The 144179-nt window shown below is 42.4% G+C and overlaps 1 protein-coding gene across 1 annotated transcript; it reads right to left on the bottom strand.

Annotated features, from left to right (window-relative positions):
• Positions 1 to 39302: 39302 nt before the first annotated feature.
• Positions 39303 to 99194, bottom strand: ANKRD50 (ankyrin repeat domain containing 50). Its single transcript, XM_060246814.1, has 5 exons — positions 98957 to 99194; positions 95899 to 97167; positions 72936 to 73165; positions 44747 to 48297; positions 39303 to 42738 (listed from the first exon to the last, which is right to left on the bottom strand). Exons 2-4 carry the CDS (start codon positions 96375 to 96377, stop codon positions 44750 to 44752), a joined length of 4257 nt encoding a protein of 1418 aa, XP_060102797.1. The 5' UTR covers positions 96378 to 97167; positions 98957 to 99194; the 3' UTR covers positions 39303 to 42738; positions 44747 to 44749.
• Positions 99195 to 144179: the final 44985 nt, after the last annotated feature.

Below are 144179 nucleotides of genomic sequence, written 5' to 3'. Positions count from 1 at the left end.
TGAACTTAACCACTACTGAGAGCCAAACTGTCTCTCACCCAAACTTGTTAAGAGTATTTATAGTGCAGTCCTAATCACAGGATTTTTTTGTGGGCCCTAAAAAGGGCTGGATCCAAGTTTGGGGGGCCCTGGGCAGACAGTACCCCATCTGTCCACCACTAAGGCACCTCTCATGCCCTCCTTTCCAACTTCATACCCACATGCCACCCACATGCCCATGTGTCCTCCTCCTACTTGCAAATCCTCTCATTAACCATGCTCAGTTTCCTGCCTCACCTGCCATAGCCACCAGGAATTCCAGCCCTGTGCACCACCTGCATGCCCTTGCATAATGACTGGACATTTGGGAGCTTCGTGTAAGGTTTTGCCAGTTGCTGACCCAAACTATCCAAGCACATACGAATATGGTCAAGGTTTCTTGTAAATCAAATGCCTAGCAATGTTAAAAGGCTATTGCTGGGAATCGTTTGACTACAATCAATGGTGATTATTATAGGAAACAAAAAATGTGCACAAAAGTTAAGCTCCCCCCATTGTCCATTATAGTGCCCAGGCTTTGATGTAAATGCGAGACATCTTCCCTGGTTCTTCAAAGTTACAATGCATTCCCTCTGTTACTATTCTGTCATTGCCATAACTACCAGATAAGCCTGCTCCCCACAATAGCCACCCTTCACAGCTTAGGAAATTATGGTTAAAAGCAAGCATGCAAGGTAGACACTACAACACTTGTTTTGTGAATTTGTGAATACATGAAAAATATAAAATATTGTCAGGGAACCTGACATGCTCTCCGTCTCCTGAAAATCTACTTCACTCCTCTGGGTTTGCCAGGAAACTGTTTGTGAAAGTCCTAGATCCGTTTAGGTGCATTCATGTTGAACAGACCCACTCATTGTGGACCTCCAAGAAATGAGTCTATTTGACAAGGTAATACAGAACACCCCATTTAATTCATGAGTCCAATATATGTTCCACTTCATGTTGTGGGTGGTCACCAACCATTAATGGGGGCAGGACTGCAGACTGTGGGTATCATTGGTCTAGGATCATGTTTCAACAATATAAAATGAAAAATTGGATGCACATGCTTTAGATTCTTTGGTAAATCCACTCTCACAGTTACTTCATTTATCAATTTCACTACTTTAAACAGCCCTAGATATTTCCACCCAAGTTTTTGGTGGGTTTTATCCCTTTCAGGTTCTTAGTAAAGATGTACACTCAATTTTCCACTTTAATGTCCCAAGGAAGAGACCTCTGTCTGCTTGGGCTTTGTAGTCTTCTTTCACCTTTTCAGGAGTCTCTTTTATGGGTTCCCATTGGGCTTCCAGCTTAGACCACCATTCATTGAGTTCCCCAGGTGTTTCAGACTCCACGACACCCCTGAGCCCCTGGCAGTGGCTTCTGCTTGAATTCATGTGCAGTTTTGAAATGGGGAGGCCCTTATTGAGCTGTGGTAGCTATTATTGTAACAATATTCTGCAAATGGGAGAAGTTCAACCCAATTGTACTGCTGGAAATTCACATAACAACACAAAGATTGTTCAATAATTTGATTGGGCCTTTCTGATTGCCCATCTGTCTTGGGATGGTATGAAGCAGTTAAAGTGTGAAGCAGTTCCACAGGTCTCAAAAGACCCTGATGCCAGCTAGATTCACATTAAGGCAGCTGTAACAAAGTGAGATATGAATAAATATGGGTTTTAGATCACATAGAAAATCTCCACTGATTGAAAGAATTTCCAGCAGGACTTCCTCATGTGCTCCTTGCCCCCCAAATGGTGCCTGACATCCAGCTTCTGGGGAATAGGGGAGTTACAGTACTAGCATAAAGGGAACACTGGAGATCTGCAGCAGGAGGGGAAATCTGCAAACCCCACCCTTTTCTTTTAGTAAAAATTTTCTGCAAAACTAGTTTTTTCATTCAGTCTCACCCAAATTTCCTCCTTACTGAGGTTGATATCCCATACAATTTTTATACATGCAGGTTCCATGAAATACAGTTGTCAACCTCTGGGTAGGGCCTAGAGATCTGCAAATACACTTGATCTCCAGATTACAGAGATTAGTTCGCCTGGAGAGAATGGTTGCTTTGGAAGGTAGACTCTACTATGGCATAGTACCCTGCTGAGGTCCCTCCCCTTTCCAGGCTTCACCCCCAAATTCTCTAGGTATTTCCCATTCTAAAGCTAGTAAGATACCAATAATAGCCTTTTCGCTGGTTAAAGAGGGGCTGGGTTCAATCCATGGAATAAATCCATTAATTTATAAAGAGACCCAATAATCATTTTTAAAATTTTCTTACCACCCCACCAAACTCTCCATGTGCAAATAAAACAGATGATTCTATATGTTAGTACTATTTTCTTCCTGAGAGAAAATCAGCATGGCTTCTGAAAAGGAAATCCTGCCTAGCCTATCTTTTGGAGTTCTTTGATAATGGTGTCGATAATGGTGACCCAGTAGACACTGCATACTTGGACTGTCAAAGAGGTTTTGACAAGGTACCTCATCAAAGACTCCTGAGTAAGCTTACCATTTATGGGATAAGAGGATGGCTCATCTCATGGTATAAAAGGTAGTTAAACAACAGGAAGCAGATAGTAGAAATAAATGAAGTCCCCAAAGATTGTCATTGGAGCTGGTGCTATTTAATTTGTTTATAAATTATGTGGAACTGTGTGAGCACTGTGGTGGTCCAGTCTGCAGATGACATAAAATTGTTCAGGATGTTGAAAACCAAAGCTCTAGCATGGTCTCTAGGTTAAGAGGGCAACAACTTTATGTAGACATTAATGTGGACTGAACTTGCTAAGAACTAGAGAGAATAGATTTTAGGGTCATAGTTAGGGTGGCCAGACCGTCCTGGTCTCCCAGGAAAGTCCTGGTTCTGGCCCCCAATTCCCGGCTCCCGGGCTGGCTATACCGGGACCATTAGAGGTCCCGCTTTAGCCAGCCAGAGAGCCGGGGGCCGCGCGCTACGGGCGGGGAAGGCGGCGAGTGAGGGAGGGAGCATCCCTGCGCGTGCGCAGGGCCATTGTGGCAGGCTCTGCGCATGCGCGGGGACGCTCCCGTCCCTAACTCGCCGCCTTCCCCGCCCGCGCGCGGGGCCCTGCGGCGGTGGCGGAGGCTGGGGAAGCGGCGGGCCTCTTCTGCCACCCTGGAAGCAGGTAAGCAGGGCAGGCAGGGAGGGAGGGGGCCAAAAGCGGCGGGGGGGGGCGGCTGGCGGGAGGGGCCTTCCTTCCTTCCTTCCTTCCTTCCTTCCTTCCTTCCTTCCTTCCTTCCTTCCTTCCCTCCCTCCCTCCCTCCTTCCTTCCTTTCGTTCCTTCCTTGCTCCCTCCTCCCTTCCTTCCTTCCTCCTTCCTCCCTCCTCCTTCCTTCCTTCCTCCCCCTCCTCTCCTTCCTTTCTTCCTTTCTTCCCTCCTTCCCTCCCTCCCTCCTCCCTTCCTTCCCTCTCTCCCTCCTTCCTTCCTTCCTTTCTTCCTTCCTTCCCTCCTTCCTTCCCTCCCTCCCTCCTCCCTTCCTTCCCTCCCTCCCTCCTTCCTTCCTCCCTCCCTCCTCCCTTCCTTCCCTTCCCTCCCTTCCTTCCTCCTTCCTTCCTTCCTTCCCTCCTCTCCTTCCCTCCCTCCTTCCTTCCTTTCTTCCTTCCCTTCCTTTCTTCCTTCCCTCCTTCCCTCCCTCCCTCCTCCCTTCCTTCCCTCCCTCCCTCCTTCCTTTCTACCTTCCTTCCCTCCTTCCCTCCTCCCTTCCTTCCTTCCTTCCCTCCCTCCTTCCTCCCTCCCTCCCTCCTTCCTTCCTTCCTTCCTTTCTTCCTTCCCTCCTTCCCTCCCTTCCTTCCTTCCCTCCCTCCTTCCTTCCTTCCTTCCCTCCTTCCCTCCCTCTTCCCTTCCTTCCTTTCTTCGTTCCCTCCTTCCCTCCCTCCCTCCTCCCTTTCTTCCTTCCCTCCTTCCTTCCCTCCTTCCTTCCTTCCTTCCTTCCTTCCTTCCTTCCTTCCTTCCTTCCTTCCTTCCTTCCTTCCTTCCTTCCTTCCTTCCTTCCTTCCTTCCTTCCCTCCCTCCCTCCTTCCTTCCTTCCTTCCTTCCCTCCTTCCCTCCCTCCCTCCCTCCTCCCTTCCTTCCCTCCCTTCCTCCTTCCTCCCTCCCTCCCTCCCTCCTTCCTTCCTTCCTTCCTTCCCTCCCTCCCTCTGGCCACCCCGGAGTAGACAATACTGACTTTGGTGGACCCAAGCACTGATTCAGTGTAAGGGAGCTTTGTGTTTGTGACTGGACTAGACAATACTGACTTTGGTGGACCCAAGCACTGATTCAGTGTAAGGGAGCTTTGTGTTTGTGACTGGACTAGACAATACTGACTTTGGTGGACCCAAGCACTGATTCAGTGTAAGGGAGCTTTGTGTTTGTGATTGGACTAGACAATACTGACTTTGGTGGACCCAAGCACTGATTCAGTGTAAGGGAGCTTTGTGTTTGTGTCTTCTGGTGCAATTTTGTTCTCAGATCCTGTATTTACTTCATCAGTATATGGGATAAGGCACTTTCTCAACTGTGCTGCATAATGCAGCCTATTTATTTTGTCCTGTTTGCTCTGTTGGCTCTATCTGCGCCACCTTCATCACTTTCGGGGTGTGGATCCCCCAGTGGGGTGGTCTCCCGACTCCCTCCGCCGGCTGTTTCTGATAGCCCTGCGCCCCCTCTTTCATTTGATATGTGTCCCGTGCGGGTGCCACCCTCCCGCCGGGAGATGCCACAAAATGAGCCCCCTTGAGGGTTATGGCGGCAGGGCTTGGGGGAAGCGAGCTAGACTGCTGTTCTTTTGAGGGGTTATAGAGTGTTTCGAGCCCGTCCCTGTGGCATCAGTCCCATTGTTGTGGGGCCCAGGGGGCCGGCGCAGCGGCACGCTGAAGCAGCCTGTCGGTCACTTCCGGGTTCCTGTCCTGCATCTCGACCTGTGTTATTAGTGATATATCCGGCGGTGATATTTGGGGGATTTTTGGGGACGTCACAGGAAGTGCTGTGAAGTCACTTCCTGTTTTTGGCAGTGGCATTTGGGGGAAATGATGTCATTTGGGGGAAATGATGTCACAGGAAGTGATGTCACTTCCTGCTTCCAGCAGGTGGCGCGGGGGAAATGATGTCACAGGAAGTGATGTCACTTCCTGTTTCTGGCAGGTGGTGCGCGGGAAATGATGTCACAGGAAGTGATGACACTTCCTGTTTCCGACGGTGGCATGACATCACCGGAAGTGACGTCACTTCCTGTTTCCGGCGGAAGTGTTTCCGGAAGTGTTTCCGGCACCCCTACCTCCCCCCCCCAAAGGTGTCCCTGGCTGGCCTTCAGACATTATGGCCACCATAGTTGATAGCTTAATGAAAATGTCAGCCCAGTGTGTCACAGCAGTGAAAAAGGCAAGTTCTGTGCTGGGAGTTATCACAAAAGGGACAGAAAATATAACAGCTAATATTATAATATCCCTGCATAGATCTGTGGTATGGCCTCATTTGGAATACTGTATGCATTTCTAGTCACCATATCTCAAAAGAAGATTACTGAGCTGGAGAAAGTACAGGAAAGGGCAACCAAGTTTCTTATGGGGTTGGAGCACTTTCCCTATGAGGAAGGTTTTAAGAGTCTGGGACTTTTCATTATAGAAAAGAGATAACTAAGCGAGACGTGATAGAGGTTTATACAACTGTGCCCAGGATGGAGAAAATGAACATAGGACTTTCTCTCTCTCCCTCAAAAATAGTAGAACTCAAGGACATCCAATGAAACTGAAGGGCAGTAGATTCAGGATGAACAAGAGGAAATACTTTTTTACTCAATGAGTGATTAAAATGTGGAATTAACTGCCAGATGATGTAGTGATGGCCACATGAATAGATGGCTTTAAAAGTGGATTAGACAGATTCATGCAGAATAAGCTGTCAGCAGCTACCAGCCATAGTAACTAAAGGGAACCTCCACATTCAAACAAAGTAATCCTAAGAATACCCCTGTCAGGAAATAACATCAGGGAAGGCCTTGGTCCCTATGCATTGTATTGGTCCTCCAGAGACAGGATGCTGGATTGAGACAGGATGCTGGACTAGTTGAACTACTGACCTGATCCTGCAGGGTTCTGTTTATGTACGAATGGACAATACAAACGAATCAACAAGACCAAAAGAAAAAGAGGATGAACTGGAATAGTGCACAGAGATACTAATGAATATAAAGAGAAGCAAAAGTAAAAAACACCACCTGTCCCTAGAGCTTGTTTTAAAGAGGATCAGTACACAGGAGCTCTTTAAAAGATCATGCTCCAGCACTGATGATACTGAAATGCATCATTTGTGCATTTCTGTAACTTCACACAAGCTAAGAGTTAACCATTCAGGATAATATTACTAACATTCATTTTGGGAGACAGAGTAGGTAACATAAATTATTACTCTAGCAAATCTAAAGCTCAGAATGGATAATCTCCGAGAAAGAAAACGCGAAGCAGTCTTTATAGATAATGGTTTGAAGCACTTCTCTTACAGGGCAGCAGCAATGTACAATTCCTGCCAATTTATTCAGGGTGTGATAAATAAATAACATAAAACTTTAAATAACTATCAATTTTGACTTATCTAAAATAGATAACAGTGGGGGAACATAACAAGAAGGAAGGAAAGGAGAGATAAAGGTAACAAAGGGGATGAAGCAGGCAAATATATATGTACGCATACTTTAAAATTTCTTTACAACTTGGAATCAGAAGGAAAGATCTCATAGCAAAGACAGGAATTAAAAAGGGATTTAAAAGAAGAAAGATGGGAATATGCACGTGTTTAAAGAAGCAGCTGAATGAAAAGGGACCAAAAAAGAGAGAATGGAGTTATACTGATAAAGGATTACCTAGAAGTAGGAGGCAGAAAAGCAGAAGTCATGATAGGAAACTAGGTAGACCTCTGACTATTTACCAGCATTCACTGCTGGTGCTTCCAAGGCCAGAAGGCGGGGGGGGGGGAATGAAAATGGGGGCTCACACTTCTATTTATTTTATTTTATTTATATCCCACCCTCCCCGTCAAAGCATTACTGTCTTTGAATCACCCCAAAATCAATGTTTAAACTCCCAGGAACCTAAGTAAAACAAGAGGTATGGTGGGCAAAGCTATTGAGATCTGCATTTATAAATTTTTAGCTTACAAAAAACAAAAGCCAAGCCATTACGGGCACTGTCCATCAGGTATTTTCTTGCATGAATTGTTAAAATGACTAGGAGCTAGGGTTGCCAGGTCTGAGTCAGGAAATATCTGGGGACTTTGGGGATGGAGCCAGGAGGCTTTGGGAGTGGAGCCAGGAGAAAGATTGTAATAAGCATGATTGAACTCCAAAGGGAATTCGGCCATCACATTTAAAGGGACTGAACACCTTTCAAATGCTTTCCTCCAATCAGAAATAATGGAGGATAGGGGCATCTTCTTTTGGGGCTCATAGAATTGGACCCCCTAATCCAAACTTTTTGAAACTTGGTGGGTTTTTTGAGGAGAAGCACCAAGTGCTGTGCTGAAAATTTTGGTGTCTCTACCTCAGAAGACAGGCCCCCCCAGAGCCCCAAATACCCATGGATTGATTCTCCATTATACCCTAAGGGAATTGGTCTCCATAGGGTATAATGGAGTGCTAGCAGACATTTCTCTCCCCTTCCCGCTTTCTAATAACCTTGAAGTGGGAGGAAGGCCTCCAAACTGGGGGATCCTCTGCCTCCAACTGGGGATTAGCAACCCTACTAGACGCAGTATGTAAGAACATTTGTTTCAATGAGTCTGCAAAGGAGTCAGTGGTTATCCTAAAAATGTGTTCATATATAGTATTATTCGTGCTCACAGTCTAGCAATAAAATGGGATTGTTAATAGATTTATTATGATCAATCAAGGAAGGTCTTGGCCTATTTCCAGGGAATCCCATAATTTGCTAGCCACTAGTGCAGGGGCTGGAATAACCAAAGAGGGTCAGGGGACAAAATTAAAAGAATCGTGACTATCCTCCTGAAGGCTCATAGAATCAGGTGGGTTGGGTGACTTATATTCAGATAATAGTTGGATTGGGAAGAATTCTACAGGAAATATTTTTCTGAACTCCTGCCAGCCATTTGCAGCTCTATAATCAAATCCTTTCACTGATGCTTAGACTCTGAAGTGAATTTGCCTAGCTGTGAGGGCTTCAGAAACATGGAGCAATTGTGCATACGTGGCAAGTTTTTAAGAGTCATGTTGTTGTTCAGGAAACAGTCTCATTTATAGTTGCTTTTTTTTTTTTAGTAAAATGAAAATAAGGATTCCCCCCCACACACCAATTAAAATTTAAATAGGCTTCTAGGGGCAAGGTAACATTTCAGATCTTTAGTCAACAACAACAATAAGCCTTTATTGGCATAAAACAGATTTAGCAGTACAAATAACAAGTAATATAAAATCCTGGATAATAGAGTATGCAGGGGAGCTAATGTACATAAAATGAGTAAACTATATGTAATTTCAAGTTTAACAAAATTAAATGAATAAAACAAATAAGATATGGTCATTCCAGAGCCAGTCTCTGTCTGATTTCCATGGCCTGTTGAAGAAATTCGACAACCGTTAAGTTAACTCGGAGCAGGTGTCATTTAAAAGTCTGTAGACTTTGTATGAATCAGCACAGCTCAACATATCTGCTAAAATATCTTTCAAATATGTACGACGAATATCATCATAAAGGGGACAATTCAATAATACATGGGAGATAGTTTCGATACATTTGGGATTACAAAGACAATGTCTGGCAGAGTAATCAATCCTGTTAAATCTGCCAAATAAAATAGCAGATGGTAATGCATTGCTTCTCGTTAACGAGAAAGCACGCCGTTGTTGTGGTGCTCGCAGAGAGGAGAAATATGACGCTAATTTCCCTACAGAAAGAGGAAGTTCAAAATTCAGCGAGGAGCAAGTTTTGTTGGCCAGGCTATATAATGTTTGCATTTTGATATCCAAGATTCTAAGCTTAAGTTTCAAAATGCATCTTTTAGGGATAGCATAAAAAGTGAATCTATATCAATGCCCATAGACTTAATTCTCCTCTCAATAAATACTAACCAATTTGACATATTAGATTCTGAGAGCAGTTGATATAGAAGGCTCTCCGAATCAGAGTAGAAATGTAGCCGTAACCAATATTTAAATAACATTAGCCATGCTTGTGTTTCCACAAGATTCATCCCTGTTTCTAAACATAGAACTGCATATGGTACGCACTTCGGGAATCCCAGGATTTTCCATAGAAATTTTGATTGGACACCTTCAATGTTGTTGTCCAAGGCTGTGATCCAAACTGGGACCCCATATAAGAGCTGTGGTATCACTTTAGCCTGGGACAAACTGATTGCCTCTACTATAAAAGAAGCGCTGAATAGCTGCAACGTTAATATTGACTGACTTAATTATACAGTTACGGTGATTAGTCCAAAGTGAGTTATATTGGAAATGAATTCCTAAATATTTATAGTAAGTCAAAGTCGGGTAAGTCAAAGGCTGAGAGCGGCCTTTCTGGCGTTGGCTTCATGGTCAGGAACTCCATTGCTTCCAAACTCGAAAACTCGAAAACCTGCCAAAACTCGAAAACCTCCAAAACTCGAAAACTCGAAAACCTGCCAAAAGGTCACTCAGATCGCATCATGTCCATGCGCCTCCCACTTCAAAACAAGCAGCATGCAACACTCTTCAGTGTGTATGCCCCAACCCTTCAAGCAGATCCTGCAGAAAAGAACAAGTTCTATGCTGATCTACGCAACCTCGTATGGAAGACCCCTACAGAGGACAAGGTGATCATCCTTGGCGACTTCAATGCCAGAGTAGGTAAAGACTCGGAAGCCTGGAAAGGAGTACTTGGCAAACACGGCATTGGCAACTGCAATGATAACGGGCGCCTCCTGCTAGAATTCTGCACGGAGCACCAGCTCACCATCACCAACACTATCTTTCAGCAGAAGAACAGCCTGAAGACAACCTGGATGCACCCACGGTCCAAGCACTGGCACCTTATCGACTACATTCTGGTGCGCCAGAGAGACCTTCGAGATGTCTTACACACCCGAGTAATGCCCAGTGTGGAATGTCATACGGATCATCGTCTTGTATGCTGCAATCTCTGTCTTCACTTTAAACTCACACCCAGGAGAGGAGGTATCCCTCGGAGGAAGCTTCAGGTTGGCAGCCTTCAGTCAGCCGAAGTTAAAGCTGCCTTCCAGGCAAAACTCCAGTCAAGAATTGAGGACCCCAGTTGCCCCACAGACCCTTCTCCAGAAGCACTCTGGGAACACCTAAAAACTACCATCCTGTTGATCTCTGAAGAAGTCCTCGGGTTCTCCACAAGGAAAAACAAGGACTGGTTTGACGAGAACAATCAAGAGATCCAAGAATTACTAGCGAAAAAGAGATCTGCCTACCAAGCACATCTTGCTCAGCCCTCCTGTCCCGGGAAAAAAGCAATCTTTCGCGCTGCATGTAGCATCCTCCAGCGCAAGCTTCGAGACATTCAGAACGAGTGGTGGACCAAGCTTGCAGAGAGAACCCAGCTGTGTGCAGACACTGGTGATTTAAGAGGGTTCTACAAAGCCCTGAAGGCAGTATATGGCCCATCATATCAGGCTCAGAGTCCCTTGCAGATGGCCAAGTACTCCTCACAGACAAGGCATCCATACTGAATCGGTGGTCGGAGTATTTTCAGGCTCTCTTCAGTGCCAAACGCGTAGTTCAAGATTCAGCAATCCACCTCACCCCACTTCAACCAGTGAAAACAGAGTTGGATGAGATCCCCACCCTAGAAGAGACTGTTAAAGCCATCAAGCAACTGAAAAGTGGCAAGGCAGCGGGAGTTGATGGAATCCCACCAGAGATCTGGAAGCATGGGGGCACAGTACTACATAGCACACTTCACAAAGTACTTGTCACCTGCTGGGAACAAGGCAAACTACCACAGGACTTTCGCGATGCAATCATCATCACTCTACACAAGAACAAAGGAGAAAAGTCAGACTGCTCCAACTACCGGGGGATAACCCTGCTCTCCATCGCAGGCAAAATCCTTGCCAGAATACTCCTGAACAGACTGGTGCCCACCATTGCAGAAGAACTCCTCCCAGAGAGCCAGTGCGGCTTCAGAGCTAACAGGAGCACCACCGACATGGTATTTGTTCTCAGGCAACTCCAAGAGAAATGCAGGGAACAGAACAAGGGTCTATATGTGACTTTTGTCGACCTTACCAAAGCTTTCGATACCGTTAGCAGGAAAGGCCTGTGGCAAATCTTGGAACGTTTAGGATGTCCCCCAAGGTTCCTCAGCATGATCATCCAGCTACATGAAGACCAGCGAGGCCAAGTCAGACACTGCAACGACCTCTTGGAGCCCTTCCCAATAGGCACAGGTGTAAAGCAAGGCTGCGTTCTCGCGCCAACTCTCTTTACGATCTTCTTTAGCATGATGCTTCAAAGAGCCGCAGTAGATCTAGATGATGACGATGGTGTCTACATCCGCTATCGCACTGATGGCAGCCTGTTCAACCTGAGGCGACTAAAGGCTCACTCCAAGACAATGGAAAAACTCATCCGAGAGCTACTGTTTGCTGATGATGCTGCACTTGTCTCCCACTCGGTATCAGCTCTGCAGCATATGACATCCTGCTTTGCAGAGGCTGCCAAGCTATTCGGCCTAGAAGTTAGTCTGAAGAAGAAAGAAGTTCTCCACCAGCCTGCACCCCAGGAAGATTATCACCCTCCCTGCATCACTGTGGGTGAATCAGTTCTGAAGACAGTCCAGCAGTTCAGCTACCTAGGGTGCATCATCTCCTCAGATGCCAAGATCGACAAGGAGATTGACAACAGGCTGGCAAAGGCAAACCGTGCATTTGGCCGACTGCACAAAAGAGTGTGGAGCAACAAGCATCTGAAAAAAGGCACAAAGATCAATGTTTACAAAGCGGTTGTGATGACAACCCTCATCTACAGCTCCGAATCGTGGGTTTTATACCGTCATCACCTGCGACTCCTTGAGCGCTTTCATCAGCGCTGCCTTCGCACCATCCTCAACATCCACTGGAGTGACTTTGTGACCAACACTGAAGTCCTCAAGCGGGCGGAGGTTACAAGCATCGAAGCACTGCTGTTGAAGACGCAGCTGCGCTGGGCAGGGCATATTTCTAGGATGGAAAACCACCGCCTTCCCAAGATTGCTCTGTATGGCGAACTTTCCACCGGCCATCAAAATAGAGGGGCACCAAAGAAGAGGTACAAGGACTCCTTGAAGAAATCCCTTGGCACCTGTCGCATCAACCATCACCAGTGGTCTGACCTAGCCTCAGATCGCAAAGCATGGAGGCACACCATCCACCAGGCTGTCTCTTCCTTTAAGAACGCACGCATAGCTGGTCTTGAGGACAAAAGGAGATTGAGGAAGAATCGCACTGCTACAGCACCAACCCCAAATCAGACTTTTCCCTGCAGCCACTGTGGCCGGATCTGCCTGTCCCGCATTGGTCTTGTCAGCCACCAGCGAGCCTGCAGCAGACGGGGACTACTGCACCCTTCTTAAATCTTCGTTCGCGAAGTCAAGCCAAGAGAGAGAGAGAGAGAGATAGTATTTTACTTGTTCCATCTCTTTGCCACCTATTGACCATTTAATTGGTTTCCAAGATTTGGAAAATACAGCAATTTTAGATTTGTCATATGAACATATGAAGCTGCCTTATACTGAATCAGACCCCTGGTCCATCAAAGTCAGTATTGCCTTCTCAGACTGGCAGCGGCTCTCCAGGGTCTCAAGCTGAGGTTTGTCACACCTATTTGCCTGGACCCTTTTTTGGAGATGCCAGGGATTGAACCTGGGACCTTCTGCTTACCAAGCAGATGCTCTACCACTGAGCTACCGTCCCTCCCCTAGTTCAAAAGGAGCTTATTATTCGCTACCAGCCTTTAGAACCAACTCAAGAGATCATTTTCAAATAGGTTTGTCTATATTTGTGTCTCTTCTTTATAATTTTGTATGCATCCCCTTACAGGCTGGAAGCGCTATGGAACAAGCTATCAAGCTTGTTTATGGGAATCTTTCTGTGATTTTGGTAAACATATATATCCCTTCTTCCCTAGATAAATCGGCCCTTTTACATTATTGGGAACATCTGAATATAATTATGAATGAACTGGAAACCAAATTTCCCTCCACTGAAATAATAATAGCAGGGGATTTTAATGCAAGAGGTGGCAATGATGAAAAAATCTTTTTTAAGGCCCTTAACCTCAATTTAGATGCTACTTTACCACCTTTTTTTTCCTATAGGAGGCAAGCTAAAGATAGCTTTTCAAACTTGGCAGGCATTTGCTTTGCCAAATTCTGTATCCAACACAATAGGGTCTGGCTAAATGGCCTGGAAAGGTTTTCTCATTCTGGGGATTTTACATTCATTTCTAAGAAGGGTTGCAGCACAATTGATTACATTACTGTCCCTCCCTCACTAGAATCTTATATAAAAGATTTCTGCATAGGTGATCTCATTATCAGTGATCACCTTCCACTTATTTTGACCCTCCATGCAGAGTTTTCCCCTGACCTTTCCCTTAATCTCTCTCTACACTTGGTGGATTCTATGTTCTTACCTAAAATCTGCTGGAATAATCAGACAAAACGAGAAGCTCAGTTACTTTTAAACTCTCATTGCCTTTCTAATCTTAGAATTGTTTTAACTAATGCAACTAATCCTTCAGTGCTAATAACAGCCTATGATTCCCTAATATCTAACATTCTAAGTTCATTAAAAGCTAGACCTAAAAATGTAAAAAAGGAAAGAAACATGAAATCTCTGCAGCCCTGGTTTGATAAAGAATGTAGAGCCGTTAAAACTCTGTTGCGCAATACCTATAGATGCTACCGTGACTCTGGGGCTTTGTCCTTACCATCAGAGTACTTTGATCTTCAAAATCAGTTGTCTCAGGTTATCATAAACAAAAAGAATGACTATGCTAAGCTTCAATGGGAGGAGCTATTCCAGGCCGTAATCTTAAAGAACTCTAAAAAATTCTGGTCTATTGTATCAGGTGCCCATAGAGCTGATGCCCCTTCTATGTCTGCTATCTCACCCAATGTCTGGTACCAATATTTCTTTTCTATGTTCTCCCAAAGTACTTGATACACTTCTGGACCTTTTGAACTATCTCAGGTAGATCTTCCGGAGTGGCCCTCTGTGCCTTCCGATGAAGTTAAAGAACTAATTTTGCAATTGAAATTAGGTAAAGCAGCAGGCCCTGATGCTATTCCTTCTGAAATCCTAAAGTTAGATTCAGATTGGTGGGCTACTCCACTCGCATCCCTCTTTACAAGTATTGACAGAACAAGCATAATTCCTAAAGCCTGGCTCAACTCAATAGTGGTCCCAATTTATAAAAAAGGAGATCCTGCCATCCCAAATAATTACAGCCTGATTAGTCTCCTATCTACCATTGGCAAACTATATTCTAAACATCTGTTGAGTAAACTTGAACAATGGATGACATGAGAAAAAATTCTTGGTCCGGAACAAATGGGATTTTGTAAAGGCAAACTACTCTTGATCATTGTAATACCTTGTCTCATCTAATTTCCAAATATACTATTAGGAAAAAGATGAAATTGTATGTAGCCTTTTAAGACTTAAAGGGAGCATTTGATTCAATTGACAGGGACCTGCTTTGGGCTAAACTTGAACAAACAAGTATTGATAAAAGACTTCTCATGCTTATTAAAAAATGATATGCTTCTAACTTTTGTCAGATCAAATGCTCTTCATCAGGCAATCTTACGTCAAAAATCCCGTTAAACAAAGGGGTTAAACAAGGCTGTGTGTTGGCCCCTTTTCTGTTTAACCTCTTTCTTAATGACCTTGCTCCCTTTTTGTCAGATATCGATCATCATAGTCCTAAACTCGGTGCCAGACATGTTCCCTTACTTTTATATGCGGACGATACAGTTTTACTATCTTGTTCCAGAACTGAATTAAAACGCTTGCTTGCCCGTTGTATCACTTTCCTTAACTACAATAAGATCTTTAGTCTGATAATTGCACTGGCTAATAATCATTCTTTCTTGCTCTCATAGCTGAATAAGAGGAAGGAAATTCATCTGAATTCTCCAAACAAGTTTTACCAAATGAAGAGCCCACAGATAAATCCTATGCGGATTAAGGCCTTTATTAGGGTTGCAAGGTCTGTGTTGGAAAATACTTGCAGACTTTGGGGGTGGATCCAAGAGGGGGGTTGGGGAGAGTAGGGGAGGGTCCTCAATATGGTACAATGCCATAGAATCCCCCCTTCCAATCAGCTATTTCCAGGGGAAAAGTCGAAGATCTCCAGGCCCCACCTGGAGACTTGGCAGCCCTAGTTTATAAACCCATTGAGGCCTATGGGCTTAGATGATATCACTCTGCCAAGAACTGCAGCACCAATTTGTTTACTGTGGAGATTTACTTTTTATTCTTACTGTTTTTACAACCTAAGTCATAAACAGCAGATCCTCATCCCAAAGGTTTAAAATGTTATTAGTACAAAAAAAAGTTCCTATCAAAAACAACTTATTTAAAATACTCCATTAAGAACTATACAAGGAAAGGTGAAAGGAAATTAATTATAGCTGCAGCTTATCTCACAGTGACTGTGTCTGGTGAATTTTCTCAAGGAATGACATTTTAAATCCAGGACATTAGATAAAAAGAGAATAATTTGCCCTTATTCTTTAGACTTTCCACGTATACAGTTTTGTTTTCCCTAAGGACTCTGGCATGCTTTGTGCAAAGTGCTCTAGGAGTTAATTAAAGACAGTTGGATAAAACAGGCACTGTTTTTCAAAGCCTCATGTTAAAAAAAAACCCAAACCCAAACCATAAGTAATTTACCACAGGAAACCAGTCTATACTGCTGGGAATTCCATCTTAATCATTAACATGGCCTGTTTTAAAAGACACAGGGTAACGAGAAGTTTCTTCAGAGATATGTAGTTTTCATTGAGATAAAATTCTAGATAGCTGAAAGGCAGGAAGTCCAAAGACACAAAAATCTATGAGTAAGAATTTATCTAAGCCTTACTCATGTATAACTTAGTTTCTAAGTATACTTTTATGACTTCTATATAGCTAATAATAATGCATCACAGGTAACTTTTAATAGGTGACAATAAAAATGACTATCAATTTATAAGAATTTTGTATAGATGGACTTCTGTTTCTCCTACCTGGATGTTCCTATCCTAACTATTAAAAATACATCTGAACCTATGTTTTTGCCAATTAGTTTGCATTAAGATAGCTGTGCACAAGCTCTTTGACAACAAAATGTTATTGTCTGTACAGAGCAAAAAAGAAGGTTTAAATGTTTAAAATAAAACCAAAATATATACATTTTCTGTAATGATACATTCCATCTTGAATTATATTCTATTGCTATCTGGAGAATCCATATCAGCATTTGGGGATTAAAAGCATGTGCCAATGCCCATCTTATTCATCTTTAAATATTGTAATTAGGGTTTTCCCCCCTAATGATTACAATTACTTTAATTTCCTGTCTGAAAATGCAAAATGGAGGCTGAGGGAACATGAATTCCAACTGTCCTTCCCCAGGTTCAAAGTCCAACACTCCATTGCAGGAAGAGCCACTTAAATTGGAGAAGAAGGTTGCATCCACCACAGTCTTCACACAGATTTGGACATATTATACGTCATATTCCTACAGCCCATTATTCTGGTGGTACTGGTTCCCAAGTCCCAACTACATGTGAGCCAAAACGAAATGTGATGCTGAAAATCCAGTCTGGCTTCAGGCCCAAGTTTAGAACTGAGACAGCACTAATATCCCTGGTGAATGACCCTCACTTTCAGTTGGATATAAGTGAGTGTGCAGTGCTGATTTTATTGGACTTATCAGCAGTAGAGATGAGCTTAAACCAGGAAAATGTGATTCAGCTCAGTTGTGGTTCATGACATGCACCGTTCCTGAGGACTGGAAGGTAGCAAATGTCACCCCCATCTTTAAAAAGGGTTCCAGAGGAGATCCGGGAAGTCAGTAGAAACAGGCCAGTCAGTCTGACTTCAATACCGGGAAAGTTGGTAGAAACCATTATCAAGGACAGAATGAGTAGGCACATTGATGAACATGGGTTATTGAGGAAGACTCAGCATGGGTTCTGTAAGGGAAGATCTTGCCTCACTAACCTGTTACAGTTCTTTGAGGGGGTGAACAAACATGTGGACAAAGGAGATCCAATAGACGTTGTTTATTGAAAAGCTTTTGATAAAGTTCCTCATCAAAGGCTCCTTAGAAAGCTCGAGAGTCATGGAGTTAAAAGGACAGGTCCTCTTGTGGATAAAAAACTGGCTAATAAATGGGAAGCAGAGAGTGAGTATAAATGGGCAGTTTTGCAGTGGAGGACGGTAAGCAGTGGAGTGCCGCAGGGCTCAGTACTGGGTCCCATGCTCTTTAACTTGTTCATAAATGATTTGGAGTTGAGAGTAAGCAGTGAAGTGGCCAAGTTTGCAGATGACACTAAATTGTTCAGGGTGGTGAGACCCAGAGAGGATTGTGAGGCACTCCAAAGGGATCTGTTGAGGCTGGGTGAGTGGGTGTCAACGTGGCAGATGAGGTTCAATGTGGCCAAGTGCAAAGTAATGCACATTGGGGCCAAGAATCCCAGCTACAAATACAAATTGATGGGGTGTGAACTGGCAGAGACAAGAGAGAGAGATCTTGCGGTTGTGGTAGATAATTCACTGAAAATGTCAAGACAGTGTGCAATTGCAATAAAAAAGGCCAATGCCATGCTGGGAATTATTAGGAAGGGAACTGAAAACAAATCAGCCAGTATCATAATGCCCCTGTATAAATCGATGGTGCAGTCTCATTTGGAATAGTGTGTGCAATTCTGGTCACCGCATCTCAAAAAGGATATTATAGCATTGGGAAAAGTCCAGAAAAGGGCAACTAGAATGATTAAAGGGTTGGGCAACTTTCCCTATGAAGAAAGGTTAAAACGCTTGGGGCTCTTTAGCTTGGAGAAGCGTTGCCTGTGGGGTGACATGGTAGAGGTTTACAAGATAATAATAATAATAATAATAATAATAATAATAAATTTTATTTCTACCCCGCCCTCCCCGCAAAGCGGCTCAGGGCGGCTAACAGTAAGTAATATATTAACATAAATAGTAAAACATTAGATTAGCAATTAAAATTACACATATAAAAACCCGTTAATTCAGTTAAAATACTTAATTTACAATTACATTATATATATATCTGGCAGTAATAGCTGTTCTAGCGCTGATTCTGCCAGTTTAAATGGTGTTAAAGATGGCGGTTCTTCGTTCATTGCAACTCAGCAGTCCGTATCATTATAGGCGTATCTAAAAAGGGCAGTCTTGCAGGCCCTGCGGAACTGGTCGAGGTTCCGCAGGGCCCGCACCTCCTCCGGGAGCTGGTTCCACAGTGCAGGTGCCGCAACTGAAAAGGCTCGCACCCTGGTGCTTTGGAGCCTGGCCTCTCTCGGCCCAGGGATGGTCATTTTGTTTTTACTTGCTGACCTCAGTGCCCTCTGGGGTTCATACGGGGAGAGACGGTCCCTTAGTTAGGCAGGTCCTCGGCCATATAGGGCTTTAAAGGTAATAACCAACACTTTGTACTGGACTCGGTAGATAACTGGCAGCCAGTGCAGTCCACGCAGCCCCGGCTGTATGTGCTCCCATTTCGGGAGCCCCAGTAACAGCCTGGCCGCCGCATTCTGCACTAGCTGCAGCTTCCGAGTCCGGCACAGAGGTAGCCCCAAGTAGAGGGCATTACAGTAGTCCAATCTTGAGGTGACCGTTGCATGGATCACTGTTGCGAGGTCGCGGCGTTCCAGGAAGGGGGCCAACTGCCTTGCCCGCTTCAGATGAAAGAATGCTGACTTGGCAGTGGCTGCTATCTGGGCCTCCATTGATAATGAAGGCTCCAGTAAAACACCCAAACTCTTTACCTGGCGCACTGGTTCCAATAGTGCGCCGTCGAAGGTTGGGAGAGCTATTTCCCCTCCCTGGGCGCCGCGACCCACGCAAAGGACCTCTGTCTTCGCTGGGTTCAACTTCAACCCACTCAATCTAAGCCACGCCGCTACAGCCTGCAAGGCCCGATCCAGGTTCCCTGGGGCGGAGCCAGGCCGGCCGTCCATTAGTAGATAGAGCTGGGTGTCATCTGCATATTGATGGCAACCCAGCCCAAACCTCCGGACAATCTGGGCAAGGGGGCGCATATAAATGTTAAACAGCATTGGGGAGAGAACTGCTCCCTGAGGCACCCCACAATCAAGTGTGTGCCTCTGGGATCGCTCGCCCCCAATGGCCACCCTTTGTCCCCGATCGGAGAGGAAGGAGGAAAGCCACTGTAAGGCCAGCCCCCTAACCCCTATGTCGGCAAGGCGGCGCTTTAGTAACTGATGGTCGACTGTATCAAATGCCGCCGACAGGTCTGATAACATCAGTACCGCAGAGCCGCCCCGATCCAGATGCCGCTGGAGGTCATCCACCAAGGCGACCAGCACTGTCTCCGTCCCATGGCCCGGTCGGAACCCAGACTGGCACGGGTCAAGGACGCCAGATAATGCATGGGATGGAGAAAGTAGAGAAAGAAGTACTTTTCTCCCTTTCTCACAATACAAGAACTTGTGGGCATTCTATGAAATTGCTGAGCAGTCAGGTTAAAACGGATAAAAGGAAGTACTTCTTCACTCAAAGGGTGCTTAACATGTGGAATTCACTGCCACAGGAGGTGGTGGCTACAAGCATAGCCAGCTTCAAGAAGGGGTTAGATAAAAATATGGAGCAGAGGACCCTCAGTGGCTATTAGCCACAGTGTGTATATGTATATGTGTGTGTGTCTGTGTATATATATATATATATAATGCTTTTGGCTACTGTGTGACACAGAGTGTTGGACTGGATGGGCCATTGGCCTGATCCAACATGGCTTCTCTTATGTTCATAGGGCTATCACAAATGTCATAAACTGTCTCATGAGCTGGTTTGGTTTGTAAGGTTAGTAACATATACATGGTCAGGGATTTTTTTTTTTTTGTGCAGGAACATGCAGGAACGCAGTTCCAACTGGTTTGGCATCAGAGGTGTGGCCTATGCAAATGAGTTCCTGTTGGGCTTTTTCTTTTAAAAAGTTGTGTGAAACAATGGTGATGTCAGGGGGTGTGGCCTAATATGCAAATGAATTCTTCGCCCAAAGGGTGATTAACATGTGGAATTCACTGCCACAGGAGGTGGTGGCGGCCGCAAGTATAGCCACCTTCAAGAGGGGTTTAGATAAAAATATGCAGCACAGGTCCATCAGTGACTATTAGCCACAGTGTGTGTGTATATATAATTTTTTTTGCCACTGTGTGACACAGAGTGTTGGACTGGATGGGCCGTTGGCCTGATCCAACATGGCTTCTCTTATGTTCTTAATTCATGCTGGGTTTTTTTCTACAATAAAAGCCCTGTACATGATTAAATGTTTAGTTGCTAGCATAGAACTAGGGTTGCCAAGTCCCCCACAGCGGCCAGCAGAGGACTTTTTTCGCATGCACAGTATGCATGGCACAATGATGTCACCTGAAAGTGCCATATTGTGCTGGGCACATCATGCAGGGACATTTTAGGAATTCACTGGAAACTCTATGGTTTCACACAGGGACACTCTAGCAATTTGGGGGGGAAACTCCCCCCCCCCCAAATTGCTAGAGCAGTCCCATGTGAAACCATAGTTTCCCATGAATTCCTAGAGTGCTCACGTACAACATGCCCAATGCAATACGTCAGTTCTGGGTGCCGCACACACCATGCAGTGTTGCGACTCATGTGTGTCTGGGGGGGGGGGTCCCTCTGGCAGCCTCCTTCCTGCTGGTGGGTTGGGGCCTGCCAAAGCAGGGGATCCCCCGGTGGGAACTTGGCAGCCCTACATAGAACTCCACTGTTACATATAGCTTGCAGGGGCTACTTTCTATAGTTTGTTGATGATGGCTCTTTCTGTACTCATAACAGTGGTGCCAAACATTGAATGTATGTCAGAAAAGCATAAATAAACAATAAATGGGCCATAGCCAATTTGGGGCAATATACCTAGGCTTCCCAATCCCCAGGTCCCAGCGGGAGATCCCCCGGTTTTACAGGCTTTCCCCTGCCCCCAGTCAGCTGGCTGGCTGGGGAAGCCCTGCCCCCACAGTCACCATGCAGCTCCAGATCTTGGGCAGGTTTAAAAACCTGCAAACAGGTCTGTTTCAAAATGTGTGTGTGTCTCTCTGTACCTTTAAAGTTGAGCAGGAAGCACTTCATGGGAAGGGTCAGCAACACAGTCCCTCTGTTTGTTTTGCTTTTGTTTCAGAGCAACTAAGTGTGCGTGTTTGTGTGAGAGAAAGAGAGAGAGAGGGAGAGAGCAGCGTAGCCCTTGTTGTTTTCAGATGCTGTTGTGGAGGAATCAGACCCAGTAAGTGTGTGTGTGTGTGAGAGAGAGAAGGTTGCTAGTCCCTAGGTTTGGAGGCTCTGCCCCTCTGCTTAAGGGGCATCAGAAAGTGTGTGTGGGGGGGAATGCCTTCTGGGCAATTATTCCTTATGGTGAACTATTCCCATAGGGGATAATGGGGAATTGATCCAAGAGTATCGGAGGCTCTGGGGGGGGGGCTGTTTTTTGAGGTAGAGCCACCATATTTTCAGTATAGCATCTAGTGCCTCTCCCCAAAATACCCCCGAAGTTTCAAAACGATTGGACCAGGGGCTCCAATTCTATGAGCCCCAAAAGAAGATGCCCCTATCCTTCATTATTTCCTATTGAAGGAAGGCATTTTAAAAGGTGTGCTGTCCCTTTAAATGTGATGGCCAGAACTCCCTTGGAGTTCAATTATGTTTGTCACACCCTTTCTCCTGGCTCCACCCCAATGTCTCCTGGCTCCACCCCCAAAGTCTCCTGGCTCCACTCCCAAAGTCCCCAGATATTTCTTGAATTGGACTTGGCAACCCTATGCCTGGAGCAGCATCAAATACTTTGGCCACCAAATGAGAAAGGAGCACTCACTGGAGAAGATCCTGATGCCGGGAAAGATAGAAGGCAAAAGAAGAAGGGGATGGCAAAAGATGAGATGACTGGACAGCATTACTGATGTAACTAACACAAATTTGAGCAGACTTTGGAGGATGGTGGAAGACAAGAGGGCCTGGCGTGACTTTGTCCATGGGGTTGCAAAGAGTTGGACTCAACTGCGACTAAACAACAACAAAAAACTGGAGCATACTCCACAGGACTATCTTGAAAGTAAGTTAATTAGAAGAAAAGCTGTTGACATAGAGCAGAGAGAAAATTCTGAATTCTTTTTGTCACTGCACCCAAAAGCACCCTAAGAACATTTTCAGGCTGTGGCGTTCAAAGGGTGAATGCTTTTTAGATTTGTTGGTACATAACCAAACCCTGGACTCTTAGCATATGGCAAGGAATTACAAAGGATAAGTTAAGGAAAAAGTTAATATTTGGAGAAAAGGCCATCTGCCTTCTAATGGTGTCTAAGATGCAGCAGTTGTGGTCTGGTTGTTAAATTGGCTGCAGGAATCATTGCCGTTTTCTAGGCCCAAGTCATATTATACTTAAATAAACCTGATGAATTCTTTCATGTGTCTACAATCAGTTCCTTAGAGAACCTTCCTAAGTTTCCATTACAACACAAGTATGGCAAATGAACATAGGAAGCCATCTTCTGCGTGTATAACATGTAGGGAGAAGTGGAGGAAGGAAGAGTAGGTGAATGCTTTTCATTTCACAGTCTTGAGAAGCTTAGGAAGCTTAAGAATGCTCCAAAGGTCTTCCTCTAAATTGATCTTGGGGCGGCAGTGGAAGGGGGGGAAGATACTGCTTATCTTGTGTCTTTTTATCTCTGCAGAAGCTCATATAATTCTAATCCTGATAGCAGAGCCCTTTATCCAGAAAAAAGATGAAGGACTACAGTAAAGATCAGTAACTACAATCTGTTTTCAGATTGCTTTTAACACCCCAGCATACTTCAGTCATTGTGGAGCCAGTAGACAGAAATGTGGCAGCACAAATGATATGCCATGTACTTCTCTGTGTCATTTCTTGATCTATTTGTTGAGTTTAGTTACAGAAGCCATGCTGTTTAGTAGACTCGTCACAAAGTATACACAGCTGTAGGGACAATCCACACCCAGTGTAGGTGGACTGACTGAGAATGGTGCATCTGAAAAAAGGTGTTTTCTCTCTTCCACACACCCACCCACCATCTAGGTATGTGCAAGAGCAGGGGTGTCGAACTCATTTGTTATGAGGGCCGGATCTGACATAAACAAGACCTTGTCAGACCAGGCCAGGCCATGTCAGTCTGGGCCATGTGTGTACCTATTTAAGATTTGGTAGCAGAGATATAAGCTTTTTAAAGGACACAGGCAAACACAACTAAAGAGTTTTTTTTTTTTAAAAAACCCCTTAAAATAAAACATGCTTAAAACATTAGCACTTGTTGGTCTTAAAGATGCTTTCTTTGTATTTCTCCCATGGGATTCAGGAACTGAGCAAAGGAAGCTCTGGCTCTTTCCCTCCCTCTCGAAGGAACCAGGAGGGGGAGGAGCCTCAATCAACTGAGAAAATTGAGGTTTTGCTCTGTGTGATTGAGCAAGCCTTGTAAAGCAAGCTGAAATGCAAAAGGAAGCAAGAGTGAGGGAGAAGGAAGCAGACAAGAGCCAGTTGCTCAAGGGCCTGATAGGAGCTGCGAGTTTGACACCCCTGTGTAAGAGCTTGTTGATCAGGCAGAATGGGAGGACATCAGGGGGAGAGGGAGCTATATATGACACTGCCGTGTCCACATTCAGCTCACCCTTTCACTGTACTGGAAATACAACTCCTATTTGTGCTACAAGCAGAAGCCTCTTGCATTCGGAAAAGATAGAGGCCTGGATGGAGATATAGAAGACACATGTACAGCTCTGTTTCCCCCTAATGTCACATCATACGGTCTGCATATACGGAGGTTTTTATTATTATTTACTAGGAATAAGGCCCATTGTGAAGAAAAATACAATGGACTCTAGAAATTAGCTCTCGGCAAGTGCACCCCCACATTTGCTGTCTTCCCACCTACCCAAGTGAAGGCATTCACTCTCCCCCACCCTTGGTGTCTTTGCACCCTCACCCACCAACTCAACCCCCTCCTACTACTACGCTTCCACCCACATTTTCCTCTCAACTACCCCCACACCCTTGGCACTCCCCTACTCCCCCCACCCGAGACATTCACTTACCCTCCACCCTTGCTGTCTTCCTAGGGTTGCCAGGTCTGTGTTAAAAATACCTGGAGACTTTGAGAGTGGACCTTCCTTCCTTGTGGTTCTCAAACATCTGACATTTATTCTATGTGGCTCTTTATTCTAAGCAAGTTTGGCCACCCTTACCATAAAGTATGTGCCTCAAGACAGCAGTTTTCTGTAGGGAAACTGATCTGACTTCATCTTTCCATCTCCTCCCCCCTTCTTGCAGCCTCTACCTAGGAAAAGTGTAGTCTTTCTTCGCAGTGGAGACTAAAGCAGTTTACATTATTCTCCCCCCTTTTAAAATCTGCACAACAACCTTGTGAGGTAGGCATGCTGAAAGTCTGTTACTTGGTTGCCTAGCAACAGCCTCTGGCTAGTAGCTTTCCCAGTGACCTAATCCTCACCTGTCCTGGGATGAGGCTGAGGGGAGGAGGGAGAGAGGGGGTTACAGGAAAGAGGTGGCAGTCATTGCCTCTGAGGAAATGGTTCTGGAAGGCTTGCTGCCTTGCTGCCTAGTCATATTACAGCAGGGGTGGAAGATCCCTGACTATTTCAGTGGCCTTTAGAGGCTGTGTGTGCTGGGAGGCTGTCTGTATAGGCTGTTGTTTGGGCAGCAGAAGTCTGTTGCCAGCAGCAGCCACAATGCCTTTCATGAGGCCGCAGTAGAGCAGCAGCCTTAAGGTCAGTTAACAGAGAGGACAGAGAAAAGCAACAGAAATGTATGTCTCTGAGGTAAGACTGTTTTGGCAGTTCGTTCAACATCCCCAGGCCTGTAGGGGAGCCAGCCAGTGGCAGGCCAGAGATACTGACTGAGCCATGATGGGCAGTGGTTTATGTAGTGCATGGAATGCACCCCTGAGCCAATGAAAGAGCTCCATTTGGCCACCACAACACGGCTTTTATATATAAAAAAGATTCACACATACCCTACTTTTCTCCAACTCTGGGACATAGGATACAATTTTAGTACAAACAGACTAAACTGACCATTTAAAATAGGCATACAACTGCCACTGCCCTGAAAGGCACGCACCAGGACCAAATAAGGCAGCTCCTTGCCTGCCTCAACCACTATCTTGGACAGAACAGATGCAAATAACTATGAGGATCCTAAATATGTGTGTGCTGCACCAGCAGGGAAATTAATTGTGTCCATAACATGTAGAGTTCAGGAATGTTCTAATCCAGTATTAAAAGTGAATTGTTTAGCCTGTTGGCTAGTTACAAATTAGAAAAGAAAATCTCTCTTTGGTACTTAGGAAAGTACATTTTGTCTGTATTGTAGATCAAAACAATAGCAATGCAAAAGTGGATCCAATAAAGAACACACATGTAAGAAACGACTAAGCAAAATCTGCACTGTTTACCTGAAATTAGGTTCAGAGCTGAGAATACAACTCCCATTCGGGACAGTGTCTTAGCAAGGATTAATCACAAATTACAGTTTGAGTATCTCTTTTTATTGATGATTATGTTTTTCTCTAATTATAATCTGTTGTGATGTGAGATGGACAGCATGAAGTACAGGGATAACAGATTGAAGGCAGATTTTATCACTCTGGATAAAGAATACACAAAATTTATTTTGCTGCTAAAGCAACACAAATGCTTCTGCTGCTATTTTGAAATGTCAGAGAGAATTATATTCCACCTAAATACTACAAACTTTTAAGGACTCTAATGTATTCTTGTAAATACTTTTTAGCATTGTAATCCTTGCTATTTTAAAACAAACAAACAAAAAACAAGCAAGGGGTCCATAAGGATTAGCAGGGGGTATTTTACCTTTCCCTCTCCATTTCCTCTTTCCCTTAGACTGAGATTCCCTGTAGCCTCTCCCCTTTTCCTGCTTCCTTCTCTCCTTCCAACTCACCAGCCAACCTATCTTTATCTGCATCTCTGTCTTCAGCTTCCTCTTCCCAAGTAGCCTACATGAGGGAAACTATCACCCAGATGTGTCAAACATGCGGCCCAGGGGCCAAATCAGGCCCCCAAAGGACTGAGCAACTGGCTGTTGTCTACTTCCTTCTCCCTCTCTCTTGCTTTCACAGCTAACATCTATGTTCAAAGGCAATACTATAGGCCACAAGAGTTGCAAAATAAAGCATAATACAGATTTGTGTGACCCAACCCTAAGTAATTTCTGCTTAGAGCTACCTTCCTACTAGCTACCTTACTTACACCATGTGAAATGCTGTACTTTGCTGAAGTCTGTCTTTTTATTTCTGCAACAGCTGCTTACTATTCTAAGCAGTAATCAATAGTACTGCCCCGAGTTTGTTTTCAAGAAAAATAATCTCTGAGTTTACTGCAAACATATCTTTCAACAGATCTCTCAGCCAGGAAAGAAAGAGAACAAAAAAGGAAAGAACAATGTAACAGCATCCTTTTCTATCTTCACTTTCCTTCTCTCCTTAAGGATTATAAAATGTTTCCTTCAATGTGGTTAGATCTTTAAGAGTTAGGTACAACCTGCAAGGATTGCTTTCTGTTTGCTTACATCACCACTCTTGTGCATTAATTGGTCCCCATTTTGAAACATCAACCACTGCAGAAATACTGTTTTGCCATCACAAGCAACAGTTCTCTTTCTTCCAAAAGCAACACTTTGTATCGATACTCCATCAGCTGGATAAAATTCCACAAGGCACTTCAAATGACAAACTGTTTTTCCAGTTATTTGAACTGTAAGCATGTTTGGAGCCAGACTTGATTAACCTAAATATAATAGACCTAGCCAGCTTTTTCACTCAGTCTCACACTGCTGCCCCTGTCCCATGTGACTTTGGTTCATGCATCTTCAATGATTTCTTGGGACTTTACTTGGATATATGTAATATATTTTTAATCTTTGGTAATCTTGGAGCACATGAAAGCTTACATTCTGAATAAAACTTTGTTGGTCTTAAAGGTACACTTGACTCCTACTTTGTTAATATGTACACTGTAACGCTGATTTTAATTGTGCTTTCCATGATCCCCAGAATAAACTTTCTGAAGGTCAAAAGGAGATTCCCCCCTCCACCCATTTAATTGGTGGAATAGCTGGTTGGATAGAATCCAACAAACATGAATTTATGTTACTATCATCTCCTCTGCATTTTTAAAGCTACTGCCTTTGATGATATAAAAATATCTAATTAACATAAAACTAATTGTACTAAAGAGTTTAGCAAGTGAGAGAAGTGCAGCTCAAAACAAAGTTAAACTCTGATTGCCAGATGAACAATAAAAGTGCAGTGGGATGTAGTCACTAAAGTTTACAGATGGATAGTTTGCAGGTTGCTAATCAAGACCCAGCCTGAATCATACCTGTCATAACAAACACTTGCATTCCTTTTTCCAGTAACATTCTTCTTATGTTGATAGACTTTTACTTGTTTGCAAGTATTACACTTTTAAAACAGTGTGATTCTCTTAAGTTCCTCCTGTGAGATCATCAGGAAGTGAAACATCACAATAAATATTTTCTCTGTAATATAAAAATCAGTAATTCCTAACCAGCAATACACTGTAGTATAGAATAAATGTTAAAGACTGGTGATCTTTTTCCTGACTAACAAAATGAAAAAAAACCCAGTGCTATTCAAATCTAGTGACAAAGTTTGATTCCATTCACATATATAAAATTATATTCACAATGTTGTGATGCCCTTCCTCCAAAAAGCTCTGAGGGTCTGGGCATGGTTTTCCCATCCCCACCCTTCCAACAGTTGTAGGAGATAGATTAGACAGGGAGGTACTGTTTGGGCCAAGATTGCTGGGTAAACTTCATGACCAAGCAGGGTTTTGTTCTCTCAGACTCCCTAATCATTATGCTGCATGGTCAGTCAACAAGATTTTATGTACATGAACTTAAAGTTTGACACTAGATTTTAATAACATTGTAACAGTACATTTTGCAGTTTGATGTGTGTGTCTAGTCTACTTTTAGCCTTGTTTTAGTCTCATTTAAAGCAGTAGAGCATTTAAAGCATAAAACAATTTTATCAAATACTTAAATAATCATCATAGAGGCATTATACAATTTTATGCTATAGAAGAGGATATAACACCATAAAATGCAGTCAGCTAGAAGGCCTTCTAGAACAGGGGTGTCAAACATGTGGCCCGGGGGCCAAATCAGGCCTCTGGAGGGCTCCTGTCAGGCCTCTGACCAACTGACTGTCATCAGCTTCCTTCTCCCTATCTCTTGCTTCCTTCTGCATAACAGCTTGCTTCGCAAGGCTTGCTCAGTTGCACAGGATCTACAGAGCAAAACCTCTATTTCTCCATTGGCTGAGGCTCCTCCCTTGGAGAGGAAGAGGGGATAGCAGAGCTTGTTTTTCCAGTCTCTCTCAATCACACAACAGAGCTACTGAGCCAAGCCTCTCTTCCTTCCCCCTCCTGGTCCATTGGGGAAGGAAGGAAGGAAAGAGCCAGAGCTTCCTTTGGCCAGTTCCCTAGATCCCATGAGAGAGATACAAAGAAAGCACTTTTAATACCAACAAGTGCAAATGTTTTAAGTATGTTTTAAGTTTTTTTAAATGAATTGTGTTTGTTTGTGTCCTTTAGAAAGTTTATATCTCTGCTACCTAATCTTAAATAGGTATACACATGGCCTGGCCTGACATGGTCTCATTTATATCAGATCTGGCCCTCATAACAAATGAGTTTGACACCCTTGAAGAATATGGATGTCTTTATGTCTTTATTTATTTATTACTTTAGTTTTCTATCCTGCCCTCTTCGCAAGTGGACTCAGGGTGGCTAACAATTAGTTAAAAACACAATTTAAGGTTATAATTTTAAAACAATAACATTTAACAATTAAAATACATTAATGGTGCTACTTTGACTTTCTGTGGAAGGGCTGAAAGTTGGCATCAACCTCTCAACCTCACCTCTTAGGGAAGACATTTTCACAACAATTTTACAATAGTTGTTTTTATGATTTTTGTTTTATTAATATTAATATTATTAACTAATTTTTATGATAGTTTATTAATATTGTAATATTGTAATAATAATATTGTAAGCCACCCAGTTGTTTTAAATAAAAACAAATAAGTAACCTGGGGATTCCAGTTGAGATGGTCCCATAATGAGCCCACATATTCTACATCATACATATAAAGCAGGTTTCTGAAAAAAGTCTTCTTTCATCAGTCAGAGCTCAGCAAGTTGTTTGGGAGGAAGACATCCTTCAGGTTCTGTGGCCAAGCTATTAGTCTTTAAATGTCAAATTCAGCAACTTGAACTGAGCCCAGAAGCAAACTAGGAGCCAGTATAGCTGCAACAACATGTTTAATATGTTCATTGTGATGGGCTCCATTAAGGACTGTATCTATTCTATATTGTACCAGCTATAGTTTCTAAGACATTTTCAAGGGCATTCTCATGTTGCATGCATTACAGGTGTCTAATACGGATGGTACATAGAGATGTCAGCCTCCAGGTGGACCTGGGGGTCCCTTGGAATTATAGCTCATGGCTAGACTACTGGAATCAGTTGACTTGGAAAAAATGGATGCTTTAGATTGTGGACTCTGGCTGGTGGCCACGGTGAACCTGGCAACCCTAGTACCAACAGATGTATGATTGTAGGATGTGCTCTTTACAAGAAAAGTCCCACCTAGATCTTCTGCCACCTGTCTCTCCAAGTACAACAAAATATTCCACAGGTCCTCCAGATGGTGTATGTACTTTTCCAGATACAATGAAATTTCAGCTTATACTTTTATGCCTCTATCTATCTTTATTACTTTACTGTGTAGAGTGGTAGGATGTAGGCCAGTGGTTGCTTCCCTATGCATAGTAAGGACTTGACTGCACAATCTTTATATACATGTTCCCTCTTCAGATGTTAAACCAGACATGGATTCTGGAGGATAAACAGATGAGAGGGGCAGATTTAGCAGAGTAATCAGATAAATTTTGTCCATCTCAAACTCCCAATTATCTAAAGTTTCATTTCTCACTCTGATCTTTCTTCATACCAAATATAAAGGCAGTTAAGTAGGGTTTTTTTTTAAGAATACTTGATTATATAAACAAGTCTTTAATTTCTCTTCATTCATGCAATCTCTGACTCATTCTACAAACAAAGCACACGTCTGTTTTTCTACTTTTCCCAAATCCAAGTCTACAGAGTTCCAAACGGGATGATCAAATATGTATTCTTGAAAGATGCGAATTTCCTATCTTTGCAGAACTATCCTTGCCATTTGGTAATGCAATCCAGTCACATAGCCAGCCATAATATTTATTCCATATGAATTCAAAATCCTGCAAGTTAATTTAATACTAAGCCATTTTTCTACCACTTCTACTTTTAGCTATCAAGTTATGTATCTGTCATACAAAGCAATTTCTGTTTTTAATGAGCAACATTTCTAGAAAAGGCAGAAAATGAAATTCTTTTACTATGGAAAAGGCTGAATTTCAAGGCATCTCTGTTCTTTTTATGTTTTTTTTAAAAAGACCACCATAACTACAGAAAATTGGACGACCTATTTAATTTTCTCCTTCCTGTACATTACACCAAAGATATTTTAAGGACACACAAGGTTTTCCAATACATACTCTTCTTCTTTTACCTCGTCCCTGGAAAAATGATTGTACTTGTGTATGACTAATTTACAAGTCACCTCAATCAACAACATCAAAAATTAGATGCAGAGGACTCACCTCCCCAGAAGCAAAATTACCCCATCAGAAACAAGTTATTATTAGCACACTTGGTCTACCTCACAGCTATTAATTATATTATGTAACACATACCACACAACTGAAGTTTAAAAATTAATCCAAGCTGGAATAAAACCAAACACCACCTAAGACAACTCCCTATCCTTAAGTTGAATTCTTCATGGTATCAAACAGCATAATAACAGCAACCACTTGCAGAGGAGTTCAAAAATTTTACCAGCATGTCAGCCTATGAAGTTTTATGTTACAGTGTGATGGAAATGGTAGACTAGGGCAAACTAGAGCAAATGATAGACTATAACAAACTGCTCATCTGAATGGAACTGTAACATAACATAAGGAACAGACTAACTTCAAAATGTGAAGATAGTTTCAGAGGGTAGCCATGTTGTTCAGCACTAGTATAGCCAGGCCTCAGATTCAGCAGGAGCTCACAGGATCACAGCTCCTGAATCTTTCTGATGGTTCCCTATCTTCCTCCCCACCTACCTTGTCCATTGAATAGTAGGTGCAGCTGCATAACAATCCCTGGATTAGGAGAGCGGGCAGCCAGCCAGCCAGCCACCAGGGACTTTGCCATGCCCCTAGCAGCCATCATTAACTCCTGGAGAAGCCCATGCCACCCTTTCTCCACTTCTTATGTGATTTTGGGCAGCGAGTGGCTTGCTGGCCTTTTGACCCACACATGAATCTCTAGCCATTCCCACCACGCTTGACTGTAAGCAAGACACACTTGTCTTTGTACTCCTCACCAGGTTGCTGCCACACACACTTGACACCATCTGAACCAAGTAAGTTTATCTTAGTCTCATCAGACCACAGGACATGGTTCCAGAAATCCATGTCCTTAGTCTGCTTGTCTGCAGCAAACTGTTTGCGGGCTTTCTTGTGCATCATCTTTAGAAGAGGCTTCCTTCTGGGACAACAGCCCTGCAGATGGTTCACATGATGCCAGGTGTGTGTGGTGGCAACCAGGTGAGGAGTACAAAGACAAGTGTGTCTTGCCTACAGTCAAGCATGGTGGTGGGAATATCATGGTTTGGGGCTGCATGAGTACTGCCAGCACTGGGGAGCTACAGTTCATTGAGGGAACCATGAATGCCAACATGTACTGTGAGATACTGAAGCAGAGCATGATCCCCTCCCTTTGGAGACTGGGTCGCAGGGCAGTATTCCAACAGTATTCCAACATGATTACGACCCCAAACATACCTCCAAAACAACCACTGCCTTGCTAAAGAAGCTGAGGGTAAAGGTGATGGATTGGCCAAGCATGTCTCCAGACCTAAACCCTATTGAGCATCTGTGGGGCATCCTGAAATGGAAGGTGGAGGTGCACAAGGTCTCTACCATCCACCAGCTACGTGACATCATCATGGAGGAGTGGCAACCTGTGAAATTCTGGTGAACTCTATGCCCAAGAGGGTTAAGGCAGTCCTGGAAAATAATGGTGGCCACACAAAATATTGACACTTTGGGCCCTATTTGGACATTATCACTTAGGAGTGTACTCACTTTTATTGCCAGCAGTTTAGACATTAATGGCTGTGTGTTGCGTAATTTTGAGGGGACAGCACATTACACTGTTATACAAGCTGTAGACTCACTATTTTACATTGTAGCCAAGTGTCATTTCTTCAGTGTTGTCACATGAAAAGATATACTTAAATATTTACAAAATGTGAGGGGGTGTACTCACTTCTGTGACATACTGTATATATATACATACACGCACACACGCACACACACACATTTCCAGACCAAAAGCTGCCATCTTTAGCACAGTGACTTAAAAATCCTGCTTGAAATCAATGGCATCATGTTCCAATGTTTTCATCCAAATTTCTCAGTCAGAAGCAGAAAAAGGAATGACAGATTACTACCTTGAGTACTATGGCAGTTTGCCTGCAAAGCTCTGTCAACACATACTAGAATGTTATGAACTTGTGAAAATAAATTAGCTCAGTTTACAAACCCTTTAACACTTGCCATTCTCGAATGTCATTTGTCTTTGCCTAGATGGGGTGTATACAAATGTCATACTTGTGTTCTGTAGAAGCAAAACAAAAACAAAACTCCCTCCTTAGTTGACAAACAGATTTTGTAGCATCTTTCTCTTATTCTTGTATTTTTCAGAACAGTTTTACTTGTGCCTTGTACCTCACATGGTATGTACTTTTGCTTACCTTACCTACATATTTTACAGTCTTAGATAATGGCTGCTGTGTTACCAGGGTCCCCCTTCCTACTTGTGTGCTGTCTGTCCTAACTTCAATCATGGATAAATTCACCTTAGCTGCCATTTTAGGAGCTAGTAGCAATGCCTTGCTCTGGAGAAGGTGACATCAAGACTCTTCTCAGGCTATGCTAAGAAGTGGCTAAAAACTTGGGCAGGAGACTGATTCACTGATGGGAGCTCAAGCATGCCTACCAAATTGCCATAGTGGCTTGCAAAGCCAGGCACTCACTTAGGTCCATCAGCAAGGTAGTTTCAGAGGGCTGCATGTTGGTCTGCAATAGAACAGCTAGTTTCAAGTTCAATAGCACTTTAGAGACTGACAAGATTTTTGGGATATAATGTTCCAAGAGCCAAAACTCCCTTTTGTCAGATATATAATAAAGGGAGCTTTGACTCGTTAAACTTACACCCAGAAAATCTTGTTGGTCCCTGAGGTGCTACTGGACTTGAAAATCACTCAACTTGAGTACAAAATATATTTACAAGCAGTCAGGTAGGCATGGTTACTTTTACTGACCTTGCCAGAAGTCTTCTGACAACCTGCCTGTTATGTATGTGGACCCACAATATTATACTGCCTTAGGCTTAGGTGAAGACTCTGGTTTGCTAGTCCTTTCGTCCATCCTGCCTAAATGCAATCACCTCCACTTTTCTTTCCTTGGGACCTGGGACATTTCCTTGTCACAAAGGAACATCCCTTTGCTGCCTGACCTTCTATTTCCTCGGGATCTCTGGAAGCTCTGTCTAAAAACCCCTAACTCTCAGTTTCTGGATCATTAAATGAGATGTGCCCTACCAAGCTCCACTGACTAAGATAGGTAAACTTTTCCTATCTGTTCATTTCTTGTATCCTAAAAACTTTCATGTCTCTTTCATTAAATCAATTGATCTCTCTCCTCTTTATGGCTGTTCCCTGATGATGAATTCTCACTCAGCCAGAGGCCTAGCTCTCTTTCACGTTCTCTCCTGTCTCGTAACTCTTCCGAACACAATGATTTCACTGTTCACCTTTTCAATCCCTCTATCTACATATTACCCTCAATAAATTTTAAGCCTTACTTTTGAAAAGATCTGGTTGTTTCATGGTTACCGACAGGGCTTCTTTTTGAGCAGGAATGTACAATTATGCAGTTCCGGCTGGCTTGGTATCAGGGGGTGTGACCGAATATGCAAAGGAGTTCCTGCTGGGCTTTTTGTACACCCCCCCCCCCAGTTACTGGTACTTAGAGGCACTTTGAGCTTACTTCCGTATTATACAAGTAAATATTCCTAAATCACATGTTCTGTTCCCCCGACTGGCAACTGTGTCAGTTACCCAAGCTAGTCAGGCTATGGAAGTAAGAAGAGAGTTCCCATAACGCTGAATTTAATTCCTCCAAATTGGTTGCAGTTCTGCATGAATGTTCTGAACCTAGGGATCCCCATCTCCCAGTCTGAGTGGGGGATCCCCAACTTGGGGAGGACTACCCCACTGCTGGCCAACTGGGCAGTGGGGGAAATCCCACCCCAAAATAAGTTTTTTTGGGCCAAGATAAAACTGTCCTAGAGAGTTATATGCTGTCTTCTTCTAAGCATGTTATTTCCAGTTATTTTATCCTACCTTTCTTTAACAGAATGCAACGCTGGGGAATGCACGTTAAAATGCAAGAGCAGTGTGTGTGTGTGGGGGGGGGGAGGGACTATTTAACTCTTTCCTTCGAACTGGATTCATACATCCCCCCAACTGCTTCTATTTTTGCTAGGAAAAGTGTATGGGTGCCCATATTCCTCTTCCAGAAGGTCAAAGTAGGTTTGGAGTGGTACAACTGGAGGAGTTAAATAAGCCTCTTCATGGTGGTGGCCTTCCCATTTAAACTGCAACCTCTGCAGTTGTATTATGTTTAAGAAAAATCATTCAATCTCTAGGTGGAATGGTAGGGAGAAAAACTGAGGAGACTTTTGGCTGGAGTAGACTCAGAGGTTACTTGGGTTGTTGCAAAAAAAAAAAATCATATATTATAACGAGTAGAAAATGATTTTAAGATGATCATTTAGCCTGGGTTTTGTGGATACTAATGTGGCACTAAAACCTATGGGCTACATAAGTGGTATCATACAAGTAAGTTAAGCAAGTAATTTAAGAAAACTCAGGAGCAATAATAATGGAATCCTGCCCCATATGTCTTCTTTAAATGAAAAAGGTAGCAAAACATTGGCTCATTATTGCTTTCTGTTGTAATGATTGAGACATTAAAAATTGCTTGCAGGAAAAAATAGCCAGAATATCCATCATCTGTACTTTTCTCCATATATTATCAGAAGAATTTAATACAGCACCTTGCATGTCATCAGACACTTAACCAAAAGATGACAGAGAAGTCTGCAGAAAGACAACAATGAGAAAGCCTGAAACATCTATTCATATCATCTTTGATAATCAAAGTAAATAATAGCTGGAACCTTGGTTTATGCTCCCCTGAGCCAAGCAATGATGGGACTTCATTGGAAACATACACAAAATATAGAAGTCCTGAAAACTTCTGAATTATCAGTGAGATATGATGCATATTCATATGCACAATGTAGCTTATAATGTTTGTAAATAAAATAAAACAGGTGGAAACAGGTGAGGTGCCAGAGGATTGGAGGTGGGCAAATGTTGTCTCCATCTTCAAGGAGGGGTAAAAGGAAGATCCAGGTAACTACTGACCCATCAGCTTGACGTCTATACCTGGAAAAGTTTTAGAACAAAACATCAAACAGTCAGTTCTTTAACATTTAGAAAAGATGGCTGTGATTGCTAGGAGTCAACATGGGTTTCTCAAGAACTAGTCATGTCAGACTAACATTATCTCTCGCTCTTTTTTTAAAGTTACCACCTTGTTGGATCAGGGGAATGCTGTAGACATTGTTTATCTTGATTTCAGTAGGACTTTTGATAAGGTTCCACATACTGTCCTTGTTGATAAGTTGGTAAAATGTGGTTTGGATCCTGTTACATGGATCTGTAACTGGCTAACAGATTGTATCCAAAGAGTGCTTGTGAATGGTTCCTCATCCTCTTAGAGAGCAGTGACTAGTGGAATGCCTCAAGGATCTGTCCTGTGGCCTATTTTGTTCAGGAAAGGAAAAGGAAAGGTCCCCGGTGCAAGCACCAGTCATTTCTGACTCTGGGGTGACGTTGCTTTCACAACGTTTTCACAGCAGACTTTTTACGGGGTGGTTTGCCATTGCCTTCCCCAGTCATCTACACTTTTCCCTCAGCAAGCTGGGTACTCATTTTACTGACCTTGGAAAGATGGAAGGCTGAGTCAACCTTGAGCCGGTTACCTGAAAACCCAGCTTCCACCGGGGATCGAACTCAGGTCGTGAGCAGAGCTTAGGACTGCAGTACTGCAGCTTTAACACTCTGCACCATGGGGCTTTTTGTTCAACATCTTTATAAATGATTTGGATGAAGGAATAGAGGGAATGCTTATCAAATTTGCAGATGATACTAAATTGGGAGAGGTTGCAAATACAGTAGAAGACAGAAACAGGATACAGGATGATCTTGACAGCCTGGAAAACTGGGCTAAAAACAATAAAATAAATTTTAACAGGGATAGATGTAAAGTTCTGCATTTAGTTAGGAAAAATCCAATGCATCATTATAGGATGGGGGGAGACTTGCCTTGGCAGTAGCATGTAGAAAAAGGATCTAGGGGTTTTAGTGGACCATTCGCTGAACGTGAGTCAACAGTATGATGTGATGGCTAAAAAGGCAAATGCAATTTTGGGCTGTATCAACAGAAGTATAGTGTCCAGATCACATGGTGTGATGGTATCGCTTTACTCTGCTCTGGTAAGACCTCACCTGGAGTATTGTGGGACCACATTTTAAGGATATAGAAAAGCTGGAACAAGTCCAAAGGAGGCCAACAATGATGATGATGGGTCTGGAAGTCATGTCCTATGTGGAAAAGTTGAAGAAACTGGGTATGTTTATTTTGGAGAGGAGGCAGCTGAGAGGTGATATGATCACCATCTTCAAGTTGTTGAAGGGCTGTCATACAGAGGATGGTGTAGAATTGTTTTCTGTGGCCCCAGAAGGTAGGACTGGAATCAAAGGGTTGAAATTAAATCAAAAAGAGTTTGTGGCTCAACATTAGGAAGAACTTCCTGACAGAGTGGTTCCTCAGTAGAACAGGCTTCCTTGGAAAGCTCTCCTTCCTTGGAGGTTTTTAAACAGAGGCTAGATGGCCATCTGACAGCAGTGCTGATCCTGTGAACTTAGGGAGAAGTACTTGTGAATTTCCTGCATTGTGCAGGGGATTGGACTAGATGACCCTGGGGGTTCCCTTACAACTCCATGATTCTAAAAAAATTATACACAACTATATGTTAGAAGGATAAAGAAATTTGACTGTAACCACTGCAATGGTTATTGTTATTACATGTTAGATTGACTTGTAAGTCCTATACAGAATTTCTGTGAATCTTATCAAAAGTTTAAACAATCAGCCCCAAAGGAGAGTTTTTCAGGGTATATCATTTCAGGCACTGGGATTCCCTTCAGCACTAAAGGGAGCTATTCTGCATCCATGCCAAGATTACTACTGTTGTTTAGAGGTCCTTTCATTAAAAAGCATCATTTACTGGGCCATCTAGACCCAGTGCAAACAATGATACAAACTATCCTGAAGTATCTTCAAAAGATTATTTAAATAAACATCAGCCCAAACAACATGCAGTTCCTTGGCTCCAGTACAGGAATATATGGCCACAATCTAGCACAGAGTTATGTACAGCAAACACTGCCAAATGGGCTTAGAACAAGCCAAACAGTGAAGAGCCGAGACCACTCTCTGACATATGGACTAATGGTACAAGCCTCTTGCCAGCCAGTGTTTCAGTGCTTCTCTCCCACCATTAGGACATTCTTGTCTTTAAACACTGGCACATTTTCTTGTGAGGTACAGTTTCTGCCCTTTTACAGACTCAAAATATGAAACCACAGTGTAAGACCAATTCCTTGCTAACAGTTGCTCTGCCCTCGGGCTTCTGCTTTTGTCAGCTCATGAGATCCATTCCCCACGAGTTGCTGCATGGGTGAATTTTGATCTGCAGCTCCCTCCAATTTCCCTTACAGCTTCTAGTTCTCAAAAAAAAAAAAAACCCAAAAAACAAAAACAAAACCAAGATCCAGTTGCCATGAGGGAAACTGGAGGGAACCACAGATCAAAATGCACCCATACAGCATCTGGTGGAGAACTGATTGCTTGAGCCAGGAAAAGCAGAAGCCCAGGGGTGGAATCAGCTTAAGTACAACGAGAAACAGGGAAAACACTATGCACAGAGTCTTGATATACTCAAGTGATAAATCTTATTGTGCTTGTATTAATTCAATAAAACAATTATTTTATGTATTAGCTCGTTAAATCAATATTTAGTATTAGCATAGAATTCTACTAAAGTTCACCAAAGCAAATCCAAAATTCATATACAGAAGAAATCTTCTGCAAAGACATCACATGAATAACTGTTCCAGTGCAACAATGTGCATCCAGACTTTAAGTACATTCCAATTCTTCTTCCAAGTCGCAAATTCAAATTAATGCAGAGTATAAATTAGAACCAGTGCTTATAAATGTGTTATATATCAGCCATTACCAAATTCATAATTCATGTGGGCATGTCATGTTAATACAAACACAAGAAGATTTATTACTTGAGTTATTAAGACTGTGCAGAATGTTTTTCCTATTTCTTGTTGTACTTTCACAAACTCAGCAGATCTCACAAGGACATTGCAAGTTCTCCCCTCTCCTTTAATCTTACAGTGCATCAACATAATGCTATACACACACAGGTGTGCAAATGCATTGGAAATACATGAGGATTAGTACTAAGGAAAAAAGATGGGACAAGATGAAATGAAAACAATGTGCCCAAGTAGTGCTGGGTGTGGACATGCTCTAATTATCCAATAAATTTCAATCCAGTTCCTCAAATATATTTAGGAATGCTACTTCCAAAAACTGAGGGGGAGGAAACCAAAATGAAAACAGTTTTATGCTGAAAAGCAAATATATTTATTATGCACTTTCATATACATAGGAATTTTTGCTTAATATAATACAAGAAATAAAATAAAAATTTTACAATGTGAAATTCAATGTACATTACAGGCTATTTACAATCCAGTCCAGGAAAATGAAAAAAGGTCTTATTTGTGCACCACCAAGTTATTTGAAGAGTTCCAATGGAGGATGTCAAGCATCAACAGACATTTGCATAGCAGCGTAACTGACAAGAGAAAACTCTGGGTAAACAAATCAAAGCCATGTTCCAATACTGACCTTGACAAGGGGATAACTATACCATAACGTTGTAAGATTTGGATAGACAAAATTTGCTATTTACTTCCTTTTCAAGGCAGCTTTCTTGGCAAGAACATGGTATAGCTATTATCAAATTAGGATCCTTCCTTACTACCCTTGTGTGATTGCTTTGAAGAAGTTCAAGAAAAGATGAATGTAAAAGAGACAAGACATACAGAGAATTATGGAATGGTGAACGAGGATGACAGCTGATTGGCCCTGCCAAATCACGGTTTAGTAGAACTGAATCACACCCAACATGTCAGAATTTGGGGTGGGGGTGGGGTGGATCCAGAACTGTCATTATTCTAAGATTATTTTCAGAGAGTGGCAATTATTAAAAAGCAAACACTAAAGCAATGCGGGACAATCTCACACTCTTGTCAAAGGGATACTTTTAACAGAGAAAAAAGCATGCTATATTCCAAAGGATCTCTGTAAATGTGCAGGAACATTTAATTTTGATTCTGGAAGATATCAGCTGGAGTTTTGTTTAGCTGATTTCTGGGCATGGTGATGTTTAACCCCCGCTAGTTCATTTTAATTTCAGTATTATTCTGCGACATACAGCTTTCTTGTGAAAATGGCCAGAAGTTTTATCTTCTACTCACAAGGTACACAATGTAATTAAGCAATACAATTAAATAAATACAATCTCAGCAACAGCTGGAATCCAGAGAGGAAGACAACCTTTTGTGGTGTCTTTCTACAAATCATAGTATACACCTACTAAGAAAAGAAGAGCTGTATTCTTGTGTGGTGTTGCAAATGCCCAGTACTTGAGATTTGGACCAAGCCGGCAGTAACATTTTGGCACCCTTACTAAAGCCATTAACACCATTCTTGAACCTATCTGCAAGAGTACTCAAGTATTTAATTTACAAATCTCCTGAAAGATACAAGCAATTATCCTAGAATTACCAGTAAGTAGTAACATATCTGTTGTTATGTTAGACAAGGGAGATCTGGACTATTGCAGGAACTCAGATGTGCATATGTGGATACTGAAAGGCATTAAAACGTGATTTTGTGCAGACTTTCAGTGAAGGCATGCCATCCGGTGTGATGGCGAAAAGCAATTTTTGATCTATCAGCAGCATCCCCAAGCACCACCCCCCCTTCTACTCCTGGAAAAAAGGGGCAACTGTTCATTTGTACAGGAGCAATTAAAGAGCATCGCCTAGGGACACATTGGGAGATAAACTGTGTTCTTTCCCAGATGACTCCTGTCATATACATATATTATATGAAAACTTTTTCTATATACATCTATTCATTTCCAGCCACAGAAAATGTTTTATTTACATTTGAGATAGATACAACTGAGGCTTAATGGGTATGTAAAATCCAGTTTTACAATATTTTGAAAGAGCACATGAAACTGATTTATGTGAAGTCAGACTATAGGTCCTTTCAGACCAGCACTTTCAGACAGGCAGCAGCTCACAAGAGCGTCAGGGAAATTACTTCCTTAGTTTGCTGGGTCAGTGCACTCACTCCATGGCAGCTGAAGGGACACATCTACAATCTCCATCAGCCCAAAGAGCCACATTTACTTCCACCCCTCATAACTTGCATGTTCCTTCAGCAGTGGCTCTTTCAAGGTGGACGCCACCCACCCAACCACAAGGCCTTGCCCACTTTCCTGAAACATGGGGCAGGTACAACATTGGGGACCAATGCTCAGAAGAGTCATATGTGGCTCCTAAGCCAAAGTTAAACAAATAATTGAAAGACAGCAACCCTAAGGTCTACTCAGAAGCCAGTCCCATTATTTTCAATGAGGCTCACTGCCAAGAAGTTTTCTTAAGAGTTGCAGCCGATATGCTAGAGAATGAACTTGTAACCCTCTTCAAGCAAATCATGTGGTTCTGGCACTGGGGTAGGTGTTCTTTCCCAAACAAACCTGGGGCTAGGCAAGGTGCTGGCTGAAGAATGCCTGGAACAGGTGCTTGAGCACCTCCATTGTAAACAGGCTGAGAAGGGTTGAATGCAAATTAATCTCATTCAGTGGATAATATGAAAACCATCTGCAAGAACTAAGCACTGCTTCCTTATGGATATACTTCTACAATGAATGGTATGTGTAAATTGTACTATAGTCTTCCCTCCAATACTTACCAGACGTAAACACAAGTACTGCACTTTAGCCAACACTGTCACAAGATTCGCTTGAGAGAAAATTTTGAATTACACAGGAAACTGAATATACATGATGACATTGCAAATGCAGGTGCAGAGAGCAGCCCTGTTACAATAAATTCACAGGTTCAAAAACAGCATCAAGTGTGGGGTATATGTTTGCATTTGTGTGGAAAATAATGCCTGAACCAACTTCACTGCTACATGATCTGGCATTTATATCTTTGACTGCAGAAGTAGTTTTTGGCCTGCCAAAATGGCATTCATTGATGCTGTGTTGGCACTGCTATATCTGGCGATGCTTGAGAACCTCTGTGTGGATTTTTGACTATGTGAACCTGTCCCTAGTGTGCTGCAGCAAAAAAAGCTAAAAGTCCTGTGGAACCTCAAAACATAACTACTTCAGACCACAGCCACACTCTGTTGATAACAGAACAGAAAGAACTGAGTGCAGTGGTTGGCTTTGGTTCAATGGGACTTTAATAATGTCTTTTATTAAGAGTGGCTAGTCTTTAAGGTGGCACAGGACATTCCTCATCTTTTGATGGCATTCCACTTTCTTTTGCCACATGAACACAAAATAAATACAGAAAGCACTGCTTTTCAACATACAGTCCACTGCGGCATGTGTACACTGATCAAGCCTTCTTGAACAGGAAATTCAAAATTCCTAGCATTTAATTTTTTTCAGCTGTGTCAGAGAAGCATGTTGTTCTGCTACTAAGAAAGGGGGGGGGTGCTTATTCTGTGTATTAAGTACAAAATACACAAAATAAAGTTTCTGAAGCAGAAGAGGTTACATGGAGAAGGCAGCCTTAAACTTTTAGGCACATTACAGTAATCGAAGTAACCGTACTGCAGCGATCACATTTGTAATTTTCAAGGTGGTTTGACAAGCAAGACATGCTTTTAATCCTAGCCCAGTTGACAAATCATTGCAAGCAGAAGCTCTTCATTCTATTCATGGTGTTATGGAACTGCCCTAAAAAACCAAAACAAAATCAATTAAAATATTACATTATCACAAGACAACAACATACATGATGAAGCAGCTCATATAAGCACTAATAATAAAATAATGATCAGGGGTTTTTTGCATTTTTTTTCTTCAGGGACTGAACATGAAAAACAATCAGCTGGAACAAGAGATTAACATAGGGCTTTGTACAGGGTGATGCTTAAGAAAACTGGATCCCTGTACTGAACTCTCTCCTCCCTCCCCATCCATGACATGACATTGCAGTATGCATTTCCCATATGTCCATGTCCCATCAACACTTATCAATGGTGGAAGGACGGAAATACAGTTGATAAAGCAACAGATGTTAGTGGGCCTAAACATTACAAGCAAGATAATGCTGAAAAGACCTTGGTTCTTGAAAACAGTCACACACCTGATCACGAATCACTTTCATGCAGAGAGATGGTTGCAATTTGGAAGAAAATTCTGTATTTCCAGTTTATGGGGTACTGATTTTAGGGACAAATTTACAACTACCTTAACTAAACATAAACATAGTTTATTATGTTAAATAAATGAGATAACATTACATTTGCTTAAACACAGGTTGCTCTTTAAAAAATGTTTGTGTGTATAAATGCTCACAGCAGACTTAACCTACAAGCAATTATGGTACTCTCTCTCATGGAGGCTTTGATCTTTCTCTTTGATCAGCAGAAGCTGCTGTCTGTATAGCTTTAAAACAGTGTCTTGACCTACATCTGCCTCATTTTTTATTCAGGTCAAATGTCTTGTTTTCACCACACTCAGTAAATTCATTCTGATCAATTTTTTAGGGAAGTAATGTGAATAGCAGTTACAGCTTATAGGCCCTGGTTTATATATGCATTTATAATCATTTATTTCTAGGGAAATAAAAGCTTTCCACTGTTCACTGTTTGATCTTAACTAAAATAGGAACTTTTTAAAAAAGTCTGTGTGTACAGGGAAGTTCTGCTCAAAATAATGCATTTGGCTGACCTCCGTATTCAGCTTGGAAATTTCCTGGAATTACATCTGATCACCAAATGACAGAGATAAGTTTCCCTGGAGAAAATGACTGCTTTGGAAGGTGGACTCTATAGTGTTATACCCCACTGGGGTCACTCCTCTCCCCAAACTCCACTCTCCCCGAGCTCCACCCTAAAATTGCTAAACACTTGGGAGCTGTTGTTAAATTACACAGTTCTGAGGAAGACCGCTGCTCCAGAATAAGATGACCACTTGGATTCATCTTGAACTTACAAGGGACTTTTGGAAATTTTGGAACTCAATGTATATTGTGATAATACCTATTACTTGTAAGTGAATTGTCCATATAGATATCTGTATCTTGAATTTTAAAAATTACATTATATTGAATGAAATTTATCTTTATTGGCATCGTGTTTCTTCTACTACCAACTGCATGGCAACCTCAGTCTTCCTTGTTTGTCTCTATCCAAGTACTGATTATGGCCAAACCTTCTTCACTCCCAAGCTCTGACAAGCCAGGGCTAAGCTGGGCTATTCAGACTGTATTTAGATAAATTGAAACACGGAAGGCAAACAAGTAACTCATTTTCATCATCTGAAATATGCTTAAATATTTAGAAACAGTAGCAAGTAGTTTGCATTATGTTATTACAATTTTACTTTCAAAAGAAGATAATTATAAATATCCGGTTTAATGAACTTCTACAATTTCCAAAGTGGTCAAAGGTGATGTGACCGGCAAGTATCACACTGTTGCTGTGGTGGTGGGGACTGAGTATGTGTTAATTGATAGATGTTATACAGTGGCTCTGGAGGACAAGATACTGCACAGTCTATGTGGGTGTGGACTGATAGGTAAACAAAGAATTCAGCTGAACAGTCAGTATCAACCATGCCCCAACTTAATGCAGCTGTGCAATGTCTTCTATTAAGGACATTAGAGTCCCTTCCTCCTTTGTTTGTTGCTGAGCACTTGCACTCCCGTTCCTGCCCACCACACCTGAAAATGGCTCACCTTTTATAATGGTGTTTCCTTCTTATAGTTGAAGCTTGGATCATTCCCCTCAATTTGCAGTTTTAAGGCTTGTTTGAGGCTAAGCTCTGTCTCTGCAGAAGGGTAGCCTTCCAAAACCTCCTGGTGCCCCCGATCCTGTACTGTTCGTGGGACTGAAACTCTGCCAAGAAACACCTGATTGCTCTGAAGATGGTAGTTTGGATTTGTCATTATTCCATTTCTTTTCTTTTGTTCCCCACTTTGTTGATGGATCAGAAACTGCTGTTGTGATCGGCAGATTTCTTGCTGAGCAGGAGGGACCAAAATTTTGCACTGAGTGTCTGTAGGCATTGATTTAAGTGGCATACTGGCTCCATATTTGGCAACAGGTATCCGTTTATCGAACTGAGTCATTTCATATTCTAGGACTTTTGGTTGGGAAGCTGTGCTCTGTTTCACTTTTTTCCCTGCAGACCCAGATTTGCTGGAATTTTCTGTTTTCCCTGTTTTGTTTGGTTTTGTTGATTTCAAGCTGGGTTTCACTTGGCTCCATTCAAATTCACTATTTGGTGAACTATGATTCTGACTTAAGGAATGAGTAGTGGAAGAAGGTGAAACAATGGACTGCCTACTTCTACTGCGAGGCAATGAATGCTGCTGTATTTGTTCTGTAAAGGACATACTATGGAAACTATCAATAGGTACAGTCTGGGCAGTTGCGGTAGATGAGGTGGTGCGAAGAGAAGAGTTTTTTGAGCTTTTCAGGGAATTATTGGATAAAGAGGACTTCTGCCGATCAACTGTAGAATCAGGAGACTCAGAAGGAGAACTAAAAGCATGACCTGGCCCATTTGACAAGCCACGTAAAGCAGGCTGCATATCTCCTCCACCAGTGCTCCCTGAACTATTGGATTTAATTGTTAAGGATTGCATTTTTGAAGACACTGATTGCAAAGGTTTTTGCTCCATTGTATGGATTGGAGAAGGAGTGCAGCCATTTAGAGTAGAAGCACCATATTTTTCCAATAATTTAATTATCTGCGTATGCCCATTTTTGGCAGCCACACGCATGGCTGTGCGCCCAAATTGATCGGCATGATTTGGATCAGCACCATGTTCCAGTAATAGTTGCACAACATCAATGTGCCCTTCTTGGGCTGCAATACAGAGTGCAGTAGCACCTTGATTACAAGTATGATCAACCAGAGCCCCATGCTCAATCAAAAGCTGAACCACCTTGACATGGCCTTGCCATGCAGCAGACTGTAGAGCTGATCGCTTCTCATTGTCTGCTGCATTCACATCGACATGGTACGTTATCAGCATTTGTACCATTTCTACATGGCCCTGCCAGCAGGAAACATGAAGTGCCGTCCTTCCTTCAGCATCACTTGCTTCTACATTTGCACCATTTTCTAAAAAATATTCAGCCATCGTGAGCTGGTTTTCTAAAGCCAAAATGTAAAGTGTTGGCCGGCCATCAGCATCTTTGTAGTTCACATCAGCTCCATGACTAAAAAGAAGCTCAACTATATCCCTATGGCCTTCTAAAGCAGCAACACGGAGAGCATTTCTCCCATCATAGCCTCTGTGGTCAATGTTAGATTTATTTTCCAGTAAGGTCTGCACACAATCATAGTGACCTTCCTGGGCTGCCAATATGAAAGCTATCCGCCCATCATTATCAATTTCATTTGTCCGGGCACCTTGTTCTATAAGCGCTTCACATATTAACCTATGTCCTTCAAAAGCTGCCATGTGCAAAGGTGTCCATCCTGCATCATCTCTATGATTTTCATCTAATCCTCTATCCAGCAGAGTCCGTACTACTTCAACATTACCTTGTGCAGAGGCAATGCTAAGAACTGTCCGTCCTTCACTATCAATGCTATCCACAGCGGCCCCCCAAAACAAAAGAGTATTTACAACTGAAGCATGGCCCATTGAAGCCGCAGCAAGAAGAGGTGTGCGGCCATTGTTATCAGTGTGATCCACATCCGCTCCACCTTCCAGAAGCAAGTCAACAACATCTACATGCCCTTCATAGGCTGCCACCAGCAGTGGAGTCATGCCATCTTTGTCGCAGTGATCCACCTCAGCACCTCGATCAATTAAAAGGCTCACAACTGAAGCATGTCCCTTACTAGCAGGTACACAAAGAGCAGCAACAGATAGAGCTGTCCTTCCATCTACATCCTCATGGTTTACTTCTGCACCATGGTCCAGCAGATGCTCCACAATCTCTTTGTGACCCATGTATGCTGCAGCAATTAAAGCAGTTCTGCCTTCATTATCTGCTTTGTTGACCTCAGCTCCATGTTGCAACAGATTCAGCACGATATCTTCATGTCCTCCCCAGGCTGCTGCTCTCAAGGCTGTACGACTGTCTGCGTCAGCACAGTCTACTTTCACTCCAGCATAAAGGAGTGCAGAGACCACCTCAGTGTGCCCACCCCAAGCTGCAGATCTCAGTGCTGTCCAGCCATCATGATCAGTGTGATTTATATTAGCACCACATCCAATCAAACAATTGACAACCTTGGTATGCCCTTGCCGAGCAGCTAAAGTAAGTGCTGTCTGGCCATGTGTATCTTCAACCTCTAAATCTGCTCCTCTGGAAACAAGCAAATTGACGACATCAAGATTGCCACTATAAGCAGCATTTGCCAGCAGTGTTCTCCCATTTGAATCACATTGATTTACTGAAGCTCCATTATCTAGCAAGGTTCGAATGGAGTCTTCTCTTTCCAAAGCTTGCCGTACAATACAAGATGTCCGATCATCTCCACTGTTGACATGAGCACCAGCTTTTACAAGCAACTGTAAAACTTCCTGTTCTTTGGGGATTAATGTTGACAACGAATCTTTGACAGGCGTACCATTCCAGATCATCCACAAAGCTAATTCTGAGGTTTCCAATTGCAAGTTTGACTTAATTAGATGCAAAGCAAATTCTTGAGCCTCCAGTGGAGATAAATCCTTAGCTCTACAGGTGTAACTCATTGCTAGCATTCTGTGTCCCTCTGCTGCATTACACAAATACTTCTGAGTACAGTGTTTTACATCCAGCAACCATTCTGCAAAACTGTAGTGGAAAAGGATCTTTGTGTTTCCAAGCCCATCAACAAGGACTTTTGACAGAACATCTAGTTTGCGCTGGAAATCTTCCATAGACAATGCCATGTTTTTGGTCCATACTGCATGAAACAATTCAGTTGTAGACAGTGGCCTACAAGCAGCAAGAATTACATTCAAAATAGGCTGGACCTTTGCAAACTGTTTTCTTACAAAAAGCCTTTGACAAAGCCAAAGATAAAGGCCATTAAGTGTTCCAGGAATATCACGGATTTCTCTTAACATGATGAAGTTTTCCACTACTCCATCTAGGACACGTTCTAGGTACAGAAAACATCCACTGCTTTTAATGTGAAGCTGATTCAGCATTTCTGCAGTTTCTTTTGTGAGATGTTGTCTCAGAGCTTCTTCTTGATCTAAGCGATGAAGAATATACTGTTGAACATCTTTCACGATATATGCTTTTCGAAGATCATCAAGGCTTATTTTTCGAAAGCCTATAAAAAAGGTAAGGGAAAAGTTAAGTATTTCGAAGATTAATTTCATACAGGCTTTAGCTGTTAAGTTACAAAAAGGCCACCTGTATGTAAAATATACAAGATGTGATCTGTACACAAAATACAAGATAGTAAATGTTTTCAGCATATAAAGACATAGCAAAGTTACAGCTTTCAAAAGACATGGTCCTCTCTATCTTCCTCTCCAAAGCATCACTAGTCTCTGATGTACATTTCAATGAAGAAAACAAAATGGGGGGTGGGGGAAGTAGCCATTCTTCCATCAACTTTATTTTCTTTAAATGATTTCTTGCTCTTCCATAAAGTCAGGATAAGACTGAAGGAATGGGCCTGAATGAGAAAGTTTGCTTGTGTAAAGACTGTTCAATAGTGTTAGGTGCCGAAGTGATTGGTACAGTCTCCCAACATGAAGTATTACTGAATTTACTGAGCAAGAAAGAAATCTTCAGATCTATTCCTTCAAATGGTAAGTCCTGAAATTTATACACAAGCATTATTTCAGACAGTCTACTTCCCTCTCCCACTCTCAACTATGATCCTTATATAGTATAATATCTATGCAAGGCTAATACTATGCCAAAAATGCATACAAGAATGAGCCCTTCAAACAGTTTGGTTTGAAGCTTCTTGCTATAACTTGGCTTAATTTATTTGATTTTCAAAGAAAAAGAGGATAGTATATTGCTAAAGAAGAAACAGAAGGTTAAAGAGCAAGCTCTATCTTTCTCTTTAATTATCCTGATTAAAAATTAATTTTCTCTTCAACATTAGAAGTCAGTTTGTAAAGACTAGTGAAGCAAACACCTCAAAGGAAGTCAAGGGTTTCTCCTATTTCAGTTTGATAATAAGTAATTAAATACTGAAGCTGTAGTTGGTTTTATGGGAATGGACCTTGAAAATCCCAAGGCCCATATTCTGCCTGTCTCTTTCCCACACCTCAGATAACAAAGATTTCCAAGATCCCAGTAAACTGGTTTGTTCTCTTGCATACAAACTAGGAATGCGAACTATTTTGGGAACCTCATTTTGTGAGCAAAAGAGCAAATCCCCGGTTCATCCTTTCGTCTGATTCAGATGTCATGAGAGGCTATGAGAGCCAAAATTCTCATGATTACCAACAGGTCCCCTGCTAATAGTTAACTTTTAAATTGCAGCCAAGTGGGAGAGATTTTTTATTTTCTCCCTCCTCATCTGAACTGCCCTCCCCAGCAGAGCTGCAGCTTGTCCAGTAAGGAAAAACATACAAGTGATTTGATCCCACCGCTCACGTCCAAGGAGAAAGGGCCATTGGAACCTGTGAAGATTTCAGTATCAACACTATATACAAACAGGGGAGTGTGCAAAAGTTGAGAACTCCCAAAGTCCATTGCCATATTGACAAATCATGGTTTGTCATTACATGTGAATGCAGCCCGAGTACTGAAGCCATATGTCACTTCCCTCTTATGAATATAATTCTGCCACCAGGAATTTTCATTCTAATTTTGTTAACCTTTCCCTCAGTATTGTGCCTGAGCTCTAAGGCTTCTTCGTTGGACTATGTGTCCCTGAGGATGAGACTTTTATCTTATATATGAATCCAGATTTTAATAAAACAAAATAAAACTTGATTTGTACATGAAGTGTATTGGTTTCAGGATATATAACTACTTATATTTAAAACAGTGGAAATTAATAACTACTAACTGAGGTGTTACAGTCATTCACTTCACACATTCTTCACTCTCAAATCCTCCTTTCTCCTCCTAACGAAAATATCTGTCGTCTTCTATCTATCACTCCTATAATACTCTGACAATATTAGGTTTTGGTTCTCTAGTCCTTAATATGCCATCTAAGTATGTCTACTTTTATTCTATAGAATCTTAATGTTTTTCAAAGCACTACACGGGATTCTAAACAGAAGACTGCTTCTCAGTCAGACTGCTGATTGGCCATGGCTGACACTCAAAAATGCTGACACTCTAGTAAGAGTTAACTGCTGACCGCCCCCCCCCCCTCCACACACACACACTTCTTAGTCACCAACACTTAGACCGATTTCGCACTCACCCTATGCCGTTCTGACATTTCTCTTTTCAGAGCAGCGTCCTTCTGATTTCCCACTATCTGCCCCGGGGCTTCAGCTTGTGTCACCATTTTTTGAGACAAACCAGTGCAAAAACGGTGATGCAAACTGAAGCCCTGGAGCAGATAGTGGGAAATCGGGAGGACACCATGCTGAAAAGAGGAACGTTAGAGCAGTGTAGGGTGAGTACGAAATCAGTCTTAGTTGCCCACACTCTCTCAGTCACTCAACTAATCACCTCACTCACTCATCCCCCTCTTTCACCCCATTCTCTACTGCAACTTGCCAACAATTAAAGAACACACATATATAAGTTCAAAATCATTACAGCATATCTTTTATGAAACCATGTTCTATTGGTAAGAAATGCCTTTTGCATTCAGATTTATGTTTAGAAATGAGAAGCTAAATAAAAAAGTACCATGAACTATTGTTATTGTTGTAGTACCAGGGTTTAAGTTTTAGTTGACCTAAATTCTACAGGATTTCCCATCTTCTGTTTGCAAGCCCCAGGGTGGAACAGCCAGCTGCAAGGCATTAAGTCTTGATTGCCAATTAGAGGTTTGTGGGGTAGTAAAAGAGGAGAATTCTCCTCCTAGTTTTAGCTTTTGGGCTTGCTTGCTTAGGCAAGGGGCTGTGGTGATCTGAGGGTCAGAAAGAGAATTGGCTGGAAGATTTGGCTGGACAGTCCCAGAAGGGAATGCCTGTGAAGCTCTGGACCTTTTAGCTATCTAGAATTGGCTTGGGGGTCAAGATGAAGATGTGAAGATATTGGATTTATATCCCGCCCTTCACTCCGAAGAGTCTCAGAGCGGCTCACAATCTCCTTTACCTTCCTCCCCCACAACAGACACCCTGTGAGGTGGGTGGGGCTGGAGAGGGCTCTCACAGCAGCTGCCCTTTCAAGGACAACTTCTGCCAGAGCTATGGCTGACCCAAGGCCATTCCAACAGGTGCAAGTGGAGGAGTTCGCTTTTAAAGCTTTGGTTATTTTGTTGCATGGTGTTGGGAAAGTACCTGTACAACCAGAATAAGTTTTGTTTAAACTTTTGTTTGGTGTCAGTGGCTTGAAGAAGGTACCAGTGACTTTCGGCCTTACTATGAAGAGTGTGTGAATGCCATAAGTATCTCTTTGGTCATTTAGAGATTATTGACCCTTTAAGGAGAACAGGGTGGATTGGGCCCTGGAAGAATACCCAGTCTGGTGGCAGCAACCTTGGGGGAAAGTAGAAGCGCTTTGCCTCCCACTTGGAATAAGTCTTAAAGGGCCCGGGCAGTAGGTTCCCAAGACTGGCCTTCTTGCTGGGAGGTGGGCTAGAGAGACTACTGGGCTCTACAATTGTAATTTAAAATTTTATGGGATACAATCTAGCCTAAATGAGACTCAATGGAACTAAAAGACACCTTATTCACTCTGCAAATATTTTGGTCACTTGGAGTAATGCTGTTTAATCAAAAGAACTGAACACATCAAATATGTATCAGCAATATTTTAAACAGCAAAGTATTAGGTAAGATTTTTCCATTTTGCAAGAAAATTCTTACAATATTTACTCTCTGTCTTTTCACTCTGGCTTATATTTCCAAATTCAGACCATACAGAGCACAGCAAAACCTTTTCCTTGCATCATTGTACATCTTTAAAAGGCAATTTATACATAATTTTGTGATCTGCACCGTATGACTGAAAGATATGGGAAAAACAACTCTGCTCCTTTAACTAAAGGAGGGGAGAAACACTTTGAACATGTCATTGGGCCTATTGGGACCAAGTAAGGTAGCTAGAATTCAGTGTGATTTTAAGATATGAGCTCCGTGTTGCTGAGCTGAGTTGTTTGACCTTGGAAATAGTGTCAGGTTTTGGCATTCCTCCCAGAAGCACTCCTTTCAGTCTCAGAAAACATTATACAAGCTGCACGTACCTTTTTTGGAAGCAGATTGAGTGAAAGAAACCACATTTCCAAGAGATGAATTTAAAACTGCTTTATCTAGCAACTGCATCATTTCTAGATTCAACAAACTTCAGCTGTCCTGTTCAGCTATTTGCACACAGTTCCTGAGAGTCAGCTAATCTCTTAAAAGTTTGGGATTTCAAGTCATAAATGGTCATTAAGACCCAAATTATGTTGGTGTAAAATGGTCACATAAACGTAGGCAATATATCCAGAGAGCCGATTGTTTAAAATACAGTTTTCCTACTAAGCAACAACATCGTGTTGAGACATGTTTATTATGTTTACATCACACTAGATCAAAGTGTTCTGCTTTCTAATAAAGTGTCTTCAGAGGATCATGGGCTGGGAAAAGACTAACAGTGAAATGTTTGATTCTTATAAAGAGCAATATTGCAGTGATGCTAGCAATACTACAAAGTGCCTAAACAATCAGCAACGGAGCAGGAAAAGGCAATGACACTGGGGATAAGAACATAAGAGAAGCCATGCTAGATCAGGCCAATGGCCCATCCAGTCCAACATTCTGTGTCACACAGCGGCCAAATATATATACATATACATACACACACACACTGTGGCTAATAGCCACTGATGGACCTCTGCTCCATATTTTTTATCTAACCTCCTCTTGAAGGTGGCTATGCTTGTGGCCGCCACCACCTCCTGTGGCAGTGAATTCCACATGTTAATCACCCTTTGGGTGAAGAAGTACTTCCTGGGATCATTCCAACATCCTGAAAGATTACCCATACCTAAGAGAACATAAGAGAAGCCATGTTGGATCAGGTCAATGGCCCATCCAGTCTAACACTCTGTGTCACACAGTGGCAAAACCCCCCAAGTGCCATCAAGAGGTCAACCAGTGGAGCTAGAAGCTCTTCCACTGTGCTCCCCCAAGCACATGGATACAGAGCATCACTACCTGTCTATTGTTTAGCTATCACCCAACATAAATACTTAAAACCTGCATTAGGGTTACCAATCCCCAGTTCGGGTCAGGGGATCCCCCAGTTTGGAGGTCCTCCCCCTGCTTCAGGATTATCTGAAAGCAGGAGGAGAAAATGGTCCTCTTGTGGATCAAAAACTGGCTGAGTAATAGGAAGCAGAGAGTGAGTATAAATGGGCAGTCTTTGCAGTGGAGGACGGTAAGCAGTGGGGTGCCGCAGGGCTCGGTACTGGGTCCCATGCTCTTTAACTTGTTCATAAATGATTTAGAGTTGGGAGTGAGCAGTGAAGTGGCCAAGTTTGCGGATGACACTAAATTGTTCAGGGTGGTGAGAACCATAGAGGATTGTGAGGAACACCAAAGGGATCTGTTGAGGCTGGGTGAGTGGGCGTCAATGTGGCAGATGCGGTTCAATGTGGCCAAGTGCAAAGTAATGCACATTGGGGCCAAGAATCCCAGCTACAAATACAAGTTGATGGGGTGTGAACTGGCAGAGACTGACCATGAGAGAGATCTTGGGGTCATGGTAGATAATTCACTGAAAATGTCAAGACAGTGTGCGTTTGCAATAAAAAAGGCCAACACCATGCTGGGAATTATTAGGAAGGGAATTGAAAACAAATCAGCCAGTATCATAATGCCCCTGTATAAATCGATGGTGCGGTCTCATTTGGAGTACTGTGTGCAGTTCTGGTCGCCGCACCTCAAAAAAGGATATTATAGCATTGGAGAAAGTTCAGAAAAGGGCAACTAGAATGATTAAAGGGCTGGAACACCTTCCCTATGAAGAAAGGTTGAAACGCTTAGGGCTCTTTAGCTTGGAGAAACGTCGACTGAGGGGTGACATGATAGAGGTTTACAAGATAATGCATGGGATGGAGAAAGTAGAGAAAGAAGTACTTTTCTCCCTTTCTCACAATACAAGAACTCGTGGGCATTCGATGAAATTGCTGAGCAGACAGGTTAAAACGGATAAAAGGAAGTACTTCTTCACCCAAAGGGTGATTAACATGTGGAATTCACTGCCACAGGAGGTGGTGGTGGCCACAAGCATGGCCACCTTCAAGAGGGGGTTAGATAAAAATATGGAGCAGAGGTCCATCAGTGGCTATTAGCCACAGTGTTTGTATATATATATATATATATATGGCCGCTGTGTGATACAGAATGTTGGACTGGATGGGCCATTGGCCTGATCTAACATGGCTTCTCTTATGTTCTTATGTCCTCTGGGCACTTCATTATTCCCTATGGAGACTGCTCTCCATAGGGTATAATGGAGAATCGATCTGTGGATATCTGGGGCTCTAGAGGAGCTGGGTTTTTTTGAGGTAGAGGCACCAAATTTTCTGCATGGCATCTGGTGCCACTCCTCAAATGCCTCCCCCCATTTAAAAAAGATTGGATCATGGGGTCCAATTCTATGAGCCCCAAAAGAAAGTGCCCCTATCCTCCATTATTTCCAGTGAAAGGAAGACATTTAAAAGGAGCGTGGTCTCTTTAAATGTGATGGTAAGAATCCCCTTTGGAATTCAATAGCGCTTGTCACAACCCTGCTGTGACTCCACCCCCAAAGTCTTCAGGCTTCACCCCCAAATTCCCCAGGTATTTCCTGAGTCGGACCTGGCAACCCTAATCTGCATGTAGTTAAACATTCATTTCACCACACACACACACACACACAAAGTCAGAATTTATTTTGTTAACTGCAGTCACTCTGTAGGGAAGCCCAGAATGAAAAGAAGTTAAAATCTGATCTGGAAAAATCTATTTTGTACAATGCTGCTAAGTACGCTAAGGGCATGATGATACCTCATCATAGTAATCTTAGACAGAAGAAAACCAACAATCAACACCAACAATCATCAGGCAGTTATTAAATCCTGAAACTAAGGACAATTTACCAAAGATTTATCATTTCTCCTAAACCCCTTAGTATTCACTGCTCCAAAGACAAGACCATAAATCTAACATGTATCATGAATCATCTATGACAAGATAATTTGTTAACCTACTTTGTGCTGTGGTTACAGAGAAATCCTCAAGATGTGTGAAGTAAACACAAGCAAGATAAAGGAGAGTAAGAGCACAAATTATTCATACAGCATTTTTTAAAATGCAATTGGACCACAACAAGTTTTGCACTTATTTGGAAATGGAAATAGGCATTATAACTGGATCACTGTTATTTCTGGAAAAGATATGAACAGCTAAACCCAGCAATATTTACTAGTGTTTTGTCAAGAGCCACTTTGGACACAGGAATTGGTTAAAAGGCCTTTGGCAGTTTATCCCACAACTGATTTAGTGCTATAGCTGTAGCCTGAAGGGACAAGGTAACTCACAGAAGAAGCACTGATTAACAGGACTTGGGGAAGTGCCACAGCCCCAAGTATGAAAACTACAACATTCCCTAGGTGGCTGGGCTGGTGGCACTTAGCATACCTGGGTGCTCAATCAGGAATCATCCTTAAATGCAGCTCAACACACAGAAATAAACTACACACACTTTCTGCCTCTCACAACAGATGCATTTATTATATCAGTTTAATCCTATGCTGAATTTCTTCAGAGAAAACACTTTAATTTCAGTTTCGCAGTACATAAGATTGCGCTGTGAAGGACCGAGATGTTCTCCTTGTGCAAATGAGATCTGCCTTTCTACTCAGTCTACATAGACATGAACTCAAAATCAAAAACAAATCTCTAACTGAACAGATACAACTGGTTTTTTTTTTAAATGTCTGTCAAATCTATTTCTAACTTGAATAAATTCCTGTCACTGTCAACTGCATACAGCAATCTCTCTCGGCTTGGCTTCGCGAACGAAGATTTAAGAAGGGTGCAATAGTCCACGTCTGCTGCAGGCTCGCTGGTGGCTGACAAGACCAATGCAGGACAGGCAGGTCCGGCGACAGTGGCTGCAGGGAAAAGTCTGATTTAGGGCTGGTGCTGTAGCAGTGCGATTCTTCCTCAATCTCCTTTTGTCCTCAAGACCAGCTATGCGTGCGTTCTCAAAAGAAGAGACAGCCTGGTGGATGGTGTGCCTCCATGCTTTGCGATCTGAGGCTAGGTCAGACCACTGGTGATGGTTGATGCGACAGGTGCCAAGGGATTTCTTCAAGGAGTCCTTGTACCTCTTCTTTGGTGCCCCTCTATTTCGATGGCCAGTGGAGTGTTCGCCATACAGGGCAATCTTGGGAAGGCGGTGGTTTTCCATCCTAGAAATATGCCCTGCCCAGCGCAGCTGCGTCTTCAACAGCAGTGCCTCGATGCTGGTAACCTCCGCCTGCTTGAGAACTTCAGTGTTGGTCACAAAGTCACTCCAGTGGATGTTGAGGATGGTGCGAAGGCAGCGCTGATGAAAGCGCTCAAGGAGTCGCAGGTGATGACGGTATAAAACCCACGATTCGGAGCCGTAGATGAGGGTTGTCATCACAACCGCTTTGTAAACATTGATCTTTGTGCCTTTTTTCAGATGCTTGTTGCTCCACACTCTTTTGTGCAGTCGGCCAAGGGCACCGTTTGCCTTTGCCAGCCTGTTGTCAATCTCCTTGTCGATCTTGGCATCTGAGGAGATGATGCACCCCAGGTAGCTGAACTGCTGGACTGTCTTCAGAACTGATTCACCCACAGTGATGCAGGGAGGGTGATAATCTTCCTGGGGTGCAGGCTGGTGGAGAACTTCTGTCTTCTTCAGACTAACTTCTAGGCCGAATAGCTTGGCAGCCTCTGCAAAGCAGGACGTCATATGCTGCAGAGCTGATACCGAGTGGGAGACGAGTGCAGCATCATCAGCAAACAGTAGCTCTCGGATGAGTTTTTCCATTGTCTTGGAGTGGGCCTTTAGTCGCCTCAGGTTGAACAGGCTGCCATCAGTGCGATAGCGGATGTAGACACCATCGTCATCGCGAGAACGCAGCCTTGCTTTACACCTGTGCCTATTGGGAAGGTCTCCGAGAGGTCGTTGCAGTGTCTGACTTGGCCTCGCTGGTCTTCGTGTAGCTGGATGATCATGCTGAGGAACCTTGGGGGACATCCTAAACATTCCAAGATTTGCCACAGGCAAATCTTAATCCTCTGTCCTCTGGAAAATTTCAAACCAACAGTCACACTTTTCCTTCACTCAATGCATCTTAAATACATAATCTAAATGACAGAGCAATAAACTAGTGTTTTGCATGTGAATAATTTACATTGCCAATATATGAAGAAGAAGATATTGGATTTATATCCCGCCCTCCACTCCAAAGAGTCTCAGAGCGGCTCACAATCTCCTTTACCTTCCTCCCCCACAACAGACACCCTGTGAGGTGGGTGGGGATGGAGAGGGCTCTCACAGCGGCTGCCCTTTCAAGGACAACCTCTGCCAGAGCTATGGCTGACCCAAGGCCATGCTAGCAGGTGCAAGTGGAGGAGTGGGGAATCAAACCCGGTTCTCCCAGATAAGAGTCCACACACTTAACCACTACACCAAACTGCTGATCTAAGTAGAACTAGATGCATATAACATTATATGCATACCTACTCATAAGGAACTAATCTCTCAGCAGCAAAATATTAAACTGGCACATCATAAGCCCCTCCCTCAATAAGGCCCTTTTTTCCAGAATAAACACAGCAGCACAGAGTGCTAATAGTACTGGAGTTATTTAAAAAAGAAATAGGGATGCCAGTCCCCAGGTGGGATAAATAAAACAGAAAACTGTGAAAAATAACAAAAAATATTATTCAAAAACTTATTTATCTAATAACAAACACAGCATTACAATATATATTTTACAAAAACATAACTACAAGTTACAATCCTAAAGATAAATGTCCAAATTCATATTTCAGTCCATATACAGACATCTGGTTCCAACTTTTAAAACTCACAACAATTTCTACGTGGTGTGGTGCTGTGCGCAAGCAGTTGGCTGTAAAATTATAATAGTGGAGTATGCCTCTCTGAAGAAGGGTTTTCTTGGAAACAGAAGTAAAGGCGTGTTCCTGTCAGAGGCTTTTGCCATACCCACTTCAAGTTGTAAGAAAAAGTTCTCTTCTGAAATTTGAAAGCTATGCATTTGGGCATTTAAAAAGAATGTTGAAATCATGAATTTTTTTGTATTGCCATATTTGGAGCACCAGCACTTTGATTCAGCCCATTGGAGCGGGTGAATTGTGAGTTTTAAAAGTCAGAACCAGATGTCTGTATATGGACTGAAATAATAAATTTGGAAGACTACTTTGGACATTTCTCTTTAGGATTGTAACTATAGGATTATAGTTATGTTTTTGTAATATAAATATTGTAATACTGTGGCCCTCTTCACACAGCGTGTTGAGTCCGTGTTAAACTGACCCAGTTCTGTTCCGAATATCTTTGTTCCAGATATGATTGATCAGACTGTCATACTACAATTCGAATCACTCCATGGTGAAACAGTCTTCTGCCATCCACACGACGGCACAATGCAGTTCTTTTTTTCCTTCCACTATTATGCACATGCGCGCATTATGCACATGTGTGCATAGGTTAAAACATTATGTGGTTATGCGGATATTGCTAAGTAGTAAAAAAAAAAAAGGCGACTGTAAACCGGATGTCTTCAGACATCTGGAAGTTGGTTAATATCGTAGCAGAACTATCCAAATGGAAAAAACTACGAGGTGAAACTGGAGCTCAAAAAAACACCGCAAAGGAGCAGGTAACAAAATAATCCGATTCCAAGTAGGATTTGGCGGGGGGGCTACCATGAGTTAATACCGGGAGGCGGATGTTGCTGTCTGATCAGCCACTTTAAATCCAGAAAAAAACAGCAGCGACATCTGATTATACTGTGCATCTGAACAGGGCCTGAAAGTGTTTCTTATTAGATAAATATGTTTTTTGAATAACATTTTTTGTTATTTTTCACAGTTTTCTGTTTTGTTAGTCCCCACATGGGGGCAGGGGATTCTCTGATTTTTGTGGGCTCCAGCCGCCGCTGGCCAAATGGCCAGTGTGAGAGCTCCCATTCCCAAGTTCCACCCGTAAAAGTGACCACCAGGCAGCCACCTTCTCCTTCCACTCCTGCGAGGAAAACAGAAAAGAGTGGATGATGCACTCGCCTTTCCTGCAAGTGGGGAATTGCAGGGCAGGCATGCACGGTGCCCACTCTTTCCAAACAGCAGCCGCCAGCTCCTGCCCTGAACCTTTACATGATACAGTGATCCAAAATTCTACTGCCGAAGGGAGCAGCCATACCATTATCCCAACCCTATCCCTGCACCCCTTCTCTCTCTCAGTCTCCTTCTCTGTTCCCCCCCTCTCCAGATCCCATTAATGTTTGGTTCTCCTTCCCCATAAAACTTCATGTCAGTCTTTTCTTTGGTTTTCCCTCTCCCAGTAACTGCTGACATTGATGCTCTCTCTCTTTAGCTCATATTTTCAATCTCCCTAGTTCCTATTGTAACTCTCCTTTCAGACATAAACTTCGTCTCTTTCTCTGTGCTCCCTCTTTTGCCTTCTCTGCCTCTTTCTCTCCCTCTGCTTGCTGCTGACTACAGTAACTCCTTCTTCCCCTCTGCACCAAAGCACCACCACTGGAGAGGTAGTAAATGTGGGCCTGGCTGTCAGGAACAATTTCCTACTTTTCTGTTCTCCAACCACTCACCCTGTTTCCTCTCTCTTATGACCATTCAGCACAATGCTCGGCTGTCTTTCTCCCCACATTGTCAGTATGGTGATGAGTGGCACCTCCAGCTCACAATTCTGTCACTGCTGCACTGTTTTCGCTTGCAGGCTTGTTTGGGAGGGGATTTAACCTCCAACTTTATTTTTGTTTCAGTTTCAGATTTTTTCTGCAAACCTGGGAGGTCCCCCAAGCTTACAGAATTATTTTCTTTTCTGTGCAGCCCTCATCTGTGGATTTAAACATCCACAGATGGGGCCACATTTCACTATTAGAATATAACAAGTAGTGACTGGTGATGCATGGGGCGATCCCTCTCCCCTTAACACCACCCTCACTGGGGCTGATGCAGCTCTCAGGAAGCCCCCCATCATCTGTGGGCTCAGCGCAGCTTCTGATCTCCACTGCCAGAGCTGCTGCAACTTCTCCCCCCCCCCCCCTGCCACCACTGCTGTTGCCCTTGGGGCCACCACGGCTACCAGACTTCCCTTACACCATCACTGACACAGCCACCAGACCTGAGATGTGTCTGGCCTTGCTGCTGGGCCCACTGCAGCTTTCTCTCCACCCCATTGCTGCTATTGTCTCTCCCCTCCTTTACTACTCTTTTTTGAGAGTAGTAAAACCAATATATTCTTCACAAAATGCAAGGGTGACAGTGAATGGTGAACTAACCGATGTTATCAAAATTCAAAAAGATACAAGGCAAGGCTGTCCACCGTCACCTTTATTTTTCATTCTATCTCTAGAAATACTGAATAACCAAATAAGGAAAGATTCAAATGTAAAGGGAGCTGTTATAAAAAATGAACAATATAAACTTAGAGCTTTTGCAGATTATTTAGTCTTCATATTAGAACAAGCAATGGATTCAATTGACTGTCTTATAAGTAAGATTAACCAATTTGGCCAAATTTATGGCCAATTAAACAATTTATGCAGAATTAAAGATCAATTACTGCAAAACCAGATTTGACGATGGAACAAATTCAATCCTTCCAGCAGAAATCAGGATTTTTACACACACAAAAAATATTTAGGCATCATTATTTCAAATAAATGTAGCAGCTTAAAAGCAGATAACTATGACAATCTACTTAAAGAAATCAAAAAAGACTTGGAAAAATGGTATGACTTAAACTTATCTTTATTGGGAAGAATAATGCTAATAAAGATGAACATTTTACCAAGATTATTGTTCCTATTCCAAACTATATTGTTAAATAGTGGATCTTTTCAAGAACTGAATTGGATGGTTGCCAAATATATATGGCAAGGCAAAAAACCTAGGATTAAACTCAAAGCATTGCAGGATTCCAAATTAAGAGCAGGCTTGGGTCTACCAGACTGGCAGTTATACTATAAAGCATGTGCACTGTTATGGGTAAGAGACTGGATACTCCTGAATGACAAGAGACAATTGTTATTAAAAGGAGATGATTTGACTATGGGGTGGCACGCATATTTGTGGTACCAAAGACTTGAAGGACATTCGTATTTTAAAAACCATTGGTTTAGAAAATCTTTGTATCATACTTGGTCATGGTTGAAGACAAGAATTTATCAAAAAATCCCAAGATGGGTCTCACCAGTAGAAGCATTTACCCACCCAAACCTTTTAAAAATAAATCAGAATTACAAATATGATGATTTGTTGGGAAAAGACAATCAACTAAAAACCAAAAAAGAATTGGGAAAGATGGATATAAAAATGAATTGGTGGTTGAGAATGCAAGTCAAATCGAGATATGCCAAAGACAATACGGTAGGTTTTAATATAGAACAATATGTATTTGATAAAATTTTGTTAGGCCCACAAGAATAGCTAATTTCTAAATTATATGCATTTCTACTCCAAATGAAGATACTAGATGAAGTTATAAAGGACTGTATGATTCAATGGGCAAAAAACTTTGGATATAATATTGCATTAGAAGATTGGGAGAGACTATGGAAACTGAACATGAAGTTAATCAGGTTAGTGACTTTTAAAGAAAATTTATACAAGATGTTTTATAGATGGTATCTGACACCGCAGAACACTGGGTAAGATCTATACTAATATGTCGAACAGACTGGTTCCTTTTTCCATATGTGGTGGACATGTGAGACTGTGAAAGGTTATTGGAAAATGATCCATGAAATGGTGCAGAGGATTACAAAGACACAGATTCATTTCAAGCCAGAACTATTTTATTGAACATATTTCCAGAGGACTATTCCAAAGAGATGAGACATTTATTGGCGCATTTTAACACAGCAGCTAGGATCCTTCTGGCACAAAGATGGAAGACTCAGGAGATTCCCACGAAAATAGACATAGTGGGAAAGGTTTTGGAAACAGCAGAGCTGGACTTTTTATCTCAGCTGTTAACTGGGAAATCTAAAGAAGCAGCAAGAAAATACTGGAATAAATTTTAGGCCTGGCTACATAATCAAGACTTTTAAGATTCTCTGATGTGAACTTATTTTTCTTTTTTCCTGTACTTTATAGTATAAAATTTGTTTTTATTGAATTCTCAAATTTAGCAAATTTTAACAAAAAGAACATATTATAAAACATAACATGAAATTGGTGCAGTTGCAAAAAAAAATAACAGAGGATAAGGTATGATAAGAAGCTAATGTAGAATTACAAGTTTAGAAAGTATTTCTAGATAAAATTATAATGGAATGTATAGTGTTTTCTATCTCCCAATCCCCTATCCCTATCTTGTCTTTCTTTTCTGAAACTAATAAAACTTTTTGAAAATCACTATTAGAATATAACAAGTAGTGACTGGTGATGCATGGGGCGATCCCTCTCCCCTTCTTAACACCACCCTCACTGGGGCTGATGCAGCTCTCAGGAAGCCCCCCATCATCTGTGGGCTCAGTGCAGCTTCTGATCTCCACTGCCAGAGCTGCTGCAACTTCTCCCCCCCCACCACCCTGCCACCACTGCTGTTGCCCTTGGGGCCACCACGGCTACCAGACTTCCCTTACACCATCACTGACACAGCCACCAGACCTGAGATGCGTCTGGCCTTGCTGCTGGGCCCACTGCAGCTTTCTCTCCACCCCATTGCTGCTATTGTCTCCAGCCATCTCATTGCCATGCCAACACCACCATGGTTTTTATCCACCCCTTCACCCTGCTGGACCTGTCACACCACCTGGCTTCTGCTGTAGAGCCTGCTGTGGTTCCTCCCCCACTGCCACAGTTCCCAGGCACCCCACACCATCTCTGCCAACACCACTGATGCCTGGAGGAGGTATCTATGATATTTGCACAGGCAATGCTTTAGCTCTGGAAAAACCCATCTATGCATTGTTTTGCTTCAGATTTTTCTGCTAACTTGGGCGGTCCCCTATGTTTGCAGAAGTATCTGTTTTCTTTCTGTTGTGGCCCTGATACATAGATTTTAAATATCAGCAGATGGGGCCACACCTCTATTACAATATATGAAGATGCTGTGTTGTCTTCCATGAAATTTCAGGCCATTTGGATATAAAGATGCTTGGGAAATCCTTAATTATGCATGTGAAGCTTTTTTTTTAACAAGTTCAACTTACTAAACTGCAATGCTGATTAAACTGAAGCAAGCAGGTAAGTAAGCAGGAATGTAAGTGCGTCCTCATACGACTGTGTGCCAAAAAGTAAGTGCATACTCATGTGAATGTGTGCCAAGGATGGCCACACTTTGACCTGGCATTCTTATATAGCAGTTCAAGTATGGCTCCTGAACAGTTTGCTAAAGTAAACAAAAGCTGAAGGAGGATCAAGATGTAAATGTTTTATCAGAGACATTAACAGCAGTGAACTCAAATTATTAGTTCAGAACAGCTCAGCAGTAATTTTATATGCAATAAAAATGTAATTCCAACATGCTTAAGAAAAGTTACTGTAGCATAAACTCCTCCCTACACATCAATGCTTCCGATCAAGTAGCACATTCATGCATCCAACCTTATGGAACCAAGCATCTTGTCTTATAAAAAGACTGCCACTAAGCTTAATTCCAGAGGAGTAGCCACCTCAGCGTGCTACAATAAAAAATAAAAAAAAATCTTGAAGCCCTTTATGGACTAACTCATTTGTCATTTGGTGGCCTAGAAACTATGGCAGATACCTGAGATTTCTCTTTAGCTAGCTAATATATATCACACGCATACAAAGAAATATGCAGAAAAACATAAACAGCGGGATCCTAAAATACAAGAAGTATAGCATGTGACACTTCATTCCGAAGCGCAAATGATACAAGAGAATATATTCACTACTTACAACTGTATTCTTACCAAAACACAGCCTTCCTAGCTTTGATCTTGTTAATTTGACTCCTGTAGTTAGGGACTATATGTAAAAGGATAGATTCATCATCCAAGACCTGTGAAAGAAACTGTCTAAAATGGACTGCAGATCATTGAAAACATGCAGAACTAGTAACCCATTATAGGAAAAACCTAGAAGTAACAGAACATTTCTTTTTAAACTTTGTAAACTTCTTGTTATAACTGATCCATATATTGTCTATAAATCATAGACTATTCTGAGCAGTAAAAGATTTTCTTACAGGACTAGTGGTCTTTGTAAAGCCTCTCCTTGTAACAACACCCTAATATTACATCTGTAATAGGCCTCATGAGGGACAGCAAAACCCTGAAGCAAACCTTGGCGTTAGTTCTGTCACCATAAATGTTATTACCAAATGTAACAATAACAGTCATACCATCAGGACAAATAAAGACCTGTTCACCCCAGTTTCAGATATTGCATCCAAGCAATCTGTGCAACTCTGTCCTACAAGACATGAAATTCACACAATGACTATTCCAGAAAAGCCTTGATTGAATTATTGGCCTGACGGTAATGATTATCCCCAGGATCATTTAGGTTGCCACCCCCAGATGGCCCTTTCAGCTGAGCAGTAGGAGAGAAATGGAGATGAAGTGGGGGAGAAATTCCAGAATTCCAGTACACTGATATCACTTCCTGTGTGATTAGGTTTGCCAGTCTCCAGGTGGGACCTGGAGATCCCCTAGAATTATAACTTATCTCCAGGTGACAGAGATCAGCTCATCTGGAGAAAATGGCTGCTTTGGAGGGTGGACTCTATAGCACTATACCCAGGCCTGGTGCTGGAGTTTCCAGCGTCCCAGGCTGAATCTTTCTCCTCACCCCCTCCAGCTAAAATTGTGCACACAAAGCTTGTGCACACCGATGACATCATAATGACATTGCTGCCACACACAGCCGACTTTGCAGAGGCTGCCCGAGCCTTGGGAAGCCTCTGCAAAGTCCTGAAGGCAGTGGGTGTGCTTAGAGCGTGGACGCTGCCCCATCCTGACTTTGCAGAGGCCACGTGATCCTCGGGAAGCCTCTGCAAAGCACTGCCACACACCCTTGACTTTGCGGAGGCCGCCCGAGTCTTGGGAAGCCTCCGCAAATCCCGAAGGCTGTGGGTGCACTTACAGTGCGCACACTGTCCCCCAACTTTGTAAAGGCCACTCAAGCCTCAGAAAGCCTCCACAAAACGCTGCCACCCCCCCCCCCCCACTTTGCGGAGGCCACTCGAGCCTCGGGAAGTCTGCAAAGTCAGGACGGCAATAGGGTGTGGGGAGAGGGGGCACCTCATGGCGCTCCTAGGCCAAGTGGTGCCTGAGACCTGAAGGCAGCGGGTGCGCTTAGAGCGTACATGCTGCCCTCCCTCCCGACTTCATGCAGGCTGCCTGAGCCTCGGGAAGCCTCTGCAAAGTCAGGACGGCAGTGGGGTGTGGGGAAAGGGGGCACTTCATGGCGCCCCTAGGCCAAGTGGCGCCCGAGGCCTACTTGGCCTACTCCTATGTGCCGGCCCTGACTATACCCCACTGAGCTCCTTTCCCCTCCCCAAACCCTGCTCACTTCTGGATCTGCCCCTCAAACCTCCAGGAATTTTCCAACTAAGCTGGCAACCCTATATGTAACTGGTCTTGGCCAACTGCTACAGGAGGGCTGCCAGGCCTAGCCACCAGCAAGAGACCAGGTGGAATAGCCATCAGTAGCAGTGTGATGTCACTCCCAGGGGAAAAAAACAAATGCCAAGTATCTCTAGGAATCTTTGGGAACTCTATGGTAAAAACACACAGAATTTTCAGTGATTCCTAGAGAAAACTAATGCAAGTTTCTGGAAATCCTAGAAGTGATATCATGTTGCCACTGATGCTGATTTTTAATTCCACCCCCCTTTTTTTGCTGGCCCCAAGCTGATGGAATGCTAATGGGGACATGGAAACCCTAAGCATTGCCAATGATATGCTGATATCACTTCCAGTCACACAGGAAGTGACATCAGAGAACCACCAGTGATTTTGCTATAAGGATGAAAGGTCCTTCTGGATGCCCAGTGGGGGACTTTGGGAGTATTACAGGAAGGGGTGGGGACAGCTCCAATGTGATGACATCACACAGAAGTGACAGAAGCCGCCCTGAGCCTGCCTCGGTGGGGAGGGCGGGGTATAAATAAAAAAAAAATTGGAGACCAGTGCCTATGAGGGAAAGAAGTGAACGAGGTGCGTCATAGGAGCCTGGAGAGGGTGAGGTTTCAGAAGGGAAGGGACCTCGGTGGGGTACAATTATGCTGTTTCAATGTAATATTCAGAATAATGTTTCACACTCTCCAAAACAGCAATTTTATCCAGGGAAACTGAACTTGGTTGTCTGGAAATCAACTGTAATAGTGGGAGATCTCCACGTGCCACCTGGAGGAAGGCAACCCTACCTAAAACTCCAATAATCATCTAGTGGAATGCTAGCCACAAAAATTACAAATGATGAAGACTATTGTAGTACACAAATATTTAATAATCGAAATAAGGCCCATTGAAGAGGAAAATACAACAGACTCTAAGAAAGAGGCTCTGGGCAAGTGCCTCTCCCCACCGCTGTCTTCTCACCCACCCAAGTGAAGGCATTCACTCCATCCCACCTCAAGGAGAGCTGATCTCTGCCTTCTGGAGAACAATTGTAATTCTGAGTGATCTCCAGCTCTTACCTGGAGATTTGCAACAGTGGTTTGGGGGTGGAGTCTGTGGCATTGTACCTGTCTGAAGACCCATCCCTCCTCAAACCCCACCCTCTCCAGCCTCCATCCCTTAAATTTCCAGGAATTTCCCAACCCGGAATTGGCAACCCTATCTCCTTCCCTTTAACTGCCCCTCTGACTTCAGCTTTCCATCACCTCCCCCCTCCCCACAGCCTCCACAGTGGGAGGAACCAAAGCAGCATACATCATTTTTCTTTCCCTGCTTTGATCTGCACAACAACCCTATGAGAAGGGTTAGGCTGAAAGTCTGTGACCAGTCCAAAATCACCCAGTCAGCTTCCACAGCAAGAATTTAGGTCTGGCAGACCCCACACTGAAGTCCTAAGTCCTATGACACCCTCAAACTTCACCACAAAATCTGCAGGAATCTCCCACCAACCTGGAACTGGCAGCCCTAGTCAAGACTGGCCCCAATGACCTCCCTCAGAGGCCTTTAGTGAAACCTTTTAGACCAACACACCCTCTCTTAGAATGTTGTTGGTCTCAACAATATCTCAAGGCACAGGACTTTGATCTGTCTTTCTGTCTGTCTCTCTCTGTATCTGATCTGGTGGTACAGGACACCATGTCTTCCCCGTCTCTGTCTGTTTACTTTCCAGAGGACGATAGGGAGGAGTCCTCAGCCAATCGAAATAAAGCCTTCCCTTCTCCTCCCTCTCTCAGCCAATCGTGAGAAGACTTTTTCCATGACTCTTTCCCTCCTTCTGCGCCATCCCTCAGCCGGTCAAGGGAAGGCTTTCTTTCTCTCTTTTGCAAAGCAGAATGACAAGCAACTTAGCCAATGGGAGAATACAGAGAAAGCCATAAATGCCAGAACGAAGGTTGGTTGCCTTTGACTAACAGAAGCAGCATGGTCTAGCAACAACTATTCAGGCAGGAGAGATGAGTGGAGTCAATCAATGAGTTCTCCCCCAAAGGACCTGAAAGGGCCTCCCCACCAGCTTTTACTGAGATAATCAAGTTTGGTTGCTTTTTAATGAGAGAAGCAAGGTTAGTTGCCTAACACAGCCACTGCCTAGCAGTTTCTGCAGAGGGCCAATCCTCGTTTATCCCCCTCCCTCCACCTTTAGCCTTGAAGATGTGCCAGTTAGATGAGACACATTAGTGGAGAAATCATGCTGTTTCAGTGTTATATTCAGAATAATGTTTCACACCTACACAATAATACTGTTTGTTTTTTTTCAAAAAGCAGTCATTGTCATAATTGAATTACAAAGTTCTTTTATGGGTTGTTTTTAACTTGGAAAATCTGAACTGTTGTAACCAGTCTGTTTATTGCAGCATGCAATCACCACAAACTACCTGACTTCATTTGAAATTGTAATTTGCTTTCTTTTCTGTGCAGATTAGATATATTAATCTTCAAACAATGTTGTTGCCAGTCTCCACTATTCTTTGTGTTCTTAATTTGATCTTCCAGTTTACCTGCTTATCTAATGCCATTGTTTGAAACTAACAAGGAAGCTGGCTAGAGCAAATGTTATGGTTATGTAGATAAATCCAGGTGAGCAGTCCTGTTGGTCTGAAGCAGTAGAACAAAGTAGGAGTTTAGTAGCACCTTTAAGACCAATCAAGTTTTATTCAGAATGTAAGCTTTCGTATGCATGCAACATCGCATATGTTGATGAAGTATGCATGCATACGAAAGCTTACATTCTGAATAAAACTTGGTTGGTCTTAAAGGTGCTGCTGGACTCCTACTTTGTTTTATTGTTATGATTATTGAGGAAACAAATTGAGATGCAATTTCAGCATGACTAGCTATATCTTTAATTATGATGGAAACAGAAATATACTTGTTCTGTTTCTGAAATTATATACTTTTCATTGGTTTTTATGCTTTGTTTTCTCTTGCCATGCAAACAATGTTTTGAATGTACAAAGCTGCTTGATGGTCCATCTTGTTCTGACTGGCAGCACTTATCCAAGGCCTCAAACTGACATAGGAACAGAATCCAGGGTTCTGTATGTAAAGCATGCAGTCTCTGTCATTTCTATTCTACTGAATGATCAACACTGAAGACCAAGACCAAAATAGTCAAGCACTCAGAAGAATATAGGTGTTGAATCCTGCAAAAGTAGTAATGTGTGCTTCCTGTGCAGAAAAACCATAAACAAAATGTTGCACTACATCATTTTCCTACAAAGCAAATGGTACCAGAGACTCTCAGCCAGCTGAGTCAAGTCATGCACATTACTCCTGTAATAATTCTAGGTGCTCTTCTCTTCTTCTGGTCAGATACATCCATTCTTAGTGCTGCCAGGTCCCCTTACCTTTCCAGCAGGGGCCTTTGAGCGACATTCCAGGGGTGGGTGGGCAGGGACCCAAATGCCCAAAACAGGAAATGGTGGGCGGCCATTTGAGTGGTCCCTAGGGGAAGCAACAGTCACCCCCCAAAAATAAGAGAACTGTGGAATTCCACTTAGTCAGACTTTAAAGTTTGATTTTTAGCGGAACGGCTAAGAATGGTACTAGTTTCTTATTGCCTTGGGCTTCTTGCACAAGATCATATCTTAAGGCAACAGACTCTGAATTAACTTCATTTCACTCTAGCCTGATAAGGTGGATGTCCAACCCTACTTGATCAGAGGATGATGGAGACACCAAGAGTTTAAAGCAAAAAAACTTGGAAATAATCAGGGATTTTCAACTGGCCTTGTTATTCATCAAAGATAAGTGAACATGTAAACAATAGCAGAGTGGTTATCTCTGATGAGGTGGAGTTCACAGTTCCACTGGGGCAGGTAAATGACCCAAGAGAGTCTGTAAGAAACACTCAGGAATTCCTTGTTTACATGAGGAGGTTTTGTGCTGTGCGTGCGATGCCTACCCTGGAGATTGCCTTAGAATGGAAATTTCCCTCATAGCCTCACCAAAAGCACAAGGCCAGAGTCAGGGCTGGAAGTCACCATTAGTCAAGACACATTTCACCAGTGTTTCTGGATCATCCCTTTTCAGAACTCTTGTACTGGAGGAAAGGATGGCAAGACTCCAGTGGTGGCTTCTACAGTCTCTTTCCCTGCAGCAGCAACATAAGCCCAGCTAGCCACATGAACTTAAATCATTCCGTTAACTATGAGTGTTAGTTTCCAATCTTAGAAAAATTAGATGACATATTAAACAATATAAGTTGTCATAGGAATCACAAATTCTGTATCTTTCTAAGAACGAGTTGGTTGCTTTAACTACAGTAATGATTTGTATACTTCTTATAATATATGCTGTACTATTATAATGTTTGGTATATATACCCCTTTTGAATTGTAACTCTGTTTGGTATATAATAAAATTTAATTAATGGGAGGGGGGAGAGAAAAAAAAGGTCCTTTCAGTGATATCTCAATTCAGGCAGCAGCTCCTTTGAATGTGATGACCAGAACTCCCTTTGGAGTTCAGTCACGCTTGTCACAACCTTACTCCTGGCTCCACCCCCACAGTCCCCAGATATTTCTTGAATTGGACTTTGCAACCCAAGTTATAAATTAAGTAAATAAGAAAGGGTTCCCCCCCAATGGACCCAATGTTTGATATGCACCAGTACCATGAGAAAATAGCTTCAGGTATGTTAGAATCAGATGATTACTGGAGATACTCAGATTTGTGGCATAGGAGGTGTTTTCATGTCTTCCTGAACATATAATTATTTTGAGCACAGACAAGCACAACATGCATTTCTTAATGCTCATTTGAAGGAACATTACAAAACGCAACAGGTACCAAACAGATTCTCATACTTAAATCATAAGATGTACTGGAAGACAAACAGTTTTCAACAAGTGGGGAAAATCCAGCCAAAAATAAATACTATTGAAGTATATTGAAGGGATGTAAGAGTAAATGGGTGGGTCTTTATGATGCCTAACTGTGGATTCACCAGGGCCAATGTCATTAATCATTGCTACAGAAATGTTAATGCTACACCTTTATTTTGAATTGCAATGCATCTCAGAAGAACATTATGAAGTAATATTTCTTATGTTTGCAGTCACTACTATTTTTGAGTCATGGACGTACTGTAACTCCCTGGACCCAAGAGTACATATTTTTCCTAGTCCGGGCGGTTCCAACTTTGATTCAGACATAGGTTTTTCAAAACGCTCACCACCACCATCACAAAGTTCTCTCTTGACACTGGGAATATGATTTACATTGATACAACTTGATTTTACCCACTCTGAACCTGCTTGAGAAGGTTGGGATATAAATATAATAAATACATAATATATAATAATAATTCAATGCAGACAAAAACAAGTTGCTACTGTAAACAGCAAACACAAACCTATCACAGATAACTCTGGTTCAGAGCTTATGTGATGTGAATTAAAAGTTAGGCTAGTGATACCTTTCAGAAAATGGGCTATTGTTTTACTTCTATTTGGCTGATAACAGACTGTTGCTTTGGGGTGGCTTGAAGACGCCCCAAATACAGCTGGCCAGAAATAAGAGCATCCCAGAGCTTTCGGATGGTGCTTGCACAAAGGGGTGGGTCGTGGGTGCCATGGGAGCATCTGGAACGCTCATGTGTCCTGTTTGCGGCTCCCTGGGTGCTCTTCAGGTGCTTCCGAGCCTTCCAGGCAGCCGGAAGCCACCTTGGAGGCGCTCCAGCAAAAAGGCATCACTTTCGCCATGTTGCCTTTTTGAGGCAGGTAGAGCGGCCTCAAGGATGGGGTGAATACTAGATTGGGACGCCCACCAGATATTTGTGTGTGGAGGGGTTTTTTGGGTCGCCTCCTGAGGCGTCTCTGGGTCGGCCCAAAGTGCCGGTCTGTTAGCAGCCTTTGAGTACCTATTCAGTCACACAGATATCTGAAACAGTCTTTTATCTTATTAGACCATTGGTTATCTACCATCTACTTTTCATTCTGAGGTTTCCTGCATGCAAAACATGCTCTATGATTAAGCCTTGACCCTTTCCTCTGTACAGGTCAGAATGCATGCTATATCAAACCTGAAGTAAACTTGTGCATTCTTCCATTATTGTCCCTTGAAAATTACATCCAAGTACAGACCCAATCTTTTTATAATCTTTGTTCAGTTGTATTAAGGAGCAAATGCAAAAGACCCAAACTTATGACTTTCAGAATCAGACAACAGCTACATCTAACAAAAGTTGTCCATGAATTCTAGTTCTAAGCATTCCAGACAACCCAGGCCTCACTCAACATCAGACATGACAGAAAATGGCAGTTATGTGCCTGGAAAGCCCCACAGAGTTTATCAGTCTATCACATCAACAGAGGGTAGGAAGGTACAGTGCATTTGAGACCAAGGAAGAAACTACAAAAATGAAGAATTAAGAAACATGGGAGATTTTAGGCTAAATATATGTCGATCTATTGTAGTCTTTATTCTAACTGCATTTTTGTTTCAATCATTTAACACAGGCACAGGCTGGGAATCCAGTCTTCATGCTACTCTACAGTGAAGGGAAAAAATCTCAGGAACAAAAGGAGCAGAGTGATGAAATGATCTCACAATTCAGCAAAGACTGGATCGACAAGTTATGGAAGATTCTTGGCAGTCTTTGCCAACAGTATACTCCCAGGACCAAATAAAGCTACACCCTTGCAATGAGCTTGCAAAACATAGTATCTGTTCCCAGAAAACAAGATGATAAATCTAGATTTTCATGGGGGGGGGGAAGGGGGATCCTCACAGGAAGATTTGTTGGATGCAGGGGAATTAATTTTTCCCTGTAATCATGTCATATATATCCTTTCAAGGTCACTGGTGAGAGACAGAACACACCAACATCCAGCTGTTACCTATGTCCTGTGTTATACAGATGCCTCTAGTTACCTGCATACAATATATTGTCTAGATAAAGGGCATGAAAATGTATATGCTAGGGAATTATTTTTTCCTTACTTCTAGCTAATTTTTTTAGAAATTGATCAGCTAATATTCCGTTGTAATCTACTCACCAGTAAACATTTTTGTAACAGCTTTGCTCTGCTTCCGGGCAGAACACAGGAGCAGCAGCCATGGAGGAAAAAACTCATAGTGACTAGCTAGAAGCTCAGCAATGGTTCCAGAGAGGCTTGCAGATGTTTGGTCACCTTCTGCAATGTTACAGCCCTCATCCACTGAATCTATAAGGAGGAAGAGACTGTGCGGGGGAGGCTTGGCACCCAGAAGGGGAAGCAGAATGCACCTGTAAAAAAATAGAAACATATATGTATATGCACACATTGAATTGGAACAACATAGGTTAATTAATAGTGCCCATTTATGCAAAACTGCTGCTGAAAGAGAGAGCAAGAGAGAGGGAATTTCAGGACACTCATCTACTTGAAATTGCAAGTTATTTATTGAGTTAATCAAGCATTTAGTCTCTCTTTCCCTTGTAGCTCAAGGTGGCTTAAAATTCCAAAAATTAAAAACATACACATGTATTAAAACCCCATTTACTTTCCTTACAAAGAAATGCCTGCAGTTTAAACACCAATAACAACCCTCACAAATAAAATGGCCTTACACTGCCTCCAAAAATCTTTTAAGGACAGCACGCACATGCACACCCCCACACCCCATGCAGGCTCCCACATCCTCAGGGAGGCCATTCCACAAACTGGAAGAAGAGAAACGGTTGCTAGTAGACAGCAAGCAGGTCACCCTAAATTGGGTAACAACTACTAAGGGCCAACCAGAAGACCATAATTGGTGCACAGGGAATGTGGAGAAGCTCACTGTATCTTTCAGAAAATTCTTTCCTCAGCTAAGGTGATTTCAGTCTGCTGTAACTTGTGTATTATATGCAGGCACAATACGGCATATGCTTATATAATGCACAAGTACCCTTACACATTCAGAGAAGGCTTTTAGTTGGTTACGTTAGGACTGGACTAAAAATCCAAAAAGAATTGTATCTTCTAAATCCACTGACTTCAAAGAGCATAGAAAGGTGAACCTCTGCTTATGACTGCACTTTTTTTAGTACTGAAGGCCAAGTTTAGAAAGTTTTTGGTTATAGAGCTTCTCCTCACATGTGATAGTTTTGCCTTAAGATAATGTCACATGAAGCCACCTTACACAGTTGTCAATCTAGGTCAGTATTACCTGTTTTGACAGGCAGTGTCTCACCAGAAATGCAGATCAAGAAGGTCTTCCACAACACCTACCATCCAATCCTTTTAAACAGAGGAAGCCACAGACTGAATTTGAGACTTTCTAGGCGCAAAGCACATGATCTATCACTGAGCAGGGAACCTGGCCAATTTCCTCTGAATATCAAATAATCAGGTATCAGATTATAAAAACAAAAACATGTGCAGTTAATACTAGAGCTTTTTTTGAGCAGGTACACACAGGAACGCAGTTCATACTGGCTTGGTGTCAGGAGGTGTGACTTAATATGCAAATGAGTTCCTGCTGGGCTTTTTCTACAACCCCCCCCCCCCTGGTTAATACATTGAACAAGCTTGCTTTGCCAAATACTAGAAAGCTCCATAGGATAAAAAGAGTTTTGGATAAATTTATTCTTCCCCAGTTAAATCATTAATTATGCAAACTTCTGATTAACTAAACCTAGCTAGTGGAATGAATCAGGCTGTAATGCAATATCATTACAATTTAATAGAAAAGGTTTAAAAGTTTATTCAGTGAAACTTGCATTTTCACTGTATAAGACACTAATTACTCAACTGACTAACTGAATCAACTTCCAAAATATCGTTCTACAATAATAAGACACCATGACACTTTCCTCATTTGTTTTTAATGTTTTCTACATTTTTGAATGACATTTTTACATTTCATACGTTCAACTGATCATGAAAGCAACATTTAATTTCTTTAATGCATACTGAAGTAAAAAAAGTGTCTATCATATGTATTTTTGAAGTACATGAGAGTTTTTTCAATTCCAAAATCAAAGCTGTCAAAAGCATTCCATGCAAGATTCCGTGCAAGCTTACCACAATTCATGTTTGGCACAGTTAAACCTTGTCAGTGACTTTTGATTTAGATTTTTAAACCCAAACTGAATTCCATCAGAAAAAGGAATGCATTCCAGTAACCATTAAGTCCCCAAGGTTAGAGCATTATGCATTACAACAGGAGAAAATTGCACAGTAAAACAGCTCCTTTAAGTCTTTATTTCCGCACATCCAGAAAGCCATTTGTTAACTCCCAACTGCATCATGACCTCAGGCCTATTCAGCAGATTCTTCAATAAGGCAACTGTTCTTGCAATGAAACAGCCTTGCCTAGAAAATAATCCTTTTATTTTCAAAATGCTGTCTTGGTTCCAAGCAAGAATAAACTGTGGCTCTCCACATCTCTTGTACCAATCATGTTTCATACCTCTTGAGTAGCCCCAATCTCCTTCAAGACATAGCATTTGAAAATGGGTCTACAATACTTTCAGCAATTAAATAATCATGATAACCACCAAAAAAGAGAGATGAATGCTTACAAAGCCAACTGTACTTTCAAGTGGAAAATGGATTTGTAGAGTAACAATGAATAGATTTTAGAGAGCATCTGGGAGTTCTGTATCTCCATACAACAGTGGCTTACTTCCAAAATTAGCCATGCTTTGAAAACTCAAGGGTAAGTCCCTTGACAGCTACATTCCAAGTTTACTCAATTGTCTTTAACTATCCTTCCTGTTAGACATTCTCTTCAGAAAGTCACTGATGCCCTTCCCCTTTTTTCCCTGAGACAACCCCATATCAAGAAAACCTCCAAATGTTAAGAAGATACATTATTTTAAATATGTCTCACATTTGTTTTCTTCTACATTTGTGACACAAAACATTTGCAAGAACTCTGTGAGAATTCACTAAAGCTTTACAGGGGAAAAGCCTGCACACAGCACAGTCTAGTCAAAGGGTGGCCAAACTTGCCTAAAGTAAGAGCCACACGAGAATAAATGATTTTTGAGAGCCACTTTTGAGAGATATTGAACAAATATCTTTATTAAAACTCTTAATGCTTTCTTTACACAGAAAGATAAAATACATAAGTATGTATTTTTACAACACGACCAGGCTAGGAGAAACAAAACCTGGGAATACCAGTCCCCAGAAAACCAGCACTATATAAATCACTGATCACCATTTGCATCATTATGCCTTGACACCACAGTTAGTAAATACAGCTCATACAAGAGCTCTGAAACTAAGAGGGAACCCTGCACCACCCTCTTTAATTCCACCCCTCCCTCTAGTGGCTCCCTCAATTCTTTTGCTCTTTCCCCACTCTAGGTCTCCAAGCAACCTCTGTGGGGGAGGCAAGCCTGCCTATTTCCCCCTCCTTCCCTAATTCACACACAGCACCTACTTCTGGGTTAGCATTCAGCGGTTGACTCAGCTCCCGATGCTAAGCATGCTTACTTGGAAGTAAGTCTGCATTGTTCTTCCTTGACCTCTGGAAGCCACACAATATGTGTGAAAGAGCTGCATGTGGCTCCTGAGCCACAGTTTGGCTACCCCTGGTCTCGTCTCATGATACAGCAAGCTGGGAAGCTTTGGAGAAGCATCTGAGCCAAGCCATGTTTGTTTACATACCCACAATCATACCTGTACAACAACTGGTGGTAAAATATTTAGGGCTGCACCAGAAGTGCAATGATGACAAAAATTTTTAGCTGAGAACATAATGAACATGCAGAATCAAGTGTTGGGAAGTTCAGATTCATAGCATTTATAAATACCTCTGCATACTTGAGCATTTTCCTTTGTGCATCTATACCACACAACAAACAAGGAATAATCAGGCAAAACTGAGGTTTTCATTTGATAAAGACGCACTCTTGCAGTAGTGAAAGAATTTCCCTTGAGAGACATAAAAAGAGACAGCAGACAACAAAAGAATAAAGATGTCTACAAGCAAAAGCTTCCAGAAATGTCATAATAAGTTTTACATAACAATACTGCCAATAATTTGTTTCCAGTAAAATCCCCCCCCCATTTTTCCAGTGGAACCAACATATTGATGAAACATGCCAAATTGATTTAAGCCCTTATAACTAAGCAGTTATTAGTTGAAGCCACAGCCCTCAGTTTGCAAGACCTAAGTTAATGATAGGATGTTTTGAGGACATTATTTCATAGGGTTACCATGAGCTTGAAGCCACTTGATTGCATTTAACATCCACATAGAAATGCTGTGCCCTATAATGTTTTAAAACCTGCTATTGCTTCCTTGGCAGCCCCAAACTGGTAGTATTATCACCATTCTACTCAAATAGAATCCCTACATTTCTTTTGTATTCTCATTTCTCCAGTGCTGAGACAATCATTGAATATGTTTCAGTTCCAAAAATAATAACCTTCTTTCTCTTTGGCACTAATGAATCACATTCCATTACCATTACACTGCTTCATGAGGTCATTCCATGCATCCTGCTAGTTTTCCATTTCTTTACATTAACAGTGAGTCTTAACAGGTTCATATGCAGATATCATCAGCATCCTATTCTCCTTTCCAAAGTCAATAATAAAATATTGAGCGCTATAGACTCAAGGAATGACAGCTAGTTAAATTTTACTAATTTTTCCATTTGAACTTTTACCTTTTAGCACCCTGTTTCTCACCATGCACTACTCCTTTAGTGAACACTAAAATCAGATCCATCAAAATCTTTGTTCAAGGAGTTAAATCTCTTTTAAAAAGAAGTCACAGGAAGAACACATTAACTAACTTTAATGCTGCCTTACTTCTGTTGTTAAATTCTTCTACCGTTTATTTCTTTAATGATTATCCAGCTTCCAGTAAAGATTGGCTACCAAATATGTAATTATCTGGGTCATTTGTTTCCTTTCTTGAATATAGGGACAACAGCAGGATTTGGGTTGTTTATTATTATTATTATTTTGTAATCATTGAGTATCATCTTTGCGCACAATCAACTATTACAAATCTCTGCAAGAGGACTATTTTGTGTACTAGCTCTTCGTATTTTAGATGGAAATTATCTCCTTAACACAGATGTGAATGTATTAAGACATTTGTGTCCAAAGATGAATTATATTCTTTTTAGCTCTTGATCACTTATTCTAGATTTCTGAGTTACATTATATTATTTTAAAATAGATAAGCTGAGAAGTGAAAAAGATATAAATAAAATTCACTCATTTTCTATGCAATATTTTAAACACAAAACCTTACCTTTATATACAACTATCTATATACACACAACATTGTCTTTTTGATTGTGGCAATATGAGAGGCTAATCATCGCCGTCATCATGAATGGCACCCCAAACAATAGTGAAATGGAACAATGGATGCCTCTCACACATTCAACATGCACTTATCAGAACTTATGCATGTTATTTTAATGTCCATAATAAACAACATCAATCCAGCATGTTTCATATGTGGAAAGAAAAACACCAATGTTTATGAAAACTCAGCATCTATGCTTCCAGCGTTACCAAATCCTTATATAAATCTGCCTTTGCTGAAGCCTGCTTCAGACATCGCTATCTTTGTTTTATTATTTTACAGCTCGTTAACATGTTAAGCTCAAGTCCTCCAAGCATTCAAAGGTCTGCAATCTATAATAAAACAACCAGTATTAATACAGAAATGAGTTCATTTCTGTCAAAGTATTCTTGATATGCTCCCAAAACAGCTAATGGAACTTCTTTCCATTTATGGTAATGTGCACTCTATTTTTTAAAATCAAACTTTACCTTTAGTTATTCACTTCCATTCATGAGGCATAACACAGCTAAACTAAAACCTTGCTACAACAGACTAATATGGCTACTTTTTGGAACATATCCACATCTAAATTACACAAAAAATTATTCTGTCTGCTATCTCGATCTAGAATTAAAACAATTTATGCTATCTATGGCTAGAAATTCCTCTCTCTCCTAGTAGATATGTTCAGCAAAAGCAAGAGTGCTATGGGAAAAAAGACATTTTAAAAAAGCCTTTAACTGTAGTGGTAAAGTCCAACAGCCTATGGGCTGTTTGGATAGTTCCTGAATAAACCAAGCTACATTTTAAAACGTATTTATACACGAAGTCACAAAAAGACACTAGAAAGAAAGAAAAAGAACTTTTTTAAAAAGAAGACATGGTCCTGGAATCAGTTATTATTAAGATTTCCATGCATTACATAGCATTTCAGCATCACAACTACAATTTCAGTGGAGGAAATCTGAATGAATTTTATGCGTATTTACTATGGATTCTTTCTCAGTTGTGAAAGTGTAATATAGGGTTTTCTTTATATTCTGAGCCTGTCCATTTCTGCCAGTCTTTCACCATCAAATATGGAACCCAATTCAGCACACACAGGGGGTCCCAGTAGGTCTCCCAATCAGGTAGTGACTAGACCAGAATTCCCTGATGTGGTGCCTGTAGGCACCATGGCACCTGTCAGTGCTTCCCCAGTATCTTCCAAGTTGTTCAGAAAGTGGGTGGGATCTTTGTAAGGCAGGGCTTGTTAATGACCGATCTCTTTCAAATGAAAATGTTTTCCAAGGATGTAAAAGCAGCAGCGGCAACTGAAGGAACAGGAGGATTAGAAAGCATCCAGACTTGTGGCTCCAGTTCCCCTTCAGCCTTTCCTTCTTTTTTATTTTCTCCCTTCCTTCCTGCTTTTCATTTATTTTATTTAACTCCTGAGGATCTTTTTGTTAATGATAAGGAAGATTTTGTGTCTGGCTCATCCTCCTATAGCAGCCGTTCTGGAGTGGCACTCACTATCCCCTATCAAAATTCACAGGTATCCACAGGGTCAAAAAGACTGGAGACTCCTGCTATAGATTAAGACCTGTTTTGCTTTTGAGAGTTGATGTACAAGTGCCTCCACACCATCATAAATTGGTTGTAACTTGTACTGTATCTTACAATGCTTCTACACCAACTATTAAGGGAAATGCTACAGAAACCTGAATCAAGCATGGTCTACTGGATCAGACAGCAAAGGCTAAAATCCTAATTTGAACATAATTATCTGGTTGCCTTTGGTAAATCACTAGTATATGCTCAGTCTGTCATTAGGACACGATAGCAGCTCACCTCAGAGGGTAGTAGGTACAAGATTTGATCCTAACAACTCTTTTGGTGCTGCCACAGAAAAACGTTGCACCTTTAGTCACCAAAAGGCTATGCTGACTGTGGCACCTGTGAACGGGAAAAGTCATGCAGAATGGGGGCTACAGTAAGGGTAGGAAGTGAGCAAGATCAGCCTCCATCCTTGAACCCAAAGAAAATCTGGTTGGATCCAACCCTGAGCCCTATAAAAATGCTTTACCCCCTATACACTCAGAATGATGTAACTTAAAACCAATGTAAAAAATCCATTGCTTAAAGCTATAAGTTATTTAACCTACTGCTGAAATGTGTGTTTCACAATAACGGATTAAAATGATAAAATCTAATATAATTAGTCCATTCCTACTAGTTAGAATCAAACAATACTGAATTATAATGGAAAGATGGAAGACTGTAAAATATTGGAGTGGGGGGCAGAGCGTCTTCAAGTTGTTCTTTCAAGGTGCAGTGAATTCAGTGGCTGACCTCCCACATTTCCCAATCTGGCCTCAATTTAATAAACTAAAAAGAGAAACCTGCATCTGAGTAAGAGGTAAGGATGGAACTCGAAAGCAAGTGTAGGAAAACGGGGATGGAAGATCATGATTTTGTTGTCTCAATTTGCTTGGATTTAATTCAGAGAAACAAAGGAAAAAAGCATTCAGAAGTCCTAGAGAAATCACTCAGAGGGATATGTCCTTGGTCTGTACTGTTCCATTGAAGGTATCCCCAGTTCCCCATCCCTGCTTTTGGCATAACTCTCAGCAATTCCCGAATAGAAACAGGGAAATGTTAGTAACAGCCCTATCTGCAAAGGGTCACTTTGTAAGCTGCCCCTATATATTTCATTTTATTGAAGGCTATTCTTGGTTTTCTGTACAGTGTGTTCATTTGCTCTGCAACAGCTTATCCCACAAGCAAAACATACAGCGAAAAACATAATGTTTATCTATCACATTTTTATTCTGCCCTTGATCTAAGAAACTTAAAGAATACATGGTATACATGGTACATCCTGCTCCATTATATCCTCGCAATAATTCTACATTGTATGTTAGGCTGAGAGACTGTGACAGGTCCAGTTGAACCCACTTGCAGTGCAATCCTAAACAAAGATAATCTCTTTACATCCATTAACGTCAATGGGATAAGAATGGTATAACACTGTTTAGTACTGCACTAGAAATGAACCATATGGCCAAGCAGAAATTTGAACCCAGTTCTCCCCATTTTTAGCCAGCTGGTGAATTTCCTGAAATATGCCATGCCATTAGCAACTGCAGAGTGTAAAATAGTGGACTGTAAATCAAACAGTGCCTTAGCAAAAATGAGCAACAAGAGATCTGATGCATTCATTCCCTACCTGGCAAGGGAAATGAGTCCTGAAAAATAACAATGCTATCAACTTATCTCTCTTTTTTGAGAAAGTCACTACTTTGCTGTAGACACAGTTTAATTCGATTTCAGTAAGGCTTTTGATAAGGTTTCACATAATATTCTTGTTGACAAGTTGGTAAAATGTGTTTTGGATCCTAGTACTATTGGGTGGATCTGTAACTGGTTGACAAATTCCACCCAAAGACTGCTTGTGAATAACCACTCATCTTCTCGGAGAGGAGTGAAGTGGAGTCCCTCAAGGATTTGTCCTGGGACCTGTTTTGTTTAATATATTTATAAATAATTTGGATGAAGGAATAAAGGGAATGCTTATTAAATTTGCAGATGATACTAAACTGGGAGGGATAATAGATATAACAGAAGAAAGAGTCAGGATAAAGGATGATCTTGACAGAATGAAAATCTAGGCTAAAACAAATTGAATGAATTTTAATAGGGATACATGTAAAGTTCTGCATCTATGTAGGAAAATCCAATACATATTTATATGGTGTGGGAGACTTGTCTTGGTAGTACTTTGTGTGAAAAGGATCTAGAGATCTTCGTGGACCATACACTGAACATGAGACAGCAGTGTGATGTGGTAGCTAAAAAGGCAACTGTAATTTAGCTATATGAACAGAAGTATTGGGTACTTTCATGTGGTGACTGTAAATGGATTTTGCTATTCTTAAACAATAAAAATCCAGTTGCAAACCACATTATTTAGTGTATGTGAATGCACCCATAGTGTCCAGATAAGGGCCTTGTGGAGAGGTGGCAAAAACAGCCCTGTGACTCTCCCTCATTTAAAGACCCTGCTGGCCAGCTGGGTTCTTAAATGGACAGAGAACCAGATTAAAAGGTGAAGAGGTGGCAAGGCAGTCCCACAGCTCCCCCCCCCCCCATTTAAACACCCTGGCAGATGTTGAAATTAAATTAAAGACTTTTTGGCTAAACATTAGGAGAAACTTCCTGACAGTTAGAATGGTTCCATAGTGGAACACAGGCTCCCTTGAGTGGGCTATCCTTCTTTGGAGGCTTTTAAACAGAGGCTTGATAGCCATTTGACAGCACTGCTGATTCTGTGAACTCGGGCAGATCATGAAAAGGAGGGCAGGAGGCATTGCATCAGTGCTTGGGTCTTGTGGCCCCTTCTTAACACACCCAGGGAAATGTCGATTACCACTTTGGAGTCAGGCAACAATTTTTCTCCAGGCCAGTTTTGCCAGAGATCTTGTGGAGGGTTTTTCTCCCCCATCTTCCGAGCTTGGAGCAGGGGTCATGGGGGTGAAGGGGGGAGGTACTTGTGAATTTCCTGCATTGTGCAGGGGGTTGGATTAGATGACCCTGGAAGTACCTTCCAACTCTTATGATTTTGTGAACTCTACTAGCAAAAATGTAACAAGTCATCCATAAAAGGGAAAAAAACAGGAGACCCTCCCACAAAAAGGACAATGATTAAGCAGGAATATGTAAATATGCACATATAGTGAATATGTACAACTGAAGTACTGTGAAAAAATACTCATGTAACTCATGGGAGTTCTGTACAACTGAAGTACTATGAAAAAATACTCATGTAACTCATGGGAGTTCCATAAGGATACAACATGCCCCAGATGACTGGGTTGGCTTTAAATTTCAATGTACAAACCCCCACTCAGAAAAGCCACAATAGAGTCTGTTTCTTCATTGTGTGTTTACCCAATGTTTCAGTTCTGTTGAGGATAGTGGTTTCTCAAAAGGGAGCAATGGAATGAACTGAATTTCCAGTGCTCAAGAAACAAGAGCTCTATTCTTACAGGGTGGTTTAAATGCAACAATTCCATTTCAGAACCAAGCCACACAGCACTGGTCTGAGGGAGGCATAATTGGTGAGATGAACTGTGAGGGAGCAGTAACAGCAGTCCTGTGGAAAATCTTGTAAACAGATTTCAATTGTTAATATGAAATAATCATTCTCTATGCTAACAGCTCAACAGAGGACTCCAGGCAATGGTCACATGAAGAAACAGTTTGGTGTAATGGTTAAGTGTGCAGACTCTTATCTGGGAGAACCGGGTTTGAATCCCCACTCCTCCACTTGTAGCTGCTGGAATGGAGTTGTCCTTGAAAGGGCAGCTGCTGTGAGAGCCCTCTCAGCCCCACCCACCTCACAGGGTGTCTGTTGTGGAGGGAGGAGATATAGGAGATTGTAAGCCACTCTGAGTCTTTGATTCAAAGAGAAGGGCAGGGTATAAATCTGCAGTCTTCTTATTCTTTATGAGAAGAATATACATCAGAAGTGCAGCTCGGGAGCAACGTGTGGCTCTTTCACACATACTGTGTGGTTCTCAAAGCCCCCACTGCCCCACTGGCTGGCTTGGAGAAGGCATTTGTCTCTTTAAATCATTTCTCCAAGCCAACTGACGGAGAGCCAGTTTGGTGTAGTGGTTAAGTGTGCGGACTCTTATCTGGGAGAACTAGGTTTGATCCCCTACTCCTCCACTTGCACCTGCTAGCATGGCCTTGGGTCAGCCATAGCTCTGGCAGACGTTGTCCTTGAACGGGCAGCTGCTGTGAGAGCCCGCTCCAGCCCCACCCACCTCACAGGGTGTCTGTTGTGGGGGAGGAAGGTAAAGGAGATTGTGAGCCACTCTGAGACTCTTCAGAATGGAGGGCGTGATATAAATCCAATATCTTTTTCTTCATTTAAAGTTAAAGTTGCTTTATTTCCACCTCTCCTCCCTGCTCATATATTTGCCTTCCTTCCTGCCTGCCCTCAAACATCTGATGTTCACATCTTGTGGCTCTCAAACATCTGACATTTGTTCTGTGTGTCTCTTACATGAAGCAAGTTTGACCATCCCTGATCTACACTCTTTTCTAAGAAGTCTCCAATGCTTACATTTTTTAATATTAAAGAAACTAAAGCACACAAAAAAGAGGGTATTAAAACTAACCTTCATATGAACGCTGGTAATAGTTCACAGGCTCATTGATAGGAATAATAGTGTAAAGAGTCTCTCAAACATCTAGAAGACAGCCTGATGAGACAATATAGAAATGGGAGGATGACTGACTTACTGATTTACTACTATGGAATGCTCACTCCTCATGCTTCAAGGTGAGCTACTGGGATATTTTCCAGGATTGCCTCTACAAAGTTTAGGAACAATTTTGAAATTGAACAACTCACCACAAAAGAATTAGGGAATTGCCTCAGATCTAATACATCATATTAGAGAAGGGAAATCCAGTTATGCTTATCATTCTTGCAAAGGTGATACTATATTCTTAAACACAAAACAAAAACAGAGTATATGTTTTGTTTTCCAGCAATTCAGCACCCACAGTAATAAAGCATACAGTCAAACCTGAGTAGTTAGGTTTCTTGATAAAATCATTTGTAAAATGCGGTTTAAATCCTCATTTCCTCTATCAAAAGTCTTAGTAATCCAGTGCTAACAAGCAGTACAGTGACACAGGGCCACTCACAGACAAATAAGGAGTTGCTGAATATTTGGAACACTCCCCAGGCATGCGCACACTCATTCACACACATGGGAAATCATTCCCACCCCAACACAGAAAGGACACTGGCCCCCAAGCAGCCAATTTCAGCCTCTCAAATAATATTTTTTTTCCAATGGGGGTACCTTCCAGTTGCTATACAGAAGCATACTGTAAAGTAATTCCAGCCAAAGTAATTCCTTTCCTCCCTTCTTCTTAGTCCTAAAGGTTCTGGCCTGGCTGGACAGCTACTCCAGCAAAATGCCCATTTGAATATGTTTTTTTTAAAGTTAACCAAGATTTGTTAACAGAAAACTTCTATGAGAAAATACAAGGGATTGAAAGTAAAGGATCTTCTTTATACCAAGTGCGTGCTTTACTCTATCCTAGATTTCATGGGGGTACATTTTGATCCATTTGCTCACTTTAATTTCAATTTTCATTTTATTTATGGTACAACAGCAAAAACTAATTGATAAAAATATTGGATTGACACTACTACACTCAACCACACCAATAAGCTCTTATCAACTGTATGAGCCTTGAACCCAGAAAAGTAATGACCACACCATTTCTCCATTGCATTGCAAGTCTCCTATCTGTGCTTTTAGTTCTCAATGACTCACTTTATTCTACTGCTCAGTGTAAAACAAACTTATGGGCATATCCCTCTTCTCTTCTACCACTGAGTTAAATGCAACTGTGTATTAAGATTAATTTATTCCTCTGGGTGATAATTATATACCAGCCTACTCTTAAATTTGATGTTAAGTATTGTACTGATTAAAAGCTTAACTACATGAAGAAACTCAACAATGCCCAGAACAAATCTTGGGGATGCATCAGAAACAGAAAATTTACATTATTAATGTTGTATATACTGTTGTAACACTGAAATAACTTATGTACAGCTTACACGTAATATTTCTGGTGCTCTCTGCTACTTGGAAAAGAAGTGAATCCTTTTTATATTATAAAGGATGAACTATGAAATAGTACTGTTGCATAGCATATTCCCCGTGGCTTTTGCAGCCAAACACTATGCATGCCAACTCAGATGTCAATGGTTCTTATTCCCAAGACTGTTTGCATAAAATTACAGTCTTAGATAAGAAACTTCCTAAGTAAGGTTGTTGTTTTTTTTTTTTGGGGGGGGGGGGGGGTTGCCATCAGGTTACAGCTGACTTATGGTGACACCATAGGGTATTCAAGGCAAGATATGTTCAGAGATGGTTTGCCATTGCCTGCCTCAGCATCATGGCCCTAATATTCCTTAGTGGTCTCCCTTACAAATACTGACCAGGGTTGATCCTGCTTAGTCTCCAAGATGAGTCAAAACTAGACAAGTCTGGGCTATCCAGGTGAGTTCCCTATGCAAACTGCAGTGAGAAAAAAAAACCCCTTGCATGTCAACAGTGCTCAATTGATCATGTCTACAGAAACTCACTGTTTCTTAATTGGTTATAGAAACTCAGAGCAGAGCTGACCCAAAAGTTCCTACTAAATAATCTAGTGCTACAAATGCAAGTTACACTTCATGTAAATCTAGGCAGATACCTTTCTACAGATGTGTCTTGTAAACAAAAACAAGCTCTTGCAGCCCTGTGATCCAATCCAGAGAAAGACAGGTGTGCCCAAGTCTCATAGAAGTCACACTGATTTAAGAGGTTAAAGCTACAATCTTGTACCCTTTTACTTGAGAAATAACTTGCATTTGAGTAGAACAAAGCTAGAGTCCAGTGGCACCTTTAAGGCCAACAACGTTTTATTCAAGACGTGAGTTTTCGCATGCACACACTTATTTGAAGAAGTGTGCATATGAAAGTTCATACCTTGAATAAAACTTTGTGGGTCTTAAAGATGCCACTGGACTAACTTTATTCTACTGCTTCAGACCAACATGGCTACCCACCTGGATCTTGCTTTTGAACAAACATGCTTAGGATCAGGCTGTAAGTATATGCTCATATTCTAAAAAAAATGGGCTGCAAACCTATCTGTTTTGGAAGAACATGTGGAGAGGAGGGACTGGTTTAGGATTAAGATTGCTCCATACAAACCTAGCCATCAACAAAGTTGTTTTAATAGCATTTGGTTTGCATAAAGGACTCAGGTACAATTCCCTGCATCTCTAGTTAAAAGGATCAGGTAATGGGTGATATAAAAGATCTCTACTGAGACCCTAGAGAGCTGCTGCTGGTCAGAAAAGATGATGCCCTTGATAGAACAATGGTCCGAGTCAACAAAGGACAGTTTCATGTGTTCACACTTGCCTGATAGCAAGGATGATTACACTGTGTGGGACTAGCGGGCAAAGTCTGTGATGGCATGTCTAATTTTCTCTGATTCAAGCCTGCTTAAACCTGCTTGCATTTCTGGAAGACTGTGTCAACAGCTGTGTTTTAAAGTTAGGAACAGTCCACTTGTCCAGCTGTGTTTAAGAGGAAAGCTATTAAACTTTAATTTTCACAGCCTTTGAAGCCAGAGGGACCAAAAAGAGACAGTCAAAGAAAATATGCAGAACAAGAATGGATAGTATGAGATATTTCATGGAAACAAAACCCCCCTGCAATCAGGCAACTGTATGTCTGAACTTCCACAAACATCTTTGTTAGGAAAAACAACTCCCTTCCTCAAGTCAAAATAGAACAAAATCTACCACCACCATAATAATTATACATGACCTAAATTTAAACAAAGCCACTGGCCAATGAAGTCTAAAAGGATGTTTCTAAAATATATTAAAAAGGATTCCTTCTCAGTGTCCAAGAATTAACCTTCTCCATCTGAGGCAGAATACTTAACATATGAAACCCATTTATTTCTGAAATGGTGGCCAAAAATTGGAAGTGGTTTAATATCAATGGTCCTTTCAATTACCTGGGGTATCACACATTACAAAAATGTACATACTAAGAACATTGTATATGTACATCTGTAATTTAAGGTTGTTTGCTCCCATCTGCAATTACAGTATACACAGTGACAGGACTCTTCTGTCAACTGAAAAGATGCCACATACTTCTTATAATTGGGGCATCAAGTTTGTTTTAAACAGCAAACCTTCCAATCAGTTACAAGATGTTCTTAGGGACGTTAGTGTAAGGACTTTGGGTTCACTGCTGCAAGGTAAGTTTTGTGGCCAACAAGCAGAACATGGAGATCACTCAGACAGGAGCTGTAAGGAAATAGCAAAGATCTGTCTACGTATTGGTTTCAAAGAACAGATCAGCATAGATATCCAGGCAGTCAAAGGAGAAACATGAATGTGGCACATAAGTTTAAGTTAGTTATGGCCTCAGAGTGTAGTTTTAATTTACTTCAATGCTTTAAGATACAAACAGGCTTTCACTGAATAGCTACTAGGTTAGATCCTTTTGCCCACAAGGGATTCCACCAACACCACACCAGCCTGCTCTTTGACAACAATCAGACTAAACGATACAAGGTCTGCTCATCACCAGAGATACACCTGATAGTCTTTTCTCTCTCAAAAGTAAAATTATACCACTCTGCCATCCTACCAAGAACTACTGTTTGCTCTTTTACTGAGACAGACCCCCAAACTATCACTGCCCTCTGCCTGAGGCAGATCTGAACTCCATCCTGATGCGCTTCCCTCCCACATTCCATTCTCGCCTCTGAAAGATGACTGGATGCTGGAACAGCACCCCCATAGGCTCAGCTGAGCTGTTTTGCCTCAGGGGTGGACAGCCTCCTGTCTATCACTGTTACTTTAACCATATGCATGAAAGTGGTTCCTAATGTGTTTAGCTAGATCTTCTGGCCACTTGTGAAAATGATGGAAACCATCCATTTGCTAACTTTTAAACAGAAATCTAGTAACTACTGTTGGACTAGGATCTGGAAACCAAGGTTTGATTTCCCATGCTGCTATGACACACTGGGTGACTTTGGGCCAGTCCCTCTGTCTCAGCCCAGGCTACTTCACAGAGTTGCTGTAAGAATATCACCGCAGCAGTGAACAATGTACACTGTCCTGGGCTCCTTGGAAGCAAGCCAGGTTAAAAATTTACTAAAATGCATGAAGCAGCCCACAGTAAACCACCACAGAGTACTAAAGATGATGATGAAGATGATATTGGATTTATATCCCGCCCTCCACTCCGAAGAGTCTCAGAGCGGCTCACAATCTCCTTTACCTTCCTCCCCCACAACAGACACCCTGTGAGGTGGGTGGGGCTGGAGAGGGCTCTCACAGCAGCTGCCCTTTCAAGGACAACCTCTGCCAGAGCTATGGCTGACCCAAGGCCATGCTAGCAGGTGCAAGTGGAGGAGTGGGGAATCAAACCCGGTTCTCCCAGATAAGAGTCCGCACACTTAACCACTACACCAAAGTGCAGCAGCGTCACTCATCTAAGCCACAGTGCCAACTTGCAAGTGGGTGAGACCAGTCACTGCCTATACTTGCCCATTCTCTATTGAGGGCCCTACCTTGTGGAATGACCTGCCTAAAGAGGTCTAGAAGGCTCCAACACTTTTAGCACTTCTCTAGGACTTTTTTTTTTCTTTTGCCAGCAAGTCACAGGTGACTTACGATGACCCAATAGGGTTTTCATGGCAACAGATGCTCATTGGAGTTTGCCATTGCCTGCCTCTGTGCTGTGACCCTGGAATTCCTTGGTGGACTCCCATCCAAATACTGAGCAGGGCTGATGTTGTTTGGCTTTCAATGTCTGATGAGACTGGACTAGCCTGGGCTATCCAGATCAGTGCACCAGAACATATACCATGAAGGGCATTTCTGTAAAGGAAATGTGTTGTAATGCTTATGATATTTTAGTTAACTGTATATTCTGTGCTGCCTGGAATGCATTGCTAGCAATGCAATCCAGATTTATTGCACTGTTTATATTATACTGTCCTTTCCCCAGTGTTTTTAGTTTTTATGCTGTGTTTATTGCCTTGTTTTTAATTCTGTGATTCACCTTGAGTCTCAGTGAAAAAGGTGACAAACAAGTAGGACAGAGATTAATCTGCTTGTAATAGGGTTCTGCTAGGGTTCTGCTAGGGTTCAGAGACATACCAGTCACCCTAGTCTTACTGACTTTTCAAACCTAGTATGTTTCTGAGGATGAGCTTTGCTCACACTGGGTGCTTGGTTGATCACTATACGGATGGAAAAGGAATCGTTTGTCATGAGCCCAGAGATTCTGTCATCCTCAGCAACAGGGCTTCTTGGGCATTCCTCAGCTCACCCTCTCTTCTCATAAGCTATCTTGTAGAGGCTGTGAGATAAAAGTGTACTGTCTCACAGCAGGGGTTGGTGAGGAATTCTTCCCCCATCCCTACAGTTTCACAAGCAAGATCACCCCAACAAAAGTGTTTTAGGCAATGGGAGTTGAGTCAAAGACAATAAGTATCTTCTGTGCACACTGCTTGACTCTTCTCAGCCCACAGAGAACTTCAATAACTGAAGACACAAAAGGAAAGTAAAACTTAGAACTCATGTTTTATTGCTTAGCCACAACATGTGCTAGAAGTATGTTTATTGTGTATGCAAAAATAAAAAAAATGGATATAAATATATGATAGAAGGAAGCTAACTGCATACCAATGAGCCAGTAAAAATTCTTTGCACGTATAGAAAAATATTTATCCTGTCAGATTTATCTTTATAGTCTGTCCACACACAATCATCTGCATGTAGCCTTAGTAATTCTGGCACTTGGGAGAGACCATTTCCAATGAACCCTCCCTGCTTAAAACTACCAGTGCATAGGTTATACTGACAACATTGTGTACATGTAGGGGGCTTTTAATATCTTGATACTTTTATACAGATGCCCAAAATGCTGAACATACACCATGGCATCCCCATTATAACTACCACAAGATTTGGTTCTGAGAAACAAGATGTTGTGGCAGTGGCTCAATATATAGACTATACATGAGTTAACATATTATCATACGAACTGGCTCAATTAATATGGAGAGTCTCCATCATGGCACCACGTATTTAGACATATGGAAACTCATCCTGATGATAATGCTAGGGCATTTCTTAGGAGATCTACAGAAACATTCAGAAACAACTACTAATCCATGCTCCTTAAGCAGGAAAGCTGTTGGCCACACTGAAACCTGTTCTCTCAAGAGTCAGTCATTTAAGTTCAAGACACATTAAAGGTTCACAGTAGAGGATTTTAGAGAAATTAATTCATATTTAGTTAAATACTTTCTAACAAGTCTGTGCAGTACATAAACTAGCAGATTTGGATCTTCAGAGTAAATACAGGGAGGGACAGAAAAAAGGTGTGCTTTTTTAGCCCAATTGTGACAAAACTTTATAGGCATTCCAAGAGCAGTCATAGCTTCAAGCTGTAGCTTTGTTTACAGGTATTATAAAGACAGTCCAACCTTGTCCATTCGTCAAATCAGTGCTTCACTACAGAACACTTAGGCTTTACTTTCCACAGAAGAAATCTGTTTACTTATTTCCTTTTATTTTTTAGAAATATTGCAGTCCTTGGAACTGAAAAAAAGAGAGAGAGGCCTCCTTCCATCTATTTTGTTACATAGAAATTAAAGGTACACTCATATGAGATTCCTCATCAATATAATTAGTCACTTAATCATTCACTATTGCCTACTCTGCCATGATTTATCACAACCACCTTCTTCCACCTTCAGGATTCTAGAAACGTGCCCCTTGTCTTATTCAAAGAATTAGACATGTGGCCCACCTGATTACGGTCAAGATGCTATGAAGTTAATAATACCACTGTGCATGGCTACTTACTTGCCCCCACCCTTTTGTTATGGTACCATTTGTAGCAAGACCAGAAATCAGGACTGCATGTGACCTAGACCTACAGCAGCCAGGAGTCAATCAGGCAGCAAAATAAAGCTCTCTCTACAGCTCACCAGCAAGATGGTGTTGCCCCAGCATCTCCAAAGAAAAAAAAGGCAGCACTAGAAGACATAACCTTGACTTTTTGCTCCCTTACTGCTTGGAGCATCCCCTCCATGTGAAGTGACAATCTACTCTATAAAGCGCCTACAACAGACTGCACATTGCTAATGATGCCTGAAGGAACAGCATGGTGCCAACTTCCCACATGTGCCTTAAAAAAACCAGTTGTAGACCAGTTTTTTATTTGTAATATAAGCTAATGCTGGCATTGTACTACTCACTGCAATCATTAGTACAGATGAGAAACTTTAAAGTTTATTTCAGTGTTTCATAGTAAATTAGCTAATTTGTCTTTGTAATTATCAGAAGCATTGATGAACAGTATCTTGTTGCTGTTCTAGTGAACCTGCAACAATGCTTTAAAAATATACAGCATTGACCATACTTTTGACTGATCACCTATTCACTGCTAGGCAGAACAGTTACAGGAGGCAACTGACAATTCTCTTTCATTCATGGTAATAAATATGCAATGGCAACATTTATTATGGCTCACTTATGTAAGATATTAAGTGCCAACCAATTTCTCTTGACACCAGCAAGGAGTTTTCAAGGCATGTGAGAGGCAGAGTTAGTTAACCAGTACCTTTCTCTGCAGAGTCTTCCTTGGTGGACTCCCATCCAAGTATTAACCCTTCTTAGCTTCTGAGATACACTACATAGTGCTGCCTTCCTCCCATGATTCAGCTATAGCTTTAATATAAATAATTACACAGAACAAGCTAGAGAAGCGGACTGCTATTTATTTGGCATCACTGTGCTAGGTGTTGTACAAACACAGAAGTAGCACAGTCTCTGCCATTGAAGATTTGGGTAGTCAAGGTTCAGAAAAAGCCTTACAGAAATAGATCTCAAGGAGGAACCTGAAAAAAAAGGAAATAGCTTGGTGAAGCTCTCTGTTGTATGTGAAGCAACATGTTAAAGTAACGTGGCAATAGGAATAGGGAAAGAAGTCCTGGAGAGCAGATGGGCATGTACAGAAAGAACTGAAGGTGTGAAGAACAGTATCAGAGCTTTAAGGCCAGTTGCCACAAGAAGATTTCTTTGCTGATTCTTCCTGTAAGCAGCTATTTCCATATGCCCAAAGTAGTAGGTAGCTCCACTGGCCCATAGCAAAATCCAACAGTAAAAGCCAAGCAACACCTTCCATGAATACCAGCTAAAAACAACACAACACACAGTGTGCAAGCTTTTGAGTTTACCTGAATTCTTCACCAATCTGGATATTTAAAAAAGAGAGAGAGAATGAGAGGAGCTCCCAGGATTCCACAGCATGCTGTATAGAGTGCTTTGCTCATTTCAGCAGGCATGGGTTCAACAAATATCAGGTATCACCTTTTCACCCTTAGCACACTGGAAACAAGGAGCAAAAAAGAAGAGATTGGATTTACACCCCACCCTTCACTTGGAGCCTCAGAGCAGTTTACAATCCCTTCACTTCCCCACAACAGACACCCTGTGAGGTAGGTGGGGTTGAGAGAGCTCTCCAAGAACTAACTGCTCTTGAGCAAAACAGCTCTAAGAGAGTTGTGGCTGACCCAAGGTCACTCCAGCAGTTGCATGCGAAAGAATGGGGAATCAAACCCGGTTCTCCCAGATAAGTCTGTGCACTTAACCACTACACCAAATTGGCTATACCAAGTCACCCAACTGAAAGCAAAATGAAGTGGCCCTAAGTCCACTGAAACCAAACACTTAAAAGCAAAGGAGCAACATGTATGACTGACAACGTCAACAGACAGAAGAGGTGAGATCAGAGCACCAGGAGAGGAGAAAAGGATTTAGGTTGTTCTTCAAACAGGATCTACACTGCAATTACATGCTAGGTAGTTTTGAAAACATCGTATGGAGTATCATATGAAGAAAAAATATAGCTTTTGAACAGTTTGGCAACCTTTTCTTCAAGACAGTGGTATACCATAAAATATTGGTATACCTTAAACTTTGGACAATTCCTGGTTTCAACTGGTACAATGAAAACCAGCATAATGTGCAGACACCTAAGGATTCCCTTTGGGTACACACATAATTTGGTAAATGGTTGTAGCTGATTACAGATAGCCACTTCAAAGCCAGCCCTCAGGCATGATTCACACAAGCAGCAGACTGAGGTGGTAGATTTTACCACAGCAGAACTCTAACTGAGGTAGTATGGTTATAATACAGACTATAGCACTTCAGAGTTCAGACCATAGGTGGAAGATTGCATTTATAAACACTGTCCTGTGTAAACAACTCCTGGAAAGCAGAAAACTAATGCAAGGAGCAAGCTTTGCTACAACCTTTTTCCATGTTGTGTTACTTGCAGGATAGTTTCATATGCATGAGCATTCAAAAATCATATACACTACAGTATCTCCAGTATCTCTTCTACCTGGTCAAGACATGTTCTACTGCATGCTTCATTTTGCTTTATACAATACCCTGCCATGAGGCAAGGCAATTTTTTAATCTCTTAATTTCCAATCAGATATAGATGTTCTCCTTACAAAACAGTCAGCTTACAGAACGGTCAAATACACGCTACAGTAAGTTGCCATGGTAAACAATAGTCCACATTCACCTACTAACTATCAAAAGCCATTAACAAGTAAGCACTGTGTTACAGTGAACATCTGAATATCTTTGTGCAATTATTTACTTAAAATATCTGTTCCCTACTTCTTGCTCCAAAAGGGAACCAATATGGCTTCTAACAGTACAAAATGGACAAATATTTATACAGCCGCACATAACAAGAGAGCTTTTTTCTGAATAAGCATTTATAAAGTAACTGGACAACCAGCTGGCACACTCTGTGAGTGCTGGAACTTTGTCAGCAGGCTAATAATCAGCCATGTTTGCTTTACACAAAACATACTAAGAACTTCTATAATCTCAGTCAGATGAGCTTGGCTGGTTCATCAGGAGCATCTACTCTATCCACTCACTCCCAAGACATTGCATCTTGTCTCTTCTTCACTGCAGCCTTTATTCTTCTACTTCCACAATTCCAAGAAATGCTAGCTTTATTATCACGTTGCAATGAATGTATGTGCACAGAGAGACAGTCAATTTAGCATAGTGGTTAGAGAGTCTGAATAGGAGACCCAATTCTGCTATGGAAGCTTGCTGGCCACCCTTGGGCAATCACACATACTCAGCCTAACCTACCTCACAGGATTGTTGTAAGGATAAAACAGAGAAGAGGGGAACGATGTAAACCTCCTTGGGTCCCCAATGGGGAGAAAGGTGGGGTACGAATGAAGTGATTTTTTTTTAAGTTTGTAAAAAATGGCCAAAGCACATTCACGTACAGGTCCATTACCTAGAAAAAGGTGGTATTTAACAGCCACATGATCATCTATCTGTACATCAAATGAAACATGAGAATTACTCAATTGTGTGTATATAGGAAAAGAGTACATTGTACATAGATTTTTGTTACATGCATTCCCTGTAATTCATGAATAGAGCTACAACTGTGCTTTTGTCTACAGTATTTTAACACTGTGCCCTTATTACAATTTAAAATTCTGCTTTTGTACCTGTACCAAAGTGACTGAAACCTGGAAGGCAGCCTGATAAAGGCCAGTTTAAAACTCAAGCAATATCACTCCAGTCAGCATAAAATAAAAACAATCTTGCTTAAAATCTAGCTTATGGTACAAGGAGTAAACTTCCTGTTATAATGCAAAGTAACATCATCACTAACAGCAGCACCAAACAAAACCTTAAACTACTAATAAACACAAAACGATTTCTCTGCTGGGTCAGCAGTTCAAAACTTCAGCAAGGAAGCTCACCCCACCAGTATTTTCTCCTCCAAGGTCCTAGAGCCAATTCTCTCTTTAACCTGCTACGTTTTGTTCTTCCCTCCTCCCTGTACAATAGCTTGCACCTCTGATCAGCTGCTTCTGAGGTTCTGCAGACAACCTGCAATCCATTCCCATTTTTTTCCATAGCAGATTTTTTCTTCCCCTCCCAAACTTAACTACAATGAAAAGTAGGTTCTGACCGTTCATGAGGGCCATAACTTATATGATCAACAGAGATGAATGGGGCCAATATAACTTTGGGGGGGGGAGAGTATTTACCTTTTAAATGCTTCAGCAGGGTTCCTCTCACATTCTCCAAGCTGCAAGAGGTTTTGAACAGCAGGATCTCGGAGTTTGTCCTCGTAACCAGGAATCAGCCCACTGCGTTCAATCTGGGCCACTAACCCTCGGATAAACCCTCCAACACAGAGTGTGTCCGAGTCTTGAGCCCTGCAGAAGTGGAAGGCCAGGGCATGATGGTGCAAACCTCTTTGTAGACTGGCAGGTGAGCTTGGCCACAATAACTCAGTCCAGAGGGCTGTCTTTCCACTTCCGGGCCCTCCTACCAACAGCACACCCCAGGCAGCACCCTTTCCAGGGACAACACAAGCATTGGTACCAGAATCGAGCACGACAGATGGTTTGCTGGCAGTGCTGTTGCTGCAGCTTGTCTTCTCCTGGAGGCAGTGCTGAAGCTTATGAAAAACCCACTCTCGACAATAAAACTGTTTTCCCTGCAGCAAACTGGTCTGAGCCATCGTATGGACTTCCTTCTTTGGGACAAGTCAGAAACCACAAGGAATCTTAAAGAGTCATTTTAAGAGAGATCCTTAAATCCAAGTCAATGCACATGCTGCATGGGACTCTGTCACAGGACAATGTTCTCCATGAACTCTTCATCCCCACACAGAAGAAGTCAGTAGCATCTCGGGAAGACAAAGGCCACCTTTCCCTCCAAAGGCCTGAGAGCACATAACATATCAAAGTCCATCCAATTCAGAGGTAAAGCTACGTTTGATACCAAGGCTCAGTAATACTTTCTATATGGTATAGTAGAAGATCGCACAATGCCATGACTACATCTGCAATTCACAGAACTGCAGATAACACGGAGGTGGGGGGAGGCAGGAAAGCTGAGATACTAGCATGCAATATTCCCACAAGTATTTGTGCTTCACGAGATTCCAGTCATTCCAAAATGTATTTATATGGTTTACACAAAAAGCTGCCCACATCAAGATGAGACTTGGAGTATGTAATACAAAAGGTTTCTTTTTCCTGGTGTGAATGCAGTTTACGTTACAGAGATACGAACCGAACCCGCTTCACTTATTGAGAACCAAGTTTGCTGAAATTCACCCAAGCTTCTATGGTTTGAGGAAGTCCTTCAGATCAGGGTTTAGTCGTAACATGAGATGGAACGCTGGGATGCTTTTTCCATAGGAGATATTCATCAAGTGCTTTTCTTGAGAGCCCGTTTTTTTCTTCAGTAAACCTCTCCATGTATCTCAGCAGCAGGTATCATGCCACCCGCTCTTGCTCCCAAACCTGGAATTAAGCATCACCCAAAAAAAAGGGGGGGGGGACAAAAACTTGTTACTGACATGCTCAAGGGAATCCCATTATCCAGCAATTAAAACCACTTGTTGGAAGATGTCCAAACACAATAAAATCAAACAGTGATACTCCTGATCTGTGCAACACGGTGAAATCATTCTATTAGCAGCAGAAAACCAAATAACTACCCTCCCTGCCCCCAAAGCTTTACATGGGCGAAGTGACAAACCTATTTGATTTACACCCAAGGAGGGGATAGAAGTGACCTTGAAGACTCAGCGTATCCTTCCTCACCTTTCACAAAACCCCACAACACCCTTTCTATGCCCTTTTGCTTCTCCCGAGGCTAAAACCTCCCTGCACCTACCCTCGGTTATATATGCCAGGACTTCCCTACAGCTCTTGGCAGTCAGTTCTTTGTTCAGGGATCGCAGGCATTAGGAGATTCGGGAGCCTCCGGAGCCACGTTTTAACTTACAGTCCTCCGCCTCTTTCCCCCTCCCCTCCCTGTTTCCTTCCCCCCTCGCATTGTTGCTGTGCAGCGTGCTGTTTCTGTCATCTGTTCGACTCTTCTCGGTTGGATTCAGGCAGCGGAGCTCTCCTTTCATTTGTCCGAGGCTTTTGTCTCCGGGTCCCACTCGACCAGGTTTCGCGTTATGTTGCAGCTGATCAACTGGCCGGAGCCTCTCACCTCCCCCCCACCCCCGCTCTAAGGTCTTCCTTCTCCGGAGTCAGAACCCTTTCTGGCTCCAAGAGACAGGGAGAAGCCGCAGACTCACTGAGGCAAGGGAGAGCTCGGCCCGTCTGCTTCCCAGCTCCGCCACTCCGAACAGACACACGCCCTATCCTCATCCCCCCCCCCTCCCCGCCTCCATCGCCAGCACAACGGAGATCACACATAAGGGACACGCACTCAGCGCCCGGCAGCACAAAGATCCAGGCAACAGAAACAGCGGCGCGGCTCCGCTTCTGTTCATTTCTCCACCCCCCCCCCCCCTGCACCCGCGATGCGCTTGGTTTTCATACCCTGGGAGGGGGAAGGGGGAGTCCCGGTCCGCCTCTCCCCCCCCCCCCCCGTCACTTCTCCAACTCCAATCGCACGCCTCCTTCTCCCCTTCCTATGCAGGCTTCAGATTTCAAACACAGAGAGAGAGAGAGAGAGAGAGAGAGAGAGAGAGAGAGAGAGAGAGAGAGCCTGGAATCCCCGCCTAGGGTCCCACTCCCAACTCGATTCCGCCTGTCCCCCTTTTCACCTTTGCCACGGGGAAGGGCGGCGCACCAGCCACGCCAGCGCCTGAGCCGCACGAGACAGGGCAGCGGCACTCGCTCGCAGGGCAGCAGCAGGGCCGCCGAGACTGACGGCAGCCAGCCAGACACAACCAAGACAAAGCCCGGGACGCCCTCCCAATGCCCTCCCCGAGCCCCGCGAGTGGGCAGGAAGGGAGAAGCAGCAGCAGAGACACGCGGCGGCCCAGAAAAGCCTTGGGCCGGCGGGCGGGCGGGCAGTCACACGAGGGGAAGGGGCAGGAGGCTGCAATCCTAGGCACAGTCACTTGGAAGTACGTCAATCTCGCCGACTGAAATGCAATTTGGAGCCGACGAAACGCGCCCGGGCAATTAGAGAAATCTGCACCAACAATCCGTCTTACCGGTCCCGGATTCCGACTTGGACACCACAAGGGCGGAGGCGGCTGCCTGCAAGCGCCTCCTCAGCTCAGCCTTCCCTCCGGCTAGGCTAGCAAAAAAAGCCTCCCTTTCCCGGCCGCTACTCCTCAGTTACCTCCCCTGTTTCGTCTTCTTTGGAGAAAGAGGCGGCGACGGCGGCTGTTCTCTTGTCCCCTCCCGCAGTCGCTGGAGCCGCTCCCCCAAAGCGGGCGGAGAGACAGGCGTGCCCGCCGCTTCTCCTTCGTCTTGCTCCTGGCCCTTCTCCGCAGGGCCAGTCTTCCGGCGGCTTCCCCGGCCCGGCGCTGCAGAGCCGGGACCGTTGCCAGCGGCCACAAGAGCCCCCCCTCACCGCTGGTTCCTCTCTTAACCTGTCTGATTAGTCTCCCTTTAGCTCCGCCCAGACGCCCTTAAGCCACGCCCCCACTCTAGCCCCGCCCCTGCCATCCTCAGTGGAAAGATGTTGGGGTGTCTGTATGCGCGGTGGGCGTGGCCTGGCTGCATAGACACCGCTTTGCACCACCTTTGCCAGGAGGAAAATGGGCAGCGTGGAAGATGCTCTTGGTTGGTCCTCATAGTTCTCGAGCACTTCTTCGCTTGTTCGGGTTTTGGTTTTTTTTAATCAGCGCCTGTCTTTCCTCCCCAGCCCTCCGCTGTTTAGGACTTAGTCCCACATAGGGAGGCCGATCCTAGAAATGTTTACTCAGAACTAAAACCCACATGCGTGCACCGCCCCACCCCCAAATGCGCCTAGGATCGTGGCTGTGCCTTCCTCCCTCCCTTTTCAGAACCATTGAACAAGAACCAAAACGCTTTTTAAAAATCCCGAGACTTTAAAATCTCCCTCTACGGAAAGCTTGCAACCCTTCTCCATAACAATACCATCCTGGTTAAAAACTAAGCAAAACAAAAATTGTGAGTTTTGCCGGTCTCCGCTGCTTTTTTCATGCACGGGCAATTTTAATATTAAACACTGTTTGTAGCTCATGTGCGTACTTTAGCTCAGTAGAAACTAGAACCCAGGACTGGAAATTTGGTGCATATCCACATCTATTGACTCAAATCCAGATGTGCAAACCTGGGAAGGGCTACCAGACCTTCGTGGAAATATGTTGTGACTACGCCACAGAAACAAAAAAGAACTCAAAAGTTCTCTACGCAGAGATCTCTCTGGGGTGTGTGTGTCCTATTCTGCAATAAAGAGGGGGAATTTCCTCTGTATTTTTTTACAACCGGGGACTCCGCAGGGAAAACGGGGAAAATACAAATTCAAAACGCGCACTAGCGAAGTTTGATGGGGACGATACGTAAACGTTTGTGCACACTCTTTGCCGCCGTGGGCGTGCAGTGATCTCACGCAGACTCCTATTTAGCAACACTGCCCTTTGTCCTCGGCTCCAAAGCTGAGAAAGAGCCGACTCTCTGTTCCGGGTTCTTGCTTTCCAGGATGAGGTCGCATCAGGAATTGTTTTGCGTCCAACTCTAGCTCTGAGAAACAGAGATGCAGAATGAAGCTTGGATTCACACTGTTTCTTTTACTGGTGGAGTGTCAAACTCTACATCGTTGTCAGAAACCGAGTATGCGCTTGAGCTGTTTCAGAGCATGCTCTAAATTTTTGGAGCATGCTCAGTTGTAACACTGAAGCTGCTCTCTTTTCCGAAACCTGGCACAAAACCACCGCGACGAAGCTATGCGATATAGGAACATTAAAAAAAATGTATGTTGCCAAAGAACAGATGAAAATGAAGAAAGGGGGCTAATGAGGAGAACTACCTGGCAGAGATGCCAGCCTCCAGGTGAAGCTTGGAAATTAAAACTGGTCTCCTAGAATTAAAACTGGTCTCCAGACTACAGCAATCAAGCCCCCCTGGAGAAAACTGCTGCTTTGGATGGTGGACTGGACGGCTGAGGTCTCTCCCCTCTCCAAATCCTGTCCTTCGTCCCCAGTCCACCCCAAACCTCCAGTTATTTCCTAACTGGGAATTGGCAACCCTACCTGGCATCCATCAAAGGGGTTTAGAAAGTAGGTGTGGCCAGGAGGGGCTTTCTGAGTTTCTGCTGTTTATATTATAATGCTGACAGTGGCTTTATGTAAAGTATACATAAATACAAATAGTCTGAAGTCTACAGTTGTTGTAATTATGGTAAATCTCCAAGTCCAAGCTGGAGGTTGGTAAATCTAGTACCAGGAAAGGTTGGCAGATGCCATGGCACCAGAATGTGCCATGCTGAGGACTCCTGGATGAGGGTGTCTCTGGAGGCCCAAGTTGCTTGCTCTGTGATCTCGGGTCAGTCATTCCCAGCCAGTTACAGAGTTTTTATGAGGATAAAATAGGCAAGGGGGTAATGATGTTGGGGGTCATTTAAGGGGCCTATTTTGATGGCCTATGGTGAAAAAAACCCCAGGATATAAGTAGATAAATAAATTTGCTAGAGGTATGTGTTATCTGTAGAAGTAAGAATGCAGCCATACTTTTAAAATAATGTGTTCAAGAAGGCAATACATGGCTGTGGATTCATTTTTAGATTTGATGAAGCAGCAGAAAATAATATTTACAGTTATTATTTATGGAGATTACAGAGTCATTTATGGAGTCATTAAAACTATACATAAGAATAAGGTGGAGTCCTAAAGAATGCTGCTGTTATGCTCCACAATGCTACTGAAACTTGAAAAGCAAGAAGCTAGTTTGGTTATTAAACATGCTGCAAAGAACTTCAGTCATACTGTCTGTTTTACAACATGCCAAAATACAAACATTGATGCATGTTAATAGAGGTTTTAAAAAAGAAACTCCTAGAATAATCAGTGTGAAAATGATGCTAGCCAAGATTTGCCATTTTGTTAACAGTCAAGCTTTGATGCTGAATAGTACAATGAAAGGACAGCTTCTAGCCAGTGTAGAGCAAGAAGCTTTTCCATAGTTGCAGAAGATCAATACTATTCTTGCCCTAGAGATACAGATGAAATGTAACAAAAGGATGGATTCATTCACCTGTGTTTGTCATGTGGTCATTACAATGATCCCACGATAGCTTGGCTTTGTGAAATGGCATCACAGATCAATAGCATGTGAATGGTTGCCATCATTTACAGGTTTGGTTTTCACACAATGACCATTTCAATTGGTGTTCTGATATATACATATTACAGCTCAGTAGTACCAAATATTAGAGAACTTGTCTAGATGATTAAAATGTACAATTCTGGCAGATGATTCCTAAAGTACATAAACAACAGAGACTGGGCAACATTTAGCTGATTAAATTCATTGATTGCTGTTATGAGAAAGGAAATGCAATACAGTACAAATGTGGAGTAGGATTAACAGCTTGGGTTGCTAAAAGATACCTCCCCCCCTTCAAAAAAAATAAACCCCAACCCTAAAGTAGTTTTCCTAATATTTGACAGAAAATTCAAACACGCCAAAAATAATATATAGCCACATTTAAATACATACAATATCATTTATCAATCCGCTTGCTATTTAGCATGGTGTAGTGTTTAGAGAGTTAAGACAGAATCTGGGAGATGCAGGGTGGTTTCACACTGGGAAATTGACACAATATTATCCCGTTGGCAAAAAAAAACCCGTTTGAATTTGATCTGTTTCAGAGGGATCAGACACTGGCCTTTGAAGTGGCAAGATCCTGGCAGTGGTCAATGGTTGTCCATTCACACAGCTAGCATGTCTCAACCATGGACCTGCTGTGGAAAGGGTTGTTTTTTTTTTTTTAAATCCCCCAGGTATGCACTCAAGCAGAGAAGTGCACAAGCGCTCTTCAGAGAGGAGCTAGGGAGAAAAAAACCCGAACGCACCAGAAACGGCTTGACATGATCACACTGTTCTTCTGTTCAGGAGTCGTGCCAGCATGATAAGATGGCCAGTGATTATGCAACCTAAATGTGGTTCAGAGAGAAACTACCGGGAAGAACCAGGTGGCTTTTTAATCTGGATAGGAGGCATCTGGAGATGGGGTGAGAATGGGTGTGGCTTGGAGGGCAGATGTCCTTGTGTGATCATGCACACTTAATCCAAATGGGAGGCGGGGCTAGGTCGGGCCAAATCTCTTGTGTGAAAGCACCCTCAGATTTGAATTCCCACTCTGCCATGGAAGCTTGCTGGGTGATCCTTGGGCTAGCCACATACTTCCAACCTAACCTACATCACAGGGTTGTTTTGAGGATAAAATGGAAAAGAGGAAACAATGTAAGCTTCTTTGAATCCTCACTGGGGAGAAAAGCAGGGTATAAAAGGACTAAATAAAAATAAATACATCGATACTAAGATACTTAGATTTACGGTACTGGTGGTTTATACTTTGGCAGAGCATACAGAATCTTCACAAAAAAGTTAGGTTCCACCTAAGCATCTGAAAAATAGTGCATACATTAATTGAAACAGATGCCATAAAAGCCCTGTTCGGTTCCACTGTTTGCTCTTGGGTCTAATAAAAAAAAATTGGTTCTTCAAGCCGAAAGTACCTTTCATTGTCATGAATACTAAGGTGTTTTCCTGCATTAAGATGACCAGCTGTACAAGGCAAGGTGAAATGATGGCCTCAGGCCAACTGGCTTGGGGAGGGCAGTTTTTCTTGACACAACCTCACCTTGCCCTTTTCACCATGCCAAGCAAGAGCTTAAGGGACCATGTTGGACTGTAGGATGCCCTGGCTCTGAAGGGGAAAAACAGCCATTCAGCTGAGCCTATGAGAGTGCTGCTCCAGCATCCAATCAACTTGCAGATGAAGGATGGACTATTGGAGGGAAGCACTGGCAGGTTCAGGTCTGCCTCAGAGAGAAGGCAATGATTGTTTTAGATCTGCCTCAATTAAGGAGCAAACAGTTTGAAGGGTTGCTCTGCCTGGTAGGGTAGCACGAAGCTTTAACTCTACTTGGAGACCCAGCTGAAAGATGGGTGTTTGTGACAAGAAGGGGCGGCACCATGGAGTGGTAGTCAAGGGCAGCAACCTTTATTGAGTCATCACTTAGCATTAATAGTGCTAAGTGTCTCCCTTTCACAAATATATTATGCCTTCCCCAATGAATTGCTCATGTAATATTGCATGCTATTTAAAGACAGTAACTTGGGTTGCACTTGCCAGTTTTCAGCAATGATGCCCTACATTTGTATATAAAAAGACTGCAGGCTCTTAAAAAGATACCCACACATTTCCTCGTGCTGGCTGCAAACGTCTGTATAGCTGACAGCTTGGGTACATAAAAATATGCTTACATGTTTAAAAACAGTTGTGCCTGCTCTGTCATGAGCAGCACATCTGTGTGCACATAATTAGATTTTCAACACAGACATTGAAATTGCTTTCTCAAGTTAAATTCATTAATTAGCAAGCCTAATTAATTATATTCATACTCTAGAACTCCGTGAAGTGTAGATTTTTCTGATAGATTAACATTTCTAAGGAATGAAGTACTACATTTTCTAATGTCAGGGTCTATTTATACAAAACAGGAGAAGCAAATTGTAGATTTTTCCCCCCTGCGCTGCACATGCTTTTACAGAGTACTGGAGAAGTCTTCCATTCCTGAATCCTCTCCCATGGGAAAAACACTTCCCTGTCCTTCATATACGGGTGAATAGCTTGCCTCCCAATGTTCAGTTTTTCTATATAGAAGGGGTTTTGTTTTCTACATAGAAGGGGTTTTGTTTATGGGGTACTATCCAACCAAGCACGCCTCTCCTAGAGTCCCTCTGTGCACCTGTAGCCCCCCAAAACAAGGCAAATAATGCCACCTTAGGGTTGTTGCTGGTCAGGGAAATGGTGAAGAGGGGGAAGGTAGAAGCCCCTTCCCCATGCCATGGTCCTGATCTGAATACATTTCCTGCAGTGCTTGGGAACTTAGATCCCAGTAACAGCCACATGATTGATTGTGACAGTATGAGAGTTGAGTTGGGAAACCCCAAACCCAACTAATGTGGGTCGGGGGGGTGGGGATCATGTCTACTTTGATCCCTAGGACTGCAAACAAACTTACCTGGGCTTTTGATGACAGACAGCTCCTCCAGAAGGAAAACCTGAGAAAGAGAAAGTGAAAGGGAAGATCAATGGCTGCTACTTTGTTTTCCAGATCTGAAGCCTTATGCATTCCAACCAACAACAACAACAAATTTTATTTGTATCCTGCCCTCCCCGCCGGAGCAGGCTCATGGTGGCTAACAGCATAGTTCAATCATTAATTATACAAAATTGAATAAAACTACATTTAAACAGTTTAGTTAAAATCCTGATTAAGTTTTTAAAATTAATTAGTAAAAATGCTAGTGCTATGTTTGCTTGTATGATGGCGGTTTTCTTAACAATTTCCTTCTTCTTCAGCAAAAGCCGATCGGAAAAGGATGGTCTTGCAGGCCCTGTGGAACTGTTCAAGGGCCCGCAGGGCCCGCATTTCCTCTGGAAGTTGATTCCATAGGCTCGGAGCTATAGAGGAGAAGGCCCGGTTACGGGTGCTTTGCAACTTCACCTCTTTCGGTCCGGGAATGGTCAATAGGTTTTTTCCGGCTGACCTCAGTGCTCTCTGGGGTTCATATGGGGAGAGACGGTCCCTAAGCTAGGCAGGTCCTCAACCATATAGAGCTTTAAAGGTAATGACCAGCACTTTGTAACGAACCCGGTATACAACTGGCAGCCAGTGCAGTTCGCGTAGCCCAGGCTGTATGTGCTCCCACTTGGGGAGCCCCAACAGCAGTCTAGCCGCCGCGTTCTGCACCAGCTGCAGCTTCCGGGTTCGGTACAGAGGCAGCCCCATGTAGAGGGCATTACAGTAATCCAGTCTCGAGGTGACCGTTGCATGAATCACTGTTGCCAGATCTTGACGCTCTAGGAAGGGAGCCAGCTGCTTTGCCCGTCTTAGATGGAAAAAGGCTGACTTGGCAGTGGCTGCAATCTGGGCCTCCATTGATAGTGAAGGCTCCAGTAAGACTCCCAGGCTCCTGACCCGGCACGCCGCTTTCAGCGGTGCCCCGTCGAAGACTGAGAGAGGTATTTCCCCTCCCTGAGCGCCCCGACCTAGACAAAGGACTTCTGTCTTCACTGCATTCAGTTTCAGCCCGCTCCTTCTCAACCAGGTTGCCATATCCTGCAGGACCCGGTCTAAATTCTCTGGGACGCAGTCAGGCCGGCCGTCCATTAGCAGGTAGAGTTGGATGTCATCTGCATATTGATGGCACCCAAGCCCATGTCTCCTAGCAATCTGGGCAAGGGGGCGCATATAGATATTAAATAACATTGGTGAGAGAACTGCCCCCTGAGGCACTCCACAGTCCAGTGTGCGCCTCTGGGACTGCTCGCCCCCAATTGCCACCCTTTGTCCCCGATCCTCAAGGAAGAAGAAAAGCCATTGTAAGGCAGACCCCCTAACCCCTACATCGGCGAGGCGGCGGGTCAGTAGCCGATGGTCAACCATGTTGAATGCGGCCGACAGGTCCAACAAGATCAGCACTGCCACACCACCCCGGTCCAGACGCCGTTGGAGATCATCTACCAGGGCGACCAGTACTGTCTCCGTCCCATGGCCCGGGCGAAAGCCAGACTGGCAAAGGTCTAGGATGGAAGCATCATCCAGAAAGTCCTGCAACTGTGACGCCACTGTCCTCTCTATAATTTTACCTAAAAACGGTAAATTGGAGACCGGTCGGTAGTTTGCCAATTCGGCCGGGTCTGCTGTACTTTTTTTATTTATTTATTTATTTATTTATTTATTTATTTATTTATTTATTATTTATTATTACTTCACATTTATATCCCGCCCTCTCCGCAAGCGGACTCAGGGCGGCTTACAACATCTTAAAAACAATTCAATTCAATAAAACATATAAAACCATAATTTACTTATCAATTTTAAAAACATTCTAGCGCTGTTTCAATCCAATATAGGCAGTATTGACTTTTCAAGAGGGGACGGACCAAAGCCTGTTTTAGAGATGCTGGAAAACACCCCTCCGAGAGGGATCTATTTATGATGTCCCGTAAAGGACATTCAAGCTCCCTCAGGCAAGATTTAATTAGCCAGGAGGGGCTAGCCAATTACAGAAGAGTTTTTAGGATTACATTGTTAATCTGGTCTTTCCTTAGTATTGCTGTTCAGACTAAATTGTGCGGTCCAGATGCTCATTCATATGTTCTATAAGGTATAAATACTCTATCCAAAATAGCTCCTCTCCTCTGATCCCCAAAGTCTGTGGCTTTTAGGGCACTGTCTCATGCTGTATCCACACTTAAGCATCAGAAATGTGCCTTTTCCATGCTCAGCACATGTGTAAGCTTATTTAGCTTACCCTAATAGATGGCAGCTTTTTCTTCAGATTCTTAGGCCTTCTTTCAAGAATGTCTTTTTACAAGTTGTTTTTCTGACAATGAGAACGTGCAATATTCCATTCCCTGACTTGCCTCACTTCTGCTCAGTTCCCCTCATTATTGCCAGCATTTATGCCATTTTTTTGGTGACAAGAGTACAAGTGCTGCCTCATGTAATCATAGTTGCCAATACAGAGGTAAGTCAAGGTTAACAATAAAAGCTATTACTTGGGGAAACAAGTGTCATAGCTTAGCAAGATAAAAATATAAACAAACCACATGAATTCACACATGATTAAATAATAGTATAAAATAATATAGATTGGAAAGTCAGTTGCCAACAAGCTATCATAGAAAGTGACCTTTCAGGTAATTTAGCAATAAATATATCCAATATAATTCACTGTCTGCTAGAAATAGTCAGATACCTAATTATGAGGGGAATATGCATTTATGTATAATAAAATTAACCATGTTAAGGACTGGTCTCATCTCAAAATGTGGGTATGTATCTATGAGTCACTCCATCTTTCTCCGTAGTGTGCCAACTTTGGCCTTATGATGGTCACATGTAACTGTTCTACCTCTTACAGTGATCTGCTTGGTATCTACTGGAGCCTGGTTTTTGTCTGTTACAGCTCCTGCCTTGTGAATGAGCTCTTTTAAAAAAAATAATTAAAATTTATTCACAACAATTAACAGTACGAACATAAATAACAATCATTTGCACAAATCAGTTGCACAGTCAACAATTCACTGAGGTTTCTATAGGGCTCTGTAAAAGAAGAAACAAAGTTCACTCTGAAGGTGAAAGGGCTCTTTGAGGAGATATGGCGGTGCCATCTCTAGGAGGGTTTAGGGGATTCTATAAGGCTGTTTTATTTGCAAGGGCTTTTAATGGGATTTAAGTTGCAAGCATTTTCTTGGGGTGAAAGTTGAGGTTTTACAGTATTTTTTTGTTTTGTTTTTTGAATTGTAACCATTGAGGCACATAAAAAGGAAGAGTATATTTTTGGCCAAAAGTTATGGATCACAGTGATATTTCTAGAATCTGGAAGTTCACAAATTCCATTTGGAAGCACTTTTTCATGTTTACCTATGAGCAGGGGTTGTTTTGTAGAAAAATAGGTGGCAGAGCTCATTAGCATAACTTATTAGCATAAGCTGCCTCCCCCCAGCCAAAAGCAACCCGATGCGAGAAAGGAAAGTCCTGGGTGAGCAAGACCTGCTTGGGCTAACTAGAGATCCAGCCAGCCCAAGCAGGCCTCACTCACCTGAGGCTCTCCTGGGCTGCTCCCGAGAGTCAAAAGGCCAGCAAGCCACCTGCCACTCAAAATCACATAAGAAGTGGAGAAATGGTAGTGCGGGCTTTTCCAGGGGTTAATGAGGGCTGCTGGGGGCGTAGTAAAGCTCCTGGTGGCTGGCTGCCCACTCTCCTAATCCAGGGATTGTTATGCAGCTGCAGTTACTATTCAATGGACAAGGTAGGTGGGGAGGAAGAGGGGAAACCCTCAGAAAGGTCCAGGAGCTACACTCCTGTGAGCTCCTGCTGAATCTGAGGCCTGCCTATGAGTGTCAACAACACATTTAACTTTTACCATTAGTAGCCCAGAAGCTACTTCATGTTCCTGTACTGCTCTGGTAAGTGTTTAAACGCCATAATTTTATTGGGTAGGATCTTTTGCATGGTTCCTACTCATCCCATTGTCACTTGGCTAGAAAGTAAAGGCAGGGCCAGCCCCAAGGCATTTTGGTGTCCCAAGCAAAATGTCCCTCCACATCTTGCAATATCATAAAGGATATTGGATGTAACCTGCTATACAGAGACCCGTACCCCATCATACTCTGTGATACTGCAAAGATTCCTGTAACACACCGTGAACCACAGAAGTGACATCACACTGTTGCTGACAGTGGGTGTTTTTACACTGGCAGTTTGCGACTCTCTATCTCCGCATTGTAAACTCACCTTTTACATTACATAACGTTCTCATAACTGTTTTGCATCGTTGCTTCCCAAGGCATTTACATTTGTTTCAGTGAGATGGGTTTAGACAACGACGCAAAAGTGTTTTTCTTGAGACTAGTTTTGGTCCAGTCTACGAGCGTTTCAAACTTGTATTGTAAAAGTTTTCCTGTGTTTTAAAAGACTCCTCCAAAAGCCACCACAAGGTGCAGTAATTTGCATGAGAATTGACAGCACTTGAAATTTTTACATATCATTGCTTGCCTCATCTAGTAATTTAAATTTGTATTGTTTTTGCGGTGTTGACATGATTTCCAAGCAATTGTATACATTTAACTGAGCACTGGTATTCCGGCTGCCCTCTGATCAGAGACAACCCCCCCCCCCCCATTGAAATGCTAAAATGTAAAAGGGAAATGATTAAAGTGGAACAGTGGCAGGTGACTTGAAGACTCTAAAACTCTGGATCAAACTGAATGTAAAAACACTCAGTGTTTTTCCCCATTAATTTTCTCAGGAGGGGTGGAGGGAAAACAGAGCAGCCCTGGTAGAAACTGGTAGCTATTTCTATAGTCACTACCACATTTTGTGACAAACAAGAAGACAGGGATATCACTGACCACTTGTGACCTTCCTGGTGTAATATGCACAGGATAAACAATTTGCAAACACATCTTATGACTGTATGTAATGACTAACGTTTTTTCATACTATCCATTTTGAATGTAAAAAAACCTCAGTTTAAGAAGCATTTTACTCATTCTAAAAGAAAATATTTCATGGAAGTTTTTTATTTGATTGACAGGAGTTGGCAGCATTTAATGTCAAAAAGAAAGAATTGTGGGTTAACTTTTGAAACAGAAACAGGTCAGCTTCTGGCATGAATTTTGCCTACCAGCATTTTGGAAGTGCATAGATTAGGCAGGACTGAATGGATACCCATGGAGGTTCATCTCATGCAAGAGAATGAAAGGCATGAGTTTGGGGAAGGGGGAGATTACAGGAGTTTTGCAAGATGTAAGACCTTATCTCAGTCTTGTTTCAGTGTCACTTAATTATGTCTGTGATTCAGATATTGAACTGAGAGGGATTAGTTTAAAGCCAACTGATGAACCCATAGCTGATGTATATCTTGCACTAGGGCTGAACTAGGTTTTTCCCACAAACTGCCTTCAGTGCTTGTAACACCTGCACATCATATGTAATGCTCTCCCCTACACACACTAAAAAACCCTCTCAGTTTAAACTGGCTCTCTGTTTCCATCACTTGAACCCCAGTGCTGATGACCTGAATGCAGCTCTCCTTTTCATTCCCAGTATCACTTTCTGCTCCACAATAAGAGGCTATAGTTCAGGACTGGAGTATACTTTTTATATGTAGAAGGACTCAGTACAGGCCTTGGCATCTTTGGTTAAACAATCTCAGGTTGCAGGTGTTAAGAAAGACCTTTCTCTGTTGGAGATCCTGGAGAACCACTGGACAGATAGGGCAGTGGTCTGACTTGGTATAAAGCAGTTTCAGAATGTAAAAACATATTTAGTTATCCCAACTGAATTATACTGTTTAGAGCTGCAACATTAATCACTTCTAATGTCTTCTATTTCATGCCTATCCTTAGGCACATGTTAACAACAGTATACAAATTATCCCATGAGGTGGAATTTTCTAATATGTTGTTACTTCAAGTAGAAGGCAACGAGGAAAATTTGTAGTTTTTATAGATGGGTCACTTTAAAACTTGGCCAATTTCCAGTGAATGCAATATTAATTCAGGGCTCTGCTAATTTACTAGTAATGGCTAAGATCCCATTTGAAGAGTTCATCACACACTCTATGAATCTATGTATGCTGCTTATTAGCTATACCAAAGATCAGATGTTCCTTTTAAAACTCATTAGTTAAAAGCAGTCAAAAACCACTGACATTGCTTATTATGGTCTTTCATTCTCTTTTGGACATTATGGAAGATATATACAAACACTTCTGCTTTTGTTCCCTCTTTTTAGTCTATTTGATCATGAATAATTGTTTCCCATAATACTACAATGCTTGGGTAGATGGATCAAAGTAATCCACTGAAAAATAATTTACTTTTCTAAAAGGACATAACTCTAGAACTATTCTGAATTACACTGGGAAACTGGGTGACAGCAAGACATTTAAATGTCTAAACCCAGGGCTTTTTTTGAGCAGGAACACACAGGAACGCAGTTTCAGCTGGCTTGGCATCAGGGTGTGTGGCCTAATATGCAAATGAGTTCGTGCTGTGTGTTTTTTTCCTACAAAAAAGCCCTGGATGATACAATGGTGATGTACATATATATATTTCTATAACATCCCATATGCACTGCCATCACCAGAGATAGGGAGGAGCTGTGGTTCAGCAGTAGAGCATCTGCTAAGCATGCAGAAGTTCCTGTGTTCTGTTCCTGGCATCTAAAATAATCAAGCTATAGGTGATGTGAGACATCGGAGAGCTGCAGCCAGTTGAAGTAAACAATAGTGACCTTGACGGAGCAATAGACTGACTCAGAGATGTGAAGGCCCGGAATAAATTGGTTTTCTCCCCCCCCCCCCAAAACAAAACAAAACAAAACCCTTTCCCCTCAATTATCTGGTCGAAAATCTGGGGCAGCTCTGTTAAAAAAAACCTTTCAAAATATTTTCTCATTTAGAATGAGTAAAATCCTTCTTAGAGTGAGAAGTTTTTTAACATTCAAAATAGATAGCATGAAAGAATTGGTTTAAAAAACTACTGTATTTTAAAGTAACTTTATGTAAACTTGTATCAGTTTGCTACCTTACAGTCTAGACAGATAAAATGAATTATCACGACACCCATAAAGAGTTCTGGAAAAGTTCTAAAGTTTACACAGATGTTGACCCAGAAAAAGTTACTGTGCTTCATTTTTTTGTATATACCTCTTAATTCTTTGTTGTTTTCTATGCAAAGAATTTTTAAGGGAATTATAATTAGCACTAAAAATATTTCAGAGTGTCTTCTTCCACCTATACATTGCCAGAAAGCTATGTTGCGTTGACACAAATAGGCCCAGGCACAATATACTTGTAAACCTCAATGTTGCTCATCAACAATAAAACTGTATTTATTGTTAAGCAGCTCCAGATGGAGGGAGATGTAATGACATGCCCTCTGTGCAATATGCTAGACAAATGGTTCCATCATTGCCTTGATAACCGCCTTCGATAAAAGGTTTTTTTTAACTACCCCTGATTTTCAAAGCCCTAAAGGAGGTGGGCTTAATGATATCTCAAGGACAAGCTTCTCTCTGATCATGAAACCCCTTGACAATTTCTATCTTTAGGAACAATGGAAATGTCAACAAAGTTGAGACTCAAAAGTGGAGATGAGGACTTTTTGGCAGCTGGTTCACAGCTGTGGATGATTCTGCCACAAGTAATTAGATCAGGAATGGGAAGCAGCAAAAAAATAAAAAATAAAAATCTCTGAATTGTTTTGGTAGGCCCTAAAGGTACACCCCACTCTTTGACATACATATCCTCCAAAAAGGACCTGGCCTAAGAGGCACTTTTATCCCTAGTGATTACAGTGGAAAATGTTTAAACACGTACTTTTGCAACTGCAGAAAGAAGGTGGACTATAGAAACATATTTCTATTTATTCACAGTATCTAGCATATCACTATGGTAGCCATGCAGTGTTCAACTATTAGCCCATTTTAGAAGCCTCTCTCCTGGTTGGTCCGACTCCAGCTCTATAATGTTATGTCTGTGAAAACACCATCATTTAAACTAGCATGTATAAAACCATCTTTGTTGGTTGGAGAGACCATGGAGTTTTTTCCTCCTTCAACAGCTGCTTGAGACAACTCTCCATGTGTCCTATAGGTTTTCTTCCCCAGCATTTAGCGTCTTGGAGACTCCTTCTCTAATCTGAAGCATAATCACACACATCAATACCAAGGCCTTGAAAACAAGGGTGCTTCTCAAAATCAAGGATATCATACAAAGAAATCATAAGAGAATCAGAACTTGATTACAGGATGACAGGATTCTGATCAAGCCATATAAGGTTATTATAACTGATGATTTTATCAAAACAAATATTGTCAAAATGATTTTTTTTATCAGAAAGAGATAGTTTAGATATAAAGAGTTGTGCCAGTGCAGGATGTTGTGTGTATTTGATTAAATGTCACTCGAAGTCTCTTCCCTCTCCAAAACTATCATTAATAATGCAGTTCTATCACAGATTTTAACTTTCCACTACCACATCCACACTTTGTACAACTGAACTAGCTGGACATATGACATATGTTGTTCCTCTTCTCTAATGAATATATCATGGTTTTAAACTGCATTCAAATGAAAGCTGTTTTAAAATAAGGTTACAGTAATATTTTTTCTGCCTGCCTCTGGAGGACATACACTGCAAATCATGCTGAATAGTACTGTTGGTGATTAGAAATTCCTTTTAAAGGAATCTAAAAATCCTCAGATTAAAAAAAAAATCTGTGAAAGCCCAATTCAACAATGTCTAGAGTCCACGTATTGGTGAATATCAAGAATGAAAGACCCAAAAGGAAATCAGATGTGGATGATATCTAAATTCACAGATGCTCTTTTTCTCTGCTCTCTTGTATATATATGTAGCTATGGGTAGTTCCACTCCTTACAGGTCAAAGAAATCTGCAAAGACTAGAATAGTGTTTCTGCAATTGTAGGGCTATTCGAAAGTATTCTGACTCCTGCAGAAGTTGCAGAACAGGCTAGCACCCTTTGCAGAGCATTTGTTGAAAATTGGTTTGCCCCATGCTTTGTCAAGTTCCATAAAGCCACGTACACTGAGCCTTGACAATATCATTTGTTGTTTCCCAAGCAGCATTAAATGACGATCCACATTTCACAACCTAGTCTTCTAAGATCTCTGCTTGTACTCAGGGACTTGTGTGTGTGTGTGTGTATGGAGATGCTGCATGGCCCACCATCCCTCGCATGAGGAGACTTGGGTTAGGAACAGGCAGGAGGTGAGGTGCAAAGAGATCTGGGAGCAGAACAGGAAGGAAAGCAGGGAGCATTTCACAACCTAGTCTTCTGAGATCTCTGCTGGTACTCAGGGTGTGTGTGTGTGTGTGTGTGGAGATGTTGCATGGCTCACCATCCTTCCCATGAGGAGACTTGGGTCAGGAACAGGCAAGAGGTGAGGTGCAAAGAGAGCTGGAGCAGAACAGGAAGGAAAGCAGGGAGCAGATAGGAGTAGAACTAGCAGTGTTGGAGGGAGGAATAAGCCAGAGGAAAGAAGCAGGGATGAGAAGCAATCAGACTATCAAAGGTAACAGAGAGAGGAGAAACGGGGGCCTGGAAGTGGCAGGAGGAGTGGAAGCTGCAATAAATTGGGGAAATCAGTGGCAAGAGTAGAAGAAATGGGCAGGGACACCAGAGGATGGAAATGGAATATTTCTTATCTTATACATCCTTGTACGTCCCCAAGTTTTTGGAGTGCATCTGTAAGTATATATAAATTGTTAAGCTAAATCTACAAGGAGATGAAAGCTAAACTTTGGTACTCACAGAATCCCACAAATGCTGACTACTAGAAAAGTCTGAAAGTTGGGTATTTTAATACCTCACAACAACTACAAAAGTTTTGCTTCATAATAGCGCCCAGATCTTGGAAAATAAAATGAACCAAACTCCTTATGACAGAAAGGATGTGCTTTAACAATCCTTGTCTTTGTGGAGAAGGTGATTTCCAGGGGCAGCAGAAATGTATTGAAGCATGTAGAATGCATGGCATTTTTTTTATCCTGTGATCATTACAGGGTTAACATATATTTAGCTGTCGCCAGGAGCTGGACTGTTCTCTTGAAAGAATTTTGAAGAATCAAAGTAGGAAGCACTGAATACAACACCTGCTTCTTTATGGCATGCTTAACTAATTACAGTGCAACAGAGATCCAGTTTGTTCAGGGGCATATAGCATATTGAGCAGAATGTTGACAGTCAATGGGCACACATTCTACCATGAAGTTCTTTTCAGACCCTTTGATATGAAGAAGACTTGCATGAGAGCACAATGCATTATCAGTTTTTAGACTCTTCTCCAAAATGGATTTTCAAATAAGTAGTTGCAAATTATCCTATTAGAACTATGCATTCTGAACCTATGCATTTTTACTTGAAAGTAACTCCCATGGGTTGCTTAGGCTAGTCCAATCTAGTCAGAGCTCAGAAGCTAAGCAGGGTCAGCCCTAGTTAATATTTGAATGGGAGACCACCCAGGAATACCAGAATCGCTATGAAGAGGGAAGCAATGACAAACACCTCTAAATGGCTCCAGTCTTGAAAGCCTATGGGGTTTCCATAAATTGGCTGTGATGGCAAAAAAGAAAACAAACAAAAAAAGGAATTAATTGGTACTTACTCTCAAATAAATCGGTATAGAATTACAGCTACAGTAATCTTCCAAAATGTTGGTTGCTAATCCATTTTTATTTATTTTATGTTATCAGATTTATATCCCGCCCTCCTCTGACAGGCTCAGAGTGGCTAACAACAGCAAATTAAACCACATAAAACATTAAAACAAATTACACAATAAAATCAGTCATACAGTTTACAATCATTAAAACCAAGATGAGCATTTCTGATTACTCTGATGTTCTTGATTCAGTTATAATAATTCAGTGGGATTATCCATGCCATGGAGTAATAACTACCTCCCTTCAGCCACTAAAAACAAGTTTAAATCATTTGGTTTAACAGGCCCTGTGGAATTGTGGCAGGTCCCACAGGGCCCTGATGTTTTCAGGGAGGGCATTCCACAAAGCAGGGGCTATTACTGAAAACGCTCTGGCTCTTGTGATGGACAGTCGAACCTCTTTTGGACTGGGGATCTTAAGGAGGTTTTGAGACCCTGAGCAGAGTGCTCTCTGGGGCACATACAGGGAGAGGTGGTCCTGAAGGTAAGCAGGTCCCAGGCCATATAGGACTTTAAAGGTTATGACCAGCACCTTGAAGTGTATCTGGAATGCCATAGGCAACCAGTGCAATGTTTCCAGCACAGGTTGAATATGCACCCGTACAGGTAGCTCCGTTAACAACCTGGCTGTTGTGTTTTGCACCAATTGCAGCCTCCAAATTTGAGTCAAGGGCAGCCCCATGTAGAGGGCATTACAGTAGTCGATTCTCAAGGTGATTGTTGGATGGATCACTGTTGCCAAGTCATTGCACTCTAGGTATGGGGCCAACTGCCTTATCCATCTAAGATGATAAAATGCGGATTTGGCAGTGGCTGCTACCTGGGCCTCCATTACCAATGATGGCTCCGGGAGCACCCCTAAGCTCTTGACCTTTGAAGCTGGCACTAACAGTGTCCCATCAAAGGCCGGCAGAGGGATCTCTCTACCCAGGGCGCCATGACTTAGGCACAGAACCACTGTCTTCGCTGGATTCAGCTTCAGTCTGCTTTGCCTGAGCCATTTCACATGCTTGTAAAGCTAGGTCCAGATCTCCCAGGGTGCAGCTGGACTGGCCCTCCATCAATAGATAGAACTGGGTGTCATCTGCATATTGGTGGCAACCCAGCCCATATCTTTGGACTATCTGGGCAAGGGGGCACATGTAGATTTTAAATAGCATCGGGGAGAGAACCGCCCCCTGAGGCACACCACATGCATGGGGTGTCTCTGGGACAACTGCTCCCCTATAGTCACCCTTTTTCCCCGGTCTTAGAGAAAGGAGGCAAGCCATTGAAGGGCAGACTCCTGGATCCCCATGTCGGCAAGGCAGCGAAACAGTAGCTTGTGGTCGACTGTATCAAACACAGCTGACAGATCTAGTAACATCAGCACTGCTGAGCCGCCCCAATCCAGATGTCTCAAGAGATCATCCATGAGGGCAACCAGTACTGTCTCCATCCCATGACCTGGCTGGAAGCCGGACTGAAATAGGTCCAATACAGAAGCGTCATCCAAAAACCCTGTAACTGTACTGCCACTGCCCTCTCAATAACTTTACCCAAAAAGGGCAACTTCAACATCCATCTAGATATACACTTCAAAATTTCTTAACATTGTTTTTGGCCAGCCTATCAAGCCACTGCTTCCTTTTAACTATGTTAAACTGAACATTTAAGCTGTTTAACGGCACTCTTTTCATAAGCAATCGCAAAAGAGACTCCAAGTCTTTCCAATGTCAATGGAGAGGTATCTGTCTACTTTAATGTTGATGTTTTTGTTTGCCTTACTGAATAGGAATTACAAAATTTTTCATTGTTGTTGTCCTTGTCACTGAAAAAAGTACTTCTGGCTCCAGAAAAGAAGAGACAACTTGGGGAAATGCATTTGTATGTCACCCAAGATTTACTTTGCTGGGTCAGGAAGCATCCAGAACTGGAAGCATTCCACTAAAATGTTGTGCTGTGAAATCATCCATTCATTCAGTAGACCTCACACAGTACTGTCCCTACCGAAAAAAACTGCGGTTGTGCAAGAAGCAGCAGCTGGATTGTTGCCCATCTCAAGAGACTGTCAATATAAGCTCTAAGCATTTCAATATAATTTGTATAACTGTAGTTGTACCAGAGTCAAAAGTGTGTTAATGTTGTTCCTAGTGAGCTGAATAGAAATTCAATAATTTTGATGGAAGCAAATTGATATGGAATAATATATTATGGCTTAAAAGGAAAAAAAAATGTATTTGCCTGATCTGAAAGTAAGTACTTGTGCTATGGCAAAGTCGTTGACAGAAATATCACAACTTAGTCCTGTGCTGCAAGTACTACAGTGGCTTCCAAATGTTTCTGGGTGAAATTCAGAGATCTGAGTTAGTCTTAAGTACTAAAAGATTTGGGCCTGAGGTGAACAAGGAAGTTGAAAAATACCCCTAAACCCTTCTTGGTTATCTGTTTTTTCTGGGTTGAAGTCCTCCCCATTTTCAACTTTTTGGCTTACAAAATAAAGCATAATAAAACAGGGTTGCCAGGACCAACTCATGAAATATCTGGGAATTTTGGGGATGGAGCTGGGAGACTTTCCCATTCCAAATAAATAAATAAATGAATAAAGCAGTGCAGTTCCCCTGAATACAGTCTTCATTTCTTCTTTTTATTATTATTATTATGAACTGGCAGAGACTGAGCAGGAGAGAGATCTTGGGGTCGTGGTAGATAACTCACTGAAAATGTCAAGACAGTGTGCGATTGCAATAAAAAAGGCCAATGCCATGCTGGGAATTATTAGGAAGGGAATTGAAAACACATCAGCCAGTATCATGATGCCCCTGTATAAATTGATGGTGTGGTCTCATTTGAAATACTGTGTGTAATTCTGGTCACCGCACCTCAAAAAGGATATCATAGCATTGGAAAAAGTGCAGAAAAGGGCAACTAGAATGATTAAAGGTTTGGAACACTTTCCCTATGAAGAAAGGTTAAAACATTTGGGGCTCTTTAGCTTGGAGAAACGTCGACTGAGGGGTGACATGATAGAGGTTTACAAGATTATGCATGGGATGGAGAAGGTAGAGAAAGAAGTACTTGTCTCCTTTTCTCACAATATAAGAACTCGTGGGCATTCAATGAAATTGCTGAGCAGTCGGGTTAGAACAGATAAAAGAAGGTACTTCTTCACCCAAAGGGTGATTAACATGTAGAATTCACTGCCACAGGAGGTGGTGGCAGCTACAAGCATAGCCAGCTTCAAGAGGGGGTTAGATAAAAATACGGAGCAGAGGTCCATCAGTGGCTATTAGCCACAGTGTATATATATATGAATTTTTTTGGCCGCTGTGTGACATAGAGGGCGTTTTCGCACTGACCTTCAAGTGGTGCGACCACCCTCCTCACGCCGGCGGATCTGCAGGGATTTCGCACCAGAAGCGCCGGCGCACCCAAAAGAGCCGGCGACTTCCGTCGCGAAACCAGCTCAAACGAAAACCGCCAAGAAGCAGGAAAACGTTTGAGCTGGTTTCGCGACGGAAGTCGCCGGCTTTTTTGGGTGCGCCGGCGCTTCTGGTGCGAAATCCCTGCAGATCCGCCGGCGTGAGGAGGGTGGTCGCACCACTTGAAGGTGAGTGCGAAAACGCCCAGAGTGTTGGACGCCCAGAGTGTTGGACTGGATGGGCCATTGGCCTCATCCAACATGTTCGTATTTCCTCATCCTCTTTTTTGCCTTTTTTGTTTCCCAGCAGCTACACTTCCACTAAATGAAAGAATACACACACACTCACAAAGCAGCCTAAATAAACAGTTTGTATGCTCACACTTTTGTGATCTCCCTGGGGCAATGATATAGATAGCTTTACTCACCAGAGTTTCTGAATTTAACAATCAGTTGTATTTCAACCAACTTAAGGAGAGAGAGGGCTAGGGGGTGGAGTTTTCCTGTATCCGATAATCAGGTTCTAGTTAACTCTTTACTATCCCTTTTACTATACAAGCAGCTTCTGAAAGGAATGCAAAATGAACAGAGAGACTGTGCTCTCTAGCTTCCTCTCTCTCACACATGGCTCTGCCTGTTTGGTGTAGCAGTTAAGTGTGTGGACTCTTATCTGGGAGAACCGGGTTTGATTTCCCACTCCTCCACTTGCACCTTCTGGAATGGCCTTGGGTCAGCCATACCTCTGGCAGAGGCTGTCCTTGAAAGGGCAGCTGCTGTGAGAGTCCTCTCAGCCCCACCCACCTCACAGGGTGTCTGTTGAGGGGATGGAAGGGAAAGGAGATTGTGAGCCGCTCTGAGACTCTGAGATTCGGAGTGGGGGGCAGGATATAAATCCAATATCTTCTTCTTCTTGCCCCACCCCAATGAGCTTCAGTCTTGCTGAGAGTTAAAGGCTTTCCAAAACACAAGCAGCTTGCTAGGTTCTAAACCTGCCTGAGATCTAAAGGTACATTGTGACTGGTGGGGCAGGGCTTCCCCCCACCAGCCAGTTGGTTGGTGGTGGGGAGGAGCCTGCAAAACCAGGAGATCCCCCACCCAGACTTGGGGACTGGCAAACCTATAATAATAACACAGGACAATAAAATGTAACAATTGAAACCCCAGTGTTAAAAACTCAACGGAGGCACAAAAACAACATACCACATTGAGCAGCTTGAGAAGAGTCTCAAACTAAAAAGCAGATTATTGCAATTTGTAAAAACAAAAATAAATCCTTTAATTAAAAGCCTGGGTAAAATGAAACATTTTGGTCTGATACTTGAAGACATTAAGGTGCTGGGTGAACATTAAGGGAAAGGGCATTCCACTGCTGATGCACCACTGTGAAAATCTATGTCTGGTTACCATTGCTTCATAGGGTTGCCAGGTTCCACCCCCCCCCCCACCGGGAAGGCAGGGGTCCCCTGCCACCAGGCCAGGCCCTGCCCCCCCCTACCTGCCAATCAGCTGGCTGGTGGGAGGCATAACCAGTAGAGAGAAGAGGGTCTAGGCCACGTTGTCAGTGTCACACAGGAAATGACATCATCACACCAGCAACTTCCAGGTGACACTAGCATTTGGGCAAAAACTTTATAGCAGAAGCTGATTTTACAATAGAGTTTTTGCCCAAATACCAGAGCATCACCTGGAAGTCACTGGCATGATGACATTACTTCCTGTGCAGTATCAGTTATGTGGACTGAGGCTTCCTCTTTCTCCTCGTAAGTTCCCCCCCTGGCAACCCTGCTGCCTCACCACTGAAGGTACAGCACAGACAGCAAGGCATTAGGAGGATCTTCATTTATGAAGGTCTGAAGTCCCACCTTTCATGTCTTTTCCCAGTGATAACAGTAAGGACTAGATCTCCGAGTTGTAAGGGAGACCTCCTGGCCCAGCCCTCTTTTCTCGCTGGGTCTTCACAGGCCTACTCTGCAGGGGAATAAATGAGGTTGGGTTGTTCAGCGTCATGCTGTTGCACAATGTTTCTAGTTTTGAGCTGAAAGTTACATCCCCGCCCCCAAAATATTCTTACTCTAGCTGGCACTCTAAATCATGACATATGGGCAAAACTGTATAGCTCTACCATTCTTCCCATCTTGCCCATTTCCTTTTATCATGAAGAGGAGCTGCAGGTAACTTCAGATAGAGCAGAGACCCAGCAGTGGAAGAGAAAGGAAACAAAATAAGTCAATGGTTAACTTTTGCTTCCAAGTAATTTGTTTGCAGTGCATTACCACCTCCCAAGCTGCTTTTCTTCCCAGAGGTATAGAAATAAATTGCTAGGTTTTTACTTCTCAGAGTAGTGATTGCCAACTGACTTGGAGAAAAGTGCCCTGCTCCTATAATAGAGGCATAATGGAATGTTATTTGCTAGGTGATGTCATTTACCTCCATGCCCTGGGGAGCTGCATCTTCCCACTTCCACAGGAGAAGTCTCTATTAAAGGGACAGAACATCATCCTTCCAGCCCAGACCAGCTGGCAACTATAAGTGTGAGGGAGGAGATTTCAGTAGATAAACATTGGGAAGGAAAGGGTTAAACAGTTCTTTTACCTTGCACTTCTTTTCCACTTTAGCTGAAGCCACATTCAGTTGTTTTGTGTTAATAAGAAATCTGTGGAGGAGAGGAGGGTTCTGAAATCATGCATAACCTGTAATTCTGGGCTCTGATGAGCAGGAACAGAAAATAAAAAAAAAATACACTTCTAAATTAGGCTGTTGGAGGTTCATAAAAATACCAATTCCTGGCTCAGGGCTGCAACTCTGGTCCCCTGCTTTTTCTATACATTCTACTACACTGTTCTACTTTTTTTTCCCTACCAAAATCAGCATTGCCATATGTTCTGTCTATTTGGGACATTCTTGGAGATTTATGGGTTACGGGGAGAGAGGTGATTGGGAACAGAGAGATCTCACTAGGGTATTATGCCATAGATTTTATCCTCCAAAGCAGTCATTTTCTCCAGGGGAATTGATCTTTGTACTCTGGAGATCAGTTGTAATTCCAGGAAATTTCCAGGTTCCACCTGTAGGTTAGTAACAGTTCCATGTTTTTGCCAAAAAGCAAAAATCCCAATGATTTTCTACCAGTTCATGTCCTAATATGCTCATATAGTTTTGCAATACCTGCTCATCACTATTTGAAATACATATTCTAATTTTCAAATGATATTAGAGTTAATTGTGGCATTCTGCCTAATGACTTGTACCTTATGAATCCTATGAATGAAATGTATTTGTCAGACTCTCTGGGGCTAGCAGACCTGAAACTGCAGCATACAAGACTGATGTTGAAAGCAGGATTTAAATGAGAGAGCAGAATGCCACGCAAATCAAGACTGCAGTTTAATCAGATTTGCTGGGAAAGGCATATAAGAACCGGCAGTGACTTATTGGAAAGGGAATACATTATTCTAGTACTTTGACTGGCAATTCCAATTCCAGATCACATAGATATATAATTAAGTTTGCCAAAGCTTTTTGCCCTATCAAATAAGTGGGACATAGAAATGACTTCTGAATTGGGATTTTATTGAAAAGGATTGTAAATATTTTAAAAGTTAAAGCACAGCAAAATTTGCATCTTTTAAGTGATCAAGCCTTTGACAGCCCTAATCTGAATCTTCTTTTGTTCGTCAGGTCCTGCAAGCAGTGTTTCATGGCCAGCTATCAGATGAAAGTAGAAAAAGAAGTTTGGATTTATACCTTGCCCTTCACTTGGAATCTCAGAGCGGTTTACAATCTCCTTTCCCTTCCTCTCCCCAGAGCAGACACCCTGTAAGGTAGGGGGCCTGAGAGAACTGCTCTTGAGAGAACTGTTCTGAGAGAACTGTGACTGGCTTAAGGTCACCCAGCAGTTGAATGTGGAGGAGTGGGGAATCAAACCATGTTCTCTAGATTAGAGTCCAGATTAACCACTACACCAAATCGGCTCTGAATCCAGCAAAATCATTAATATACACAACTGTATATTTTCTTCTTTCAACTTCACTAAGTAATGATAGTTAGATTATTATGGCACTTTCAAACACACTAAATAATGCCCTTTCAATCCACTTTCAATGCACATTTTGCTGTGTGAAATGGGAAAATCCACTTGAAAATGGTTACTGAAGTGGATTGAAACTGCATTATTTAGCATATGTGAAAGCAGAGGAGACTGAACATAATGATTCCTCATGCTTATCAAAATGTGTGTATTGCTTCCCTACAAGCGAAAGCTGTCTGTACCCAAACCTTCAGATGTCAACCAGAGACAGGGGATTTTTTTCAGTAGTGATACCTCACCTGTGGAACTCTTCCCCTTCAGGCTCACCTGTGGCTTACCCTATTATACCTTAGGCACCAGGCCAAAAAGATTTTTTTAGCTGCACTTTTAATTACAGGAAAGTTACTTTAACATCATTTTAAAATTTTGATTGTAGCCAGATAACTGTTTTATGAGACTCATTTTAAACTGTTCAATACTTTTAATACTGAGTTTTAGTAGCTGATTAATTGTTCACAATGTCTTACTACATAAGCCACCGCAGGCAAGTTCTCTGGAGAGCCAGAGACTTTATCAACTGAACAGTTGTGGCTAGGGCTTTTTTTTTTAGCAGGAACTCCTTTGCATATTGGGCCACACCCTCTTGATGTAGCCAATCCTCCAAGAGCTTACAGGGCTTTTAGTACAGGGCCTACTGTAAGCTCCAGGAAGATTGGCTACATCAGGGGGAGTGGCCTAATATGCAAAATAGTTCCTGATACAAAAAAAAAAATAACCCTGGTTGTGGCCACAAGACATCCCAGGGGTTGAAGGCAAGACCATGATGGATAGAGGCAAACTAACCATTCACAGGGAGGCAGCAGTAGAGACTCCACCTCATGGGCCTGTGAGACAGCACACACTTCTGGCCCACACTCACAGCACACACTTCATCCCCAAAAGGCATAGATCTCTACTGGACAACGTATCAGTAAAAAAGGGGAAAGGAGTTCCCACCATCCAGTACACTGGGACCAATTCCAAGCAAGGCTAGCCAGGTGTATAACCCATGTGAGGCAATGGGAGCAACCAGTAGGAAAATGGCACCATGAGAGCCAAAGGGAAATGGCACCAGGCACAGGTGTCTGGTACTCCCCAGTGGCAACACCTCCCAAAACAATGGCTACAATGCTGAAGCTAGTCCTGGGGCACTGTAGGCCACTCCTACCACCTATAGAGCAGGAGGAAGGTCCTCAGGGGAGAGACCTGGCTTAAGGCCACAGGTTACTGCCAACAGTGTCTCCATTTGTGTTTTCTACCCATGTCCCTGCTGAGACCTGCCAGCTGATCCAGCCTTCCAGCAGATGCCTCCAGAGCTTGCATCAGCCCCTTCAAACACTACTTACCTCAGGACACAGCAAACCTCAACTCATGATTGGTCTCAGCTGTTCCATCTTGATCTTTGCCAACATGGAAGAGAGGGTTGGGAGATGCACTGTGCCAACTGCATGCTCTGTTCACTGGTGCAAAGGGGTGATTCAAGGCCACCCATTCAGCTGGAGACCACAGCAGCCACAGCAATTCCCATCAACTCCTCCCAGCATGCACTTTTTGAGCTGTTTTCTAGGGCCTTTAAAAGTTTTCATCAATTGTGCAATATAGCAAACTGCAAGTAGACAGGCAGTTACTAATATCTAACCTAATATTACTTTAAACAAACATTTAGATGTGGTTACACAGCTGAGAATAGTTCTACTCTAAAAGACCAAACAAATGATCCATGACTTGACACCCCACGAAATAAATTGCATCTGAGTCTGAAATTTTCCAATATTATCATAATTTGTTTCCTTGCATGAATAGTATTGCTCAGCACACTATATCCAAGATTGTACTTTCAAAAAGATACTCAGTTTCTTGAATGTGTAATACTATTTTATTATTCTGTGGCTGCATTCAAGATAATATTCCATGTTATCTGGTAGAACAGGGGTGGCCAAACTGTGGCCCAGGAGCCATATGTGGCTCTTTCAGACACATTTTGTGGCTCTCAAAACCCCTGGCTGGCTTGGAGAAGTTATTTGCCTCTTTTGATGAATTCAGATGGCCATTCTGAGCCGATTTAGACATGGCCCACAGGCAGATTTTAAAAAGCAAGGTCAGACAGACACAGCACAGCTGCCACTTGTCCCGCTCTCACATTCACCCTGTCCTCTGACATCCCTGGGACAGATCGAATAGTTACCACTTGTGACTTTTGCTGCACTCCATCTGTCTTTCCAGGCATCTGAACATGGAAGTATGCATGCAAGGTGGATTGGTGGTGTGTTCCTGCCAATGTGCTCTAGGTGCTTCCTGGTATTCTTAAAAAAAAAAAAAAAACTGCCCAGAATGCATGAACAGATGTGTGCATGAGTGCATGGCTACTAAAATGTAAAGAAAAAAAGAAACCCAAATTGTGCTAAGGGGATGGCACTCAGCAACCATGTGAACGTGCCAAAATGCCTCTCTCCTATGTGATATACAGATGCATCCCACAAGAGTGTCTGCTAGGGATTTGGCTGTTCAATTTTGGGGAGGCGTCATTTGGGATGCCTCTGTTGTGCATGAAGCTGCCCATCTGTACCTAGCCAGTCAGCAGCTTGGGGAATGCATTTACATTTAAAGTTGCATTTCTGAAAACATCTCCTTCCTTCCTTCCTTCCTTCCTTCCTTCCTTCCTTCCTTCCTTCCTTCCTTCCTTCCTTCCTTCCTTCCTTCCTTCCTTCCTTCCTTCCTTCCTTCCTTCCTTCCTTCCTTCCTTCCTTCCTTCCTTCCTTCTCTCAATCATCTGATCTTCTTGTCTTGCAGGATCTCAAAACATCTGACCTTTATTCTATGTGGCTCTTACATTAAGCAAGTGACCACTCCTATGATAGAAGATTACCTTTATGAAAGAATACACTTTGAAGCACATGCAGATTTAGAGGGCTAGCCTAAGAAGAATTACATGGTTCTAAGCAAATTGATTTCAATGGGCTTTAAAGTGTATCGTTCTGCTTAGAGCTGAAGTGTTAGGGTAGAACCAGTATAATATGTCCCACTCATATCAGACTAGGTATATTCTGTGCATATTCTTTCTAACTCTCCTCAATCACCATTTTAAAAATGTTGTCCAGTGCCAAGATAAACCTCTAACAATTAATTGGCATCTAGCCATGAATTATTTTTGTATGTGAAGACAAATATTTAGGTATGTAGGTATAAGCATATACAGCTGTCTGCTCACATGCTCAGTTGGCTTAGTTCTCAAATTTCCATTTCTGAAAACACACTGTGATTCATAATAATGCTGCTTAGACTTGTTAGCATGGGAGCAAACTTTTAGGCTTCTTCAAAAGTGAGGTACTTTGGCTGCAAATCAATAGATGTGTAAGCCTGAAAGTTATCTGAAGGTTAGTTGAGACTGAAACCACCATTTTTCAAAATTAGAAAGCCAATGCCCTTTAAAAAACACCAGAATTAATGTACAGCCTCTATACCAGATGACATTACAGAAGTGCTTTTAGTGTCTGAGAATGCTGCAGTGAGCAAAGTCAATGTAGCCCTATCCATCCTTCAGTGACGCTTTTGTGCTTTCTTTTAGCTGCATCATTGTTTCTGTGAAACCTTTCCCTTTTTTGTGCTGTCTGTATTGAGTTCTCTAATTTCACATTCCTAAGATACTTACTTTTAAGTAAGGGCCATAAAAATTAATTGGACTTTTCCTCACATAAATGTGCTAGAATCAAGGTGTGAGGATATGCCACATACTACTACAGCTGTGCTACATCCACTTAATGTGGGAAAATTTTGTAGTCAATGCCTTCCACATATAAACTCAGATCCAAAGAACCACCTAATGGCTTGGATGAACCCAGTCGGTCTGTCCCCTTTGAATAACAAACTCTTATGACAAACAAAATGTGTGACCAGTGGCACCTTTAAGACCAACAAAGTTTTATTCTTTATTATTTCTGTATATAAAGCAGAAGTAGAGTAGAAGCTTTATACCCAGAATAAAATTTTGTTGATCTTAAAGGAGGCCACTGGACTCAAGCTCAGTTCTGCTGCTTCAGACCAACATGGCTCCACCTGAAACTCATGCTTTTGGAATGCCCTTCGGATTCAAAATCAGCTTGACTTCTGGCTGTTTCAGAAACAGCCTTTTGGGCTGCATGGAATTAGCTATGTCACTGATTGGGTTTTTAGTTCAAGTCAAGTCAAGGGTTTTGAGTTATTTTACTGTTTTGTCCCTCGTTTGATAATCAAAGGAAGGTGAAATATGTTAAAATGGAAAGTGATGTCACCAAAATTTTAGGATTCTTAGAATAATGGTAATAAATAACCTCCATGTTTTGGCATTCAGCTCTTTAAATGAGGGTAATATTTTAAACTTTTGTTCCACCTGCCACTGTTCTCTCTGAGTGGGCTAAAAAGAAATTAAGAATATGCTTTGCTTTTCATACCAGTGAAAATATTTACCATTCCTTCTTTAACATAAGCAACAAGTAAAATACAGAAGAAAAGCACTTGGCACAGATGCTTTGCAGTGATGACCTTCAAAGCTTTCTTTCCAGGCAAAACTCTATAAGCAACATCGCCATGCATTATCCCCTTCTGAATGGCTGCTGTCAAAGGAGCAGTATTTCCAGCTAATGTGGACTTTCAAAGCCAATGACCTCAAATCCAAGATTACTGAAATACTCTGCTAGAACTGAGATGGTATATGATTGCCAAGCCATAAACTAGTACTTCTATTATGAGGTTTAGCAATCAGGGAAGCTTCAATGGGATTTTTGTCCAACAAACCTACTCCAAGGATTGCAGTTATTAGTAGACTGATTTCTGAAGTAATGATGATGGTGAATCCTTGAGCCAGCCAGTATTAATTTCTTTCATTCTTAGTAGAAACCACATCACTTTACTTTTATGATGGTATCTCAAAGCATTCCTTCTCACTTAGGTGCATTTAATTATTTTGTCTTTAGGTTAGGGAATGTGGTGTTCTGTATGGTTTGGGATCCCTTATGAATCTACTTGACCACTGTGGTCATCTTTGGGTGATCTGACTTTCTGAAATGAGGCAGATGGCAACCCAGGAGAGGGCCTTCTCAGTAATAGCACCAAAACTCTGTAACTCTCTCATCAGGGAGACTTTTCTATCCCCTTCTATGGCCATCTTCCACTAGCCAGTGAAGACTTTTTTCTTCTGTTTGTCATTTCCTCAGTGATCCCTCCTTCCTGCCCATTGTTTTAATTGACATTTTTTCCAGTCTTGTTAGTTTTAATCATTTTAAAGATATTATTATATTATTATGTTTTTAATCTGTTAGCCACCTTTGTGGCTGTTATGAAGGCAGGGAGATGGGGTATAAATTTTGTAGAATGAAAAATAATCTGTGGAATGCCCTTTCCCCATAGGCTTGCCTGGCACCTATTCTACTCTATTTTAGGAATTGTCTAAAACATTTTATTTTAATTAAAGGTTTCAATTTCTAAAACTCATACAGTCTTGTTTACCAGAGATGTGTTTTATGAGACTTTTAAAATGGTGCTATATATTTTAAGCTGTTCTTACTAAACCATAAAATAAATAGCAGGAAAAAAATAGTGAACATCAGTGCCTCTTCTAACCCCTCCCCCTCAAGTTTCAAAAAGATTGGACCTGAGGGGTCCAATTCTATGGGCACCAGAAGAAGGTGCTCACATCATTTCCAATAAAGGGGGAAAAGTGTGTGTGTGTGTGTGGGGGGGCTAGGTCTTTTGTGACTACATGCAGACCTGGCTGGGATGCTTCTCCTGCCTGGTAATTTAAACCATGAGCCAGGAGAAGCTGCCCTCAGGATTTACATGCAGCTGGGAGGTCTCCTGTCATTGCACACAAACCTTGTTTGTGGAGCCCACCAGCTAAGGCAGCATGGAACTTTGAGGTCCCACTGCCCCAGCTGATCCTCTCCATTATATAGCTAGCCCGAATAAGGCCAGGGGATAAATTGCTTTTATTCAGGCTCAGCTATATTGGCAGGTAAATCAGATCCTTTGATTTGCATTTGATTGAACTGATATCTGAATATTTATTCAGTTTGGTTTATGCTGAATACACAACCCTAGTTTTACACTGTTGCTGCATGTTTATCCCTGAATTTTAATAGTTTCTCAATTGTTATGGCTTTTATGGTGATGCTTTTATTATGCTTTACTTTGTAAACTTCCTCAAGCAGGTTCTCTGTGAAGAGGCAGCACAGCCACCATCCAAAATAAACAAATAAATGACTGAGCTGCTATTTATTCAGGATTTTAGTAACTGAACTCCAAGACTTCCACTTCCAGTGAAAATTTATCATGGCAAAGAATCATCTCTATTTGCCTGGTTACACATGGAAGCAACTGAGCCTTTGCTGATCTTCACAATATAGAACTCACCAGATTTTACAACTTGTGTCACTATTGTTCCTTTTATGAATTTTTTACTTAGCATGTTACTAACACTTTTTACATATGACTTTTAAAATCCCTGGGTTATTTTCCATATTGCATTACCACTGACAGGTTGCTTTAAATCGTTTGTTAGGTTTATCTTGAGTAGTTGTAGAAGTTTCTATCATCTCTGCCTCTAATCAAATAGTTTGCAAGGAGCAGAGTACCCATATAATGGTATTTTTATACCAGTTGGCTGATTGGAATGGAAAGGGGTGAAGAAGACAAAATCATGACCCATGTTCAGACTCTTGAATTTTTACTAAAAATGATTACTGCCTTTCAAAAGGCATGCAGCTGTGGATCAGAACAGACTGAAGAATAGTTGGTATAGTACCTATTTGCTTGTGTAATGCTCCACCAATGTGAGTATCACACACATGGAGAAGCATGTGCTGTGGAGTTGGACTGGAGAATATTTGGTGTCTTCATCTATATGATCTTCCCAATTTTAACATTTTCCCCAAATTATTTTTGGTCTTTGCATAAAAATACTGCAGAAAACATTTTTTAACTCATCCATATCTTCTTACACCTGTGCAAAATCAAGGTGTATTATCAGACCCGGCGTGTGGGAGTAGGCCATGTAGGCTGCTGTCTAGGGTGCCGCATGGCCTACAGGGTGCCACAAGCGGCCTCTCCCCACACGCCATCTGGCACAGCTGTCTCTTTTCCCTGCCTGAGACTCAGGTGAAGGAAAGAGGCGGTTTGGCCTCGCTTCCAGGCTGCCTCTCCTGTAGGAAAGACAGCCTGGGAGTGAGGATGAGTCCCTGTGCTGGCTCTTTCCCCTGCCCAAGATTTGGATGGAGGAAAGAGGGGTCTAGGCCTCATTCCTGGGCAAAGAGGAGGCCCCGTGCCATCTCTTTCCCCCATCTGAGACTCGGGCAGAGGAAAGAGGTGGCTCAGCAATTTACATGGAACCCTCGAAAGGAGCCCTCAATGCAAACAGGGTGTTCTGGTCCTCTGGGAAGGTTGAGGGGGGGGGGTTGCATAGAGGAGACTGTAGTGTATCAGTAACAACATTCGCCCCGCGCGGAGGCTACTGGGCGGTCCCAGAAGCCTCCAGCGCCGGGCGCGGAATCACCCGCCAATCAACAGCTGCGGCGGGAAGTTCAACAGGTCAGGATTGGCCTGACCGACCCAGTAGGCTGTACCGGGAATTGTATATAAGCGGGGCCCGGCCCGCGCTCTCTTGCAACGTGCTCCTAATAAACTATGTTGCCCTACTCTCGTCTCCGCTTCGAGTACGTTACAGAGACCTTCCTGCAAACGGGGTGATCTGGCCTCGTTCAGCCTTCCCGAACTGCGGGAAGGTTGAGCGGGGGGCATTTGCATGAAGGGCTCCTCTGCTAATGGGCTGATTTGGTCCAGTGCTGGGGGCCCTCCTCCACTGGACTTTGCTGGGGTCACCCGAGGTTCAGGAGGGGGTGACAGTGATGTCATTGGTTTACGCACTTTGTGCATGCAAAAATAATGGGGGGGGGGGCGGAGGATTGTGGCTCAGTCTAGGAGCACAGGCACTCCTAGCCCCAGGCCTGTGTATTATATGTTCTTCTGGTAATATGTTGACTGTTGACAGAGAGAGCCAGTTTGGTGTAGTGGTTAAGTACGCAGACTCTTATCTGGGAGAACCGGGTTTGATTCCCCACTCTTCCACTTGCAATTGCTGGAATGACCTTAGGTCAGCCATAGCTTTCACAGGAGTTATCCTTGAAAGGGCACCTGCTGTAAAGTGCTCTCTCAGCCCCACTTACCTCACTGAGTGTCTGTTGGGGCGGGGAAGGTAAAGGAGATTATAACTGCTCTGAGACTCTTGAGATTTGGAATATAGGGTGGGATATAAATCCAATATCTTCTTCTTCTTAATTCCAGTTCTGGAAAGTGTGTCCTTGCTGAATTCTCAGGTAAGAACACAAAATGACTTCTGTAAGCAAATGTGGAAAAGGACTCTGAAGGTTTTATCTGCCCTCCTCAGTATTACAATGTTTTCTGCTGCTAATTAATGGCCACCAGGAAAATAAATGCATACACAAATCTTGTCATTTGCAACTGTTGGTTGGTACAAAATTTCAGAATCAATTATTTCAGGATTCATGTCAGTTATCTGCTAGCAGTTAACCAAATCAGGGGATCTCAAAGGTTTTCTGTGTCTTCATGCAAAATCTTTTTTAAAGTAAATAGCTAATGCTGCTTTAAATAGCTAATGCTGCTATTTCTTTAATGCTGCTAATGCTTTAAATAGCTAATGCTGCTATTTCTTTTCTTCATTCAAGCCAGAAATCCCTGTGCTTGAGACCTTAAGTCATAATTATATCCCTTTGATTTCATAGGATCAGGGCTTTGAATGCAGAAGTTTGAGCTCAGTCCTAGGTTAAAAGGATCACAGCTGGCAAAGCAATGACTTCTGCCTGAAAATTTTAGAAAGTCACTGCCAGAGAAGACAAGACTGAACTTGATGGGCCAGTGGTCTGGCTCCAAATGAAATAACTTTTATCTCAAGAAATGGCAATCAATACCAAGTTGTTCATTATCAGTTCATCCTTAAGACTGTGGTAGTCTCAAAGCTCTCTAATGGCACATATAAGAGAAGAGAAGCCATGTTGGATCAGGCCAATGGCCCATCCAGTCCAAAACTCTGTATCACACAGTGGCCAATAATTTATATATATATATACACACACACGCACACACACACACACTGTGGCTAATAGCCACTGATGGACCTCTGCTCCATATTTTTATCTATCCCCCTCTTGAAGCTGGCTATGCCTGTAGCCGCCACCACCTCCTGTGGCAGTGAATTCCACATGTTAATCACCCTTTGGGTGAAGAAGTACTTCCTTTTATCCGTTCTAACCTGATTGCTCAGCAATTTCATTGAATGCCCATGAGTTCTTGTATTGTGAGAAAGGGAGAAAAGTACTTCTTTCTCTACCTTTTCCATCCCATGCATAATCTTATAAACCTCTATCATGTCACCCCGCAGTCGACGTTTCTCCAAGCTAAAGAGCCCCAAGCGTTTTAACCTTTCTTCATAGGGAAAGTGTTCCAAGCCTGTATTATTTCCAAATATTTCCAATATTAAATATTGTAATATTAAATATTAAAGTATAAATATGTAAATATTTCCAATGTTTATTTAAATATTTATATTCTACCTTTTCTCAAGGCTCAAGACAACTTTACTACAAGGGAAAATAGTGGGATGGATCCAGTGATGCATGAGAGGAAAGGAAAATGCTCTTATCCTAGTTCCACTTGCACAAACAATAACACAAGGGCGGCAGCAATGTGCGTATTGATGAGTGGATTATATGAGAGACAGTTTACATAATTTTATTTAATTTGCTTTTAAAATTGCATTGGAAGAAATACCTTGCACACATGAAAAATAGAGTGAAGATACAGTCACTTCAAGTTAGCAGAAGGAGATACTGAGGAGTAATTTTAACTTTTCTGCATGAGGAGTGTCACACATGCAAAAATCTTCCATACAATCAGGAATGCAGTTCTGGCTGGCTTGGCATCTTAGGTATGGCCTAATATGCAAATGAGTTCCTGCTGGGCTTCTACAAAAAAAACATACAGTCAAACCCAGTGCTTCATAATTTTTTGCTTTAAGAACCTGATTACTTTTGAAACTTGTAAAACTACTCTACAAAAACCCTTGTGTTGTGATATCATGGACAAAGCATGTTGTTGAGGGAATAGTAGATGCCTAGATTATCTGATGCAGTTAGTTTGCTTCTGCTACATTTCATCTCTGCCATTGTTCCTGTTTTTCCTGTTCTGCTTTAGGGGCATTTGAAGTTCACAGAGACAAAATATAAGAGTGCTGAGGGGGCAAGAGACATGGAAGATAAATTTGCCTTCATGTGGTCATTTCAAGCCAAATACCCAAACAGATGCATGATTTCTAAGGAACGTTGTGGGGAAGTTAGCAGTAATTTAGTGAGGATTTTTCCCTTGGAACAGAATCCAGAGACAGACCATTTCCACATAAGAGCTAACCCCCATATAGGCATTCTAAAACAGCCAAACTATGAAAAACTTTCTGCACAACTTTTTGCCTCCCCAGGAGTAGATTCAAAGTCAGTACCCCCTTACCCCATGTTTTCTGAATTCCTTTTCTTTTTTCCCTCTTCAGATCTTGACTCACCGTTTTCCAGTGAGGCATACCTGTATTTGAATGTAGTTTCTCACTGCTCCTCCATTTTCCCACTGCACCTCCATTTTGGGATGCCAGTGACACATATTCCCTCTGCCTGCTGCCCACTCCTCCCTCCAGGTTGTCTTGGAGACATCCACCATTTTTAAAAACATAATATTGATTGTGTTGTGACTCAATTTTGTTCTTTACAATACGGCACTGTTATAATGTCAATCTGGGCATCAGCAGGTGTACCGAGGAGTTGCAGCCCACAGCTGGGTCTCTCCAGTATGGTGGGGAAGTTTATAAAGGGAACACTGCTCCCTTTCACCTCCCTCTCCCCACCCTGCAAGCCAACCTTCTGAGCGGTATTAAGCACGTACTTCTTTTTCTCCTCTAAACTTTCTGGATTAAGATCAGTAATGCTGACAGGGAGGGACAAGGAGAGAACAAATCAGAAGGAGAGGAAGCAACTGAGGAAGAGGAGTTATGGCTGTTGCCAAAGCACTAGCGTTTGACAGCTCCCCCCCTTTAAAATCCATCTCACTCATTCTAAAAAAAAATAGTTTTATCATTTTAAATACAATAATTTTCTAAACAAAAACAAACATCTAGATAAAGACATAATTGTTGGATTGTTCCTTTTAACTCTCATTTTGGGGGTAATAGTTTACATCACAAGAATTATCTCAAAACAGGTTGTACAGGGACTAGTTAAATCCAGGTTTTGGCTTCCAACACATTATACTGAGCTTTGTAATTTAATTTCAAATTGAAGATAATGATTCATTGCTTCTAAATATACAGCTAATCAATAGCAAAAATTATTGCACATAATTGTCCACGATTTCTAGATTGGGTGTATTTGACTGTTGTACATTATATTTTGATTACTTTTCCCTGAAGCATTTGATCCATTTATTATTACACAGCATGAAAATTAAGTCTCCATTGTAATTATACTTGGTTATAGCACTTATCATCATTAGACATGCCTGTTTTTTTAATATAGTGTCCAAAACCTAATTTAAATTATTTGACTATATAATAATGCTGTGACAAAACTGGGAAAGCAATGAAGCTGGTAAATCATTGAAGTATGTATTTTGATGTAGAATGGAAACTGGGTTGTTAATTTATTTATAACCAAATTGTGTTTATGTTGCTCCAGAAAATAATAATCATCATCATCGTTATCACCACAGTGGAAGGAGCTAGACAGTTACTTTTTTGAAATTAAAGTTGGAACCTGGTCCACATATTGCTATCTTGTTATATTGATGTAACACTATCCACTTGCTGATATATTTTTTTTTTTTAAAAAAAGCCCTCAGTGGTACAGGAGAAAATGGCCACTGCCATACCCAAGTCTTGTGTAAGTCAGGAACCTGTCAATCCACTCACCATTTTCTGGCTGGAGGTGGGGCTCTAATGCAGGTAGTGGGCAGAAGCCTCCAGCAGATACAATGTTGATATGGTAAATCTGGTTCTTTTTAATTAATTATCTGACTTAATTATCCAAAGTACAGAAGGGCTTTTATGCTAGTGTGCCTAAATGCTCTACCTCCACTTGCACCTGCTGGAATGGCCTTGGGTCAGCCATAGCTCTGGCAGAGGTTGTCCTTGAAAGGGCAGCTGCTGTGAGAGCCCTCACAGCCCCACCCACCTCACAGGGTGTCTGTTGTGAAGGAGAAAGATAAAGGAGATTGTGAGCCGCTCTGAGACCCTGAAATTCAGAGTGGAGGGTGGAATATAAATCCAATATCTTCTTATCTTCTTACCTTCAGCAGTGACCCTAGAAAGATTCAGTAGAATTTCATACTCAGATTCTGCAACTGTGGCAACAACAAGGTTGAATCTGTGAGCTACATCATCATCATCATAATTTCAACTTGATTAATCGCCCCATCCTGGCTGAAGCTAGGCTTTAGACAATGTACAACAATAAAAACATACAATAATCATTAAAAACAATGTCTAAAAATAGGTTACAAACCTGATGAGTTTCCGAGTCAAAGTCAAGGGGAGACCAGCATAGACTGAGTTGCAGTAGTCTAGCCTGGAGGTGACTGTCACATGGATTACTATGGCTAGGTCCAAGTGGGACAGGATGGAGCCAGTTGCTTAGCTTGGTGTAGATGAAAAAAATGCCACTTTAGCAATATATGTGACCTGGGCCTTCACTGAGAGATGCATCCAAGGTCACTTCTAAGCTCTTGGCGGTGATGTTAGTGGCACGCCTGTCAAGATCTGGCAATCTACACTCTAGCTCCAGCCTTGATCCCCCCGGTCACAGAACCTCAATTTTTTAAGGGTTCAGCTTCAATCTGCTCTTCTTCAGCTAGGCCACCATGGTCTCCAGGCCCTCTACTAGAGATCACAGGACCAAGGTCACCTGGTCACCCAACAGCAAGAATAGCTGTGTGTCATCTGCATATTGATGACACCCTAGCCCAAAACTCCATACCAACTGGGCAAGGGGGTGCATGTAGACATTAAGTAACATCAGGGAGAGGAGCGCCTCTTGAAGGGCCCCACAGACAAAGGGGTATGTAGAGGAGACACCCTCCCCTTGCAACACCCTTTGTCCCCAACTGTGGAGAGATGAGGAGAGCCATTGTAAGGCCATCCCACATATTCCCATGTCATGTAATGCCCTCTACATGGGGCTGTCTTTGTGACGAACCCGGAAGCTGCAGCTGGTGCAGAATGCGGCAGCTAGGCTGTTAATAGGTCTCCCGAAGTGGGAGCACATACAGCCAGCATTGTGCGAGCTGCACTGGCTGCCAGTTTGTATACCAGGTTCATTACAAAGTGCTGGTTATTACCTTTAAAGCCCTATATGGCCGAGGGCCTGCCTACCTTAGGGACTGTCTCTCCCCATATGAGCCCCAGAGAGTACTGAGGTCAGTGGGAAAGAACTGGTTGACAATCCCTGGGCCGAAGGAGGCCAAATTGAAGAGCACATGAGAACGGGCCTTTTCGATTGTAGCTCCACAATGGTGGAATCAACTTCCAGATGAAGTGCAGGCCCTGCGGAGTCTTGATCAATTCCACAGGGCCTGCAAGACTACTCTTTTTAAGATGGCCTTCGCCTAAATATAGAGCTAAGTTAGACCCGCTGTAGACGTATCCAGCCACTAAATTCGTTGAAGATCTGAGATGTAGCACCAAAAATGTTAATTTTAATAGTAATGTTGGTTTTAAACGATAGTTTTATTTAATATATTATTTATTGAATTGTACAGATGTTTTATTGTATACTGAATTTATATGTTGTGAGCCGCCCTGAGCCTGCTTTGGCAGGGAGGGCGGGATATGAATAAAATGTATTATTATTATTATTATTATTATTATTATTATTATTATTATTATTATTATTATTATTATTATTATTGTCAGCAAGGCCGTGTGTCAATGGATTGTAGTCAACTGTATTGAATGCTGCTGTAAGATCTAATAGTAACAGCAGTGCTGATCCGCCTCGATCCAGCTGCATTTGGAGATCATCTATTAGAGCAACCAGGACAGTCTTGGTTCCATGACCAGTGCAGAAGCCAGACTGAAATGGGTCTAGTGCTGATGTGTCTTCCAGGAAGCCCTGGAGCTGTTCAGCTACTGGTCTCTCAATTACCTTATCCTGGAATGGTAGATTTGACACTGGGTGGCTATTGGCTGGGACTGCAGGATCCATTGATGGCTTCTTTAATAGTGGTATAACCACTGCTTCCTTTAAACCCTCTGAAAATATACCTGTCTCTAATTTCCTTCATTGGGTCCTGGATCCCGTTGTCACCAGCTTTAACCAGCCACGAGGGACACAGGTCCAGTAGGCAAGTGGTAGGCCTAACAGCTCACAGGACCCTGTCAACATCAGCAGAAGGGAGCAGATTGAAAGAATCACAAACTGAACTCAAAGATAGCCAAGGGGCCTCCAGTTCACTCACTGTATCAAAGCTGGCAGGTAAGTCACAATGGAGCAACAGGACTTTATCCGCGCAAAAGTTCATAAATGCCTCAGAATCAATAGCTGAATTGTTACCTCTCTTTGAGTCTGTTGTCATGAGGGATGTTAAAGGCCGATTTATCCTAAACCATTGGCTTTGGTGTGAGCCTGAGGATGCAATGGAGGCTGAGTAGAAATCCCTCTTCACATACCTCACCACCATCTTATAGGATTTCACTAACATTTATGAGATGTTCATGGTGCTTCATCATGAGTGCATTGCCAAACTTGCTCTAGTCGTCAAAGCTCCAGTTTCATCCCCCAGAGCTCTTTTGTATACCAGGGGGATGATTCCCCTTGGGAGCGTAAAGGATGTCAGGGTGCAATCTCTTCAATGGCTTCAGCGAAATGGGAATTCCAATCCCCTATCAGCTCATCTAAGGAGATGCAGGAGGACTGTTTCCCCTCCCAAATTGCTAGAGTGTCCGGGAAAACAATAAGAGTTTTCCCGGAGACGCCTACAGCAGCCGCACACGGCATCGCCGGCACAATGACATCACTTCCAGGTGATGTCATTGTGCCAGCGACATAGGCGGAGGTTCCCCCCACCGGCTCAATGTGGGCCAGTGCGTTGGGAATCTCCCGGGCAGGGAAACCCCGCCCGGACCGGGGGCTTGGCAGCCCTATTCCTTCTAGTGGCTTCTTTGGCTCTTTCCTCACTCTAGGCTCTTTCCTCACTCTAGGTTTCCAGGTGACCTCTGTGGTGGAGGAGAAGTGCTTGCGAGCCTACTTCCCCCTCCTTCCCAGCTTCACACATGGGTAAATAGTCGCTTACCTATAGGTCAGTATTCAGAGGCTGATTGGGGTCTTGATGCTAAGCATGTTTACTTGAAAGAAGCCCTGCATTAAGCTCCTCCCCAAACTCTGGGAGCCACACAATATGTGTGAAAGAGCCACATGTGGCTCCTGAGCCCCAGCTTGGCCACCCCCTATGTTTTATTAGAAAAGGGATTGAGAATAAAACAACAATATTGTAATGATCCTATACAGATCTATAGCGCAGCCTTGTTTGGAATACTGTGTATAGTTCTGGCCATCATATCTCCAAAAGGACATTGCAGAGCTAGAAAAATTACAGCGGAGGAGATTTGGGTCTGTGCCCATCCCTAATGATTAGGAGGAAAGGCTGAAAAGTCTGGAGCTAAGGGTTGGGGGGATGATAAATTTATAAAATTGTGCATGGGGTGGAAAGAGTTGGCAAACAGACATTTTTTCCCTTTCCCATAATATTAGTACTCAAGAGCATCCAAAGAAGCTGATGGACAGTTCAGAACAGATAAAAGGATATACTATTTTACACAGAGAGTGATTAAAATGTAGAATTTGCTGTCAGAGGATGTAGGAATAAACAGTTTTAAAAGGGGATTAGATAGATTCATGGAGAATGTCTATCAATGGTTACTAGCCATGGTGACTGAGGGGAACCTCCACATTCAGAGGCACTAAAACCTCTGAGTCCCAGAGCCAGGGAGCAACATCAGGGGAAGGCCTCAGCCTCTATGACTTGTTGTTGGCCCTCCAGAGGAACTGTTTGGACACTGTGAGACAAGATGCTGGAGTAGATGAATTACTGGTCTGATCCAGCAAGTCTCTTATGTTCTTATCATGCAATTGAGTCCAGCCTGGGGCTGCACTGCACAACTGGCCCCAGTCTGATGGCTGACATATTCAACTGGGCCATAGTTTTCTCAGGCAGAGGCTTACAGAGGAGAGTAAGGAGGGAAAGATGAAGATGCTGTGGGAGCAGATAAAGGTTGGCAGGCTGGTGAGTGGGAAGTAGAGAAGGAGGTAAGAAGAGGGGAAAGATTATGAGAACTTTCAATGAAGTGAAAGAGAAAGTAGTGGGGGAGATGAGATACCTCCTCCAGTTCTTATGTGTCCCTTGTATCTTTAAGATGCTCATTTCATCATTATTCAGAACAACATAAAGTCCATTAAGATTTTAATAATTCATTAAAATAAGAAATAGAAAATATTTGTAAAGCGCAATAATATATTTGGGAAAGCATTCTGGCATACTATTGGGAAATTGCTTGACAAATTGCATTTTCCTTTCATTTTCAGGCTTCTTATATAATTGTTTGATGGCTAAATAATTTGTATACATTTGTTATTCATATTTTGAAATTGAAATGCACAAGATGTGGCAAGACCATAACTCAAAAAGAGTGAAGTTGCTGCCTTAGGAGAAAATATTGAATCATGTACGGTTCCTTTTTCAAGAATGTTCTGGCTTGCAAAATTCTTGAATTGCATGCAAATTTCAATGCCTGAATAGCCCAGCCTAGCCCAATCTCAGAAGCTAAGCAAGGATGGCTTTGGCCAGTATTTGGAAGAACGCCCTCCAAGGAATACCAGGGTTGTGATCCAGAGACAGGCAATAGCAAACCACCTCTGAAGCATATCTTACCTTAAAAATTAAGTCTAGTTTGCCACCTAGTGATGTATGATGCTAAAAGAGCTATAACTTCTGGTAGCCAGACAATCTTTGGATCTCTTGGCTATTCGACACACAATGCCATACAATTATTAATTAATTCTGAATTAATTCTGAATTTCTGTCCAAGTGGAAAAGATCTAACAATGCACTTGGGCCCTATTCACTTGGTTTTTATGTTTCCATATACATCACAGCTGTGTTGGATAATATCACATATACATACATGAGGCTAATGTCTGTACAATGTTCAGGAATAAGCAGGTGGCTTTGGTTCTCTCTGTGCCCTAGCAGTTCCTTTTTCAAGCTTACTACAGAGGTTTACTATAATTTTTGTGGCTTAACATTTTCTTTAAAAGGAAATTGCAATGTAGTCATTTCTCCACAACCACATACAAAATTTACCTAGCTAAAATATTGGATACATTCCATTAGATGTACAATACTATATTTTTGCTTTGTTCATTTTTGATCATTTAAAAATTAACAATTTTACCTTTGTCCCCAGAAAATGTCCCAAAAGGGTTTACAACATTTTTTTTTTAAAAAGCCAAAACAAAAAACAAAACATTCACCTAGTTTTGTTTTGAGAGTGCCTTCCTAAACATCATGGTGGGGAAAGCTCAGCAAATGGTCTAACAGTTCTGCCAGTGGACAGAAAGAAGACATTTGGGTGAGGACTGGAGTTAACTATAATGGTTTATACTGGAGGAGGTCCTTTAGGAATGCCATAAAAAACAGTCTCAAACAGGCCTGTACCTAGGATTTTTTCCCTGGATGGGGGGCGCGGGGGACGCTAATTTAATTAACAGAGCATAAACAAGAGTAGAGGGGGGGCAACAAGGAGAGGTGTGTCTGGCAAACTGGCGAGAGCCAGTGGTTAAGTGTAGTGGTTAAGTGCGCAGACTCTTATCTGGAACCAGCTTTGATTCTCCACTCCTCCACTTGCACCTGCTGGAATGGCCTTGGGTTAGCCATAGCTCTGGCAGAGGTTGTCCTTGAAAGGGCAGATGCTGTAAGAGTCCTCTCAGCCCCACCCACCTCACAGGGTGTCTATTGTGTGGGAGGAAGATAAAGGAGATTGTGAGCCACTCTGAGATTCGGAGTGGAGGGCGGGATATAAATCCAATATCTTCTTCTTCATCATCTTCTTGGAAGAGGAGCTGCCCCCATAGCCCTGCCTAGTTACGGCCCTGATCTCAAAGAGAACAGAACTTGCACAGGCAAAGAAATTATGAATGGAAGGGGTGGCTTATGTTGAAAAAAGAAAGCATTCCACAGTATGAGAAGAAAAACCACTAGGAAAAATCAAGTGTATTGCAAGACCTATTTGACTGTGGTGATTAGAATGGCTCTTCTAGTTTCATTATTTCCTGTCTCCCCCTTCCCAAGACTGCCAAGAGATACTATGGGCTTCCAACAAAGGAAGATTTCTACCAAGCCACTCTCATCCTACTCAGGTCTAAATTGAACCCCAATGGATACTGAATCATGTGATTTGGTCAGCACCGTGGGTTTCCACGGTGACTAAGAATCCCAGAATTTTGTCTCCCTATACACCACAGCAGCAGTGTCCTTTTCTCTGACCAGATAATCAGGCACCAGGATATCAGCACCACTTAATGTTGTTAAGGTTTCCTATTTGTTCCTTTTATAATAATAGCATTTAAAGAAAATACTTTTTAGTTTCATTTTCTCACTCATTAATTAACAAATGCATTTGGGTGGATAAATTCTCCTGTATAAGCACAATTGACTAAATGACCTGCTCAAAAGAGAGACACAGATAGTTACCATCTCATTTGCAACTCACATTCATTTCAAATAGACTTGCACTGGGAAATTTGCCAGTGGATTATGAGCATAATGTATAAAACGAATTCAAGTATGATTACTTGGTATGTATTTTTCACATAAACCATTTGACACTCTCCAGTGGTTTTTGACCATGCTTAAATATGCCATGATTTTTTTAGGATTTTGATAAAACATTCATTTTTACCTTGGCAGGGGTTTTTTGTAGCAGTAACTCCGTTGCATATTAGGCCACACACCCTTGATATAGTCAATCCTCTTAGTACAGGGCCTACTGTATGCTCCAGGATGATTGGCTACATCAGGGGTGTGTGGCCTAATATGCAAAGGAGTTCCTGCTACAAAAAAGCCCTGGACTTTGGGAAGGAATGTAATGAAAGTTTAAAAATTTGGGTTTAAAAGAAATGACATTTTACTCTCCCCCTCCAAATTTGTTATTTTAGTGTTCTAAAATTTTAGATTCTTTTTCTGTTCTTATCTGAAACTTTGAAATTGTTAAGTAATAGCAAGCCAGACATTTTCTGTATGTGTGTGGTTTGGTGTGCAATGCTGACTCAGGTATAAGAATCCCTAAGTTTCTCTTCTTAATCAATGGTGGAACATGAATGCCTTATGGATTCCAGAAAGCCCTTCATCATGCTTGTAAATTAATAAACTGAATAATAGAAAGGAAAATCCAGACTCATGCTACTGTGCTTCAAAGATCTGTCAGCTTCCTAATTCTAAAACTTTAATGGTGAAGTTCATATAATTTATATCCCTCACATAAAAACCTTGCTAAAGGCTAGGATTTAGCATACAAGGAAACAGCTATTAAGGTTTATCAGATTATGCATCCGTTTTTCATAGGGGCTTTTGCAAGCCAGGATGAAATGTTACCCCCTTCATGCTGTTAAATCTTTTACTTATCCAACAACTCAGGGGGGAAAAGGAAGTATCTTGGGTTTTCACCTTATTTTAATTTTATTCTGTCCCACATCAGGTAGAACATGTTTTATTGGTTGTATAACTTACTGCTCTGTTTGTTCACTTTCAGTGTCCAACAAATATTTACTTGGTTAAAAGGGGTGCATCAGTTATCCAGAAGAGATCACCAGCTTACTGCATAATAAATTTGGGGATTTTACCAAGAAGCAAGACTCACTCTTTAGGGTTTGTAGAATATTTCGGGCTCAAGTGCTGTGTTCTACTGGAGAAAGTTTTTCTTCCAGATGTTTCGTTCTCGGCTGCGGAGAACATCTTCAGTGGCGTTGCAGCCGGAGCAGGCGCTCGGACCTTCTTGGCTGCTGTGCATTGAGTGTTTCATTGCCTACAAAATTTGTCACTAGTGAAAGAGTCTGCCTGCAAAACAAAACATTCACGTATGTGTGCTTTCACTGTACTCCACTGAACCCCTCAAAATACTACTTTTGGGACAGAAGCCAAAAAAGAAGCAAACTGGGAATTTGTGTTGGAGAAGATTGGCATAAATCATGCACATATACTGGTGGAAGTGCTTTAGAGTGCAATCCAGAGGGGCGGGGCGGAAAGTCTTTTGGGAGAAGACGAGCTGGCATGTGGGTGCAGGAAGGGTATGAATGGAGGGGAGGGGAGTTCTGTGGGTGGGGGGACGCCCGAGTGCCACTCCATCCGAGGGCAGTGGCGCCCGAGGGCTGCACCCGAGCGTTGCGGAAGAGAAGCGAAAGGCGGCATTCAGGAGGAGGAGGGGGTGGAGTTGGGAGCATGGCCAGGCTTAGGTGGCTTCCTGAGCAGTTTGGCCCATGACACCCCACCCCCGAGAGGCGCAACTTTACACCTGCAAAAACGGCGGTGTGCCCCATAGGCACTCGTTGAAACCAAAAACAAAGGACGCCTCTGCCACTGTGGAAGCTCGCAAACCCCTTAGGGAGCAGCGTGATTGCCTCACCAATCCCCTCATGCCTCAGGCTGACGAGCCCCCTCCCAAGCACCCAATCGCGGTCTCCCCCCTCCTAGAAATACTTCCGCTCTGGCCTCGCACAACTCAGTTGTTAGGGAGAGAAGCACATGGCGGGAAGTTCTGCTGGCGAGCTCCCGGCCATACAGACTTAGAGTGAGGGACAGTCAGGCACATTGGTGACGGCTTTTGCACCTCTCGGCTGCTTTGACAGTATCTTTGGCTTGTGAGGGGGAGAGAGAGGTCTCTCCCCTGGGGCTAACTGCTCTTGTTTCCAGGTCTCCATAGGTTCTGGGCTCCTGGAGGCTCTGCATGCGAGAACTGTCACCCATGGCTGGGTAAGTTCCACTGCTGCCCCCCTGGCCTC

Source organism: Heteronotia binoei, chromosome 9 (assembly GCF_032191835.1).
Source record: "Heteronotia binoei isolate CCM8104 ecotype False Entrance Well chromosome 9, APGP_CSIRO_Hbin_v1, whole genome shotgun sequence".
Taxonomy (NCBI): domain Eukaryota; kingdom Metazoa; phylum Chordata; class Lepidosauria; order Squamata; family Gekkonidae; genus Heteronotia; species Heteronotia binoei.
This window is presented reverse-complemented; position numbering and strand designations above follow the sequence as displayed.

What these genes read in the sequence shown, in the direction of transcription:
- ANKRD50 (XM_060246814.1), bottom strand. Translation starts at nt 96,377, where the DNA reads ATGGCTCAGACCAGTTTGCTGCAGGGAAAACAGTTTTATTGTCGAGAG. An exon ending in CCTGCTGAAGCATTTAAAAG is followed by an intron (nt 73,166 to 95,898) that starts GTAAATACTCTC and finishes ATTTTTTTACAG; the next exon opens with GTGCATTCTGCTTCCCCTTC. An exon ending in TGTTACAAAAATGTTTACTG is followed by an intron (nt 48,298 to 72,935) that starts GTGAGTAGATTA and finishes CCTTTTTTATAG; the next exon opens with GCTTTCGAAAAATAAGCCTT.